General features: G+C 36.0%; 5 protein-coding genes and 2 long non-coding RNA genes across 7 annotated transcripts; 4 read left to right on the top strand and 3 right to left on the bottom strand.

The window, feature by feature from the left end:
- Nucleotides 1-16,594: 16,594 nt before the first annotated feature.
- LOC121726998 lies at nt 16,595-26,026 on the top strand. The gene is made up of 3 exons (XR_006035607.1): nt 16,595-16,656; nt 20,810-20,812; nt 26,017-26,026. It is a non-coding gene; the product is annotated as an uncharacterized LOC121726998 (long non-coding RNA).
- A 10,548-nt stretch (nt 26,027-36,574) lies between these two features.
- LOC121727420 (putative fatty acyl-CoA reductase CG5065) lies at nt 36,575-77,935 on the top strand. The gene is made up of 13 exons (XM_042115263.1): nt 36,575-36,689; nt 51,013-51,118; nt 54,595-54,711; nt 63,447-63,566; nt 65,537-65,662; nt 66,681-66,826; nt 67,093-67,205; nt 68,237-68,429; nt 74,734-74,880; nt 76,152-76,241; nt 76,474-76,638; nt 76,777-76,875; nt 77,668-77,935. The coding sequence occupies exons 2-13, from the start codon at nt 51,020-51,022 to the stop codon at nt 77,825-77,827; spliced, it is 1,575 nt and encodes a 524-aa protein (XP_041971197.1). The 5' UTR covers nt 36,575-36,689; nt 51,013-51,019; the 3' UTR covers nt 77,828-77,935.
- Nucleotides 77,936-79,420: 1,485 nt separating this feature from the next.
- Nucleotides 79,421-82,282, top strand: LOC121727422 (histidine triad nucleotide-binding protein 1-like). Its single transcript, XM_042115266.1, has 2 exons — nt 79,421-79,888; nt 82,114-82,282. Exons 1-2 carry the CDS (start codon nt 79,562-79,564, stop codon nt 82,273-82,275), a joined length of 489 nt encoding a protein of 162 aa, XP_041971200.1. The 5' UTR covers nt 79,421-79,561; the 3' UTR covers nt 82,276-82,282.
- A 2,492-nt stretch (nt 82,283-84,774) lies between these two features.
- Nucleotides 84,775-86,582, bottom strand: LOC121727423 (cuticle protein 16.5-like). The gene is made up of 2 exons (XM_042115267.1): nt 86,382-86,582; nt 84,775-85,316 (listed from the first exon to the last, which is right to left on the bottom strand). The coding sequence occupies exons 1-2, from the start codon at nt 86,418-86,420 to the stop codon at nt 84,924-84,926; spliced, it is 432 nt and encodes a 143-aa protein (XP_041971201.1). The 5' UTR covers nt 86,421-86,582; the 3' UTR covers nt 84,775-84,923.
- A 311-nt stretch (nt 86,583-86,893) lies between these two features.
- On the bottom strand, nt 86,894-98,254 carry LOC121727419 (cullin-2). The gene is made up of 16 exons (XM_042115262.1): nt 98,124-98,254; nt 97,000-97,081; nt 96,284-96,408; nt 95,946-96,041; nt 95,626-95,719; nt 95,475-95,549; nt 94,225-94,407; nt 93,735-93,882; nt 93,408-93,534; nt 92,842-93,025; nt 92,149-92,256; nt 91,072-91,311; nt 90,450-90,614; nt 89,828-90,290; nt 88,825-88,949; nt 86,894-88,680 (listed from the first exon to the last, which is right to left on the bottom strand). Exons 2-16 carry the CDS (start codon nt 97,060-97,062, stop codon nt 88,519-88,521), a joined length of 2,358 nt encoding a protein of 785 aa, XP_041971196.1. The 5' UTR covers nt 97,063-97,081; nt 98,124-98,254; the 3' UTR covers nt 86,894-88,518.
- On the top strand, nt 89,177-97,211 carry LOC121727424. The gene is made up of 3 exons (XR_006035668.1): nt 89,177-89,186; nt 94,005-94,015; nt 97,117-97,211. It is a non-coding gene; the product is annotated as an uncharacterized LOC121727424 (long non-coding RNA).
- Nucleotides 98,255-110,514: 12,260 nt separating the features above from the next.
- On the bottom strand, nt 110,515-114,264 carry LOC121727421 (zinc finger protein OZF-like). Its single transcript, XM_042115265.1, has 4 exons — nt 113,903-114,264; nt 113,319-113,442; nt 113,019-113,079; nt 110,515-111,638 (listed from the first exon to the last, which is right to left on the bottom strand). The coding sequence occupies exons 1-4, from the start codon at nt 114,064-114,066 to the stop codon at nt 110,635-110,637; spliced, it is 1,353 nt and encodes a 450-aa protein (XP_041971199.1). The 5' UTR covers nt 114,067-114,264; the 3' UTR covers nt 110,515-110,634.
- Nucleotides 114,265-118,269: the final 4,005 nt, after the last annotated feature.

Below are 118,269 nucleotides of genomic sequence, written 5' to 3'. Positions count from 1 at the left end.
TTTATTTTAAATGTAACTTGTATGGTATTTGGCGTTCTTTAAAAAATATAAAGTAAAGTATAATAACTGTTTTCTTTCGTATACATATCCAATGCACAATTTAATAGGCAATAATACGAGTTTCTGATTCGAGGTATATATGTCGCAGGGAAAAGAAAATATCAGGGATATCCCGAAATCCCTAGGGATATCATGAAATCGCGGTAGATACCGAATATTCTTGTTTCTTACATCAACATTACTAAACAAATCTAGTGATGTCATTTCACTAAACTAAATCTAGTGAAATGTCAGAAAAGCGGATACCGCCGAATAAAAATCGAGTTACGCATTTCTCTCGCTCGCTCTAATACCCACACGGGCACTAGTGGGAGTGAAACAATGCGTCGCTCGAGCTGGCGCGGCTCGTTTGATTTTAGTCGTTAAATTATTACGTGTACGTTAAGTTTGAATGCGATTTTCTAAATATCACCTTTTAGTTACGACTCTCGAGTTTCAACATTTTTTAATATTTTCCAGACTTACGCGCATGTTACTTGCATGGTTTGATAGCCTGTTAATTAATGTATATTATGGGGATATTAATAACTCAATACCGATAATAAGATCCCTTCACGCTGATAATGCCCCATTCGCGTTAAGAGGGCGACTAACGCAAAAAATCGTCCTTCTCTCTTCAAACTTACGCCCGTCTTTCATATGCCAGGTGAAAAAGGACGACGCGGATTCATTTAAATAAAAAGAAAATTTTTTTTTCCTAATAACACGATAAATATGTAACATTTAAAAAATCCGCTAGGTCAGTTCCTCAATAATATAATTTTATACAATGTGTTAAAATATTAACTTAGTGTAATGCACGGTTATGCAATATATGAAAAATTCTTGAAAATTAGATGCATCTTTGTGATCGAGAAAATTTTAAGATATCGTGTTTTTGCTAGGTCTGATTCTCGGAAATATAATGTAGTATCTATGTCTACAAAATGAAACAATTCGGGGCTTATTTTCAAGTATAAAAATGAATTATAAAATCGTCAATTTAGGGTTAGTCGCCCCCATAAGATAGTGATAGGGTATTAGAGCGAGCGAGAGAAATGCGTAGCTCGATTTTTATTCGGCGGTATCCGCTTTTCTGACATTTCACTAGATTTAGTTTAGTGAAATGACATATCACTAGATTTGTTTAGTAAGAAGACGTAAGAAACAAGAATATTCGGTATCTACCGCGATTTCGTGATATCCCTAGGGATTTCGGGATATCCCTGATATCTTCTTTTCCCTGCGACATACACAATACTTTTCAAAAGGCATGTATTTAAATCAATATCTGTATGTTCCCTTTTCTCGATCAAAATATTTGAAAGTTTCACCAAAAATACTGACTTGCACATTAATTATGCACCCTAAATAATGCGAATTCAGCATACTATTTAAAGTTATTTGCGAAACTGTTTTACTGAACGAATAACTATTTTTAAAAGGGATATTATTAAATGCACATCAGAAAAATTTTTCAGCACACTACCTTAACTCTGCTATGAATGCATACCAGAAAAACTAATGCTGATCAAAAAAAAACAATTGATTAACTGAACATGTCCTTCAAAAAAAACTTAAACATCATACAAAACGAGACCGAATTCACACCAAAAATATGGTTCATACATCGGATATACTATTCGTAAAACTAAAATTTAAATTGTTTATCAATAAATCAATAATACTAACTTGCACTCTAAATTGGACAATCTTACAACGGAATTTCTAAAAACGATATCGAAAGGTGCACCACAATAAAATCAATTTCTATTATCAAAATAAGTCTACAAATTGACAAATCGTGCAACTAAAATATTTTTAACCTAACTTTATTTTCTTTTTGTTTCTCTGTTTTACTGAAAAACATGTTGGGGCCTCCTCATCTAACGCCGCACTCACTCCTTTGCGCTCGCTCTTTACTCTTTAGCGACAACAGATATATCTTGATCTATTTCTGTGTTAGCGACAAAGATTTTTGGTAAAAATGATGAGATATGGTGAAAGATTTTGTCATTCCAAAACTATATAATTCAAGGTTTCTTGATAAAAATTAAGAAAAATTATCGAAATTCACTACTGTATTGTAATTGTATTATGGATTAATAAATTTATTATGATTCTTAAATAATTAATAGTAATGTTGGCCCAATACGACTTGATTGGGTTAGGTTAGATAGCTAAGCGTAGCGCTATAGCGCAGCGTAGCTCCCGCCTTAACCATCGTGGCTATTTTTTGTGTAGGTACCACCCAGAAGTAGGAGCTCCGCTTTTTTTCTTTAGTAGCTTGTCAACCCCTAGAGTGTAATTCCTAAGCCGGAGGCTTAATTATTTTGCAATATATCGGTAAGGAACCCTTTGTGCGCGAATCCGACTCGCTCTTTGCCGATTGTTTATTATTATTGTTTATAAATTGAGTTACCATTCACTGTGCCCAAGTTTAGTCCATGTTAAGTTAGCACTTGATGATTTTTATGTGTTCTTTATTATATTTATTTTATTTTTATTTTAATAATTTATGTACACAAAAATGTTTACAGTGAAAGTCTTAAAACTAGAAATACATTTCAGTACAAAGGTACTACTTATTCCGATTGGAATCTCTTCCGTAGACCTGTTACAGGAAATTTAGAAAACAGGTAACAAAAATCAGTGCACACAACAATTGAGTCTATATAAAAATAACAATTATTATAAATACCTACGCAAATTAACAGAAAACTATATGATAACAAATTATATAAAAATAAAATATTTTAATATCTAATAGTTATTCGTTCAGTAAAACAGTTTCGCAAATAACTTTAAATAGTATGCTGAATTCGCATTATTTAGGGTTCATAATTTGTGTGCAAGTCAGTATTTTTGGTGAAACTTTCAAATATTATCGAGAAAAGGAAATATACAGATATTGATTTAAATACATGCCTTTTTAAAATAGTATATCTAACAATTCCTTAGTTCAACAAACATACTACAACTTTTTAAAGAAAAACCATCACCTAAATTACTTTTAGGAACATCATTTATTCTAAATAAAACCCAATTTAATCTGTTATGTTCATATAATTAAGAACACATAAAAATCATCAAGTGCTAACTTAACATGGACTAAACTTTGGCACAGTGAATGGTAACTCAGTTTATAAACAATAATAATAAACAATCGTCAAAGGGTTCCTTACCGATATATTGCAAAATAATTAAGCCTCCGGCTTAGGAGTTGCACTCTAGAGGTTGACAAGCTACTAACCTAACCCAATCAAGTCGTATTGGGCCAACATTGCTATTAATTATTTAAGAATCATTAATAAATTTATTAACCCATACAATTACAATACAGTAGTGAATGTTGATAATTTTTCTTAATTTTTATCAAGAAACCTTGAATTATATAGTTTTGGAATGATAAAATCTTTCACCACATCTCATCATAATTACCAAAAATCTTTGTCGCTAACACAGAAATAGATCAAGATATATCTGTGGTCGCTAAAGAGTAAAGAGCGAGCGCAAAGGAGTGAGTGCGGCGTTAGATGAGGAGGCCCCAACAAGTTTTTCAGTAAAACAGAGAAACAAAAAGATAATAAAGTTAGGTTAAAAATATTTTAGTTGCACGATTTGTCAATTTGTAGACTTGTTTTGATAATAGAAATTGATTTTATTGTGGTGCACCTTTCGATATCGTTTTAGAAATTCCGTTGTAAGATTGTCCAATTTAGAGTGCAAGTTAGTATTTTTGATAAACAATTTAAATTTTAGTTTTACAAAATATAATATACGGTATCCGATGTATGAACCATATTTTTGGTGTGAATTCGGTTATAAAGGTCGTCTCGTTTTGTATGATGTTTAAGTTTTTTTTAAGGACATGTTCAGTTAGGGTTGGATGTCTCACATTGAACCAGGCAGCTACATTTAACCACCATTTTATTTCCAAAATGCGACGTTGCCAATTTCTGCAAAAATGGCTGAAAGAGAGGTATTTACTATCTCTGTCTGCCCACTAGTTTGCGTGGCGCCAGCGCGCGAAGAGGTTGTGTGAGGAGCATTTTTACGAAAATGAACTCGAAAAGTAAGTATTTTTTACAAATTTCTTTCTTTTTTCATTTTTTTACAATCAATGATATTGGTCTCTTTATATTAATACTGTATACTGTAGTTATCCAGCTTGAAAATGCACCTTAATTCGTTACTGTGCGAGATTATTTTCTGGCTAAAATTTTGAGATTAGTTGCCAAAATGTGGTCTGTCCCACAATGAGCCACTTGTAGGTGGTACACATTGAACCATGGCTCAATGTGCACCACCCCACAGGTTAAATGTGTACTAATACCATAATTATTTATTTTGTTACAGTATGGCGCGAAATAAGGTGTTAGTAAGAAAAAGAGGTGGACATTCAGCTGCCAATAATTGCATAGATCAGGCGAAAGTATTAGAAAACTTATGACATTGCGTTCCCAACTTTACGACGTTACGTAGAAAAATACTTGCACGTCAACGTAGAGGACCTTGCTAGGAAGAGATTGCTACCGAATTATGACAATCATCTCATTTTTACCAGCGAACAAGAAGATAAACATCTTAGAACTATTAACAAATAAGAACATCTAAACAGTACATTTTAGAATGCACTTTAAAATTTTATGGACTGACCCCAAAAGACTGTCGTAAAGTAGCGTACCAAATTGCGATGGTAAATAACATAACTATCCCTTATAGTTGGCAGCGAGAAAAAATGGTCTAATAATTGAACCAAAGTTTAAGAAAAATGTTTTGTTATGCTTAAAGTAGGTCTAGGTTATAAGATTTAGAGCTTTTATTAATTATTTTGTGATAAAAATCATGTTGCCCAAGTACAAATGAACAGTGACGTTGTAAACTTTAGTTTTATGGTAAAATAATAAATATAATACTGTCGATATTTAGCTTTTTATTACATTACAAAGCAATTTAAATACAAATTAGTCTAAATGTAAATGATTTATAAGGCGGTTCAATGTGGAAAATACCCCGGTTAAATGTGTACCTCCCGAAGGACACATTTAACCAAATCTAATTTTTTATAATTTATTTTTTATTGCTAAAACCAAACAGAATTTTAAATAAAATTGTTGGCCTTATTGAAGTTAAATAAATTTTCAAACTATATTTAAAAAAATTTGGGGAATTGATTTAGAAACAAGCATTCTACGAGACTTTGAAATTTACCCGATTCAATGTGAGACAACCTACCCTAATCAATTATTGTTTTTTTGATCAGCATTAGTTTTTCTGGTATGCATTCAGTTAATTAGCGGAGTTAAGGTAGAGTGCTGAAAAATTATTCTGATGTGCATTTAATAATATCCCTTTTCAAAATACCATTATATTATTAATATGTTTATTTTAACAAATAGCTGCGCTCTCGTGTATCAACTGTCAATATTAAATTCTTCTGTATTCTTCGATGTATAATTTTGTAGAGTAAGTATAAAATTATTTATCGAGTAAGGCTATAGGCTATATATTATCACGCTAAGACTAATACGGCCGAAGAAACTCAGGAAAATGTGGGAAAAACTATAATATTAGAAAGGGTTTATCTCACGAACGGCGAAGTTATGGTTGAACATACAAAAAATAATAATATATAAACAGACGAACATATTATAACCTCCTCCTTTTTGGAAGTCGGTTAAAAAGTAAGATTTTGCACCACAGTATTATATGTTTGACCAACACAATAGGACCGAAGGCTCACTTGGTCCGGTAGAGTTTCTAAAGATTTAGGTAGCACGCTCACTTGAGACACGAGACGAGTCTAGAATGTCGTCGAGACTGAAGACTATAGACTATAGAGTCTAGACTCTATATCAGGGGTTCCCAAACTTATTTTGTTTTCTGCCCACTTTGAGAGCAATTTATGTTTTAGCGCCCCTTTTGTTTCAATTTCAAATGCATCCCGATGAAATACATCGCCCCTAAGCCTCTACACAACACCCCTTCGATCACTATTAGTGATCGAAGCAACACCCCCATTTTTTTCTGGGTCCCACACCGCCCCCCTTTAGACCTTCAGAGCCCACAGGGGGGCGTTATAGCCCACTTTGGGAAAGACTGCTCTATATACTCTATAGCAGCTACCCCCAATCCGCGTGCGGTCCGACTTTATCAGTGGCCCGCGCGATGTTAAATTATTGTTACGTGCTAGGGTTCGAAGGATTTGGAGAGAAAGACCTGTTGACTGTCTTGAAGACTTTATTCACAAACACTAGGTCCAAACACTAAGAACTATCACTGTCCTAGGTCGTAGCCATATGTCAAGGTCTACAGTATTGAAAGCATTGCTAAAGTCCAGTAGAGCTAGCACTGTAAGTTGCTGATTTGACATGGCCAGACGCATATCATCAGAGACCTTAATTAGATCAGTAACCGTAGGTACTGTGCCCGGGTCTAAAACCAGATTGGAGAGGACTGAGGAGAACATAATAATGTTAATAAAGGAGCTTAGTTGTTGATAAACAAGGCGCTCAATGACTTTGGATAGGAAATGAAGGATGGATATAGGCCGGAAGTGAGAAGGAGACGTAGGTGACTGAACTTTTGGTATAGGGATGACTGCAGCTTTGCGCCAACAGTTTAGAAATGTATTAGAACTAAAAGAGAAATTAAAAATGTGACAGGATAGGGAGTGTAATAGGTCTAAGAAATATGTTTTGCTCGAGAAATAAGTCTTATAACTCTACTACTTATAGCAAAGTAGTGTATTTATTCTAGGATACAATTACTTACTAAAAAAAATGTTTTTATCACGATTACCGTTAACTACTCAGAATGTTTTGGTAAAGGAAAATGCATACCTACCTAGTATAATTATTGTAATAATATGTATTTAGTTAAATTGTTACGCATACCTACTTTAGAAGGACAAGGTTGGCCGACGTTGTTTTTAAATTAATATTAGGATACCTTAGATATTTGCTAATTACAGGCGGAAGCAGACTTGACTTATAGAGACTATAGCATGTAAAAATATTTTGCGCTGTGTTCTAGAGCAGTGGTACTCAAACTTTTTTGCTCTTAGCAATTTGGACCACAAACACGTTTTGGTGTTGGTATCGCGGGCCGCAATCAACATTTTTTAGGGTTAAAAAATAACGTTTTTCAGAATCAGTTAAGTATTTAAAAGTGGCCAAATTTTCAAGACTTTCAGGACCACTTAAAACTAGATATTTTTAGAGTGGGCGTGAATTTCAAAATGAATAAAGAAGAATAAAGACCCGGCGGGCCGCAGGTTGAGTAAAGTTGCTCTAGAAGTAGAGCCTAAGCTATTTGGCCGCTGCTGAGTGATAACTGATAAGTGATAACTGGTAGATAACCGATCGTGACCCGTAGAAAATAATACCTCGATACTTCCTTCAAGCTTACTTTACAGCTCGACAAGGCTATAAATGAACGTGGGGAAAAAGGAACTAACGCTGCCATCATACATAAACGTCATTTTTGATAGTTCTACTTTACCAGCAGCGCTCCCGCCCACGTTCATTTTAAGCCTTGTCGCACTTTACATTATTGTCACGTAAACTATCTAGTATCTACAACTCTTAGTGCTGAATACAACGGCAGAGGAATTAAATCGCTTTAGAGCGCTGTTGATTCGAATATAAACACATCAGGTACCACAGAGGTACAGGCTACAGCGGGTGCTTTGTCAACTTTGTCTACTTTACTAATTAGGCGTGTAGGTATAAATATTAGTTTAGCTGTACCTACAGGCTACAAGGTACAATAGAAACAACTATGTAACAATGTTAGATCAGCTAAACCAAATAAAGACAAGTTTGTGTAATTAACATTTAGATAGGTACACCTAACAAAGTAAATTGATCTTGCAAATTAGTAATTACTAATTAGGTACGTGCTGGTAATAGCTTTATTTCACAAAAAATATAAGAATTCCTCTACCTAACTAGACAAATATTATATAGGTAACTATATCTACGTAGGTAGAACTTTTCTAACTTGAAATGACGCGTCCCATCACTCCCACCACTTCACTAGGTGATTTAATTAAATGGGATTTTTAACCGACTTCCAAAAAACGAGGAGGTTTAAATATATTCGGCTGTGGATATTTTTTATTATTTTTTTTATTTTTTTATTTTTGTTTACTGTAATTACATACAAGAAAGGGGGGCATCATTTCAAATTAGACAAGCTCTTAGCTCTTCTACCACCGCAATTTATTATCTGCAAAAAAGTAAAACATACTAGGTACTAAAGATAGACCCATCTAGATCTGTGATTCTTTATTTTCACTCAAATTGTAGGTGCCGTAGTCAGTAGCGGCGATAGTAGATGGCGAATTTATTTTTACAGAAAGCCTTGTAAAGGCGTGCCCAGCATCTGCATTGCCAATAACGAATAGTGCTCTACTGCACAAAATTTGTATGGAAGTAACGTAAGATATTATTACTATTATCATTTTTCAATTTGCTGAAGTTATTGAAAATAAGAAGAATTTAGTAGCAATTACTCCTTAACAATAAGAATGGCCCTAATCTGTAACACCCACTTTATCAAGAAGATTTCTCTATGGCCCAATTTTCAATCGTCATTAAAATAGTAGGATAATATTATTTGGCTTAACGATTTTAAGATTATACTAATAAATAACTCAAATATTTAAAATAAATGTAATTTGAATCTCTTTAGTATAAAATATCGGCACTTTGATTTTTGTCAGCAAAGGCGGCACCGGTTTCGCAAATACCTTTTTTGTATCTTTATAATATTGTTATAAACAAATATATAATAACTTTAAAGCAGCAAGTTTATCCTACTTACTGTTATCATTTTATTCATTTCGAAATTGTAACAATTTTTTTTAAATTTTAAGTGTTTTCTTCACAAATTACCGATTTTTAGCTACTGGGTTACGCTCATTTTTAATGACCTACTTTTGCTATTAAAATCATTTCCACATCTACAAAGATAAACAAGACTTATTTAGGATGACAGATTTCGTGTTAAAATCCAATTTTATATTGATTTCGCCATAACTGCTTGAATACGCGCGCCTTCAGATTTCTTCTGACTTGGCGTAGATGGGTGTTCAAATTTTTTTTCCTAACAAAGCAATCTACAAAAACCGTGGGTTTTAAGATAGTTAGGAATTGTTCCATATGTGGTATAAGTTACACGCTTATAAGTCACGTAGAAGTATGTTAGGGAGAACTTTTCAAACAGCCCTCGTGGAACGTCTACTATATAAGTAGACGTTCCACGTGGCTCCGCCCACGTAAATTAGGAATTAACGGGAATCTTACATTTTCCTGCAAAAAAAAAATTCCTATGTCTCTCATCGTGGTCTACTTTATAGCTGTGCCAAATATCATGAAAAATCATCCAGTAGTTCGTGAGATAAGCACTTTCAAATATTTTTCCCAATTTTTTCCACATTTTCCTCCGATTCCTCGCTCTTAATGGTCACAGCGTGATGTTATATAGCTTCAAGCCTTCCTCAATAAAGAGACTATCCAACGCAGAAATATTTTTTTGATTTTTAGAACAAAAAACATAAACAAATTCTTCTACTTCATAACAAGATGATTTATATGATTTTCCCAAAACTTTAAACCCACTATTTATAATGAAGGGTAAGTCGTATAAATAGAAGTGATATAATTTTTTATAGAGTTTTTAATGATCTACAATCTTGCCGTACATTATTTTTTTATACGATTTACCTTATGAAAAAAACGGAATAATTTTCGTACATTTGACATTAAATATTTTTTTAGATTTTTTAGATCGCCGGGGACTTTTGAGGTTTTATTTATAATGGTATGCTGAACATCACCACAAATTTTCAGATCAATACGAAATATTCCTAGGTCGAAAGTTTGAATTTCCCGTGCTAATAAGTTTACGTAATCGATACTAGAAAGCATGCGTAGGAGTCAAAGTGATGCAGGCGCTCAGCGTAACATGACAGTACGGCGCCGGGATTACAAAAAAAAAATCCGGGAAGAAAGGCGTAATAGCTAGTACGGCGTAATATGTTGTAATACGTTTGTTACCCAAAAACGTGGTTAAATTCAATACTCTTATTCTTTGCTAAGATAAGTAGTGTTAAGATGTTCTCCGGTTTTTTGTGTTATGTTTCATAGAGTAATGTATGAATACATTTTTAATTTTCAGAGAATTTTCCGTTCAATAAAGCTTTCATTGTCATTTATTATAACTAAATATTAATTTAAAAATATGATAAAATTTGGGGTGATAAACCGATACTCAGAGAAGCCAAAAATCGAATAACATTAAAAAGGGCGTAACCGGCGTTTACCACTTTATTGCCCGGGGCCAGCGAATTATTGTGAAAGATGGCTAACTTCAACTCAAGATTGTAGCAAGTATAAGCACCCTAATCGAGATCAAAGATGGCAGCGCGCAGTTTTCCCATTTGCATAGTACTTAAATATATAAGACAACAGTGGAATCGCATGGTGAGAAAATCTGACCGGTCGGCGGTCATAATGTCTCGATAACAAATAAATTAATGGTATTTTAAAGTTATCAAAATACCTACCTACGATAAAATATATATATACCTACTTATTTACATTTTGCAGGTATTATAAAAATGAGTCAACCATTGCTAGTTATTAGATAACGTGGGAGAGCCATGCTTCGGCACGAATGGGCCGACTCGACCGCAGAAATACCACGTTCTCACAGAAAACCGGCGTGAAACAGCGCTTGCGCTGTGTTTCGTCGAGTGAGTGAGTTTACCGGAGGCCCAATCCCCTACCCTATTCCCTTCCCTACCCTCCCCTATTCGCTTCCCTTCCCTACCCTCCCCTATTCGCTTCCCTTCCCATCCCTACCCTCCTCTATTTTATTCCCTCTTAAAAGGCCGGCAACGCACTGCAGCTTTTTGATGCTAAGAGTGTCCATGGGCGACGGAAGTTGCTTTCCATCAGGTGACCCGTTTGCTCGTTTGCCCCCTTATTTAATAAAAAAAAAACTTCCATACAATCTATTTATGAAAGTTACCCATAAAAACCTCTCTTAGCTAGTCCCAGGTAGCACAAAATTGCTGAGTAGCGTCTGTGGGCACGTTTTTTCATCGCCATTTGCTATGAAAAATTGATATATAAGCTTCTACTCAAGCTCTATATGACCAAATTGGGCACACTTTATATAGCAAATTATTACTATATAGTAATAATTTGCTATATAAAGTATAGAAACGATGTAAGTAGCTTTGCTAAGAAGTTTTTGTCATTTAGGTCGCTTTCACGTTACCAAAAAATATAGATAATAAAAATCTGAAATATCACACGACTATAAATATAATATGGCGACTACAGAATTAAATGATTTTTAAAACATTGACGTATTACGGTATTACATATATTTTATGAAAATTGTTACTCGCCATAATATGAGCCTAATTTTATATGCAAATTAAGTTTTACTGTTAATGTATCTATGAATTATAAGTAAATTTTTAATGGGCTTCTAATTTTCGATGGTTTTATAAATTGTATTAATAATTAAAACATATTTTTTAAATATTTAATTTTATATTTGTCACTAAAAGCTGAAATGTTTCCTAAAAGTCTAAATACCTATTCGGTTAACAAAAACCACTGTTAAAAACAACTTATTATTAGGCGTAACCGAAATTAAACGTTAAAATCGATAATTCATAAAATTTGCAAAAATTTTGACAGATTGCACTCCATCAAAACCAATTAAAGGTCTCTACATTAGCATATAATTCACCTTTCATGACTGTTTTTCTTATGAATGCTGAGTAATTTGCTTTGAAGCAAATTACAATAACTACTAGGCTATATTAATAACTTCTAATTTGCGAAAAGCTGTATAGATGGAACTTACTTGGCTAGAAATTACTGTATTGGGAGCTTCCATATGACAGCTGTGTAAAAACGATATAGAGACGTCTACAGCGTAATTTTACACAGCTTTTAATGAAAAAATATAGTTGGCTATGTGTAATATGGCGCTATTTGGCTCTTTCTAATGTAAATCACCGCTAAATCACTGCAATATGACCAAAAACGATATAAGCCAAATCTTACATAGCATTTGTGCTACCTGGGTTAGCTCTATACTTATCAGTATATATACTTATCAATAATATACTCTAAAAATATCTTTTTAGAGCATATTATTTGATCAAATTTTTAGCACTTAGTTACGCACGTTTCAGGCACGATTCATGTGTATATTGTAGTTCCGCTTTGAATTTTGAGTCGTATCTAAGTAAATAAGGAAAAAAATTATGAATTAATCAGGTAGGCCTACAACCAGTGGCGGCTCTAGGTGATGGCGAACAGGGCAATCGCCCGGGGCCTCGCGCTTGTATTTTTTCGTAAGACAAAGGGCCTCGCAAAGACCTGCGCCCAGGGCCTCAGCCTCCGCCTCCGAAACTTGCGAGTTGCAGTTGCTGAAATTGCTTTTTTACTACTATATCATGTACTTTTCGCACCTTACACATTCTAGCGTATTGATCTTTGTTATTACATAATATACAAGGTGTAACAAAAAGGTTTTTTTTTTTTACTTTTGTATGGGGAAACTCATGACGCTCGGGCGCTTGCCCATACAAAAGTGAAAAAAAAAATTGTCTTTCAGCGCTGCTACTTTCACAGTGAACTCTCTATAAGGAACCCTAAAGTATTATCACCTATTTTTGTTACACCCTGTATAACATTGTTTATGGTGGGGCACTCGTCGATGTTTTTGCACCCGCCTCCACATCGACGACACACAGCCGTTTTCCCGAAGCTCCGAGGCGGCACACCGGAGTCTGCATCGCCGACCGCGCCACAGTCCTCCCTCTGTGGCCAGCTCCGCTGTCCGCCGCGGCTCCCTCTGCTTGCACCACCACCAGCGCCACTGCTGCCACCGCTGCTGAAACGCACTACACGTGCATTCACGCCGTCCACACGAGATGGCCCTAGCACACGGTTGCTCTCCTGTGACACTTCTTTGATCTGACAGACCTCGATAGCTTTTGTTTAGCTTTATGTTTAGTTTATATTATAATATTTTAAGTTAAACCTTATTTATATATAATTTTATATTAAAACTCGGTATCAATAAATATTTCGTGATTACAACATGTAAAATGTAATGGCAAATGTTTTGATTTCCGGGAGATTGATTCTAGTGATACAAATAATATATCAGGGTTAACCTATAAACCCGTGTACCACCTAGACCTTTCAGGCTTGCATGACCTTTACTTACTTCCTGGGACCTGCAGCGAGATAATGTTATATTATTATTGTTACTTAGAGTTGCACTTACAACAGCTTTCTATGGCTAAGTACCTACGCGAAGAAAAGTCAAACAAAGGAATAGTCTAGGTATGTTTGAAAACTTTTCACAGCTTGCGCGTATGCTACGTGGCTACGCATGTTTCGGAAACGTGATTCAAATCCTATTTGACACGTGAGGAATTGCGTACATGTCACAAAAACTAATGTACAGTAACAACGAGCGCAAATAGTCCTTGTGAAATAGTAAACAGTCGTAAAGCTGAGCTTGTAGGCAGTGGCGTAGATAGGTAACCGAGGGCCCTAGGGAAATATTATTTTTTAACAAAAAATTTATCCCGACTTCCAAGGTAAAAACCATTTTCTTAAAATGATCTAAAAAGTATGTAATAACTCTCATTCCTCATTAGTGTCTTTTTAAAAATTCGACTAAACCTCAACTTAATCATTGTACCTGAGGTAAAAATTAAGACCACATCATAATATTTAAATTATTTTGTAATGCTAGTGCACATGAGGCCTGATTAAGGGTTAAGAAATAATGTACCGGTTCATGGATTGCTATGCATCTATTTAAAGTTGTTTTCTTTTTGTCGGTTACAAAAAAAATTGCATGTGAGCTGATCTTATCATTCTTTGCTAGTCATATTGAACGTATGTGCAACCTAAAATATGTAAGTAATTCCCTTATCTTTGCTAAACATAAGCATCACAATTGTGCATTTCCTAGACATAAACAACGCAACTGTCACACATGCGTTGGTTATGCTTAGTATTTCATACATCGAAATTCAAAGTAAAACAGTCATAAAAAACGCATGTTTGCTTATGATGTATATTACTAGTAATAAGTTTGGAAAATATCACATACGCTGTTTATGACTAACAATAAAATGAAAACTATAGAAGATATTTAAGAACGAATGATTGATCTTGGTAGATCTTGTTTCAGCGATTCCGAATATACTAATAACTCAATTTCGTAAAAAATGTCGATTGCGTTGTTTATGCTTAGGACGGCAGATCTGTCGAGCGAACGACCACAAGGCCCCACAGAACACCAGGGAGGGATCGCGGCGTAGGTACGATACCGCGATCATCACCTGAGTGGGGTCCTTTTCGGCAGCATTCGCATTACACTACATTGTGTTTTGTACCCAGATAAATATTGAAAATGTGTATTATAATGTCCGTCTGATTGTTTTTTTTCTTTGTTTTTTGTTTTGCTATGTTCTGTTTGATTTCTTATTTCATTTACTTATCTACTTATTTTTTTCCCTTGCGTAATATTTATCGTAATGTGGTGTAATGTATTCACATGTTGAATAAATGTTTATTATTATTATTATTATTATTGTTATTAAAATGTTTTCGGTAGCTTAGCGTGAAAAGGAGCTTAATTTGACATTCGAATTCCTTAGTAACTATGTTGTATCACATAAATCGATTGTAAGGGTTTCGATTAATTAAAAAAAACGATTTTTTTAAAACAACAATCCCCCCAAAAATTTGTTCCCCCCAATTTTCCCCCCATCACCTAAAAAAAACCCCAAATTTGGGGGGATTCCCCCCAATCTGGCATCACTGATTCAATATGACCTTTACACTTTTACAGGCTTAGGACTGTCAAAGTGTAAAGGTCAGGCATATGACCCTAACTTGACTCCATACTTTAACCTAGATCTCAAAATCTGTAAGGCCTAGAAAACTGATTTTTTGACACAAGTAACTTCAGTTCATAAAATGCTCAAGACGAAAACACGATTAAGTACTCAAAAAATGCTCGATAGTTTCTTTTTCACAAAAAACCTTGCTTTAGACACATTTTTGCTTGGATCTTCGAAGTTTGCTGTCTTTTCTTTAATATTTTTTAATATCTAAAAAGGCATTGATAAAACCTAAATTTGCTCAAAACACTGTTTTCATAATCATTATAGTTCGTCTTTTATTCAAGTAAAACTAACTCGGCAATGATTTCGCGCCGTCCTTTTTCACCTGGCATATGAAAGACGGGCGTGAGTGTGAAGAGAGAAGGACGATGTTTGATTTTTAGAGTCAGGAGAGCTCTTAATAGTTTATTAGGTATCTACTAGATAGGTACGGGTCGGGTTTAACTTTTCTCGTTAGATACTGTACGAATAATAAAAACTAAGAAAGAGTAACTGTGTCAAAAATTTGTTCCACGAGCTATCTTGTACCGACTTCAAAATGATGAAGATTGAGAACTGAAATAGATGAGATTTAGCCGAATTCGGAAAAGGCACTTTTAGATAGGAAAGTTTATTTAATACTTTTTAGTTCATATAGGTCCTGATGTTATTATTGTTTTACTTTGGAAGTCGGTTTTAATGTTTTGTTCAAATTAATGATTATTAATAGTTACACATGATGATGATGAATATACCTACTTAATTCATAAGCTTTTAAATAAGTACTTGTAAGGGTCTAACAACAGCTAATTACTTCAATGCGTATTCTATTAGAACAATATACGTTCAACTAATGTTTTGTTTGTTTATCCAACGAAGTGGTAATAGCTGAATTTGTTTTCCTGGTTGAGTAATATTTACTTAGTCCTACGACAGGCAGTTGTGAAAAACGTGACAGAATCGCTATCTACAGCTACGGCCTACGCACAGTGTTTATTGTAGCCTAAAAAACGGACATCGTCTTTTTATTTGTTGATTCGAAAGAGTATGTCTCGCTTTAATAGTTTTTGAATTATCTCGAAAAGAAAATCCCAATCCCGCGTTCATAAAAAAGTGAAAAGTTATTATATTTCAAAATTGGTACAGATTAGAAAAAAACATGTTTTTATTTTTATTTTATTTTATTGATTTTTGGAAAACTTACAGCTAACATACACATAGAATCTAAATATACAATACAAGAAGGCCAATTAAAAGTTTCCACAGATAGAAAAATGCTAATAAAAACAAAGCAGCGATAGACAATGGTCACAATTATTTAGAATTTAACATGTAATATAATACTTGTAGGACATACAAAAAGATACATTATTAACCCTTTTTTAGTCGGCTATCCCTTATGGGGGCCATGAAAACGAAGAAAATCGATTTTTAGTTTTTATTTTTTTCTGACTAAACTAAGTCGATGTCGAAAGCGCATGCTACTTTAAAAGAAAGGTAATCATCACCACTACCAGTAGTAAAAATACAAAATCTCTAACTCGTGGAACTTTTGAGTTCTATGACTTCATAAAATCCGGGATTGGCGGGATTTGTGAACTTTGATTTTTTTATTACACCGTTCGATCGTGTTGCTAACAAGGAACAAATTCTGCGAAGTAACTATAGTTATTAAACTCTAAAAAGTATCAATTTTCTAAAAATATAATTTTTTGACGAAACATCTAAAGAAAATGCGTAATAAGTTAAACATTTGTATAGAATTTGTACTCAGTGCCTTCTTATTTTTATTTCTGAGTATTTAAATACTTTTTTTTCATAATGTTACATGTTGATCTACCACCGGTTCGGGAACTAACCCGTCGAGAAGAATCAGCGTAAGAATCTAGCACGGGGCCACTTTTTAGCCAAAAATTTAAAATTATTCTTTTAAAAATAGGATTTACAACTTAATCTATAAAATGTAAAAAATTAACATATAAGTTAACAATGTAAGCCACAAAATTATGAAAATATTCTTTTAAGGTAGACTTGCTAGCAGCTACCAACTGCCAAGATGTGCCATCGCCCATCGCCTATGAAATCGTTGAATTTATGGTAGGCTTTAGCAAAAATAAAACGTTCTTTTGACTACCTTTTTCAATTTATTAATGGAAACATTTGAAATATTTTTCAAGTTTTATTATAAAAATGCATACATTAACTAGGGAATGTTATTATTCGACAAATTTAATATTCGAATAATTCGAATATTTTACAAAAGTTTTCGAATAATTCGAATATTATTCGAATAATTCAATTTTTTTTTAAATGCTGAAAACTCTGAACAAAAGTAACAAAAAACTTCGTACAACCATGTACTACCTATTTTGTTAGGCATAAAATTAATTGACCACCAGAAATAGTAACATTTCACAGACAAAAATTGTAAACGATCACCAAAATACAGACCACCATTTTAATATAAAATGATAACCAAAGATTTAACATCTCGCTATACTATTTATGTAAAATGACTCCAAATAAATAATTGTAAAACCAAAAATAGTAAATGATCACCAAAATTAGTAAATGATCACCAACATTATACTAGCATTTTAATGTAAAATTATCACCAAAGATTTAACATCTCGCTATCCTATTTATGCAAAATGACTCCAAATAAATCATTGTAAAACCAAAAGTAGTAAACGATCACCAAAATTAGTAAATGATCACCAACATCATACCAGCATTTTAATGTAAAATTATAACCAAATTATTTTAATTTGGTTATAATTTTACTATTAAAGAAAAATGAACCAAAAAAATTATTGCTTACCGGAAAATAATAAATTATAAAAACCAAATTTGAACTACATTTTAATTTTAAAATGAGATACAAAAGAATTACAATATCTCGTTATTTAACTATCGTAAATAAATAATTATAATATAATAATGATAACGAGACTCAGTATAAGTATCTCCGTACCTAATTTTAGCAAAATCGGTTCAGTGGTTTGGGCTTGAAGAGGTTACAGACAGACAGCCAGACAAACTTTCGCATTTATTATTATGTAGTATGTAAAACTCTCATCATCCATGCTAATGTTTTAAATTGGAAAGGGTAGGTGTCCGTCTGTTATCTCTTCAGGTCCAAACTGCTAAATATAACATAATATAATATGGAGTTATTAAACTTTTTTGTTAATATTATGCTTACATTTTTGTCAATCGTAGTGATTTATTTGGACGGAATATAAAGTTAATATACCTATAGGTATATTAACTTTATGGGACAGAAATATCGCAATGATTTGCTCGCTTTGGTGATCATTTACTATATTTGGTGATCATATACTATATTTGGTGATCATTAACTATATTTGGTGATCATTTACTATATTTGGTGATCATTTACTATATTTGGTTATCATATACTATACTTGGTGATCATTTACTATATTTGGTGATCATTTACTATATTTGGCGTTCGATTACAATTTGAAGTGTAGCCGTGACTAAAATAGCTGGTAGTATTGCAATTTTAGACTTTCTTTTTTTGGTGGTAATTATCTTTTTTTGGTAAACAAGTTTAGGGTATCAGAGCATTTTTGGTGGTCAGTATTTTATTTGTTCCCTTTTGTTAATACTACGAATTAAGCAATTCTAATTTTTACTTTTATCAACATAAATCTTTGTAAATGACATAGTTAATTTTTATCGTTAAACACTTTAAATTGTATATTTTAAGGTTACAGCTGGGCAATAAAAGGGCTGTAAAGTGTAAACCGTTTTCGATCGTAGCACCTTTTACTTTTCTCATGTGGTTATGCTTGAAAGAAGTCAATGGATACAGATCGTGAGCGACCATTACTGACGATACTGAAATCTATGACTGAAAGGAGTTTATAATATCTTCATTTTCATGTCTTTAGGCAAAATCGTTATTTTGTCTAAAAACATGCAAATGAATTTATTACACGTTTCTAAATTATGGTCAACGGCGACGATGAATGGTCGTATTCTCATTAGTTAGACTAAAAACAGATTTATATATTATAATATTATCATTAAAGATGTAGAATATTCACAAATAATATTATTTTTCTGAAATAAACTTAATTATGTTCTTATCCTATGTTAATTTTATGTTTGATACCATTTTAAACAAAAATAAAAAATATTCGAATTATTCGAAAAATAATTTGGCGAATATTCGAATAATAAAATCGTCGAATATTCGAATAAAACGAGTATTCGAATATTCGAATAACATACCCTAACATTAACCCATGGAAGAGTTTAAAGGCATAACTTTATTTTTTTCATGCAAATATAATAATATTTTTTGCGACAGTCGAAAGTCGTACAATGTTCGCCAACATTTTGAAAATTGAAGAAAGGCTTGTACATGACTTGAGTACAATTTTACTAACGATTAACAGTGGATTGCCAATAAACACCGAAAATTTAGATTTCTTTTGCAAAACTTTAGCGTACCGATATGTTGCTGAATATGGATGGCATCCCATGACAATTACATTACATGAAATACTAGTCCACGGTTAAAACATAATCAAAGTAGAGCCTTTACCTATAGGATTTCTCTCAGAACAGGCTGGTGAGTCGCGCAACAAATATTGGCGTTATGATCGGGAGCATTACACTCGTAAAAATTCCAGGATAAACATAATGACCGATTTGTTCCATCGAGCGCTAGAGTCATCCGACCCAATAGTTTCCCATTTAAACCTTGACTCCAGACAAAAACGCCAAAAACGAGTACCTTATCCACCTGGAGTAATAAACTTATTAATACCTTTAAACCTGCCCCTACGATAATAATTAATAACAATAGCTCAGTGACGATGGTGAAAGTAATTAATTAATTAACACCGACGCTGACGTCATAACAATTATACTATCATACTTTAAAACGATAAAAAGAAGCTTGATATCTAAGTTTTGTGGCTAATCCCACATTCTTAAAAACATATTTCTTTGGTATTCGAATTTCACCAGTAGTGAATGTTGATGACAATTAATATTATACATGACGGCAACGGTGATGACGTGACACATGCATTGATTATATTGTTTTTACTTTAATAGCACTTACTTATACATTTTCCTAAAGCATTTCGTTGAAATGTATGAAAGAAGTACATTTAAAAATATTTAGTACTTTTTAAGCTTTGACAACTATAGTTACTTCGCAGAATTTGTTCCTTGTTAGCAACACAATCGAATAGTGTAATAAAAAAACAAAGTCCACAAATCCCGCCAATCCCGGATTATTTTAAGTCATAGAACTCAAAAGTTAAACGGGTTAGAGATTTGGTATTTTTACTATTGGTAGTGATGATGATTACCTTTCTTTTAAAGTAGCATGCGCTTTCGACATCGACTTAGTTTAGTCAGAAAAAAATAAAAACTAAAAATCGATTTTCTTCGTTTTCATGGCCCCCCTAAGTGATAGCTGTCTAAAAAAGGGTTCATAATGTAGCTTTTAGTATGTTCTACAAATATTATATCACATGTTTTTTTTCTAATCTGTGCCAATTTTGAAATATAATTACTTTTCACTTTTTTATGAACACGGGATTAGGATTTTCTTTTCGAGATAATTCAAAAACTATTAAAACACCCAGGGTGTTTTAATCGGGGATTTGCAATTAAGTACTCTTTCGAATCAACAAATAAAAAGACGATGTCCGTTTTTTGGGCTACAATAAACACTGTGCTACGGTATGGTGATAACTGATACGTCTAGAATCGATAGAAATGAGCTATTATAACCAGTAGGTCGACTTCAAACAAACTAGCGAATTGAAGTTGGTACCGCTGCGTGCCGCTGCTGTCCGCTGTAAGCATTGAGATATAATATGTACTACGTACTAGAGATGCTATTGCAAACAAAAAACATGTCGCACTTGAGGCATGAGCGGGGAGGGAGGCGGGGCGGTGATTGCTATAGATTAGTACCGCAGAAGTGACACAGTTTTTTGCCTACACTCGAATGAATACAGAATCTATTTGACTAAGTGGATAAAATAAAAATTAATACTATTCAATAAAATTTATAATTAAGTATGGATCCACAGTCCACTATTATAGCCAATGACCTTATTTAAATTACTTAAATATTTTCAAATAAAATAATAAAATTATTATAATGTAGGCATGTATAATGTACGTAATATTTTAAATTTTACCAAAATACAAACTCGTCTACGTGAGTACTTCATTCAATATAGTCGTCTCATCATAGATCTGTATTCTGCCTACATTCCATTCTGAATCTACTACTCTATGACAATGCAAAATGTTGTGCAAAAGTGCGCTGCGGCGCGGACGCCGCAGTTGAATGAGACAGAGCATTGCGTTGCGGTGTCAACTCTAATATAGCTGTAAGCATATTATTTCGAATGGCTATTGGCTAAGCAACGCATTGCCAAGGCGCGCGCTGGCCGATACATTACATAATATACATTAAGAGGATACACCAGGGGCTAGAGAAATGAAAAAAAAGTACGTGTAATGTCTATAGCTGTCTCCCTTACCTCAAGCCTATACCGCAGAACGCGATAGAGACAACTGAGGAAATTCAACGATTCGTTGTCCCCTGATTCCTTCTCCAAAACTTAACCGACGACCGACTAAAGAAAGGCTTGAGCTGTGTTTCTATGTTTTGTAAAATCTAAGCTAAAATGTAAGCTATAGGTATTACACGTACTTTTTTTTCATTTCTCTAGCCCCTGGTGTATCCTCTTAAGTAATAACATGTAATTAACATTTCGAAAAATCTTCTAAAGTCGTCTTACTGGTTCGTTCTATCTATTGTGTATTAACAGTATCAACAAACTAATACAAATGCTGATATTTTGGCCGCTAAACTCCATTCAGTGGTAATTTACCTCTGAAAATGTGGAAAAAACCTTTATGTCAACGCCATAAAGATTATTCTTGATTTTCATAGTTATAACGATATAGTATAAGGCTTATTTAATGTACAGTTCACTGATACCGGATACGAATTACTTACATTATCTTTAGTGTATCAGGTGATAGTCTCAAAAACTAGCGTAGCTCTACTTATACTTATATACTTGTAAACTATAGCATACTTATGAGTATTTTAAAGATTTTTTTTGCCCGATATCAATAATGGTAATAGGTAGGGACTCACAATTTTCACAAAATCCTTAATTATTATTTATGTAATATGTTATACCTAGGCTACAGGCCCATGTCAAAATTAGATGGGTCATAACTCATAATATTATGAACAGCGTTGCCAGTTTTTTTTTGTGCCAAGTCGGGACTTTCGAACTTTGTGAGTGAAAAAGCGGGATTCTTCAGTCAAAAGCGGGACAAAGTAAAAAAAGGTATAAAATCAAAAGTTTTTTGAATTTTTATCTTTTTATTTGCGTTAAAATAACGTTTATGTGACAATAGATAGCTAATTAAAAGTAGCCAAAGAAAATCCACCCCTCTACCTCCCACACTCCTATCTTCATTACGCACCTTTGTTTCTCAGCTCGCTGCACGTACGTTCGGGCTTTCCCCGAAAATCGGGACTTAGCCTGTCCCGCGCGGGACATTTAATTTCGATGAAAAAATCGGGACGTCCCGCCAAAATCGGGACGTCTGGCAACGCTGATTATGAACCACCAGCGGGGCTAAAATGGTCGCTTTGGAGAATCATATAATTAATCTAATATGATTAATTTTTAAACTCCACTTTGCGTGCAATTCATATAGTGATTCACTTAGATTAATGATTGGTCCCGCGAGCGGCGCTCGCGCGTGGAGACCAATCATTAATCGAAGCGAATCACTTTTAAACTCGACTTTGCGTGCAATTCATATAGTGATTCGCTTACATCAATGATTGGTCTCTAGCGCGGCGCTCGCGCGCGGCGACCAATCATTAATCGAAGCGAATCACTATATGAATTGCACGCAAAGTGGAGTTTAAAAATGAATCATATTATGATTCAATATATGATTCTCCAAAGCGACCATTTTAGCCCCGCAGGTAACGTATATAGGACGATATAAGAGCATAAAATAATAAGATATAATCAGCACTATGCCGTCACTTGTAAACTGTCCAACTGAGTGCTGTACCTGACCTGTACATATACAACCTGTAGCATGGCTACTGCAGTAGACTGCGGAAACACGAAAGTATAAATCACCTCCTCCTTTTTGGAAGTCTTTGACCATGATTTAGGTTTCCCTTTATTAATAGAGATGCCCAAGGTATTGCTAATTTGCTCCATTCTCTCAAACAGTTCTTCTTTCATCTCGACTTCATTTGCAGCCAAAAGAGTAGTGTCATCCTGATACATCAATTATAATAGCTATCTACCATATTCTGTTAATACCGAAAACCCTTCGTGCGCGAGTCTTACTCGCACTTGGCCGATTTTTTTACGATTAGCCTAAGCCTTAACTATAATATTATCAGTACTCAATCTTCATACTTTTGGAGTCGGTGCTCGATAAGTACGTAGTACGTACGTACGGTCATAGGAATAATGTTAATATTGTTTTTACCGAGCAACTCGGCTTCAATTATTTGTTTGAAAATAATTTATTTTACGGTTCCCACGCGATAGACAAATTTTGGCGGAACGGAGATGCGAGCGTCATCTAGTATTTATAATTTTAGTATACAGTCATAACACAAGTCATAATAAGTATTTATGGACGATAATATCTATGGATGATTCAGTCCATGTCAGAACCCTCAATAATAATAATTGCGTAATATAAACCTGCTTATTGGGTTTTTGTCGATCAGACACGGGTTTTCAAATATATTCAATTAACTAATTTAGACGACTGTTGACGTGTCTATGTAATTATAGGTTTTTCCTATTTTGGACAATATGTAACTAAATATGAAAGGAGGGGCATTTCGTATCCTCTAATGTAGCACTTTGAGACATAATATATCAAATGAAAGGGCTTGAAAAGTTGAACATTTTATTGTATAACGAAAAATCTCTACACCATGGGAGAAAAAAGTTGAATGTGTGATAGATTGGGTAAGGCTTCCATACAAAAATGTCCCTTGTTCTTTAAATTATAATAATATTTAGTTCCCTTGTAAACATAATTAAATACATAACACTTGGATTCGTCAACATTTTAAACGCAATATAATATAATTTCATTTTCATTACGTTGTAAGTAGCAAAATTATAAATTAAATTGATGCATTTATTACTAAGTTAGCGGTGAGTAAGGTGCTCTTTGTAATGCTAAGTACTCGCATACGGTTTTGCTCGATAGTTTTACTCCGAATCGAAGGAAATGACATATGACATATTGATAAGATTAAAGCAAGAAGTTGAGAGAATGCGGCAGGAATTAATCAACAGAAGGGGTGTGGTTTTTCACCATGATAACGCTAGACCTCACACATCTTTAGCCACTCAGCAAAAATTACGGGAGTTTGGCTGGGAGGTGTTAATATATCCGCCGTATAGTCCTGACCTTGCACCTTCAGATTTCCACCTGTTTCGGTCGCTTTAAAATTCCTTAGGCAGTGTCAGGTTGACATCACAAGAGGACTGCCAAAACCACTTGTCGCAGTTTTTTCATCAGAAGCCCCAAAATTTTTATAGCAATGGGATTCCCATTACGGGATCATGTCCCTACCAACAAGATGACAAAAACCTATATAAGTACTTTAGTCAATTGTTAATAAACTTTATAAAAAAACCTTTTGAATTTTAAATAAAATGCGAAGAAACTTTTTCCCCAACCCAATACAAAATTTTTAGGTACTTATTTGGTGTATTATATGACAAACTTAATTTTCATATTGGCGCATTCAATAATTGTTTGTGTCAAGGAACGCAACGCCAATATTGTCATTTTTGAAGTTGTGTTTTTTGGGGTAATTCATCCAATAGGGAACTTGTTTTTAAGACACAAAAAAGATGTCTTAGAGCGCTTACAGAGTTACAGACGAACGGCACGTGTCGGCGGCACGCGTCGGCGGCAGTCGACGGCAGACGATGGCACGTGTCGGCGGCAGTCGGCGGCACGTGTCGGCGGTAGTCGACGGCAGCCGTCGACAGTTTATCACGCTTGCAGTTGTGACGTAGCGCGTAAAGGTAAGCGTCCATAGGTCGGACGTCTCGCATCAAACAGATATTTTTTTACAGTACGTCCACTGTATCGGCAGCATACGAATTACCGACTAGCCAGTATGTTTATCTTCAAATTAGTCTAAACAAAGTTCCTAAGTCAAAATTTCTGATTTCGACTATTCCATCCACACCCCCCTTTTGAGCATTCAATGCGTACGCTGCCGATACAGCGGAAGTACTGTGAAAAAAATATCCGTTTGATGCGAGACGTCCGTTGCGTATGATACCGACCTGTGGCCGCTTACCTTTAGGCGATATGTCACAATTGGGGGCCTACCACCACCTCTACTAAGCGACATCGTTTGACAGATAGGCAATAATTACTTTAACTTCAAGCTAGCGTTAAAGTAAGCTTCTAGCTAGCTTAAAAAGTTGATATTTCACAGTGGATTTAACAATGTTTTGCATTTTTTACTGTTTTTTAGTAAAATTATATTTAAAAAGTGAGTACGGTATTGTTATTGTAATCTTACAACAAAGTCTTCTGGAAACATGATCGTTCTAGAAAAGGTCGTGGTAGGCCCCTGCAAGCGTCATAAGCTGTCAACGGCACGTATCGGCGGCATGTGTCGGCGGCAGTCGACGGCAGTCGGCGGCACGTGTCCGCGGCAGTCGACGGCAGTTGACGGCAGCCGACGGCAGCCGTTGACAATTTATGACGCTTGCAACCTACCACGACCTTTCCTAAAACGATCATGTTTCCAGAAAGCTACTATTCTGATATGACGTGTGCACTGTGCGACATGTGACATGTCGCGAATTTTGGTCGTATTACATATTTACTGAATGTGGTAGTAGCACCCTCCGGCCTTTGCGTAATATTCCCTAACAATAAATCTTAAAAGTACCTACTGAGTACTGGTACCGTAGGTTATATAACGTTAATTATTAATAATTGCTATTATAATGATGCATGATTACTCCAGCATGTCATAGATCAAACCATAACTATTGTTCTGAAAATATTTATTACCGTACGTCATGTCATCCTAGGTACACCGTACAAGGCTTTTACTTAGTATCTAGTTAGCGCCCAAAAAACACAACTTCAAAAATGACAATAATGGCGTTGCGTTCCTTGACGCAAACCATTATTGAATGCGCCAATATGAAAATTAAGTTTGTCATATAATACACCAAATAAGTACCTAAAAGTTTTGTATTAGGTTGGGGAAAAAGTTTCTTCGCATTTTATATAAAAATTCCAAAGGTTTTTTATAAAGTTTATTAACAATTTACTAAAGTACTTATATAGGTTTTTGTCATGTTGTTGGTCCCATAATGGGAATCCCATTGCTATAAAAATTTTGGGGCTTCTGATGAAAAAACTGTGACAAGTGGTTTTGGCAGTCCTCTTGTGATGTCAACCTGACACTGACTAAGGAATTTTAAAGCGACCGAAACAGGTGGAAATCTGAAGGTGCAAGGTCAGGACTATACGGCGGATATATTAACACCCCCCTGAAAAACCACACCCCTTCTGTTGATTTATTCCGGCCGCATTCTCTCAACTTCTTGCTTTAATGTTATCAGTTGTTCGCAGTATAGTTCAGAATCGATGGTCCTGCCTGGCGGTAACAGCTCATAATGAATAATGCCCTTCCAATCCCTTATCCCACCACACACACAACATCACCTTGTTGCAAGTTAACCCGGGTTTCGCCACAGTCGTACGTGATCCACTTTTCATCACCTGTTATCAGCTTCTTCAAAATTGCTCCAGTAGTTCGTGAGATAAACCCTTTCTAAATTCTAATATCTCCCCCGATTTTCCCACATTTTCCTGAGTTTCTTCGCTCGTATTAGTCTTAGCGTGATGATATATAGCCTATAGTCTTAATCGCCTTAATAAATGAGCTATCTAATACTGAAATAAGTTTTTAAATCGGACCTGTAGTTCCTGAGATTAGCGCTTTCAAGCAAACATACTCTTCAGTCTCCAGGTTTATAATATTAAGTATAGATTTTTTTAATTGTCGCTTGACAAACTCGAGTCTCGATCTAAAGACTATGGAAAGTACCAATAACAGGGTCATGATAGGCTCATAATCATGGGACGATGCATGGTATAATATGGCAGTGATGATGATGATGATGATGATGAATGTAATTTGCATAGTAGCATAATATGCTTTCCGTTCTTAAAACAATGCTGAAACTCCCAAACTTATATTTATAAAGAATCAGGAGTTCTCTCAGCACCTTCCGAACCACGGTATACCAGGTATACCTCGGTGCAAAATCTTACTTGTTGGTAGTATATGCTCAGCATACTACTCACGAAATCGAAGTCACCACATGTTTCCTTATAAATTTTGAGGAGTTCCGTCGATTACTTAAGGATCCTTCATCAGATCAGCACTTTTGTGAATATAATACCAAATTGGGATGATCCTACTAATATTATAAAGGCGAAAGTTTGTTTGGATGTATGGATGTGTGGATGTGTGGATGTATGGATGTTTGTTACTCTTTCACGCAAAAACTAATATAGCTTATACATCAGAATAACACATAGGCTACAATTTTAACCGACTTTCAAAATGGGGGAGGTGTTATATTCGTTTTCTTATATTCAACGATTACTCCGCCGTTTGTTAACCGATTAACAAGATTTTTCTTTTGGTACATAGGGTATCATCCCAATTTGGTATTATATTCACAAAAGTGGTGATCTGATGAAGGATCCATAAGTAATCGAGGGAACTCCTCAAAACTTATAGGGAAACATGCGGTGACTTCGGTTTCGTGAGAAGTATTCTAAGCATATACTACCAACAAGTAAGATTTTGCACCGAGATATACCTGGTATATCGTGGTTCGGAAGGTGCTGAGAGAACTCCTGATTCTTTATAGATACAAGTTTGGGAGTTTCGGCGTTGTTTTAAGAACAGAAATCATATGCTACTATGCAAATTACATTCATCATCATCATCATCACTACCATATTATACCATTTCATAGTCTTTTAAATCGAGGCTCGAGTTTGTCAAGCGATAATTAAAAAAATCTATACCTACCTAATATTATAAATGTATGAAGAGTATGTTTGCTTGAACGCGTCAATCTCAGGAACTACAGGTCCGATTTAAAAACTTATCTCAGTGTTAGATAGATCATTTATCGAGTAAGACTATAGGCTATATTATATTATCACGCTAAGCCTAATACGACCGAAGAATCTCAGGAAAATGTGGGAAAAACGGGGGAAATATTTTTTATGGGAAAATGTACGGTTTCTGTAAAATTCCTAATTTACGCGGGCGAAGCCGCGTAGGACATCTAGTACCCTATATAATATACCAAAAGAAAATTTTTGAAAATCGGTTAACAAACGGCGGAGTAATCGTTGATCATAAAAAAACGAACATAACACCTCCCCCATTTTGAAAGTCGTTTAAAATTGTAGCCTGTGTGTTATTCTGATGTATAAGCTATATTATTGTAAAGTTTCATTTAAATCCGTTCAGTAGTTTTTGCGTGAAAGAGTAACAAACATCCATACATCCAAACAAAGTTTCGCCTTTATAATATTAGTAGGAAGATACTATGTTTTTTTTCAATTCTAGGAAAAATACCTATAGTATCTTTAAAAAATAATGGAGCGGTACAGTACTATGTATTTTTTCTAGAATTGTAAAAAACATATACCATTTATATACCATTTTATTTATAAAATAGGCCGGATAATAGATGATTATCAGCCTAATTACTACCAAAATCTTTGAACAATTGGCTATAATAATTATAGGATGACGTCATATCCTGTGCCAATTTTTACGGGTTTTTTCCTTCTATACATTTATAATAAGAATATTTTATCAAGTGAACTTCTAAAATGTAAGTTAATTATTTAAATTGTAGCCTAATATGAATACAAGGAAACGGAGGATAGATAAATAAATTACTTATTACTTAGTCATGCCAAAAATCCGAACAAGTATGCGAGGTAAGTATGTTAAAAATTAAATTCCATACTAATATTATAAATATGAAAGTCTGTTTGTCCGTCTGCCTATAATACGTGGGAGAGCCATGCTTCGGCACGAATGGACCGGCCTGACCGGAGAAATACCATGTTCTCACAGAAAACCGGCGTGAAACAGCGCTTGCGCTGTGTTTCGCCGAATGAGTGAGTTTACCGGAGGCCCAATCCCCTACCCTATTCCCTTCCATACCCTCCCCTATTCCCTTCCCTTCCCTTCCCTGCCTAAGGGAGCTATTACCCTATTAAAAAGCCGGCAACGCACCTGCAGCTCTTCTGATGCTGCGAGTGTCCATGGGCGACGGAAGTTGCTTTCCATCAGGTGACCCGTTTGCTCGTTTGCCCCCTTATATCATAAAAAAAAATATGTCTCTTTGTTTGTTACTTCTTCACCAAAACCACTGAACAGTTTTTGCTGAAATTTGGTATGGAGATACTTTGAGTTTCGAGAAAGGACATAGAAGGACACTTTTAATCCCGCGTAAAATGTACGGGCGATAAACTTATTCAACGTCAACTCAAAATAATATCTCCATATACCAAGTTTCAGCAATACCGGTTCAGCGGTTTGGGCGTGAAGATGTAACAGACAGACAGACATACACATTTTCGCATTTATATAATATTAGTATGGATAATAATCACAAATAAAATTAGATGCAGGAGTTGTATTTAAAGCACTTGAGAAGCAATAAACATTTAAGAATTCAGTATTCACTATTCATGCCTATTAGCAGTGACGGATTATGACTACTTGATGCCCTAAGCAATCCATGCCTGTGGGCCCCTCTATCCGTATCTCAACTAGAATCGGTCTTTGAACCTTTACTCTTCTGGTGCCCCCTCAGACGTGATGCTCTAGGCAATTACTTAATTTGATTAAGGGCTAATTCGTCACTGCCTTTTAGCACAGAATACATATTAGTCTAACAACTTTTAGTACTCTACTATTAATTGAATCGGTCATTTTAGAATCCTTAGGTCGAGTCACACAAATTAAATTTTTCAGGAATCAATAAAAAATGTTTTATGTTTTATTCAAATCAATGAATTTTAAAGGACTATTTTGTTATGTATGTAGTATCTGGTTATTTACCAATTTAAATAGAGAATATAAACTTCATAGTTTATTAATTATTAATAAAAATAATTTTGAAATCTTGAATAACTGTTTTTGACTTATGTTGTTTTAGCAAGAAATAGGGTGAATAATTAAGCCAAAATAGTCGTAACAAGTAATAATCTATTTTTGCTTATTATCGAAAATAACAATTAAAAATATTATCCTTATAACATGTAAAATGTTAATCATACAAGACGTATTATTTTGTCACCTTTTATGAGCTCACCTGACTCTAAAAATCAAACATCGTCCTTCTCTCTTCACACTCACGCCCGTCTTTCATATGCCAGGTGAAAAAGGACGGCGCGGAATCATCGCCGAGTTAGTTTTACTTGAATAAAAGACGAACTATAATGATTATGAAAAAAGTGTTTTGAGCAAATTTAGGTTTTATCAATACCTTTTTAGATATTAAAAAATATTAAAGAAAAGACAGCAAACTTCGAAGATCCAAGAAAAAATGTGTCTAAAACAAGGTTTTTTGTAAAAAAGAAACTATCGAGTTTTTGAGTAATCGTGTTTTCGTCTTGAGCATTTAATCTTTATGAACTGAAGTTACTTGTGTCAAAAAATCAGTTTTCTAGACCTTACAGATTTTGAGATCTAGGTTAATGTATGTAGTCAAGTTAGAGTCATATGGGCTCTTAATAGCTTTAAGGTAATAAACATAGTACTAGGTAAGGTAATAAACATAGTAGGTATAAGGTAGTAAACAGTAGTAAACATAGTCAAATAATTCCTTATAATTTTAATTTGGGTTATTTTCAACATAATATTTTGTAGTTGGACAGCTAAAATGTTGCTTGTTGGTTGTTATAAAATGGCATTATAATATGCTCTTTGGTTGTTATAAAATGGCATATGCTTTTTGTCAAATGACAGAATAATTATCAAAAACATCAGACTTAAGCTAAAGGACTATGAAAAGTACCAATAATAAGGTCATAATGTGAAGATGCATATTTTAATGGCAGTGATAATGATGATGAATGATGATAATAATTAATGTCATCTGCATAATAGGATATAAGTGCCTTTGCTTCTTTAAACAACGCTAAAACTCTTAAACATGTATAAGGACTCCGAAGTTCCGTTCAGCACCTTCGAACTGTGGTGCAAAACCGTACTTTTTGGTAGCATTTGATTAAAATGCATCACAAAAACTAAACTATCCACAGCCGAACATTCCTTCCACCTTTGGAAGTCGGTTAAAAAGTCGAATATTTGAGATTATGTATATATTTATTTTTAAAATTTGTTTACCGGCACTGGAACCTAGTTCACCGGTTCCCATTTTGAGTGCCGGCGTCGGCAGCCGTCGTTTGAAATCTCGGCTGCCGGCAGTATACTTACCGCCGGTTCCCAATACTGATATTTTTGGTAGCCGGCGCCGGCAGCGGAGGCATATTATTTGAATAGGATGGAAATTGGAATGTATTGATTTGCATGGTTTTTACCGAGAATGTGCAGCTACCTTGATGGAAGCATTTAGAAGTTTTTGAAATAACCGATTCAATTTCCGTTTGCCCCCTTATTTCATTAAAAAAAAAAATTAGGTATTAGTAAAAACTGAAATAGTGTTTTTACAAGAGCAGCGTCTTCGTTGATGTCTAATACTTACGTGACGCAGAAGCCGGACTACCTTAAATCCGGCAAAGAAAAAATTAAGGGTAATGAATTAATGACTAATGACTAATGATACCTATGAATAGAAAAAAAAAGACTTTGTATAATAAGATAAATGTTCAGCCTTACTAATTACAGTAAAAACTAAAAACAGATTTTTCCAAGAGCAGCGGCGTCGTTGATGTCTAATGTGTAATATGTGACGAATCACGCAGAATACTTTATTATATCCGTCGTAGCCAAAATCAAAGAGAATAATATAATCACTATGTTTTAGCCAAAATGAGGAAACTGATTTGGAAGCACACTACAAACTATAATATAGATGATATATTTTTGTGCAAGTAGTTATGTTTCAATGTATCGTCCAAACTTTTAAGAGCTCACCTGACTCTAAAAATCAAACATCGTCCTTCTCTCTTCACACTCACGCCCGTATTTCATATGCCAGGTGAAAAAGGACGGCGCGGAATCATCGCCGAGTTAGTTTTACTTGAATGAAAGACGAACTATAATGATTATGAAAAAAGTGTTTTGAGCAAATTTAGGTTTCATAAATACCTTTTTAGACATTAAAAAATATTAAAGAAAAGACAGCAAACTTCGAAGATCCAAGCAAAAATGTGTCTAAAACAAGGTTTTTTTGTAAAAAAGAAACTATCGAACATTTTTTGAGTAATCGTGTTTTCGTCTTGAGCATTTAATCTTTATGAACTGAAGTTACTTGTGTCAAAAAATCAGTTTTCTAGACCTTACAGATTTTGAGATCTAGGTTAAAGTATGTAGTCAAGTTAGGGTCATATGGGCTCTTAACTAACTAGCTTTTTATACCTGGAAAATTCCTGAGAAGCAAACTTTGAGGCCTTATGTAAGTATCCGGTGAAATTCTGAACATGGTTTATTCAAGATGTTGTTTTTAGGGTTCCGTAGCCAAAGGGTAAAAACGGGACCCTATTACTAAGACTTCGTTGTCTGTCCGTCTATCCGTCTGTCTGTCTGTCTCCAGGCTGTAACTCAAGAACGGTAATAGCTAGAGAGTTGAAATTTTCACAGATTATGTATATCTGTTGCCGCTATAACAACAAATACTAAAAACAAAATAAAATTAATATTTAAGGGGGGCTCCCATACAACAAACGTGTATTTTTTTGGCCTTTTTTGCTCTATATCAATAATGGCAACAGATAGGTACTTGAATTTTTCTCAAAGTCCTTAGTTATAAGTGTACCTACTTTAATATCTAATAATAATATTAAAATAAAATATAAAATTAAGGGGGGCTCCTATACAAAAAACACAATTTTTGACCTAATTTTACTCTATACTGGTACTAGTCGGTGTCTGGTACGAGTCGGTGTCTTGGTCTGGTCGGCCAAGTGCGAGTCGACTCGCATGAAAATTCCGGTTATACTTAGTTTTAATTTTTTTAGATAGAAAAAAATTAAGACTAATTAAGGGCCTGTTTCACTACTTCCTAATAAGTGCCGGATAGGCTATTTACAGCTTATCTGGCAGATAGCTTATGTAGTATCTCTCACATAAGTTATGGATAGCCTATACAGCACTTAACAGGAACCGGTGAAACAGGCCCTTAAACTAAGTAAATAAACCTACTGTCTACTCTTAAGGGGCCGGGTGCCATAGAAATTCTCATACATACGAGAAATCATTTTCTCATACGAAAATATTTAACATGTTTGAGTTATTTTTCAGCTTAAAATCTAGGTTCCTAGTAATTATGTAGGTTCCTGCGCAAACAATTACTACAAAATGTTTAAACACTAAAAAAAAACAAGGCAAAGTAACGCCTGATTCCATTAACTAACTAAAAAAATATGTAAATAAACCTACTGTCTACTCAATAGGAATTAAATATCATGGTTACCTAGTATGAGGTATATATTACTTATTGCATTATAGATTTTTTCTTAAAAAGGAGCAATATGACGACCTCTACAGCTGATGAAATTTCGTAAGAAAAAGTATGAGGGGGAAATCACACCACGCATTTTTCATAGTAATTTCACGTTTTGCAACACTCATGAGTCTTGTTTATTTGGCTCAGAGGTTTGGCCGCGTTCTCGAATGTATTCTTCGACTTTACTTTTTAAACGACTTCCCAAAAAAGATAAGGTTCTAAATCGTATATCTTTAAACGCGCAATTCTTATATATGTGACATATGTATATGTATGTATAATATAATTGGAATCTCGGAATGGGCTCCAACGATATTCATGAAATTTAGTATATAGGGGGTTTCGAGGGCGATAAATCGATCTAGCTAGGAATCATTTTTAGAAAATGTCATTTTATTCGTGTTTCATCGAATACCGAGCAAAGCTCGGTCAAATAGCTAGTAAAAATAATTAGAGCTTCCTCCTTTCAGAGTTCAGGCCCCAAATCCTTGGTTTTACTGTTCAATAAATTCCAATCTGCGTGAACGAGGGAAATTGTAAAATATTACTTTTTTTTTCTAATATCCTAAAGGGTCTTGGCAGAGTTCATAAAACAAAATACCTCAATTTTTCTTCCGCCGTCTAAGGTTGCAAATTATGTCCAAAAGGTAGCAAATTAGCAATCGTATTTTAAGAAATCTTTCAATCTGTACCTGTTTTCTGTACCTGTTTTCAGTTCCTTGGGCTGTAGTGTAACGAAATCTTTGAGCACGAATTTTACTGTAGTCTAATAATAATTACTACTTAATTCGAAACTTCGCATACGTATAATATTAGGAGTCAATAACAATGCAATAATTTGTTCAAATAAAATTATAAACAAAAAACTTTTTGAAAAAAAGCTTTTATTTAAATAGTCTAAAAAGAAGAAAATAAACTCCTTAAAAATTTTAACTATTAAGTTATAAACCTCAATATAATATACAATTTGCATAATAATAAGAGCTTGTCGCGCGATTTGTAAATAAACTAGTACCAATTTTTATATTTAACTATATAACTGAGTTAATTAATATTATATTTTTATTTTAATAAATTTATCAAGTACTAATTTAGATTGTTAAGTCTCGCGACAAGCTTTTATTCTCATGCAAATTGTATAATATATTGAGGATTATAACTTAATAGTTAAAATTTTTAAGGAGTTTATTTTCTTCTTTTTAGACTATTTAAATAAAAGCATTTTTTTAAGTTTATTGTTTATAATTTATTTTTTAGCTATCTCTGGCTAGATTTCTACGTGACTAAAAAGTTCAATTTCATTTAACAAAAGTGACCGGATTCAACCGGGCATTTTATGAAACCCGGCAGTTACGTCATTTCACGCGACGTCACGTTCACTTCACGTCACGTGACGTCACGTAAAGTCACGACACGTAACGTCACGTCACGTCTCTACGGCTCTAGATGTATACTATACGGCTTTTTTAGCTAACTAAAAACGATAGGTAATTGCAAAAAAATAAGAACGAATTTCTTATTTTTTGCAAATACCTATCGATGTTGGTTGCAGATTCTTGAGGCCTGTAATCCTGTAGATAGGAGATGATTTTTTTTAAATTTAAAATAAAGGCCTTTATCGTAAAACGATAATGCCATCCATGTAGATATATAAATGATTTATAAATTAAATATCAACAATTTAATCAACCTCATTAGAAATTTAGAATTTAGAAACGAAAAGGTTTACCAAGAGTTCCCAACGTCCTCTATTCAAATAACAACATAATGTTCGAACTTTAAGTACTATTGATAATTCGAAATGTACATATTAATTTTATTACCTTTTAACTGTGTTAGAGTGTAAAAAGGTAGTAAAATTACAAGTTGTTTACATAGCATTATTTTTATCAGATAGGCCACACATTTGAGGTAACACAGATCCGATGCAATTTTCTACAACACAATTTCTTAAGCAATTTGGAACTAGTGTTCCGGACAAAAAAAGGTGCTTAATACAGGGTGTAACAAAAATAAGTGATAATACTTCAGGTTGTGTACGTGTTCACTGTGAAAGTAGCAGCGCTGAAAGACCAAATTTTTTTTTTCACTTTTGTATGGGGAAACTCGTGCCGCTCGGGCCCTTGCCTATACAAAAGTGAAAAAAAAATCGTCTTTTAGAGCTGCTACTTTCACAGTGAACTCTCTACAGGGAACACATACACACCCTAAAGTATTATCACTTATTTTTGTTACACACTGTATATTGAGAATTGAGATATAAACCAACGTAAGTAAAATTATAATTCACCTAATATTTATTAAAAACAAGTATAATTAGACTACCTCCTCCTGTTTGGAAGTCTGTGTAAAAGATGAGAAATGATGAAGAAGAGAATGATTTTTAAAATTTTACTAAAATTGCGTTGACGCAACGCGGACGTTGGGCCCGTACCACGAGACGGTTTTGAGACTCAAATAATCGTACGAGAATGTTGCGTCCTACTCTAACAAACGTGAAATAACGTTGTTAGAGCAGGACGCGGCATTCTCTTCCGATTGTTTGAGTCTCAAAACCGTTTCGTAGTAGGCCTACTGATCCTGTCTCCGTGATGGAAATCCCGCATCTCTTCCCTTCTCTCTGCCTCCCTAGTCCCTGACATATTTTTGACGGTTCGTTATAATTTTTTTCGGATACGGAACTCCAAAACACCTAATAAAGTGCTATCCGGTTGTACGTCTTATATTGCTCACGTGCGGGCAGTCGCCAGTCGGTACTGCTGTCTTGTTGCTGTCGACTCTCGTCAGTCTGTAGTCTACTTTCGCGCGCCTCTGAAGCGTTACGCTCAAATAATCACAAACGTAAACAAATAGTTTAATTACGTGCCAGTTACAGTGGATTAAGTATTACCGTGAGTATGCATGTAAATTGTTTAATTATTTTATGCGAATTGTAGAGACGATTTAAATAATATGCAATAAAAATAAATTATTATACACTTAATATGCTGTAAAATAGATAAATATTTTAGTTGCAATCTTTAAGTAGCTTTACAGACTACACCTAAATTGACAATCAAAATTATTCTAATTCTGCGAGTGTTAATTTTTTTTAATTGTAGAGCGATAATTTGAGAAATAATATTTTTTGATACTTCATTGTCCTTAAACTACTTTAATTAATGTATTAAAATCAGAACAATATACAGATAGACCTTTAGTGGCAAAATGATTATTTTATGGCAAAATGGCAAAAGAAGAACAATAATTTAAGAATATTAATCAAATTTTTTGTTTTAATGTCATATTTTTTTGTAGAACAATGATTTGAGAACTATTATTAATATTAGACAATGCGTTCATTAAATATTATGATTAAAGTGCTTATATTAAGTATATAATATCAACAATATACCTGTTCGGTGAATTAAATCGAGTTAATCTTTGCACAATTTACCCTGTAAAAAGAAACTCGGTTCACAAACGGCGGAGTAATCGTTGAACATACAAAAAAAAATATCCACAGCCGAACCTCCTCGTTTTTTGGAAGTCGGTTAAAAAATATAATCATATTTTGTATATGGCGGGTAGGAATTCTTATGAACAGCAGCAAAAAAGACTTAAGGACTTATTTGTTGCGGCTTCGTCTCCCGGATCAAGCGAAAACCCTTTTGCTGACAATAGCTGATTGACGGATAACGCCTAAGGACGCCTAACTTTCGTGCTACATATATATATTTTCTACGTGTTCTGACACTACGTCTATAGGCAATGTATGAAAAAAGTACTAGCAAACTAGGAGTAACAGTACAAAAGTATTGTCCGTCAACGTGTTAACGAAAGCTTATGTCAATTCCATACATTTTGTATGGCGATTCACAGAGAAAAATGAAGGGCCGGGATTTACAGTCATTAAGATGCAAATTAATTAAATTATTGAATTAACAGGGATTTTATTTGAAAAAAGATTAATGAGGTTATTAATTTTGCTACATTGCTACATTTTTTTAATGAAATAAGGGGGCAAACGAGCAAACGGGTCATCTGATGGAAAGCAACTTCCGTCGCCCATGGACACTCGCAGCATCAGAAGAGCTGCAGGTGCGTTGCCGGCCTTTTAAGAGGGAATAGGGGAGGATAGGGATGGGAAGGGAAGGGAATAGGGAAGGGTAGGGATGGGAATAGGGTAGGGGATTGGGCCTCCAGTAAACTCACTCACTCGGCGAAACACAACGCAAGCGCTGTTTCACGCCGGTTTTCTGTGAGCCCGTGGTATTTCTCCGGTCGAGCTGGCCCATTCGTGCTGAAGGATGGCTCTCCCACATCTAAAATACATATTACATCATTTTACACAGTACACCACTAGTTACAAATTATTATTATATATATTTTCTATTATTATATATATTTTCTATATATATATTTTCCATTTTTTTTAGTAAAAGATGGCCCTGTGCGAGTTTCTTACGCCGGTTCTTCTCGGCGGGGTAGTTCCCGAACCGGTGGTAGGCAACGTAGTTTCTTCGTTCGACTTTCAAAAAGTGTATCATGATACCCATTTTGAAGAAAAAGATATTTTATTTATTTATTCAAAATGTAGGTTTAAACTTTAAATAATTATTCGGGGCGATTATTCCGTTTTGAGACTTTAGTACTAGGGGCGAAGTCAGAAAATGGACTGTGAATGAAATCTAACTTACAGGTAAAACTAATGTTTTCCTGTGTTCTTAGATACATATTTAACTATAAGTATGTATTTTGTTGCCAACAATATTTTTTTAAAGAGTTTGTTCAATTCATAACTATAATGAATGCAGATTTAGTTTCTTTTTAGGGTTCCGTACAAAATGGGTAAAAACGGGACCCTATTACTAAGACTTCGATGTCTGTCTGTCTCCAGGCTGTATCTCAAGAACCGCTATAGCTAGACTTCTAAAATTTTCACAGAATGTGTGTATCTGTTGCCGCTATAACAACAAATACTAAAAACAAATTAAATATTTAAGGAACAAACGTTTTTATGCAATTTTTTGCTCGATATCAACAATGGCAATAGGTAGGCACTTGAAATGTTCACAAAATACTCAGTGGTATTTATACTTTAATAATTAATAATATTATTTAAATAAAATAAATAATTAAGGGGGCTCCCATACAAAAACACATTTTTTAATTATTTTTGCTCTATAATGGTATGGAACCCTTCGTGCGCGAGTCCAACTCGCACTTGGCTGATTTTTAAAATTGGGATTGCGATTCCTTCCATTTTTCGCTATTGCAATTTGCATGTAGTTTTGGTTTTCGTTTGCCATGTGATTTAAAAAAAAATACCTGTATAGGGTAAAGTCGTAGCCTGCTACGGGCTAATAATAAAACTATTATATCCATCCATCCTTATTTATTACGAGCTTTTGCCTGCGGCTTCGCTCGCGTTAAGAAGTATTATTATATACAAACTTTCCTCCTGTATTTTAACCCTTTGGAGGTGGAATTGATCAAAATCCTTTCTTAGCGGATGCCTACGTCATAATATCTACCTGCATGCCAAATTTCAGCCCGATCGGTCCAGTGGTTTGGGCTGTGCGTTGATAGATCACCATGTCAGTCAGTCACCTTTGAGCTTTATATATATAGATTATGATATAGGAACTTAGTAATTACCGCCACCAAAAAGTTTAAGTACCGCTGATCTAGTGCAATAGAATATGACTGTGACCTTCGCGATGTAGCTCTATTATAAACGAAGTTGCTTGGTCTTCCGCAAAGGTACAAATCATTGACTATAATAATTATTACTTTAATTTTTTTTTAATGAAATAAGGGGGCAAACGAGCAAACGGGTCACTTGATGGAAAGCAACTTCCGTCGCCCATGGACACTCGCAGCATCAGAAGAGCATCATCTGCAAGTGCGTTGCCGGCCTTTTAAGAGGGAATAGGGTAATACGGGAGGGTAGGGAAGGGAATAGGGTAGGGGTTAGGGGATTGGGCCTCCGGTAAACTCACTCACTGTTTCACGCCGGTCTTCTGTGAGAACGTGGTATTTATCCGGTTGAGCCGGCCCATTCATGCCGAAGCATGGCTCTCCCACGTCTAACAATTAATTAATATTATAAGTGCAACATGATTATTCGCCTTATTTCAATATGCACATTTCTAATATTAATAAATTCTATATTAAACTAGCGGTTGCCCGCGACTTCGTCCACGTGGACTTTAGTTTATAATTGTTCCCGTACATCGATGGAATGTTTTACGCGCAAATCGAACCGTACATTTTTCCGGGACAAATAATATCCTATGTTCTTTCCCGGGACAAAATGTATCCTATGTCCTTTTCCGGGACGATAATCAAGCGATTACAATCTCTAAATTAGTTATATTCACGTGAAAAATCCTCTTTAAATAAATCATCGAGCTATACAGGATGTAATAAAACTAAATGATAATTCTTAAGGGTGTGCATAAGTCCCATGTATAGAGTTCCCCGTAAAAGTAGCAGCGCCGAAAGAGCAATTTTTTTCACTTTTGTATGGGAAAACTCGTGACGCTGGAGCGCTTGAACATACAATTCACAAAAAAATGGTCTTACAGCGCTGCTACTTTTGCAGTGAACTCTACAAGGAACACAACTACTTACCCTAAACTCTAAAGTATTATTACTTATCGTATCCCAAAAAAAAAAAGCCAGACAAAAATATCTTATACAATGTGTGTATATTCTCGTGTAGGTGTAGGTATACTTAGAAAATCATCGCATCGTCGCGTCACATTCCAATGTGTAGTAAGTAGTAACACTTACTGTCAAAGAAAGATACATACAGCCGAACGTATTACCTCCTCCTTTTTGGAAGTCAGTCAAATAGTACAGCCAATATTTTGGCGAACCGTGCTTCGAGTCAGTGCCGTAAATAGGGCGGTGCCACCGGTGCCCAGGCACAGGGCGTAGACTCTGGGGAGGCGCAAAAATGGCCAAATCAGGCAGGAGTATTATTTTTTCAGTTTGCTCCCGATAAAAGTTCCCGCTGCGCCCCTAGAGCACGATTCCAACAGTAAAATAGACCTATACATTGCTTTGGGTAATATAATATCTAAAAAAGCAAGGGCGCAGTTGTAGAAGCTCGCACAGGGCGCAAAAAAGACTGTTTACGGCACTGCTTCGAGTGAACAATGGTGGGATAGTCCCTGCCATCAAAGTTATATCATTTTTCATGAACTCTGATGTAACTTTGCATGGTGACCTTGTGCATGGTGCCCTTTCCTGCCTGTGCCTCAAACTTGAGCAGTTAAGTTTAATTCGGGTCGGGTTAAGTCGGGTCGTCTCATTAAAGTTAACCTTTTCTTAAAGGTTAGAAATGAAAACGACCTACTTTTAGGGCGCGATCAGACGTGCGCGTGTTCTGCGCGGGTTGTACTATAGCGTATGGGAAAACGCGCGCGGGCTCTGCGCGGGTTCAGCGCGTGCTGCGCGCGTGTTTTCCCATACGCTATAGTAGAACACGCGCAGAACACGCGCACGTCTGATAGCGCCCTTACTGAGAAAATGATGTAGTTTGTTTTTTTTTTTTAATTAGGGATTAAACTTCAATCATTGAAGCTTGCGTCCAAAGAGATGGTGAATAAGGCAGCTTCTTAAGTGTACCCCCTAATAATTTTACAGTTCTTCGTCATCACTACCATTGACGGATTTATTTTCTTCGTCATTACTGTATTTTGAGACTTTACAATATAAAATAATTTAAATTTTGGAATAATCAATCAAGTTTGTTAACACTGCCAAATTATAATTTAGTTACAGATGAATATTTTAAAAATTGACCCCGAAAAGAAAAATGACTAAATAACAATGTCCTAAAATTATATTTTATTAATATTCATGAATACGACCAGGAAAAGTAAAGGTCGGTTCAATGGCCGCTCACGTGTCCTCATGAGACCCTTTAAAAGTTATTAAAACCAGTTCTAAAGTACCAAATATTTATATTACAAGCAATATTTAATAATGCCATTACCGTCGATGCAATATGAATTAATGAAGTCACTTCCCAGTAAACAATTTGCATGTACAATATTGAAAATAAATACCCAATCCAATTTTACACAAATGGCGCTTAACTCTGCGATAATTAAAATAATTAAACACCTACCTATATGAATCCTTAATAATTTTTAACCAAACATTTTAATTTATAAATACTATATTATGTATAATGTATGTTTGTGTTCGCATATCTCTGGATCATACAATACCATTCCGATTACAGTAAGTAATTCTTTTTTGTTGTAGGTACTAGGTATTGTTCAACTCAGGTAAAAGTGCGAGTTTCATCAAAATTGGTTCAATCGTTTTGGAGATAGATTTTTAATTTTCAATTATACAGGGTGTAACAAAAACAAGTGATAATACTTTAGGGTGTGAACGTGTTCCCTGTAGAGATTTTACTGTGACAGTAGCAGCGCTGAAAGACCAAAATTTTTTTTCACTTTTGTATGGGCAAGGGCCCGAGCGTCACGAGTTTCCCCATACAAAAGTGAAAAAAATTTTTGGTCTTTCAGCGCTGCTACTTTCACGGTGAACTCTCTACAGGGAACACGTACACACCCTAAATTATTATCACTTGTTTTTGTTACACCCTGTATACGTACAATTTTGAAGTCGGTTTTATCTTTTTTCAAATACAGATATTGATGCTCATAAATAGTAATTTGTGAACATCGAAATACTAATATCAGTGTGATTTATATATGTAGCCTTATAGTGACTAAACGAATTATTCCAGTTGAGATAGAGACTAGAAGATAGAGGACGCGACGCTATCACTCTGCATTCCTAGTGTCATGAATGTGTATTGTGTAGTTGTAGACAGACGTCAGACAGTGCACGGTGCAGTATGTGCGACGTCACGGAATTCCACGGCACCTCGCCAGGAGATCACGAATCCGGAAGAGGTGGATGACCTAAATATTGTTATAATAATGGTCGTGCTATCTCTCACTTTCAATGCGAAGAACCAGAAAGGTACCACGATAAAGGAACATCGATCGAACCCTTCTTTTTTTAACATGGGGAAATGCTTTACGCATCCCCGGCAAATTGGGGATTTCGGCCGGGGTATGTGGGACTCCTGTAGTCTGCCCACTAAAACCCTATGGTGCTCCACGCCTCGCTTAAGGCTGAGTTACGGGTACAATAGAACCAACCGCAACTCTACCAGACATATCGATCGAACCCAGCGTAAGGTACAACCCATGGCGTCCATTATGGACTTTTACTATATAGGGATTTGATACTTCATTTGACATTTTGTTATCGTTAAAGTTATAGTTAAAGTAAGTTGGTGCACCCCACCCTAAATTGAATAAAACTCCACGCGAAGTTAAATTCAAGCTTTCAAAAAACCAGCGTGAAATAACAAAATACTTGGTGTCCATGGGATAGTCGCTGCTCGCTATGACCATCAGACGAGTCGCTTTCTTGTCTGCGGGAAAACTCAGTGTTTAAAAGTGAAATCAAGTCTTTAGTGGAAAATAATAGTATTTTAAAAAGATAAAACTGACTTCAAAATCGTACGTACTTATTTAAGAATTGAAATTCCCTATCTCAAAAAGACTGAAATGATTTTGATGAAACTTGCAGTACTTACTTCAACTGTGGAACAAAAAGTCCAACAATAAAATCACTAGTATCGGACTTGTAGTTTCGGAGATAATATGCGAACCCAATCTTAAAAACATATACACATACATTAGGAATTAGGAACTTGTCGACGGGGAAACGGACGAGGACTTAACACGACCCGAACGACAAACAGACAGACCGACCGAAATCCGGTGCCGAGCTCGATCCCGGGTTCGAGTTCGCATGCGGATAGCATAGGAACACACCTAAATCATGACCGCGACCGCGACATTGTCGTAGAGAGCTCTACCAATTACTTTGACATTAGAACATACACGCGTATGTCACCCCAACCGGACTCGGAAGGGGAGAGGGACGGCCCTCTTTTAAGCAATAAAATTAATAACTTGAGCTCATCTACCGCGATAACTCGTACGCAGCTAGTTTGTGCTACCGCGCGCGAGCAGCCTCACTCGTCTGAGAGTGAGTCTTAACCAGACCAGTAGCTTAGACCCTTTCGAAAAAAAAAAAAAAAACTTGTCGACGGGGAAACGGTTATGTCAGGGGTCCCCAATCTTTTTCAGCTTACGGCGCACTTACAAGTCAATATTTTGTGACGCGCGGCGCCTTACTCTACCTAGCTATTACAAAAAAATACCTACATATTATATAAATCCATATTTTAATGATTATAGTTAGGTTAAGCAAGTAAATAATAAGAAACAAATATTTAATCATCTGCCTTCTTTGTATTAAAAGTAATTCATAATATAATTTTATTTTATAAAATCTGTGGTTATGGATAATAATGACGGAGGATCGACTCACGGCGGCGCGGCGCCCCTCTTGCATTTCCACGGCGCACCAGGGCACCGCGGCGCACAGTTTGGGAACCCCTGCCGGGTTATGTAATTCTTTTAATTCCGTCATTGCTTCGCGTTAGATAGAGCAACAATAAACAAACAAATTAGCATCAATTACCACATTCCCTTCAATGAAGACGTAACATAAATAAACAGAGCCCTACCTTTGTACATAAGTTATATTAAATGACATCACGTTCATAATATTAGGTCCTTACTTAATTATGAAATTGGCGTTTTGTATGGGAGGAATATAAAGTCGACTTTTTTGAATTAATATTTAATTAATCAAAGTATGTACCACTGGTATCGATGCATTGGGTAGTTTGTTGATCCCTTTACTAAAAAAAATCGGCCAAGTGCGAGTCGGACCCACGCACGAAGGGTTCCGTACCGGTATAGAGCGAAAGTAGGCAAAAATTATGTTTCTTCATTTCTTGTATGGGAGCCACCCTTAAATATTTACCTCATTAAAATTTTATTATTAATTATTAAAGTACAATTATAACTGAGGATTTTGTGAAAATTTTAAGTACTATATTAGCTGTTACCATTATTGATTACGAGCAAAAAAAACCCTAAAAAATCACGTTTGTTTTATGGGAGCCCCCCTTAAACATTAATTTTATTGAGTTTTTAGTATTTGCTGTTATAGCGGCAACAGAAATACACAATCTGTGAAAATTTCAGAAGTCTAGCTATAGCGGTTCTTGAGTTACAGCCTGGCGACAGACAGACAGACAGACAGACGGACAGACGGACAGACAGCGAATCCTCAGTAATAGGGTCCCGTTCTTACCCTTTGGGTACGGAACCCTAAAAATGATAAGTAATTACTAATTATATACATATAATAATGAAGAATGTTACCTAATTTTGTTTATTAGCAGTCCATATTCTCTGTCAAAAATAAAAAATACTAGTGAAAGAATTTCGTCTTGGATACGTTAATTAGTTTCCGATTTATAAGCAAAACAAGTTGTAACTACGACGCAGGCGCCTGGTAACGGCGTGACATCATATAAATATCACATTTTCGTCGCGCGGGCCCCATAGAGGAGATTTTACGTGGGAGAGCCATGCTTTGGAATGGGCCGGCTCGACCGGAGAAATACCACGTTCTCACAGAAAACCGGCGTGAAACAGCGCTTGCGCTGTGTTTCGCCGAGTGAGTGAGTTTGCCGGAGGCCCAATCCCCTACCTTATTCCCTTCCCTACCCTCCCCTATTCCCTTCCCTACCCTCCCCTATTACCCTATTCCCTCTTAAAAGGCCAGCAACGCACCTGCAGCTCTTCTGATGCTGCGAGTGTCCATGGGCGACGGAAGTTGCTTTCCATCAGGTGACCCGTTTACTCGTTTGCCCCCTTATTTCATAAAAAAATTGATTTTTTGGCTTTTTTGTTCTTTATCAATAACGGCAACAGGTAGGCACTTGGAATTTTCAACAAGGCCTTAATGATATGTGTACTTTAATAATTAATAATAATATTAAAATAAAATAAGGGGGGCTCCCATACAAAAATCACAATTTTTGTCCTATTTTGCCCTATAACGGTACGGAACCCTTCATGAGCGAGTCCGACTCGCATTTGGCCGTTTATTTTACTTGAACATAATCAATAACATCATCTACCTGTCGCTTGTCGATATGAAAAGAGTTACAAATATTATTTTTTAACAAAAAATTAAAACCGACTTCCAAGGTTAAAACAAAAGTAATATTCTTAAAAATAATCTAAAAAGAATCAAATAATTCTTATTCCTTATTATAGTGCCGTCTTCAGACTTCGCCTAAGCCTCAACTTTTTTTAGTTACCTATGAGACCACAAGGCTATATTATTATAGCTTGCTGTCTTTGTACATATTACTACTAGCGGTCGCCCGCGGCTCTATATATAATAGTGCACACTGCACAGATTGTCTTCCTCCCGCCCGCTTGGTGACGCCCACTATCGTTATATTTTAATTTCAATATAATTTCAAAACTAAACGTCCAATTTTAATCATTCAAACACCAAATGTTATCTACATAAACTGTACTTAGTGATGAAATAATTTATTTTCATAAGGATTAATAGCATAAGTGAAATAAACGCGTTTAAATGTAGTCCCAAAAAAATCTAGATTTTTGATTCATAGTGATAGGTAGATGGCGATCAGTCGCGTTATGTCAAACCCAGCCTACAGATCAAAACTAAGTAGGTCGGTCAACTGCTTATAAATCAATTTCTTATATAGTACCTGATAAATATGAGGATATTTATATGTACTATCAGAGAAGTTGATTCCTATGCAAATCGGGGACTTAAGTAGTTTGGTTGCGTTACGTCAAACCCAGCGGACAGATCACAATTAACATTGAATTGACATATTCGACCAAATAACGTTGGTCTATCAATTGCATAGGAATCAACTTCCTCGATGGTACATAATAATAAGTATGCATTTTGGTATATTAGTGATCGAAGATTTTGGGACCTTCTGGTTAAGAACTATCTATACTAATCTATACTATAATTAATATTATAAAGCGGCAGAGTTTGAACGCACTAATCTCAGGAACTACTGGTCCGATTCGAAAAATTGTTTCAGTGTTAGATAGCCCATTTATCGAGGAAGGCTATATTTTGTTAGTCTTAGCGCGATAAAATATAGCCTACAGCCTTTCTCGATAAATAGGATATTTGACACTGAAAGATTTTTTCAAATCGGATTAGTTGCTCCTGAGATTAGCGCGTTCAAATAAGCCCTTTCAAATAATTTCCCCCGTTTTTTTCCACACTTTCCTCTATTTCTTCGCTCCTATTAGTATTAGCGTGATAAAATATAGCCTATAGCCTTCCTCGATAAATGGGCTATCTAACACTGAAAGAATTTTTCAAATCGGGCTAGTACTTCCTGAGATTAGCGCGTTCAAACAAACAAACAAACTCTTCTCAATTATAATATATAAGTATAGATTAACCTACCAATATACAAAAAATCAGCAGGTTAGGGTTCCGTTTTAGGATTCATGTAGTCAACCAAGTTTTGTTGACACACACACACGCACAGTGTATATTACAAATAGACTAAGTATTTGTAATTATATTCTACTAGACGTTCCGCGCGGCCTCGCATGCGTAAATTAGATATTTCACAGACAAATTTGTCCACAAAATATAGCCTATGATCCATCACGTGGTCTACTTCTTATCTGTGCCAAATAACGAAAAAAATGCTTCATTAGTTCTCGAGATAAGCCCTTTCAAATAATTTTCCCCGTTTTTTCCACATTTTCCTTCGCTCCTATTAGTCTTAGCGTGATAAAATATAGCCTATAACCTTCTTCGATAAATGGGCTATCTAAAACTTCAGTGTTAGATAGCCCATTTATCGAAGAAGGTTATAGGCTTATTTCTTATTTCAATAATCATCAAAATCCGTTGCGTAGTTATAAAGATTAAAGGGAACAAAGGGACATGAGGGAAAAAAAGCGATTGTTTTATAATATGTATAGAAGAGTAACATTGTCCTACAAAATATATAATCCATATTTTAGACCATCAAATCAAAGTATGAAATCCTTTCTATCTCTGTTAACTACCACTTTCAAGATTTTTCGCAAATAAAAATGTTGTTTGTTGTTTGTCTTATCAAAATAAAGCTACCCAAAAAAAATTTGCTTGATAGTAATCAAAAAAATATTTGTTCTAGGGCTCCCCGACTATACAAGCCTTATATTAAAAATATTGTAACATTAGCAGGTACCTACTTAGAACACGAATAGAAGTGGCCTGTAGCATGACTATAAAATATTGTGAGAGAACTCATTAAGTTTTGGTAGAGTTCAGATGTTCAATACTCTCAAGACCCCGACTGTTTCATAAAGTGGAAAAAAAAAACAAATTGGCAACCGGCATAGAGCGTTATCCTTCTGGAAATTCGGTTAAAAAGTATTAAATTTACGAATAAAGACTAACCAGTCCAGTGTCTGAAGCTTTTCAACAAGAATTTATCCATATCCATAGTATTATAAATGCGAAAGTATATCTGTCTGTCTATCTGTCTGTCTGTTACCTCTTCACGCCCAAACCGCTGAACCGAATTTACTGGGTATGGAGATACTTTGAGTCCAGGGAAAGGACATATGATAGTTTTTATCCCGGAAAAATGTACGGTTCCCACGCGATAAACGAGTTTTGGCGCAACGGAGTTGCGGGCATTATTAGCTAGTATTAGCTAGTAGTACTACTAGTAATAGTAGTAGTAATAGTAATTATTAGCTAGTAGTAGTAGTAGTAATTATTAGCTAGTAGTAGTAGTAGTAGTAATTATTAGCTAGTAGTAGTAGTAGTACTACTTATTAGCTAGTAGTAGTAGTAGTAATTATTAGCTAGTAGTAGTAGTAGTAATTATTAGCTAGTAGTAGTAGTAGTAGTAATTATTAGCTAGTAGTAGTAGTAGTACTTATTAGCTAGTAGTAGTAGTAGTAATTATTAGCTAGTAGTAGTAGTAGTAATTATTAGCTAGTAGTAGTAGTAGTAATTATTAGCTAGTAGTAGTAGTAGTAATTATTAGCTAGTAGTAGTAGTAGTAATTATTAGCTAGTAGTAGTAGTAGTAATTATTAGCTAGTAGTAGTAGTAGTAATTATTAGCTAGTAGTAGTAGTAGTAATTATTAGCTAGTAGTAGTAGTAGTAGTAATTATTAGCTAGTAGTAGTAGTAGTAGTACTTATTAGCTAGTAGTAGTAGTAGTAATTATTAGCTAGTAGTAGTAGTAGTAATTATTAGCTAGTAGTAGTAGTAGTAATTATTAGCTAGTAGTAGTAGTAGTAATTATTAGCTAGTAGTAGTAGTAGTAATTATTAGCTAGTAGTACTTAATTGAATACTTGGGTCAACATGTTCAAAAACCTCATAATCGGGAAATTTATTAATGTGCATCGCCGGTATGTTTCTCCAAAAACGTTCCGTCAATCCAACTTTGTCCGTTTGTATGAAAGGCAGCGAAGTTTTAATGACAAACGAAAGAAGCAAGTGCTACAACATCAGATATTATATAATAAATAATTTCGCACCAATATTTATCGGTCCATTTAAAATGTAACCACGTATGACGTTGCGCCACTACGTGCCGTATGCGCACGGCTTTTCTAAGTCAAGGTCACGAATTCCGATTCACAAGCTGTACATCATTTCAATATAAAATGCATAACGAATAATAATATTTGTGCAGTGTCAGTGCGCCCACGGGCCCCGGCTGCAGGTCCTTGACCTACAGACCGACCTCAAAATTCTCAACAATAACCTTTTTAAGGGATTATGTCAGAGATTCCAAATACTGGTCTCAGGATATGGCAAATATGAAGCAGAAATGCAAACACTAATTGTATCCATTAATTATTATTATTGTTTTATATCAGTGTTTCGTGATATTCTACATTTTAACAATATTGAATCTTGCTAACTTACATAGCTTAAATTTTGAATAAACTGTCCTCGTTCTGATATTTTGGCAGTTAAAATATTATGGCTAACGAATGCCAGAAATATATTACCAAACAATATTACTCACTAAGATATTTATTATACCTACTTAATTAATTCTGAGATAAATGAAAATTTGCTAAAGTGATTTGATTTTAAATTGAAATTATTTTTGAATTGAATTTGTTAACATAAATTAAACCTTCAAGAAAAGAGCGTATACCCTCTTAAAAGGCCGGCAACGCACCTGCAGCTCTTCTGATGTTGCGAGTGTCCATGGGCGACGGTAGTTGCTTACCATCAGGTGACCCGTTTGCTCGTTTGCCCCCTTATTTAATAAAAAAAAAAAAATAATTGTATGTATTATTTTTTACACTCCTACTTTTTTGTACAATTTACGGAAGTCCTAAATATTTGTTTTTCTGTGTGAGGTGTTTTGTTGCAAATGTTCTAATTGTTTCTATAAATACATATTATCTCCACGGACGTAAATTTTTTACGTCCGTGATTATCTCATGGTAATTGGTAATATTGACTATATTACGGACACATTATACTTAACTCATTCACTGCCTTTCCGAAAAGTAACGATGTTCCCAGGTGCCGCCATATCATGCTATGCTATGCAGCGTATAAGATGCATAAATAATGGGTCAAGTTATCAAGTATAACATAAGTCACAGTGTAAACAGTGCACTTGAGATGTGCTAATGTTTATAAAACCCTCATTCCCAAGTTTACTCTGGCGAGTGCAGACCCTGACACTCTTGGCGGTGATCTTTAAGTGTAATGTCAATGTTTATACCATACCATAAGAGGGTGCTCGTAATGTATATTTTCCACAAATTAATTTAATTGACTTTTGTTAAATCCGGATGGTATAGTTCAGTTATATAAACGTACTTTTTATGACCATCGCTTTTAATTTGCAGTTGACAGTTCAATTAAAATTTATCATAATATTATTAAATTATAACAGCAAAATTGGACCGCTATATCTGATACCTCTAATAGTCCTTACTTTTTATAGAGATAAAGGATAATACTCCATGTGGCATCATGTATATTTTAGGTGTCACCTGTTCCAAAAACTTTTAATTTTTGTCTATGATTTAAACATAGATATTAATGTTTTATTTTGAATACGTTTCAAAACTCTTGCATCGACTTTTGAAAAATTTGCCACGTCGACGAGAATAGGATTCTTTAATGCAAGCATAAATTACATTATATTAACTTATGTTCCATTTTCAAATTTTATTTAAATAGCGTTATTGTTTCAGGTTTAAAATGGTCGGTCGACCGAAGTCGCCGTGTGAGGCGCTGATACCGCAGTTTTACGCCGGCCGCTCCGTCTTCATCACCGGAGCCACCGGACTCATGGGAAAGGTAAGATTACGTTCTGTTTCACGCTTTAAGCGGATCGTAAAAAAAACTCTGGATAATCCTTTTAACTTTAAAGGACATCATCTACAGACAGGACAGTCTCTAACTTATTGGAGGCTCTGAGCATGACTTTGGCGGAACGCTATTTGGTTAGATTAAACTTAGATTAAAGTAAGAAAGATAGTAAATAAACTAATCGATTCCGGGACGTGGACACTTGCCCAAAGTGACGACCAAGAAAGAGGGGTCTGACACTAAGGGCCCTTCCACACGACGTTTTTTTTTGCGCTCATTTGTATCGATACAAACAAAAAATAAATTATTGTATTAATAAATTATTAAAAACACTCGTTTTTGGTGACTGATTGCGCTGAAACTATAAGTGATATCGCTTTTGTTTATATGAGAGGCTTGTAGTTTTATCAAGGTTCATTTCGTTTATACATACTTTTTATGTATCGAGTATGGTTTCTTATTTAAGTGGAAAATGCCACGTTTCGGGACATATTCGCGGGCACGTTGGGGTGACGCACACCCCGGAGGGAGGAGGGGGGGGAGAGTAGAAAAAAATTAACATTACTCTATAACCTACATATCCTGATAGATAAAAGTTGTACTTTAATTTTGCGAAATTTTCCATACATTTGAATTTAATTGTCTTGAACTATAGGACGTGCTGTAACTTGTAAGCGCGCGCTTGTATCGCGTTTATATGGCGTTCGTGTCGCGTTAATTATTATCGATCGGCGCCGCTTTTGACCACAGCAAAGCGCGTTTCAATAACGTTCAACTTGCGTCTGTATTGATACAAATGTTGTTACAAACGCGCTTCATTAGCGTTTATCTTGCGTTTGTATCGATACAAACGCGCGTTTCCTTTGCGCGCTATTTTATCTGCCAAAACGCGATGAAAACGCACAGAAGACGAGCGCTGCAGCCTGCATCAGAAACGCGCGTCGACAGCGCGCAGAAAAAACGTCGTGTGGAACTTGGAAGGGCCCTAAAATGTATGAAAGAATTTGCCCAAATAAAACCAAGTACAGTGATGATACATCTGAGTCACAATTAGAAATGATCAAACCAAGATCAAGCGAGAATCACAACCATAATCACTTTTTTCGGCCAACATTTTGGACTAAAATGGATGATGTTCTTTTTAGGGTTCCGTTGTCAACTTGGAACCCTTATAGTTTCGGTCTGTCGGTCCGTCTATCCGTCTGTCTGTCTGTCTGTCCGTGGTTTTGCTCAGAGACAATAGGACCTACAAAGCTGTAATTTGGCATGAATGCACATATTAGTGATGCCGACAAAATGGTACATTAAATCTTAAGAAAAATATTTTTATGGTACCTTCCCAGTTCCCTACACATCAAGCGGGGATGAAATTTTTTTTCGCGTCTACCCCATCTTATAGGGTGTCGTTGGATAGGTTTTTTAAAAATATTATGAGTATTCATAGATCATTTTCCGATTAAGGGATCCATTTGTGAAATATTAAGTTTTAAAGTGGAAAAATCGTTAGAGCACGGTGTATTATTACTAATTTATCCCCCCCTTATACCTAAACGGTTGCTTCTGGAAATGTGAAAAAAATTACGGGAGTAGGAAATATGCTGAATTTAAAAGTAAAACTATCACGGCTAAGAAGACTTTATAAGTTATTGAGTAATAGTCGATCAACTAAAAAATGTATTCGGCGAAGTATAAAGGAATTTTTCGTTTAAATTCCTTTGAAAGTAATTGAGATGATGTTGTTAGTAGTGTAAAACACGTTATAAATGTACCATTGAGGAAATTGATTCCTAGGCAGTTGACAGACCAACGTCATTTGGTCGGATCATGTCAATTCAATGTTAATAATAATAGGCATGATGATTATTTTTTTTTCTTATCGGTAATTGAAGGACACTTAAAAAATAGAAACACCGTTGAAAGAATGACTCCGATAGCTTAAAAATTCACCAAGATATGACAATTCAAATATCTCATAAAAAAGACCTGCCCGAAACGCTCCATACAAAGTGCTACGAAAGACTGACGTCAGTCTTTCGTAGTTTGTACGCATCAGGAGACAACTTTGTTCGACAGGTATATTAAATATTGCTTTTATGAAAGTTGTTTCATAACAAAAGTTGCTTTTAATTGCATAAGTTATCGAATTGTATACAAATATTAAGAAATTTAATAGAAAAAAAATTCGACTTGAATATCCAACTTTAAAGGCGCATAACAAAAAAAATACAAATGCTATCAAGCTGAAATTTTGGGAACACTTACTTTTTTCCCGTGATTTCTTTATTTTATTAACAAAATTCGCTAATCTTTGACCTTGTCATCATCCCTATTGTAATCTGTCGGCTGGGTTTGACGTAATGCGACCAAACTACGTAGATCCCCCATCTGCCTAGGTATCAACTTCACTGATATTACATTCATTGACTATGCAAACATTTTAAAAAACTAGCGTTACTACGGATCCCTATATTGCGCGTGGCCCGACACGCACTTGGCCTGTTTTTTTCTGAAAATGGAATTGCAATTTTATTACAACAATCAATAACCGGATTCATATTTTTTTATTGTGGGATAAATCGATGTAAGAAGATAATCAAAACAATAAATAATGGGGATTGTCCTTTTTTTTTTTTTAATTTTGTTCATTACAAAAACATTTCGAGGAATAAGGTCAGTGATCGTTTTTCTGTATATAAACGAAAAAAAAACCTATTAGTTACTTATATTTTTGAACAAATATGTTTAAGCTTTGTTTGACCTTCAATGGCGTTAAATTAGCAATAAATTCGACCAACATTACGTTTCGAACTTTTGGTAAGCTTCTCGTATCAGGTTTCACATAATGAGAACTTGCATTTGACGAACCAGCCATTATAAATAAGATTGAAAGGAAAAAACATACTGCAGAGGTCAATTATTGGCCGCCGATGATGACGTCAGAGCGAAACTTTAAAAATTTATTGAGAAAAAACTAGCCAATGAACTTCAAAATTATTTAATTTATATTCTTAAAATACCCTATTTTAACGAAAAAAAATATAATAAGTACATGTGATTTTTTTTGGACAATGCCCATTATTAAATCACGAAGCATTTTTTGTAATAAAGCTTTTTGTCTGCTGCATGGAATACGTATTTCATTATTAAAATATGAATGTGTCTTGTTTAAACTTGTATGTGAACGCAACAGGGAGTAATGAAACTAAGTGATAATACTTTAGGGTGTGTAATGTGTATGTGTCCCTTATATAGAGTTTACCTTGAAAGTAGCGACACTGAAAGAGCAATTTTTTTTGAGCAAGCGCCCCCACCTCATGATTTTTTCCATATAAAAGTAAAAAAAAAAGAACTAGGTATTATTATACAGGGAACTTATACATACTCTAAACTCTAAAGTATTATCACTTAGTTTAGTTACAATATATTATATTGTACAAGTTCAATTGACTGAATTAAAAAAACAGGTGCTGATAGAGAGGCTGCTGTCCACATGTCCTGACATCGGCAAGCTCTACCTCCTCGTGCGGCCCAAGAAAGAAGTCCTGCCTGAAAAACGCCTTCAAGGACTCAAAGATTCGATGGTATGTACCTACTATCAGAGTAGTTGATTCATATGCAGATAGCGGACCTACGTAATTTGGTCGCCGAACAAATTAAATCAAATTCAAATCCTTTAGCATACAATAATATACAATAGTATAAAAGCTAGGTAGCGTACATCACTGTACTGTAATGGCAATTAGACAACGGATGCACGCCGAACAATTTTATCCTAATATATATTATTATTTACACATTCACACACACAATCACACTACACTTTATCACGTAAAGTCTCTTTCGGCGACGTGATGCGCGCTTCGTTCGGGAGCCTCCCCCGGAACCTCCGGTAAACTACACCGGCGGGCCAGAACTCCTCCACCTCGAAGATGGATAAAACTTGAGTCGGCACTCTCACCACAAAGGAACTGAAATTCACTTTGTGGCGAGAGTGCAGACGCTCCGCCCTCAAGGTGTAGGTGGTCTTCTCGCGGATGTAGTTTACGACGTCTTCGACCGTCATGGACCAGTGCAGGCGCGATACGTAGAGCGGCGTCGCGGGCACCTCGCTCCGCAGGCGCAGCTCGGGCACATAAGGTGCGGTGCCGCGGTGGTTGCGGACGGTGGGCTTCCTCTTCTTCCTCCTCTCCACCAAATGGTCGCGTTATGTCAATCCCAGCCGTCAGATTATGACTAAAGGTCTATTCAGACCGCAACGCGACGCGTAGATTCTAAAGAACAACCAACCCTATTGGCATACCTGTCGTATTTTGGTGTACACCTATATAACATACGCCAATCGAAAGAGAAGATGTTTACAAACAACAAATACTCTTTGACATGTCGTAAATAATATACTTTCTGAGTTATATTTTCAGTTTGAAAATGTAAAATAAATAACATTTTAGATACATTTAAGATACAACCTGAAATATTTAAAAAAGTATAACATTTACGACATTTTGTCAAAGAGTATTTGTTATTTGTAATTATTTTATCTGTCGATTGGCGTATGTTTCATAGGTGTACACCAAAATACGACATTTAAGTACTTGAAACTTATTAGGTATGCCACGCTCCATACAAAAAGGTTCGAACTCTTTTGTAGTGGATTCACAGATTTCGTGAGCGCGAGACGTCTTGCAAATCTGTCAAATCCATACAAATTTAGAAATGCATAATATTATATTCTATGCGTCGCGTTGCGGTCTGAATTGAACCTAATATTGAATTGAAATAATATTACCGACTAATTGGCGTAGGTCCGTGAACTTCTTATGAATCAATTTCTTCGATGATACCTTAGTATAATATGCATCGACTTACCTTAAGGGTATTCATTTAATTAATGTTAAGTAATCAGACTGCTCTGAGTGAGTCCGTAAAGAGTTTTTAGAAGGTTCATGACTCATGAGTGGTACACTAGATCGGTTTTCGACTTCACCTGCTACTATACTTACCCTTTTAGGTTTCCATAGGAACTACAAGGAGCCCTCATTATTTCACTCTGTCCAAATTGGTAAATCTTGACCAGGTCAGTTGTACTTTGAAAATAGAGAGAGTAGAGTTGTAAATTTATTATTATATTTAACAAAAAATTAAAACCGACTTCCAAGGTAAAAACAATAATAACATCCTTATAATATGAAGTAAAATTTATGTTTCCTATCTAATAGTGCCTTTTTCCGAATTCGGCTAAACCTCAACTATTTTCAATCTTCATCATTTTGAAGTCGTTAGCAGATGAGTCCTGAGTCCTGACATGCTCTCGGTTCAGAGGCCATAGCCAAAGTCTCTTTCGTTAAAATCGATGACGAAATTCGTTATCATAATGTATGGGATTTGACATTAGTCTTCGCAAGAGAAATGTCATTTAGCGATGACTATGTCAAAACTCAAACCGCATACATTTTGATAACGAATTTCGTCATCTTTTTTAACAAAATTTGAATAATTTTAGAATAGAATAGAATGATTTATTGCAAGATTTTACCACAGAATAGATAATAGTTGATTTTACGAGAGTTCGTAGCACCAACCGCCCTTAAGGTCATCCCCTGAGCAAACGACCTTGACCATACACTTGCCGCGTTGTCGAGATCGCACCAAAATAGTATTTTTTTTTCTTATCTTAGTTTAATTATTGACCTAAAAAAATTCAAACGGCGGATATGTAGTTATATGAAATTGTCGATATATTGGCGTGTGTTTCAAATAAACGTAATTTGTAAATACTAATGAGATACTGAAAGTATGTTTGAATTTAAATAAATTGGAAGCTGATATCATGAGTACCTATAATACAAAAATAGGAAATTAATAACGGAGAAAGGAATGTTCATATGCTGAAGAGTATTGTTGTATTTTAATAGAATTTTGTGGCTTTCAAATTAAGAGTTAACAAAAAAACTAGGCCTTTGCATCCGTTGTGGATGATTTATACAGTATTTTCAGAGCGAAGTAACCACTCCTCAAATACTGTAGTGCCTGGGACAAGATTTTTTAATGTCCGTATGGTTGCCCAAGCACATACGGCATTCTCACAACATAGTTGGCCTAGTCCAGAGGAAAGAACTAGTCAATACGTCTGGGACCAACTATGTGCGGGTTTTACCGTACGAGCGTCCGTATTATGTACTTGAGATCAGAAAATGTCTCATTGGTACACGCCTCCACCCGGGATCGAACCTGCACCCTCTAAGAGTGCGAACCAAAGGTCTACCCATTAGGCCACGGACGCTCTTTTTAGTTAACAAGACTCTTGTCTTGTTAACAAGACAACAAGAAAACCGGCCAAGTGCATGTCAGGCCACGCGCAATATAGGGTTCCGTAGTACACACCGCTAGTTTTTTTTTTAATGGTCAATGAAGGTACATTTAGAACGTGTTTTACACTACTAACAACATACATCATCTCAGTCATGTATGTTGTTGATCAAAGGAATTTGAACGAAAAGTTCCTTTATACTTCGCCGAATACATTTTTTTAGTTGATCGACTTTTACTCAATAAGTTTAGCTGGTAGAAGGGGGGACACTGGACTCTAACAATTTTTTTCACTTTAAAATTTAATATTTCACAAACGGATCCCTAAATCAGAAAATGATCTATGAATACTCATAATAATATATTTAAAAACCTATCCAACGACATCCCATACGATGGGGTGGACGCAAAAAAAAAAATCATCCCCGCTTGATGTGTAGAAGGTACCATAAGTTTTTTTTTGGATTTCATGTACCATTTTGTCGGCATCATTAATATGTGCATTCATGCTAAATTACTTTTTTGTTGGTCCTATAGTCTCTGAGCACAACCACGGACAGACAGACAGACGGACAGAAAGACCGAAACTATAAGGGTTGTTGACTACGGAGCCCTAAAAAACAGTAAATTACGGCATCTCCGTAGGGAGAGCGCCTTAATAAAACACTTAATTTTTTGTCTTAATTTAATAAAAAAGACGATTAATGTTTGCTCATCTATAATTTATACGTACAATTACTGTAATTAACTACGATATCTGTCATTCGGTGTGAGGCTAACTGCAGCGCGAAGGCTAGCAGGAAGCGGCTAATAATATAATGTAGTCGAAGATACTCGCAATTCGGTTGCTGTTATTATGTACAAACTAGATGCCTTAAGTACCCCGCAAACGATTAAATTTGTTTGACAAACATGTTTGATGTAATTTACGTTTTCGTTTTCATCAAACAGCAGCGCAGACGAACAAACGTGCATCAAACAAGTTTGTCAAACAATTAGCTAGAATCGGTTTGAGATCATGAGATCTTGTTTGACAAATACAGCGGAACACGTTCAAACACGTTTGTCAAACGCCCAAAGCCCGCGCCAATGCAAATTTTCTTCAAACAGGTCAAACACGTAGCTTGTTTGACAAACGCTTCAAACAAAGCTGTACTATCAAACTGTTGTCTGTTTGACAAACACGTAAAATTTGAAAGAACAACTTGATCGTTTGCGGGGTACTTTATATATCTCCGTTCAAAAATTGTTTATCGCGCGAGAACCGTACATTTTTCGGGATAAAGTATCCTATGTCCTTTCTCGGGACTCAAAGTGTCTCCATATCGAATTTCAGTAAAATCGGTTCAGCGGCTTGGGCGTGAAGAAAAGACAGACACACTTTTTAGGGTTCCGTAGCCAAATGGCAAAAAACGGAACTCTTATAGATTCGTCATGTCTGTCTGTCTGTCTGTCTGTCCGTCCGTATGTCACAGCCACTTAACTCCGAAACTATAAGAGCTATACTTTTGAAACTTGGTAACTTGTAATCTGTGAACCGCCTTAAGATTTTGATACAAACATGGAAAAATTATAAAAAATTTTAGGGGTCCCCATAGGTACAACTAAAACAAAAAAAAAATTCATCTAACCTATGCGTGTGGGGTATCTATGGATAGGTCTTTAAAAATCATATTAAGGTTTCTAGTATCATTTTTTTCTAACCTGAATAGTTTCAGAGAGAGACTCTTCCAAAGTGGAAAAATTTGTGTCTCCCCCCCCCCCCCTCTAACTTCTAAAGTAGGGGCATGATAAGTCTAAAAATAATATATAATGTACATTACTATTAAAACTACCAACGAAAATTGGTTTGAACTTTGAACGAAATCTAGCAAGTAGTTTTTTATACGTCATAAATGGTTAACCTTAAATTAACTTTCATTAAATCAATTGAAAAATAAATCAAAAACCTTTTAATTTCATAAAAATAAACCTTATTGTTGCTGCGGAACCCTTCATGGGCGAGTCCAACTCGCACTTGGCCGGTTTTTATAATATTAAGGATGTACAGATAATACTATTATCTGGTTGCGTAACATCGTTATTATCTATTATTAAGACTAATTAAGTACCAGTCTTACGTTCTAGACCTTAGTTTTTTATGAGCTTTTTACGTTCCCACATTTTTAATACATGATACTCGTTTTAACCGACTTCCTAAAAGGATGAGGTTATTATAATATGTTCAGCTGTGGATTTTTTTTTAATTTTTTTATTTTTGTATGTTCAACGATTATTCCGCCGTTTGTGAATCGATTATCAAAGTTTTTATTTTGTTAAGTATCCTAAAAAACTTTAAATGGCCCATACATCCTTACATCCATACATTTTTACTATCATGCGCATTTGTAACTTCTTTGTATACTTAACGAAATGCCACTAGATCAACCGATATGACAAAACAATTCACCGATATGGTAAAATTATCAACCGATATGATAAAGCAATCCACCGATGTGACAAAACTGTGCGTTGGTCATGATTCTAAACACCGATATTAGATTTAAGACACCGATTCGTTTTTCTTATAATTTCGGTGTAAATTATCAAATCGGTGGTTAAAATGACCACCGAATACACCGATATGAGAGCAGCGACGTGAGAAAAAACACACTTTTTAGGAAATTATAAGAAATGCATTATATCTAGGATAAATTTGGTTACAGATAATGAAGCTTAATCACTTAATACATTCATTATAACCAAACAACAATTTTAAAACTATTAATTACATTAAAAAATTCAATCACCGATATTATAAAATAATTGCCCGAGAACATTTTAATGGCATACTTATATTGTTGGCACGAATATGCAGCGGTTTGACTGCTTGCTTCTGTCTTGACTGCGTGGAAACACACAAAAAGGAGTAAATTAAAATTGGGGTGGGGAGACTGTCCGACTCGTCGATGAAAAGTAATGCTCAAATTTCTTTTATCCAGCGATATGAGGAAAATTCTCAGGACAAGTACATTTGTGCCTCTAAGTAACTATAATCGTTAATTATGTAATAAAATATGGTATATAATAATAGATTAACTAATATTCTACGAAATAATATAAGTTATACCCTTAAATTATTCATATTTTCTAGTATGTAAGCGTTTTTGTTTGTAAAAAAGTAGAGGGACAGCACCGATTTGATAAAAATAGATCTTCAAGTTATTTATTTCTACCTTTGTAATAGTCATAGGCATATTATATTTTTGCCACAATCCTATAGCTACCCATTGAATAGTAAAACAAATAATTTACAACAATATTCCCTTTTTTTAATAGTAATTTCAACGAAGACAAAAAAAAGTCAACAAAGAAATATAACTAGTAATTAAATAAATGTTGGTATCGTTTTAAAGGTAGTACAATAAGGATTTAATTATTGTTATAGTTATCGTAACTGTAAATTGTTCTATAGCCTTAAAAGAAAAACCGGTCAGTTTGGCATAACATTTCAGTAGGCGATTAATGACATCTTTTTTGTAAAAAACACTAACAAATTGATTTCAATTGCTCGTAGCGCCACCCATTACCCTAATTGAGGTTTCCATCCGGTTTTTCCTTGAACTTATCAAAGTTATGATGAACTCCTGAGCAATACCATTCCCATCTTCTTGTACAGCCACCCGGAGGTCCTGAAGGGTATCTATGGCAAGAGTCCGGGGCCCCGACCCTCCTTTTGAGTTCTCCTCATGAGTGCTCAATAGGATTAGGGTTAGAGCTCCTTCTTGGTCAGTCCAAACCCGAAATTTCGACGTCGGAGAGATATTGACGAACTATCGCAGCAACGTGCGGTCGAGCATTTATCTGCATCAATATGAAACCTTCACCAACAAAACCAGCGCATGTTGTCCCAGCACGCCCTGAATGTAGCGATGGGTACTCAAAGTGCCAAGGCGCGGCCCGGTTACGAACTCAAGATTGGTTTTTGCATCAAAAGAAATCTCGCCCTATACAGTCCAAGAACTCCTACCAAAAGGAAACCCTTTCGTCAATCCACGCCGGCGCAAATCATTCTCCTTGTCTACGGTATGCTTGATACGACCATCGTTACCATAAAGACTGATTTAGCTTTCATTGCTCCAATGGAAAATCAACATGAGAACGTGCGAAACTAAGCTGCGCTTGACGGTGTGCTGGGGCCAATTTTGGTCCATTAGCGAGTTTTTATGAAGTTAAACAGCTGCCTGCAAGTCTTCGTCGTACGGTTTACTCAATTACTGTAACTCACCAGACTTCTCTTGCTCGTCTTTGGACTTGAACTGCAATGAGATGTCGATTCCGCAAGGACGTTGACACCTTAAAACAGTCATCACGTTCAAATTTAGCCAATGTCTTCCTGAAAATGTTCGCATGGTAAAGTGTAGAGTCTCTAGAAAATTTCGGTATGCTCTTGTAACCGAAGTTCGACATAAATTAAGACTTCTAGCCTCAACTCGTTGGCTAAATTCAGCTCTTAGCAAAGCCCCTACTTGAGAGGTTTTATTCGGAGTATTATCCATTTTGCCACAAAGAAATTACATTAAAAATGAAGATAAATGAATAATAAATCAATAAAAATCAAGACAAAATAGAAACAATAAGATTTGACCGATTTTTCCTACAGAACAAAACCGTTCAAAAAACTGAGTTATGAGGGTGTTTGGTGATTTGTGTCGTTTGTAGTCATGCATATTGGTTTTAGAAACTTTAGAGTTAACAAAAATAAATAATAAATAACTATATTTTTTTAAGATATAGCGACTTGAACAGAAATGCGCGGGGTGGGTCGATTTTTTTGCACGCAAGTGTATGTTGTATAATACTTTTAGTTCATAATAATATAAGGATGTTAAATTTGCATATTGTTTTTACCTTGGAAGTCGGGTTCAATTTTTTGTTATTGTTAGAGCTGACGGATTTAGTTTTTATGCAACTGATTAAGTGCTTGTCTAGACTAACTAGATTTTAAACTATAGAGTCATGATCAACATAATATTATTGTAGGTATAATTTAACGCGATTAAATTGTCATTTATAGTTGTAAGATTGGTATCTTTAAATCACAATTTAAAAATTATAATTAAAAATGTATCTGTTCGCAGTTCGATAGGTATTTATCGAGTATTATACTTTTTAGCCATACGTTTTGCCGCAATATTTTCTTTGTAAGAGCAGCGAAATCGTTGATGTCTAATGTATGACTCGGGAATCGGACATCTTTTTATCCAATTTCGGCAAAATTAAAGAAGCCACAGGATAGATTATGATTTCGACAGCCTAGAAATCAACTACGTTTTTTTACCTTGGCCCCTGCGTATGTAAGAGTCTTTCGAACCGAGCAATACTACCTTTGTGTACAGTTGTAATGAAAAAATTACCTACAGGGTACAGGCATATTAAATTATAGTGAATCGTATACCTTCTGAATGTAAGCATGCTAATCAAATTGCTGGTTTATTACATTTAAAGCTTGTATTACTTGGCGCTAGACGATAAAATATTAAAATAGGTAAATGATGAAAAATGTCTCGTTAAATATTTACCTACTTGAGTTATCTATACCTACATTGAAACGTTTTTACATTTAAACTTCTCATCGGCTTCGAATCTGCTTCATTTACTATAACTTAATATTTTTATGAAGCTTTATCTTGAAACAAAATTGAAATCTTATCTTGAAATTAAATTAAGCGTCACGTTTAAAATTATTAATTGTAATCTCACTGTTTTATATTCTAAAGATTGTTGTTTTATACAGGACTTTATATTTTAAAAACAGAGGTGAACATAACACTTATAAGGTTACAGATTTTTTTTTGTTTAAAGGACTATCAGATAATCTGATTAATTGTTTAAATTATGGCAGATTTTGGTGGACCTACGCAATTTATTCGGGTTATGTCAAGCCTAGCCGACAGACCACGACTATCATTGACAACCCGACCAACTGTCGTTGACTATCAACTTATTTGATAGAATATTATGTTTCCAGGCGTTCGCGAACCTCCGTCAGCAGCGGCCAGCTCAGCTGGAGAAGCTGTGCATCATCCCTGGAGACGTCAGCCTGCCCGGCTACGGCCTGTCTCCGGAGTCACTGCAGCAGCTTAAAGAAGTATGTTGAATGTTGAAGAAGAACATATTAAATCTAGTATTTAGTGTCTTCTTTATTCTAGTGTCCCGGTGAACTTCGTGTCACTTTAAAACCTTCCCTGGACTTCTACGCATATTTTAAGACTAAAATCAGCCGTTCAGCAGACGGATTAGCGTTCAGCCGTTTTCGAGTTTTAGGCCCGTATAAATAGTCAGTACTCAAGATACATCTCGGTCTCAAGACACGGTTCAGGCTCTGTGATTGGTTGGCTGTCAAAATTTGGACCAATCACAGAGCCGAACCGCGTCTTGAGACCGGGTCGCATCTTAAGTACTGACTATTTATACGGGCCTTAGAGCGACTAACACATTTAAAAATCCATTTTTATATACATACTAGCTGTCCCGGTGAACTTTGTGTCACTTTAAAACCTTCCCTGGACTTCTACGAATATTTTAAGACTAAAATTAGCCCAATCCGTTCAGCCGTTTTCGAGTTTTAGCGTTACTAACACAATCGAAAATCCATTTATATATATATAAATGAGATACTTAAGATTAATTATCAGACATCAGATAATACTTAGGGCGGGTTGCACCAGAGGCGTGGTTAAAGTTAAAGTTATGGTGAAAGTTATGGTTATAGTTAAAGCTAACTTTAACCTTAACTTTGACAGATTTCTGCTGGTCCGACAAGGCTATAAATGAACGTGGGCGGGGGCGCTGCTGGTAAAAACAGAACTGTCAAAAATAGCGTTTTTGTATGATGACAGCTTTACTGATGAGGCTGAGTTTGACATACGTATGCTCCGCTAGGTGGACCTACCCAGCGGAGCATACGTATGTCAAACCCAGCCGATAGAGTATAGACCACGACGAATGACGTAGGTTCGCCATCTGCCAATGAATAAATTTCTTCAATTGGTACAAACTACATATACAAAGAAGTCGAGTATACCTATATATTGCGAGATAAGGACTCAGATTTCAGAATGGAGTTAAGTGGACCAAGGAAGTTGAAAGAAGTCGTTGACTGTTATATTTTTCTTGAAGCGGAAGACGGAATCTGCCAAAAACAATTATTAACTCGATGATGCCTTAAATTAAACATGAACAATTTAAAGCCAATGACCTATGATTAATATGCCCAATTTTGAAATCAAACACCAATCGTTTCTTACCTAAGATGATCCCTTAATATGCATTTAATGAGGCAAAAATTGGGTTACATGCGTCCTCATCAAACACGGCGCGGCGTCCTCAGTCGTCACCGTGCCACGACACGACGCTGGGCGCCGCCACCATCGCAAGCGGTGCACCGCGCGCCCCTATTCAGGGTGAAACTTCCATACAAAAATTGCGTTCCAAACTTAAACGAGGCATATAAAAAATACCTATCAACTCGTAATGAAAATATTTTCAAATTTCTACCAAACTGAAAAGTACGAGGCGGCGCACCGTGATGCGGTGGCGCGTAAGCGGCGTCGTGTCGTGGCACGGTAACGCGCCGTGTTTGATGGGGACACGGCCTCATCCAATCAATTCAGTTGGGATGTTAGACACGGCGGCGGACGAAATGGAAAGCGTTGCGTGCGCTCCGCTACGTGACCAAACATTCTTTCGAAGGCGATATTTAATGTCTTTGACATCATTTGCACACTAATTAGCAAACATTATATGCAAAGATACATGTGCAATACACACGAGTTATGGCCTATGGGATAGGGACCAGCCGACAACAAAGTAATAAGTATACGTCGGTACAGAGTACTACAGAGTGAGTCTAAATACGCACACGTACATAAATTACTAAAATGCCACACCATAGCCATGTTTTTTTTTATTCTTTTTCTATTCTATTTCTATTTTTTTTATTAGTTGGATTTAAAGACGCATGCTCCGATACAAGTATTAACTTAATTCAAGGATCACAATATACACCACGAAACATCTTTAGCCGACAGGCGGCACTAAATTTTCTGTTATTTTCAGGTGTCCATTATTTTCCACTCGGCGGCAACGGTGAAGTTCGACGAACCTCTACCAGCTGCCGTCGAGATGAACATCAAATCCGTCATCAGGCTGATGGACATCTGCGATACACTACCTAAACTGGAGGTGAGGCGATATAAAATCTTTACATGACAGATGTTAAGCCAAATTAATAATAAAGCTAAGGCCTTTACCCCGTTTCACCCGTTTCACCAACGTCTTATTAAGATAACATTTTAAACTTTCGCGTTGCATTATAATTAAACTTTTTAATCGGGACTTAACGCGACTTATTTAAGTTTATTTAAGGAGTCCCCTCGTGACCACGGCCGTTGCAACACGGCCGAAACGTCGAGAAAAAGTATGTACTCGTAGTAGCATTACTACTTAAATAAGTCGCGTTAAGTCCCGATTAAAAAGTTTAACGTCTTATTAAGCTTGTTTAAATGTCATGTCTTACTTTCGTTTATATGAAAATAAGAAAGAGATAACGCGATACTAATTCGAACATTAACTTTAACATTCGTTGGTGAAATTGGGCCTAAGAAGTATAAGAACCATTGTTTTCGTGTAATAAAAAAAATCGCATCAAATGCGGTATGTGCTAGCAGTTACTCTCTTAACAGTCACTGCTCTATTTTACGATTAGGTTATAAGAATTGGTTACACGATCGATGTGGAAAATATTTAATGCAGGAGTTCCATGCTGTTGTTCCTTAATTTACGTGGAAGTCCATTATGAGGTAGAGCGGCCGGTCTACCTTGTAAGGGACGGTCTATCTATGTCAGACAGATCTGGGACTCTCAGATTATATTATAAGGGCGCATGACAATCCCCAGAATTAATAAGTGAAACACAGTGTTGCGAGTTATAATTCATACTAATATTATAAATGCGAAAGTGTGTCTGTCTGTCAACTTTTCACGCTCAAACCGCTGAGCCGATACTGAATTTTGGCATGGAGATACTTTGAGTCTCGGAAAAGGGCAAAGGATACTTTTCATCCCGAAAAAATGTACGGTTTCCGTTCGATAAATGATTTTTTGAGCGATCAAGTTGTGGGTATCATCTAGTATGCCCATATACTAACTTCTTGTTTTATAGCGGTGGCAATTGCTGACCATTATCACAATGTTCCGACAGACGCTAGTGCACGTGTCGACGGCGTACAGCAACCCGGAGCGCTATGTGGTGGAGGAGCGCGTGTACGAGCCGCCCACATCAGTCGACAAGCTGCTCAGCGTCGTCGAGTGTTTGCCGCAACACATACTTGACACCGTCACCTCCAAGTGAGTCTTAAAAAAATCGCTTATTGGTGATTGCGTAAAAAAAGCTTGTCAATCATCTGTTCATCAGAATTGTTGTTAAAGTGGGTTAAAAATAAAACCCAACATGAGGGTTTGTACTTTTGTAGCTAAAAACCTAAACGTGTCTCTCTTACAAGTTACGTTTGAGTGAAAACACTTTAGATTCTAACCACACTCTGAAAGTAAAACAAAAAACTCTAGAACGGCACAGAACCAGAAATTAATCTAGATGCTTCGATCAATTGCAGATTTATCAGCCCCAAGCCCAACACATACACGTACACGAAGGCGATGGCGGAGGTGGTCGTCAACACGCGACCAAAAAGGCACTACTCCGTTGCCATATTCAGACCTACTATTGGTAAGTATGTGAATTTGTTGTTAGATGTTCTATATTGACTAGATTTTTCCCGCAACATCGTCTCGTCTAAATTAATTTATCAAACGAGAACATTACATTTTGTCGGCATTGGCATCTGGATTTGACATTAGTCTTCGCAAGCGCGAAATGTCATTTAGCGATGACTTATGTCAACCGCATACATTTCTATAACGAATTGCATTATCATTGTTAACGAAAGATACTTTGTCTAGGGCCTCTGATAGAACCACAAAGATACACGTATATACATAGTTACATATACATAGTTCGTATTCATAACATGAGTTGGCTGTAGAGTTAACACGAAAGGTCCGATGCTTGCTAAATTAGAACGAAAAGAAATGTTTGCTGAGCAGTCATTACCTAAATTACATTATGTAACCGCAACTTATTTCTAACGCTGCCGCTTCTAAAATGGTCTAATTCCTAAACCATGAAAAAACATGACACAGAGTGATTATGTTTTTAGATGTAATAGCGAGCCCAATTTATCATATTATGTAATCGTTCAATTAGTCCAAGCCATGAAACTTGACACGGAAATTCAGAAGTATAAACTTACTGCCGTACTTATACAGAGACATTTAACTATGATTAACCTTCAATTTAATGAAGAGTTTGACAGATAATGTATGAGGCTTATGACAAAATTATAAATTACATTTTAAGTTAATAATGTTCCACTCTGAGTGCGGCAGTTATACATATAAAAAGGTTTCGCCTCTCCTCTCACTGTAGAAAACATATTTTTTAACCTCCAATTCAAAGAAAACAAAGACGACTGTTCATGGCATCGTACCATTGAAGTTTTTTTATTTGAAAGGTGACACGATCGAAGTATATTTTTAAAAATCGTTCATTATCATCAGCTCGCTCACTACTGTAAGCAGTAAGATTGAAAGGCTATATTATATAGAAGCTACTTCGAGTATAGAATACACCTTATTAGTAATTTTATGAATTTTTATATTTTTGTACGTTTTATTTTTATTGTATGATTAATTTTACAGTGATAAGCGCGAAGCAGCATCCGTTCCCAGGCTGGATAGACAACCTGAACGGTCCCAGCGGGGTCATCGTGGCGTCAGGCAAGGGTCTCCTGCACGTGTTCCTCCGCTCCCCTGATGTTGTCGCTGATCTCCTGCCTGTCGACATCGCCATTGACACAATGATCGCGGTCGCCTGGGAGACTACAGTTGACAAGTAAACTTATCTGTAGCCTGTAATTAAACCATACTTTTCAGGGCAGTTTCGGAAGGCGACGAAACTTGACTTACCGCCGTACTCAGAGACGATTTTGATTTGACGAGATTAATTATTAGGGTTACAGATTACGTGAGTAAAGTTGGGTGTAATAGGGACTTCTATTGACTTCTAGCTCTGGATTAGCCTTACATTTAGGAAAAAACTTAACTACCAGTCTAAATCTATGAACTCAGATAACAGTCTATCATCTCTTAACACATCCGAGGATGAAATGCATGTGAAAAGCCTTGATCTCTCAACCGGACTATACAATGGATTAATAGATGAACTAAAAAGTGAAATAAGTGATTTAAAAATCCAATTAGAAAGTACACGAGCTGAATTAGAAAATATTATATTAGAGAAAAACGACCTTAATCGCATAATAGCACGGCAAAATCAACAAATTAGCGCTTTAAAAGAATTATGCTCCAGTCCACGTACCACACAGAAAAATAAAATTCTCTCAACTCGGAAAAAAAGTAGAAGATCCATACAAGATAACCATAGGAATATAACCGCTGACACAGAAAGCTCATTCTTCCAAAACACGGAAAATGCGTTCGACCCCTCCATTCATAAGCAGCATGGAATCGCTCAAGACTCCACTGTTTCTAAACCCGAGAAGATTATTAGCTCATCGCAGATTATGCAGAATAGCAGCTCTATTTTAAAAAATGACGCTGATTCTATAAATTCTAGTAACCAACACATCACGAGACTAAGCTCTACAGAACAAGATATTCGGTCGGAAAATACGTCCGAAAATGGATTTTGCAATTTTAATGAACAGACTATTAAACATATTTACATCATTGGAGGCGAACAATGCAAAAACCTAGCACTTAACTTAATAAAATCAAGGATAAGCAGCAAATGCCAAAAATATAAAATAATTTCGTTTATCAAGCCTGGAGCTACATCACAAGAAATTTTAAATACAATCGCACAGTTTACTCTCACGGAAGAGGATAGAGTCATACTATCGATTGGTGAACACGACAGGAATCCACTGGAAGTCATGATAGAGCTTGGCTCAGCTCTTAAAGGTCTAATTTGTCCCTCATTTATTCTAAGTATTATAGACAATAAACAACTAAATGTAGTAAAGCTAAACAACATGATAAAAAACGTTTGTAACCACTTCCCTAAGAGTAAATTTCTTGATATTTATAAGAAAATGTTAGAAGGGAATTCGAATTATAATTTTTTTATTAAATATTGTTGCCAAGGTATTAATTTTGCAATAGACCAATTAGATTATAACTTAAAATATGTAAAAATATGTAAACATCAAAAATACAAGAATGTAAACATTTATGATTGGAAAAAATATTCATTATATAAAAATACACTAAATAGGCAAAATAAAAGGGACACATTGATTACTATACCAAATAAGCTAATTAAAGGAACTATCCCATATTATTTTCCCGTTATTAATAAAGTGGAAAAGTTTTTTCAGCCCTACTGATATGCCAGTAAACCTATTAAATATTGGCGATCAAAACAATACCTCGTCTTGTGATCTCGTAAATAGTAGTAACCTAAATAAAGCACATTCATCCATTAAAGTTTTACACCAAAATATTTCTGGGCTTCTCTCAAAATTAGACCTAATAGATGTTACGTTTTCCGAACTATCAACCCAACCAGATGTACTCTGCTTCACAGAGACGTTTTTAAACTATACAAGCATACAAAATGTTAAACTAGCAGGCTATCGCGTAGTTTCTAGCTTCTGCAGAAGTAACAATAAGAATAGAGGTGGAGTCTGTCTGATTTTAAAAAACGGTATGTGCTACAGGGACCTGCCTTCCATAAGAAATAATTATGCGGAAGATAGAGTTTTTGAATGTTGCGGGATAGAAATTCCAACGTGCAATACTATTATAATAGGCCTTTACAGAACCCCTGGTTCCGACGTTATTATTTTTCTGCATAAATTGGACGTCATGCTTTTTAACCTCACAAAAAATAATAAAAAGAAATTAATTATTGCAGGCGATCTAAATATTAATATATTAAAAGTTTCTAATGCAACGAATAACCTTAAATCCTTAATAGAAAACTACAACCTTATTTTTCATATTACAGAACCGACCAGACAGCAATCATGTATCGACCATATTATTAGCAACATAAAAAATGCTTCAGGCTCCTTGTCTGAACTTCATCTTTCTGACCATAACATGGCTCAAATATTAGATATACCAGTTATGCGTAAAAATACTCTACCTTCGACTTACTTTATTTATACAAAAGACTACTGTAAAGAAAACATGGAAAAGTTTCGACGCTACCTAAGCTGTCTGTCTTTCCGTTGTGTACTTGAGACGAAAGATATAAATAAAGCGTTGGACTCTTTTTATGACGACTTTACTCTACTATATAATTTGTGTTTTCCCCAAAAAATAATAAAAAAATCGATTGAATACAAAACACCTGTCTGGATAACAAAAGGTATAAAAGTAAGTTGTAAAACTAAAAGAAAGCTCCGCTTCGCATATTACAGAAACAAAAACAATGTGACTAAACTTAGATACCAGACATACTCTAAATTGTTACGTAAAAGTATGTTACAGTCACAAAGAATTTCTAATGACAACTTTTTAACAACATCTAAAAACAAGTGTAGAGCGTCATGGAATATTATTAATAGACAAACTACTGACAAATGTAATATTGACCTGATAAATAGAATAAAAAATAAAAATAATGACATAATAACTAGCCCCTTTGACATAGCTAACGAATTCAATGATTATTTTATAAATCTAACTAATAATAAAAAAGAAATTGACAATTTACCCAATACTAATACTACGTTTATTCCAAATTCTATTTTTCTGACTCCTTGCAGCGATAAAGAAATTTATGACGCCATTAATAGCCTAAAAAATACAAAATCCGAAGGATACGACGGACTGTCTACAAAGGTAATAAAGTATTGCAAACGTGAAATTACGCCCATAATAACCTACTTGGTGAATCTTTCATTTGAAACAGGAAGATTCCCAGATCGATTTAAGACTTCGATAATAAAACCTTTATTTAAGAAAGGCGATAAATGTAAATTAGAAAACTATAGACCAATAACACTTATACCTATACTGTCAAAAATTTTTGAAAAGTTAATGCACAAGCGGCTTACATCCTTTTTAAATAAACATAAAATCATAAAAGAAGAACAGTTTGGCTTTCAAAAAAATAAAAGTACTGTCTCAGCAGCATCCACATTGATACGCAATATACTTATTAATATTAATAACAATAAATCAGCTATCTGCATCTTCTTTGACATGTCTAGGGCTTTTGACTTCGTGTCACATACGTTGTTAATAAGGAAATTGAATAATTTAGGCATCAGAGGTCCTGCCTTGAGTTGGCTTGAGTCGTACTTATCTGACCGAAAACAATACACAGAAATTAAGTACATTCGTGACAAAAAGTTTTTAACGTCCAAAAAATCAAAACTTAAAATTAATAGAGTAGGTGTTCCTCAGGGAAGCGTCCTAGGACCACTTTTATTTCTACTCTATATAAATGATTTTCCAGAAATAACGAAATTTATATGTACACTTTTTGCGGATGACATATCTATTCTCATGAACAATTGTAGAGATATTAAAACTGAAATAAATAAATTAATCAAAAAGGTAATTGATTGGATGAATAATAATAATTTAAATCTTAATTTGACAAAAACCAACTATATTGAATTTAAAAGTGGCAGAACCAAGTCAGTTAGCTCCTCACTATTCGATAATGAAAATATCAAAAGAACAACACAAACCAAATTTCTCGGTTTACATATTGATGAAAATTTGACTTGGAAGGCTCATATCGAATATGTATGTGCCAGATTAAATAGGTTCGTTTTCGTTCTAAATAGGCTCAGACAAGTAGCGACTCTACAAACGGTCCTGGCGGCCTATCACGGCTATGTCGCTTCAGTTTTGCGGTACGGCTTATCGCTTTGGGGTAATTCTACGGACATAGACAAAGCCTTCATCGCTCAAAAAAAATGTATTAGAGCTATATGTGGTAAGCCACCGTATGATTCGTGTAAACCGCTATTTAAAAAATTAAAACTGTTAACTTTACCGAGTTTGTACATCTATGAATTAGTAAATTATACTAAGTTAAACTATCATAGTTTTAAAGAAGCTCGTGACATTTATCCCCGCAATACAAGAAATCCCGACCGACTAGTGTTAGATGTGGTTCCCAAAACAACCTTATACCAAAAACAATTTTATGCCATGTGCATAAAAACATACAATGCGATCCCATCGACCCTTAAATGTTTGCCATACAACAAATTTAAAAGGGAAATCATAAAATGGTTGTTAAGTAAAAACTTCTACTCAGTCAAAGAGTTATTTAATAGTAAGGCTGAATGAATCTTAAAATCATTTTGACATAATTTTATAATATTAAACTTTTAACTAATTATATTATCTTTTTTTTTTTAAATTATATTATTGTATTTTAATGATTGACATTGACATATTAATCTTGTAACTTAAACTAAATTTATTATTCTTGACATTGCTGTATTTATTGTACCGTAATTTGGGGTGAATAGATAGGTCTTCGAACTTTGGTAATTATTTTCGTAAGGTTGCAGAACGGATACCCACTTTTTTAGTCGTGTATATATTGAGTCTTAGGCCAAACTATTGATATAAATTTGTTTCTCTTCGGATATGTTTGTAGTTATTAAAAAAAGACACGAAATATACGTAATTTCTAATTACTACTTATCAGGGGACAATAGACACACCTGAGGGGTGATTGGAAAATTTTCGTAGGGCTGCCTCGTTACAGTTTCACTATATATTCTTTATTGGATAAAGGCAAGCAAACTTGGGAAGGTTCCTTTAATTATTTATTAGTAAAAATTAAAATTATATTTATAATTTCGAGGTAATTGTATCTGAGAAATAAAATAATGTAAATATTTACAAAAATAAATGTAATACCTTACTAATTTATATTATTTTGTTAAGAATGAATAAAATTAAATAATATTGAATGGATTAAAAAATAATCAAGAAAATTAAAAACGCTTTTAGTAACTAAAAGATAAATTTAAACTGTAGATAACCACAACAAACTTTGTGGCAGCCCTGACATAATCATGGCTAATCACCCCTCTTTCGTAACTAATCACCCCTTGGCCGTGTCTAATAACCATATTTGCGTGCTTATTAACCTCTCAGGCGTGTTTATTCACCCCTTTCATGTATCTAATCACCCCAAAAATTTTAAGAAAATAAGGCTTACGGAATAAGAACAATTTTGTATACTTACTGCATATTTTTACCTTAATAACTATATCAAAATATATTATAACAGCACTGACCGCAATTTGAAGAAAACTATAAACTATTATGACCAAAATTCACCGAAATACGGAGGTTCAAACTCGCTCGTCTAAAACGACTTGTTTTGTGGTCAACTTTGAAATTAAATTTTGGCAGTTTTAGCGATGTAGCCACACATAAAAATTTGCCAGACTAAGGAGAATGATATCAACAAATGTATAAAGTTGCGGGTTTTTTACTGGGGATACCGAGTTTGCCATAAGAAACATTGAAACTTATCCTAAGTTTTTTTCCTATTGCCCCCTTCAATTCTATTCACCCCGGTTTACGGTAATTGTATAATTGTAACTGTCCTATTGTATTCTAAAAATGTTATGCAGTTATTACTAACTGTTATTTTAATAATTTTATGGAATGATGTGACATTTTTATTGTTTTTTCTGAATATTTTCACACAGACTGCCTTGTATTATTAGTTAAATGTTGTTAGACTTTTAAAATATTTGCATGCTATCTTCATAGTTAAAAGTGTAAGACCTGACCAATGAACTTATGTGAACATCTAATGTACCACTTTTAATGCAAATAAATGATTGATTGATTGATTGATTGATTGATTGATTGATTAGGACAAGATCGTTATAATCGTTATAGTCGTGGCATGTAGGTACTGTCTGCTGCATCACATGCGGACGTCTGATAACTGATAAGTGATACCTAACTCAGCTTTGTAAACTATCACTAATGTGACCAATATCCCACGTATATTTCAACCACTAACGTACTATCTCATTCATAGAATATATATAATTATAACTTGATAACTTGTGGTCTTACTTTAAATACCTATATTATGCTATAGCTGCCAAAGAGTTTGTAATCTTCCAAAGTCACGGCAAATCTCTAATAAGGTTATGATTATATTACAGATTGCCGGAAGCTCGAGTGTACAACTGCAGCACATACGAGAACCCCACTTGCTGGGACCAAATGGAACGAAATTTACGCAGGAATTTCCCCATCACACCCTTGGATGATGCGCTTTGGTATCCCAGTGCTTTCTGTGTGTCTAACACGTAAGTATTATAATTGTATTGGATCCGACCGTAAAATTCTGCAGGAATCGTTTTTTTCGATCAAATATATTTTAAAATAATCTTTAGAACGTATAGAATGGATTAATGTTGGATTGCCTTGTCAAAAGTAGCCGCAAGTACCTCTAATTAAGTTAAATGTTCATGAGATAAATGCATAATTTGCATGTATATTTTTTTTCAGTAAATTTTACATAATTTGAAGGAAAATGACGTGAGAAAATAAGGTATAAATGGTTGCCAGCTCTAAGTCGGCCCCAACCTAGGGTTGCCAGCCCGTAAACAGTTAATAATAACATAGTTCTTCATCAAAATTGAAGCATCGATTTTTTTTTATAAGTTTGATACCAAATTAAAGTTTTATGCATCTTACATGTACATGAATAGCCATGGTTGCCAGTTGCACGATAGCCGCAAACTGGGGTTGCCATCACTTTTGTATATCACAAATGTTCAAGCCTACAATTATTATGCCTGGCATTATTTGAGGACTTCGAGAACTCGCAAGATTGCTATTTTTATTTAACAGGCGTTTTTATTTTTATGTGTATTGTCCTTCTTAGTTCTTAATTCTCTTACTTTTCTATTGAATACACGCAATTTTGTATTACGGGCTTTAATTTTGCTCAATTAGAGGTACTTGCGGCTACTTATAACAAGGCAACCCAACATTAATCCATTCTATACGTTGTAAAGATTATTTTAAAATATATTTGATCGAAAAAAGCGATTCATACAGAATTTCACGGTCGGATCTTAGGATATAAGATCACCTATTTTTAGGGTTCTGTACCCAAAGGGTATAAACGGGACCCTATATTACTAAGACTTCGTTGTCTTGTCTGTCCGTCTGTCTGTCTCCAAACTGTATCTCAAAAACCAGTATAGCTAGAGCCTAGATTTTTGCACAGATTGTGTATTTCTGTTGCCGCTATAACAACAAATACTTAACAAAATAAAATTAATAATTGCGGGGGCTCCCATACAAAAAACACATATTTGGCCTATTTTTGCTCTATAATGGTACGGAACGCTTCGTGCGCGAGTCCGACTAGCTCTTGGCCGATTTTTTAAAATGGATTTTGCTATTTCATGGATCAAAAATGGAATAGTATCTATTCCATTTTTGATCCATGACATAGCAAAATCCATGACCGACCTGAATCTATGACCGTTTCACCTAAAACGAAGAGCTTAAGTCTAAATTAGGTTACAAATACATACCTACAATGATTTTTATAATGTATTTTCAGGTATTCATACATGTTGCTAGTGTTTCTACTGCAAACGTTACCACTGACTCTTGCGGAGTACGTAACACGTATATTCGGCATGAAGATGAAGTAAGTTTTTTTAAAGTACGGTAACTAATTCAGAAAAGTTGACACATTGGCAGGTAGTGGACCCACGTAACTTTGTCAGCTTATGTCAATCCCACACGACAGATCACGACTTTAAATTGAAATAAGTAGACTAAATAAATTAGGTTCTTTATCTGCCTTATTTAAAACTTATCTTATAGTACCTTAAAAGTATTTTTCTACTTTGAGTATACAATAATTAACTCTGTTCCAGATTTAACTTGGTAATGGTCGAGCAGAAGATTCGGAATATGACAGAAGTTCTATCATTCTTCTCCATGAGAGAATGGCAGTTTAGAACTGACAACGTGTGCAAGCTCAGGGATCGACTTACGCTGAGCGATAAGGCAATATACAATTTGGATCCGAAGAGCATAAAGTGAGTTCTGAATCAATTGTTTTTTATTTCTTGTTCAAATGGAACTACTTAGGTATGTATCTAGTGTACTTACTATGACAAACCTGATTTGCAAATGTTTATCTTATTTCTTTAGTTACTACTTTTACTTTATTACAGCTGGGATGAGCAATATGCTTCTTTTGTGCTTGGAGTAAGGAAGTACATACTCAAAGAAAAGGACGAAAAGCTACCAGAAAGCAGACGACATCTTAACAGGTAAATATCTGAACTTTAATTTACAGTTCCTATTAAACTACCGGCGGTTTGTCGCCATGCTGTGTTCGTGGCTACTGGCTACACGAGATTATCCAAGTTCTTAACGAATTTATAAATATATTTGCTGTTAATTTATATCTAAATGCAAAAAGGGGCCTATTTTTATACCCCTTTATAAAAATAGGCCCCATTTTATTGCAGTTTTGTAATCAGTTTATGGTGACAAACCTACCATAACCTGATGTTCCGTGTTCGTGATAAGACAAACATGTTTTTTAACCCCTACGAAAACAAAGTGACGTTAGGCATCCATTACACGATCATACAAGCAACAGTCAATTCCATCAATCATGAATTATGTTTGACTGATGGTGACTGATGGACTGACGAATGGTCTTAGACGGTCACTCAATTCTCTTCAGTTTTATGTCAGTCAAAGCCAAAATTTTCAAAGGTATACGTGAAAATTTTTTTCTTACGATGTGACAACACTCACTCAAAACTCATGATTGATGGTTGCATGGAGCAATTAAAATCAAGTTATCCAGATTTTCGTCAATCAACTTCATGCAACCGTCTGTCACGCTCATACACGGTAGGTTATCCATCAGTTACAACTTACAGCCATGACTGTGGTAAAACTGACAGCAAAACCTACCGTGTAATGGATGCCTTAGAAGTATCTGTCTGTCATTCTGTCTGTCTGCATTTTTTATACTTATTCAAAAATATGTCAATTTTACCAGAAATTGTTTGTGAAATGTTAATTGAAATAATTTTCTATATTTTCAGACTATACTACCTACACAAGTGCGTGACAGTTTTCTTCATAGCGGTGGCGGTGCGGCTGATCATGCAAAATCACTGGATCAGGACGATAGCGAGCGACGTAGCCAGAGTCACCTTCTTCGTGATATTCAGTTTTATATCACAGTTTGTGGAGCTATCATGAGGATTGTGAACTTGTTTTGTGTGTTAAGAGACATTGTAAAAAGTATTGTAAGAGAAAGACTATTGAATGTTTAGCATGGAAAGTGAAAATTGTCTAAGGAAACATACTCATACTTTTTTATGTCCGTGACTCATACTACATGACCTGCGGGGCTAAAATGGTCACATGTAGCAAGTCCTCTCAATCAATTCAGAAAATGAATTGTCAAAACTGTCAAACGACAAATGTCAAATCAGTACAAAAATACAGAAATGAATTGCAAGCAGAGTTGCATTTTGCGATTTTAGAAAAATGATTCATATCATGATTCTTCAAAGCGCTGTTCAGAAAGGAGAGAGGCATAATTACGCATCTAAGTATTAAACTTGATCACGTAGTTTGGGTATGTTGAATGTTCACTATTATTTATCTCTATACTTTAACATTCAGATAATGTGTAAAATTATAATATTTATTGTACGTAGAAATATGTAGTAGAGATTCAAACGATCACAAGTGATAAACTTATTTTTAGATTAAGGGGTGACTACTATAATATTATTATGTAAGTAAGATAAGTTTTTAATTATAATAATTAATTTAAGAATTTTATATTCAGTTTGCAAGTTTAAAATATTATTATGTTATCAGGTACCTACTTATAGGTACACTTATACCATAATATCTTATAATATGAAACTTAGACATACCAAGAAAAATTCGGCTAAATATGTATTTTGTAGACATTTGTGGACCGAACAAGTTTTATCGGCAGCTGTAAAATATAATAAATAACAATTATTACTATGAATATTATTAATCAATATTATTATTTTGTACTTAAAATTTTTTGAAATAAACGAAAAGGTACATGTTACCTTTTATGAAATAAACTGAAACTATGGTTATTTTTTCTTTATTTTATTTCTCTGCAAACCAATTTATAGACATAGTAAAAGGAGGGGAAGTATCAAGTAAGTTATCTTCATACAAAGGCACCACGCGCGGCGTGTATGTGTGCGCCATAGTATCAATGCGTCGCCACGTACGGCACATAACAAAATCGGCGGTACCAGACTAGTAAAACCGGCCGAGATTTTGTTGTGTGCCGTACGTGGCGACGCATTGATACTATGGCGCACACATACAAGCCGCGCGCGGTGCCTTTGTATTAAGATAACTTACTTCCCCTCTTTTTACTATGTTATAGACGTATCTCGTGGTCAGTGATAGAAACCTGGGCAAAACCTAGAAAAAATTGCTCATTGCACACTGCTCCGGTGACCGGTGCGTTCAGAATTCAGATGCGTCGCGACGTTGCGTCGTTTTGAAACGGTAGAATGCATTTTGCTGTGCAAATTTTGCAGCATCAAAGATTTAACAATTAGACTATTTTTGTAATAATTACAAAAATATGTACAAGAGAATATTTTATTAATCTCTTGTAGAATAATTATTATTCTCTAATCTCTTGTACATTTCTCGGTGTTATACATTTTAGTTCTGTGCCCAGTAAATAAAAAAATCTATGTCAAATGTGTCAGTGCAGTGGTCTGTCATTTGCATTTGTCATTTGTCAAAAAACTTGTTAGTTGTCATTGTCAATGGCTTTCTGTGTACAATTTTTCTTTCTTCACTTTGTTTCTTCAAACTTCCAAGTAAATGTAAGAATAATATTGCAATAATTTTATAGGCGTAGAAATCCTAAAATTGTTATTACAACATTTCCATGTTATGTAACGAATAATATCGAAAATGTTTAACAAAGTTTTCCAACGTGCCCTAAAGTTTAGATTACGAAAGAGTTATCCGACGAATATTTACGATTTATCAAAGGGTGCAACTATAGCTGTGAGGAGACCTTACAGCGATGAAGTCAAACGGGCCCAGACAGCTAAGGCCAACTCTGGAGCGACGATATTTGATAAAATAATATCGAAAGAAATAAAGGCCGACATTATCTACGAAGACGAATTGTGTATAGCTTTCAACGATATTTCACCGCAAGCACCGGTTCATTTCCTCGTAATACCAAAACGGCGAATCCCTCGTCTACAGGATTGCGAAACAGGCGACAAAGAAGTAAGTCATGTCACAAAGTATTTTCTGATAGTAGTGATAACAAACTCAACCCTTTTTTTTTCTCAATATTGGAGTCGTATGCTGTAACACTGTTTAAAATGATATTCACCACTTGTTCTGGAACTACCCTGACAAGAAGAATGGATGGCAAAAACAACATGTGTACAGAAAAGCATGCAGTAAGTCAGAATACGAGCATAATATTATTTTGTCAAGTATTTCATAATACTACAACTTAAAATTTTTTCATTGTCTATTCAATAATATATAACAATCAGCAGTTAGTTACGGCCGCAGCCATAAGAAAAAATTATATTAATGGTTTTTATATGGAGCATACATATAAATATCATTGAGTTTAAACAATATAACTACACTACACCTACAACTATGTATGTGAAATGTTGCAGATTCATTTTGATTGAAAGTAATCAATCAGTAAATCAGCAAGATCATAGTAGACCATCATATTTGATTGAACTCAATATATTTTTCAAATTTGTAATGACATCATGACTTTATTTAAAAAATGTAACACTGTTTAAAATTACTAAATATTACTGAGTAATTTAAACTTCCTTTAAATATAAAAATCATTACTCATCTTTACTTAAATTACAATTATTATGCTGACATTATTCCTAAAAATAAGTTACGTGTAGTATCATCACATGTTATGTCATTTTAATTTCTTTGATATTAATTAAAAATAAACTTTTATGGTCTGATTATTCATGTCAACAATTAAAATGATACTTGAGAGTGTTAAATTAATCCCTCAATCGTGGAAAAACCAGACACAATAGCGTTTATCATAATTATCACGGCTACATGTGGTCTTGGTGGCTTGGGAGTTGAAGCATTAATACCATACATGATAATATACAAAAATTATTCTTAGCATGCAATATGGGAATTCTGTATCTATTTTCTTGTAACAACTTTGGGATTTTCTTTCTTCATGACATGCTTTTCAAACAACTGATGCCAGCACAACTAACAGTTTGAAAAGCCCTGCTTTACAAATTAACACTCAGCGTCACACTTTCATGCCTTATAGCAGGGGTTCCCAAACTGTGCGCCGCGGCGCCCTGGTGCACTGTGGAAAGGTAAGAGGGGCGCCGTGAATCGATCCTCCATCATTATCAGAAACCACAAATATTATTAAATAATATTATTATGAGTTATGGAAAGCAGGCAGATGAGTAAATATTTGTTTATTATTATTTACCTGCTTAACCTAACTATAATAATCATTAAAAGGTGTTTATTTATGATAGTTATTATATTTTTTTATAATAGTTAGGTAAAGAATAGCACTGTGACAAAATATTGAACCTGTAACTGCGCCGCAGGCTGAAAAAGATTGGGAACCTTAGCATTCAAGTAGGCTGTAAAACCTGCTATATAAACTGGGCTGTGGAATGTAATGTTATTTACATCTTAGTTGTGCAAGATTCTTTTTTTTTATAACGATACACTTATTTTCCCATTATCGCGCTTGGTAAAGTCGCGCGACATCAAGAATGTCTAATAAAATGATAATTATCGTACAACTAACAGATAAAAATGTTTATTTTGCTGACGCGATATCTTGGAATGTGCTGATAATGAGTAAATGATATTTACAGATTCGAGTGTTCTAAGCCGCTTTCTTTCCTTTTTAAATAATATGTATTAGGTAGATGATGGCCGCAAATATTATGTTGCGCTAAAATTCGTTTTTCACATGGGAACCGTCATTTTTTCGGGATGATAAGTATCTTACGCCCTTTCCCGTAACTTATAGTATTTCACTAACAAATTTCAGCAAATTCAGTTCAGCAGTTTCGGCGTGAAGAGACAACTGACAAACACACACACTTTTGCATTTATGGCATATTAGTATGGATTGCATACAATAACGAGCTGGTCAAATTGTTCTCATTCATTATATCATCATTATATTTTAACGGGGTTGTATTATGTTTATATACGACCATTGATATCCTGACACCATCTGCAATGGTTTGGGCCTTGCACTAGCAGAGCTAAGGCCGGAAATACGTACTGATAAGGCCAATTCGCAATGTGAGGTCTCGCAATAAATTAACACTGTTACATCAGAATTATCGCAGCCCACATTTAATATATATAATAAAATTGTTAATAGTAATTAAACATTTACGATTTTCTATGGTTCTGGGCAATCTTCCTCTCAGTACCTAAAATATTTTGTCTTTCAGTTGCTGGGTCATCTGATGCTGGTGGCGCGGTCTCTGGGCACTGCTCGAGCACCGGATGGTTGGAGGCTGGTGGTGAATAACGGCGTCCACGGCGCACAGAGCGTCTACCACATCCATCTCCATGTTATGGGCGGTAGACAGATGAAGTGGCCCCCGGGCTAAGTCAAAAGACAAAGTCTAACATCCTTATATCCCTAGTATTTTCTCATTGGTGACGGTCACAGTAGCGTTAAGGATAACATGATATTCACTTTTAATCCATATTTCCAGACTAACATTATAAATGCGAAATTGCTAAACCTATTTTGATGAAAAAAGAAAAAAATAGTATTTTTTTCTTTTTAGAACCGGGAAAGGCCATCTTGTCTTGGGATATAGACAAAGTTTTAGCCCTTGTATATAAACTTTAAACCTTATTAGTTATTGTAAATGTGCTAAAGTCCAAAAGTAATACAATACATCTGTTGGCGATGATACATAAATTTTGATTATAAAACAACAAAACTAATCAATATTTGCGGAAAACATACCGTCGTTTATTAGGAAACTCGGCAATGATAAACATTTCGATAAAATATAAATCATTTACTGCTGATATTTCAAATGCACACACTACATTTTCAATAATGTAGACGTATCGTTGCGTTTTCAGCGAATTCTTGTAGCACAATAACCTCTATCTTAATTTACTATTGACAATAGCATCTATAAGAAAATATTATTTTTAACCGACTTTAAAAAAGTACGAGGTTTCTTAATTCGACCGCATATAAGTTTTTTTATATTTGCGCACATTGCTTTTTTTGTTACAAAGAGAACATGTGCAGGTCCCATGATAGGGAAATACAGTTTAGGGTGAGGCCAAACCAGGGCTGTAGCTAGAGTCAGATTTGAGGTAGGGCAGCATTGGTTAGAGGTAGGGCGGAAGTAAAAAAAATCATAATTGATTGATTTTCTTAGGTTTTGGCATTTTTAAGATAGGGCATTATGATTTTAAGGTAGGGCATTGCCCCACAATGCCCCCACCTAGCTACGGCCGTGGGCCAAACGAGCGTAATTTGTGAGTTGTGAGTCGCAGAATTTCGGCTGGCAGAAATTCTGCTCCATTTTCATACAAAAGTCCTGTTTGATTCACACGAGCGTAATTTTGTGTGTCATGATTTGTATGAAAAGATATTTACGCGACCGAAATTCTGCAACACACAACTCACAAATTACGCTGGTTTGGCTTCACCCTTAAAGTCGGTTTTTCCTTCGTTAAAATTTTGTGTAAATTGTAAAATTATAACATGACTTATTATGAATTATTAACATATTAGTTATGTAACATACCTACCTAAGGTTTTATAAAACATTGTGTCATAAATTAGCCATTCTTAATAATAATAATAAAATTGCCATAGTATTATTATAAAAAGTTAATAAGCTTTAGTTGCATATTAAAACTTTGCTTCTAAGAACTTTTTGAGTACACATCTTTGATACAAGTTCAAATTCTGCAGTTTGAATAATAATTATAAAAGCTCTTGATTATTCAAGAGCTCTACATAATATATTTTCATACTTAGATTAAGGATAATGTTTAGTTAAGTGAATATCTTAAAAATGATGTGCCTAAAATAAAAAATGAAATTGTGCAATATTTTGGCCAAAATTGTAAATGAGTTAGTTTTAAATGTTAACTACTTATAATTACTGTATACTTTATTATAATTTTCAGTAATCAGTAAGTTTCTAAAATCTTAAAGCATTTACTTAAATGGAGTTAAAAGTTTTTATTAAACAAGCTCATGTTGAGTTTTACAATATAAAAGATTTTTTGTTTAAACGAATAATAATTTGTATTATTCGTTTAAACAAAAAATCTTTTAAATTGTAAAATTTTAAAGAAACTCCGCGTTATAAATTAGCAAAATACTTACATTTTTGATATGTACCTATATCAATTGAAACATTTGAAACCAAAGATTTTCATACGGCCATTCCCAAAATTTGATCTATCTCTGGTTTTGCCCTACTAGAGATAGGAATAGCTCACAATTGACATAAAATATATGTCTCTAATGTCTAATGTGAGCTATTCCTATCTCTAGTAGGGCAACACCAGAGATAGATCAAATATTGGGAACGGCCGACAATGACACAAAATGACTGCATTTAGTACTTATATAATATTTAATATAATATGTAGTCATTTTATCCACCTATCGATATTTTCCGTAATCAGAATCTCAATTGGCCCAAATAATCTGAAATCAGTCTAGTCAGTTTTAGTTTTTTAGATTTCAATGTGAGTTTTGTTTAATATAGCTGTTATCTCCCATTTGAGTACTTATTCAAAAAAAAATTGTTTGAAACATTGATAATTGTATTATATTTTTGTTACAGTTGTATCTATAAAGTTATCATCATTATTTTGATATTGGGAGATGATAGATCTTTTCACTGTTTTCTACGGAAAGCATCCGAAATGTTCTATGATGTCGTAGTAAAGTTTAGAATTTAATTTTGTATTAAATTCTGTAACCAAAGTTTTGAATAAATTCTCGTTATTGGATGACGTGTATATTATTTTATGCTACATTTAAAGATTAAAGATACGTATGTTATAGAATAAAAATAGTTTACCGATAATATGATTACTGATTTGAACCATTTAAGTAATGTATTACGAAAATTTTATTCACCAAACAATACATAACTCGTAAACAGCTAAAACAAATGAAACATCACAAATAGTTTTGCGTTTACCTATGTATTACAAGATTAATAATAATATGTAATTACGGGGGTTCGTATAAAGTTATACATTATAGGAACAGGACGGAGGGGGCTCCATACGCACACGGGGGCGCCGGGGCCGCATACGCGCAGGTGCAGGGCGCGGGAGCCGCATACGTGCACGTAGGTGCGGGCAAAGCTGGCGGTAACGCCCCCAACAATGGAGCAGCTGCCGCCAGTGCCGACGTGAGTACCGTGGGTAACGCCGCCTCCAGCAGCGGGGGGAGGGACGCGGCGAGCGACGACGATATAGTCGACGCCAGGAACGGAGTCAGCGCTGCCAGCTCGGCCGGCAGGGGCGAGGCGCAGGCGGGGTACGCCAGCGGGGCGGGGGCCAGGGGAGGCAGCAGGTAGTCCACGGTCGGCAGCGGCGGCGGAGTGAGGCACAACGATGCTGCTGGCAGGCATTGGGAGAATGCTTGCTGAAAGACAAATTAAACCTTTATTGTCACTAGTTACACTGAATAGAGGTACCTCTATAGCCGCTACCATATGTGCAATGTGTGCAATGCACACGGGCGCTACCCTTTAGGGGCGCCAAATCACCGTCCATTAGGGGCGCCAAAACCAATGGCACAAAAAAATTTAGATAAAAGTTTCAAGTATGATACAATATACCTACTTTATTTTTGTTAAACATATTTTATGTTTCTCTTTTAAAAACTTATTAAGGATAGGTTTCCTAAGATTCAAAATGCCTATTGCCTTATGGGGCGCCAAAATCCTTTTTTGCACACAGGCGCCATTAGCCCTTACGGGGGCCCTGTCTATAGCAGCCTTTCCAAAGTGGGCGATAACGCCCCCTTGTGGGCGCTGCAGGTCTAAAGGGCGGCGTGGGACCCAGAAAAAGTGGGGGCGTTGTGTAGACTGTAGAGGCTTGGAGGGTGATAATTTTATTTCCTCTGGATGCATTTTAAATTGAAGCAATGGGGGCGCTAGTAAAACATAATTTGCTCTCAAAGTGGGCAGTGGACGAAATAAGTTTGGGAACCCCTGCTCTATAGTATTCAGAGGGGTATCCCTAGACCGGGGGCCACCAAATGGCGGACCTCGGTCCGCATCCGGACCGCCAACCCATTGTGTGCTGACCAAGCATGTTCGAAGATGAACTTCGTTAAAAATTAATTTCAATCTCGACATACTGATGAACATGTAGCAACAAACATTGTCACTTTTCTCATTGATACAAATAAATACTTTTGTAATTTCCGTAATTAAGTACATTTGTTAAAAAAAAATTTTAATGTGTGGACCGCGAAGGTAATTTGATTTCTTAAAACGGACCCCGAGCGAAAGTAATTGGTGACCCCTGCCCTATAGAGTTATATCCAAGTTTAAGTTACGAAAACTTCTAATAAGATACAGCTGGAGCTGCGTAGACTTTCGAAAACTGCATTTGCAGGGTAAACTTTAAATAATAAAAAAACTTAGGAGGCCCGAGGCCTTACTAAAGGGTAGTTTTATTAAAATAGTGCTAATTTGCTTACCTGGAGCAATGCAAAGATCACAACTACGATGGTCTTCATGGTTGTAGTGGCGAGTTCAGTTGGCCGTGAACTATTTATTGTACCCGTTATCGCCGTAACGTAACAATATCGAAATAAAATCGCAACCAACACATATTACGTGAGTTTCGACGAATATTCCATATTTCGAACGAGTACGTGATAATTGTTGCCTAAAATATTTCACTAGTGTTCTACTTTCTAGAAATTTGCTTCGACCATATAAAACTAGCTATTGGCAATAATAATTCTTTTTAATTGATTACAGTCGCCAGGAAACATTGCATTTGGTTTTCATAGTCAAATTAATTTTAATAAATTGCTACCGGAGTTTGCTTTACTATAAGGACTTTACTTTTTTCTTATATATATATCTAGCTAGCTAGCTAGGAATCATTTTTAGAAAATGTCATTTTATTCGTGTTATATCGAATACCGAGCGAAGCTCGGTCAAATAACTAGTTATTAATTTAAGTGTAAATAAAACAACAATATTTAATATAAAATCTTTATTAATATTGCTACTATAATTACCTTTATTGAGTTATAAATATACAACAAAACGTTTGTCCGATACATCTGTCCTCGCCCGCGGTCCGACACGACACATTTCATCCAATATTTTAGTTAAACTCAAATCATAACACCATCACTAGTGGACTTTCATAATCCAATTGGCAAAAAAGCGTTTTTAACAGGACCGGAACAAGCATTTGGATCACCTGATTCCTGATGCTATGCAACTGGCATTTTATCACCCTGCTAAAAGCCACGAGTGGACTCGAAACTGCATATTGACACGGTTCGAATTTACTTGACGTGGCTTTTACTTTAGCAAGTATAATTTACAATTTTAGAAATTGTCTATAAGCTTTTCTACTTTGCGGGTCTAAGTTACTAGTCCGTCGATCGAATCATAATCCAGTTACTGGAATGAAAACAAACACGCTATAATGAAATTCCTATCCGCCAATATCTACAAGCATATTACTTTTTATCAGCTTATAAATGTCCACTAGAATACAGTATTTCGAAAAAGTCAAATAATTGTAATAAGGACAGTTTAAATAAAGAAAAAAATTTATGAAAAGTCACTGAGTACTCCTTATGTGACGTATAAAGTATATTCAGGGGTTGATTAAAAATTCTTACAAAATATATTTAATTGGTGTTTAAAACATTCATATGTTTGTTAACAAGTTTTCCTATCGCGAGAGTCTAATGCTCTGGTATTGACCAATTAAAGCATATCTTCTGAACGAAGTAGCCTCAATTTGAACAAGCAAAACACTATTTTTTCCTCTCTAAAGCTAATATGAAATAGCCCCTACGCTTTTGGAGCTAAGGTGAAACATTTCAAAAACAAACACGCAAATTAACCAGATAGGAGGCAAAAGTTGCCTCTCAAGCGTCTTCCATAGAATTCGAATTTTGTCATCCATCTCAAGTTCATGGAGATTGTATGAAAGTCGCGGTGACATTTGTCACCGTGACTTTCTCTCATTCAAAAATTCACCAAGCACACATTCATTTTGTAGCGCTTTTCTAGAGTTGTGATTAAAAAAAAAACACTTTTTTTCAATATGGTGTAAATAGGCACTTAAACAAAAAAAACAGGGTCATACGTCGGTAAGTCAATAGTCGTCAGTTATAAAGTTCACCAACAGTTAACCTAATCTTTGTAACAATTCTTTAACATGATAAGCATTTGATTATCCCAATCCACTTGTCTATGTTCAAAGTGGATCTCACCATTCCATAGAGAATAGAATCTTAAATGTTTTGTTGTTATTTAATTTTGTAGCAAACTTTTAAAATATTTCATTTGACGTCCGTTTTAAACATTTTGTTTTTCAACCGTAAATACGTCATTAAAATTATCAGTAGCATTAAAAATATCCAAAATGTCCTTTCGAGATTCTGGTGTTTCGGTTGAACTCAAATATTTGAGCAGCGGTTAAAATTTTAATAACGTTTAATATTCCGCTAAAAACGAGGCGCCTTAGTTTTTGCATTTTTGGGCAAAAAAAAAACAACACGCCTCTATTCTCTATGGTCGTGAATGTCAGTGTCAGTTGCGAATGTCTTTCGAATTTCGAACGTGTCGTATTGCGAACGTTTACGCGAGGTAGGAGTAGGTGTCGAGGGCACCGGGCGACCGCTCCAAGTATTGTTTGTCTATGAGCGCCTCGATACACTTCTTGATCATGGGCACCGAGGGGGCGAACGAACCTCTCGCCTGCGATACAACCTCCTGAATGAGTTCCGTGTGACGTAGTACCTGGTGAGAAAAAGTTGGAATGTGTTAAATAAGTAGATTTTACCCGCATAACAAACGCTACACATTTACATAATAAACTAAAAGTTTCGTCATAGATTCATATCGTCATAGTTTCGTCAAATATTTTTCCTCGTTGGTATTTACCTTCCTCTGCTTCATAATGCGCACGAGCGCGGCCTGCAGGTACATCTTGCGGTCGTCGTCGCACGGCGCCTCGCCCGCGCCGCCCGCCGCCGCACCGCTCCCTCCGCCGTTTGAGCTGCCGCCAGCTGAGATGTGATGGCATAAATTAGTATTATTAGCAATAAAAATTGTTTTCGCACCGATAGGTGGTATTATTAAATTCTGCGTTTTAAGGACATAATAATGTTACGGTACATGGTATACGGACACGTAGTGCCATCTAGCGATAGACCAGCAAAACTTACCGAGGGAACACAGGCAACATAAATGCCCTACTCAATACTAGATGGCGTTAGGTGCGCTAGTACATACTCCAATAGACTGTGCTCGAACTTTCTAGAAGTGTCTTGTTTACGTATTTACCGGTTTATTTTGTTTACGTGTTTAGTTGTTTATGTTTATTGTAGTACATGCTCGAGCCTCCTAGAAAGTTCCGACACTTGTTTACTTGTTTACGTGTATCGGGAACTTTCTGGAATTCGTCTCGCCATATAAAAAGCCGCAGGTAGACGGCGCGGCAATTCAGTTCGTTTCGAGCTATCATCAAGGCGATTTCGGAGTGACAACAGTGAAACCTGCGACTTGGCTACGACCTAGGACAGTGATAGTGCTTAGTGATTGGACCTAGTGATTAGTGTTTGGACTTAGTGCTAAGTGTTGTGACCTAGTGTGTGCTTGTGTGACCTGGACTTAGTGAATAAAGTCTTCAAGAGAGTCAGCAGGTCTTTCTCTCCAATTCCTTCGAACCCTAGCACGTAACAATATAATGATAAATGATGCCGTTTTTTAAACATAATATACAATATGTATTCCGTGCAATTCGGATGGCCCAATCAAAGGTATTAGTTAACCACAACGAATTATTTGCGCTTAAAAACATATAAAACCTTTATTGATGTTACTGACAAACAATGATAAAAATATCTAATGCGAGAAAATACTACATAATATTATGGCAACGTACCGGGTGTAGGCGCGGGCGCACACGTGAGCCGCAGCCGCGTGCGCTTGCAGGAGAAGGCGAGGTTGAGGTGGAGCTCGGCGCCGGGGGCGGGGCCCGACTCGTCCAGCCCCAGGTCGCCCTGCGCCTTCAGCAGCCCCGCGTCGATCAGCGGCCTCACGTGACGGGCCCACGCGTCCGCCGGCAACTGCAGCGCTGCCAGCGCTTCTCTTGCATCTAGTACGTCCGCTTTCTCGAACTGCAGGAGCAGAGCGCACTGCGGCGTTGTAGCGCTGAGGTGGTATAAGCGGGGGGTGTAGCGAGTGCGGAGCTCCCCTGTACATAGATGGTGCAGCCAGGCGAGCCGGCGGCCGGAGAAGGCGCCGCGGTAGAAGGCCTCGAATAAGCGCGCGGGCCGCTCCAGCTGCGCGGGCGGGGCCAGCGGTGCCATCGCCCCGCCCAGCGGCCACGCCCCCGCCTGCAGCACCTGCGACAAGCAGTAGTAAAATAAGTAATAAATCAGTGATTGAGGCCACTACAAAATAGTTCTCGAATGATAATGACGATAGAAGTGCGTGAACGTGGAATAGCTGTCTAGCAAGTGACTTTTTGAATTGCAGAGTTCTATACAAGATTAGTAGTTTACCTGTATGAAGAAGCCGGTGTTTGTTTGTAGGTCGTTGTCGCGCAGGTGCTGCTGAAACTTGGCGTTGAGGTCGGCGGACACCGCGACGTCGGTGAACATGCGGTGCAGCTTGTTCGTGAACTCGTAGCCGCACACCGCGCGCAGACGGTTTATCATCGCCTCTTCCTGTTGAACATGGTTAAAGACGGTAGGAAAATATTTTGAAGAATGAAGAGAGAAATATTTACAAAAGAACAAAAAAATTTGACGCAAAAAAAGTCAGCTGCACCTCTCTGCTTGCATTTTTTTCTACCCTCTCATTTGCACATCAGTAAAACCTTCACAATATTTTGTAACATTACTAATAATAATATAGGTACATTTTTTTTAATATAACATCATTTTAGTATAACATCTTACACATATAATGTTTATATTTGTTTCACATAATGTTGACGTGCGCGTTTTCTGCGCGTACGTGGGCAATGGAAATGTAAAAAACTAATTAATAATATTTATGTAATTTAGCATATAGAACCTCAAATTCCTATTGCGTTTGGGCAAACACGCGACGCGCCCCGAATCTATCCGCGCAGAAAACGCGTATGTCTGAACACGCCCTTATATAAAATAAGCGTCAAACCTGCTCCATAGACGCTGACAACTGATGTATGAGCCTCCTGGCCAGCGCTCGAGCGTAATGCTTCTGGAAGACGTCCTTGTCGTCGACGTATTTGAATACGACGATGGCGGCGGCGAGTCGGTCGTCGGCGTCGTCGGCCGCGCGTCGCCGGAGCAGCGCGTCGCAGTACCGGGCGACGAGCTCCGGCGCCCGGGCGACCGCTTCGCCACCGTGACGACGGTTCACTACTGTGCTGCACGCCTGTGTGAATAAAATTGTTAGGGCCAACTCACACGTACCGCAGTCCGCAACCACACCACAACCACACCACGTGGTCGGGAATATTTCGTATTGTAAATGAATAAGTCTGTTCACACGTACCACATTTTGCAGTCATTGTCGACCGCGTGTGTGATACCGACCACAATGCAACCACAAGCGAACTATAGGCCGACCGCATCGCTAACACAACGTTACATCGATGCAACGACAGTGCGCGCACACCGCCCGCGCTCTTGCAAGGATAGAATAATAAACTTTCATCTTCGAATTTTATACACACGTGTTTTCGCTATACAAGCCGGAGTCGAACTATTGTTACGTAGTTTATATCCTCTATGGAACTATGTCTGCACACGACGTTACCACATCGCAACTACTGGCGACAACGCAACCACGTCGACATTTTGTAGGTACCACAACGCAACTACAAAAAGCTGCAGCGACACCATTCACACGTAACCACTGCTAACGACATTTTGTCGTTGCGACGTGGTGTGGTGTGTACGTGTGGGTTGGCCTTTATAGTTTATAGTTTACCAGTCAGATTTTACCGCTCTATTGTAGCAGAAATACATAATAAAAGGGTTAACTTTTCCAAAAAACCGAAAGCGTAAACATTATATATATCAATATAAAAAATGTATGAAAACAAAGCCACTCAATGGGTTCTAACTCCTAAACGAAAGGCCGATTTTTACGCGGCATTTCATTTTCGAAAAGTGATGAGATAATAATTAGCTATATTCACAGCTTTTCGATGAGTTTACACATTGAAAAGTTGTAGATAAAATCTCGTAAATTTTGTTTATGTCATACCTTATCAAGAGCGCCAACAAACGCTTGGGCGCCGCCAAAGACTTCGTTGAACAGTTTGCTGTACTTGCTGTGCAGTGACAGCATCGCGTGGACGAAATGTGTATGCGCCTGAAAGATTAATTGATAAAATAAATCGTCCGCTGTTTTATATTTTGAAGAGTTAAAATCAGTGGAAAGATTATATTTTAATATCTTCAATCTTTTTCTTTAACTCGGTAAAGACTATCGTTTGTTTAAACCGATTTAAAAGTCTTTAAAGATCCTAACGCAAGATCCATTCCTAATTTTATTACATCATAAAAAATCACAACCGGATATAGAAGTGACGTGGGAGAGCCATGCTTCGGCACGAATGGGCCAGCTCGACCGGAGAAATACCACGGGCCCACAGAAAACCGGCGTGAAACAGCGCTTGCGCTGTGTTTCGCCGAGTGAGTGAGTTTACCGGAGGTCCAATCCCCTACCCTTTTCCCTTCCCTACCCTCACTTATTTCCTTCCCTACCCTTCCCTACCCTCCCCTATTACCCTATTCCCTCTTAAAAGGCCGGCAACGCACCTGCAGCTCTTCGGATGCTACGAGTGTCAACGAAGTTGCTTTCCATCAGGTGACCCGTTTGCTCGTTTGCCCCCTTATTTCATAAAAAAAAAGAAGTTTCTCCTTTTTCGAAAGGTAATATTACTTTTAATCTTACCTCATCTCTAGGATGTTCGGCGTCCAGCAGCGCCGTGCCCGCCCTAACGACTTGCGCGTCAGCCGCGTCTACCAAAGGTCTTAGGGCCGCCGCGCCCAAGGGCCTTAGAAGGGCGTACAGACGGCGTAGATCAGCCCTACGTAGGGCAGCTCTGCTGTCGTCCTCAGCCGCCTCCCGCAGTAACCTGTATGTGTATTGTTATTTAGTTATCTGCATGGTGTAAAAAACCAAAGTTATAAAGCTTTAGGTTTTCTATGTGTTCCTCAAATAGAGTTCACTGTCAAAATAGCAGGGCTAAAAGAGCATTTTTTGTGATTTGTATGGGTAAGCGCCTCAGCTTCATGAGTTTGCCCATACAACAGTAAATAAAAGTCACTCTTTCAGCGCTCCTACTTTCACAGTAAACTCTATATTATAAATGACACCTACACACCGTATTATCACTGTGTTTTGCTACACCCTGTATACAGGGAACATTACACACCCTAAAGTATTCTCACTTTGTTTTGTTACACTCTGTATTTTCATGTAAATAATTTGTGTGCAACAAATAAAAAATAATAAACCTGTCAACTTCAGCGTGCAGAGCAGGCAGGTGCGCCGCGACGCACGCACGCTCGTAGCACGCACGCACCGACTCCGTGGACGATGCGTGCAAGAAACGCTGAGCCAACGCCACCTCGCGCTCCAACCCTGAAACATTTCATATTTGTTGAGACGTTGAGATAATATTATTACTTTCTCTTCATAAAAAGAGTTTTACACGCCTTAAGCTTTACGTTACGGTCGAACATTAACAACACAAGACAGTAAAACTTGAATGCTCCCCTGAACTAGTAACCAGTTTAGGGGAGCATTTACGTGTAACTGCAGTATAATATTTTGTTACAAACCTTCAAGCACATGCTTCATGAAGTGCGACACGTCACCGTCCTGCAGCAGGCGCGCGGCGCGGCGCTCGTGGCAGGCGGCGGCGGCGCTCAGGAAGGGCTCCAGCACCAACTCGTGGTATAGCGCCAGCGGGGCGCGGACGCGGAACGACTGGACATAAAGTATTCTTTAAAAATCCTCGCAACATGATAGTTTCTCTAAGACAGATCAGTGCGATATGACAAATCAGTATTATTTAATGTTGTTTTTTTATTGTTTTTGTGTCAAAGGAGTACTCGTGCAAGTGACTCGTCAAGTGCGTAATTGCTAGAAATCTTCTGCCGTCACGGGAGATATTGTCTGATTTACCGTGCCTACTTCGAAACAAAAAAATAATTTAAGACCTCTTTCTTCATCAAGTTCACCAGCCGCGCCGACAGCGCGCCGGACACCGCCCGCACCAGCACGCGCTCCCAGATCACCGGGCCCAGCTCGCCCATCTATAACACACACCTGGACCTCCACAGTGCTGAGCGCGGCCGCCCGCAGCACGTCGGCGGCGGCGGGCTCGAGCGCCGTGCCCGCAGCGAGCGCGTCGCGTGCCGCCCCCAGCGCGCTCACCAGCCGCGCCGACAGCGCACCGGACAGCGCCCGCACCAGCACGCGCTCCCAGATCACCAGGCCCAGCTCACCCATCTATAACATAATATATTTCGCTAAGTCTTGTTACTTTTTTCTTCGCTAATCTCGTAACATTATCCATACTAATATTTTAAATGCGAAAGTGTGTTAGTCTGGAAACTTATTTAAGTTTTTTTTTAAGAGAATTTGTTTGAGTACAAAACGTTCGAGTCTGATGTGTCAAAGAAAAATAAAAATGAAATGGGAAATGAGCTTAGATAAATCGACAAAAAATATTATAATTAGCTTCGCCTTTTTTGGCATTATCTTATTTTTGTTTTCAATAAGAAAGTTTTAATGAATAGTGTAAATTATTTTTTTGTGGCTGAATACACTCGAACCTCAGTCCACCAGCAGACAGCGCGTTACATAAAACTATGAGTTTGCTTTTGAGGTAATTATTATGACGTCATGATGACGTCAAATCATAATCGGAAGTACCGTAAAAGCGTTTTTGTGAGTACATACAAATAATTAAAAAGTATAAAATCATATTTTCTTTTTTCATATTTAAGCTTTCATTTTATGAGAAGTGTAAAATATACGATTTCCTATGACGAACTTGGTTTTAGTAGAAATACGCATTTGTTCAATAAAATTCAATATGAGTCAAGTAGCCTATTGATAATTGTAAATAGTTGATAAGGACTGCAGTAAGATAGCAAAATTGAATGAATCCAGTGTATCGCAATTTTCGCAAGGAATTTATTTTATTGTTCAACTAGCTGTCCCGGCAAACATTGTTTTGCCATAAAACGATTTTCCCTGATTTCTTGCTTTTCTCTTGAAGTTTTTACTGAATTTTTATTTCTATAGACCTCACGGAGCCCGAGACCTTTCTAACGAATGCGCAAAACCGTGGAAATTGGTTTGTGCGTTCTGGAGTTATAGAGTTAGGAATGAAAACCCGACTTACTTTTATATTATATTAGACTAGTAGTTCCTGAGATTAGCGCGTTCAAACAAACAAACAGACTCTTCCTAATTATAATATTAGTATAGATAATTATTAGAAAATACAAGAGTTGTATCATGAATATCCTTATTTTTAATGCAGGACATATATAAATTTAGGACAATACCTCTAGTTGTCTAGAATCGTGTTCGGGACAGCTAACAGTCGCCGCTGATCCATACATAATCTCAGCATCAGAAACCTAAAAAATAGATCAGAGTTAATATTTTATTCTACTGCCTATAATCTACATCACACAAATACAATTTTTTGTATACCTTTTGTCTTTTCACATGCTGTAAGTTGAGATATGAATACAGACTATTCAAGTAGGCAACACCCTGGCTGTACTCTTGCCATGCCGTAACATATCTGAAACATTATTATAATAACTTAATAAATAGTTCACTTATGTTATCAAGCATTATTATTATTCATTAACATTATTTATTTAACTTTTCAGTGAGTCATTAGTGTCAAAATGGGTCACACCAAGTTGATTAATGATAAAAAAGTTTAAACACAACTCAATTAGACTGTTATAACACACACAATTATTGTTAGAAGATTTACAATTTCTTGTTATTAATAACTTTACCTTGCAAGTAGACCATCGTTATAATCGCTACTATCCAAGTCAGCTGAACCTTTGACACGTTGCAGAAGATTACCCACATGCTCCTCTAAGAAGTTTCTGTAAATAACAAAATGTCACAAATAAATAATAAACAATGATATCCGAGCATTAACAACAAAATGGATGTTGATATTAAAAAAGCATTACATGTTTGTGTTTGTTTCCTCTGTGCCAATTTTGTCATTTTTTTGGTATATATAAGCTTCAAGACAAGATATATTTTTTAATTATATTAAAACGAAAAGTATAACCTGCAAAGAGGATGGTAAAAATATCTTGGTTCTAAACATAATAATTACCTAGTCTCATCATATAGACGATCAGCAAGTGGTTCAGGATGTGCTACACATAGTGCGTAGACGTCAGAAAATCGCGTGTTCCATACCGCCCGCTCGACCGCACGTAGCGCCACCACTCCTGCTACCTGTCATATATAAAAATAAAGTTAATTACTTTAAAAATTATTAAATACATTATTGAGTTAAATTCATGTTTCATGCATATATAAGTCCACTTAAATATTTATTTAATCAGGTTCTTATTGTTGAATATAGCCTGGTTAGTGGTCACAGACAGATAAGAAGCCAGACAGTAGTAATAGAATATACAGTAGACCCATGTTAATCCAACAAATGTTTTGCACGGCCGTGTGGGATTAGCGGATTTGTCGGTTCTAGTTCTCCATAATATATTTTAACATATTACAATACCTTAAAATCATAATGTTAAAGTTTTATCTGAACTACAAATCATTTTCCTAAGGCTATGTACTTATCAGCAAGCTGTAAACGTAAACATTGCATGCATTATAACAAAAAAAAAAAAGACTGGGCAAAATAATGTTTAAATACCTAAATTTGCCACTAATAAGGATGTCGGATTACAAGGGGCGCCGGATTAGTGGGGGTCTACTATAGGTATTTTTAATTTTTTACTTTCTGTGTTCAGAACCCAAAAGTAATTTACTCCTTAAGCAATATCTTACAAAAGCTTAATAATGCTATAGAATGCTTACAGTTTCTTTGAGGTTGGCCCATGTTTCCTGAAAGTCCACATTTCTTGGCTTCAGTGACATCATTGTATGTCACTTCATGTACCTATAAAAATTAAAATAATTCATGCTTAGCAACAGGGCCGGATCTACCATATAGCTATTTGGGCTTAAGCCCAGGGCCCCATGAGTTCAAGGGCCCCCAGTTATGTCAAGTCAAAGTCAAAAATAAACAATAATGCCAAAGAATTCCTATATTTATCTGAAATTTTAAAATTAAACAAATTGTGTGGTTTGTACTTTGTATCCCTGCAAATCCTACGATCAAGGTTTATTATGCAATTTAGACCATGTTGGTAAGTACGAACTGACAGTTAAAATGTTGTAGCACTAAGTAGTTTCAGCCCAGGGCCCTCTAAGCTCACGGTCCGGCCCTGCTTAGAAATTCACTTTTTATTTTATAAATAAACTTTACAGAATTCTAATATAGACATTAGACAGCTTGGTAAAAGTGATAAAAATGTTAATAAAGTTGTCCGAATATACCTAGATTAAGTTTTCTAGACATAGTAAAATTTTTCATATTGGCATTGTCATTGAAATATCCAGGAAAAACCTAGGCAGCATAATTTTAACATTACATTAACATAGGATACTATAAATTTTGTCATGCAGCATGTTTACTCCATAACAACCTTCACCATAACTTAGTAACTTTTCAAAGTCTTGTTCAGACTGTAAACTTCAAAGGAGTCAAGAGAGGAGACTAGTATAAGTAAGTAGAGAAGGAGGGACTAGTATAAGTACAAGGAAAAATGTTTAGTAGATTTGTAAAGTAACAAAATTCATTGATATGATGATAGTTTGATAAGAGCTGTAGTAGGTTTCAATAGATCACTTGAATTTTTCAATCACATTGGGGAATAAGTAATAACCAATGTCCGATTATTATTTTATTATTTGCATTTAGGGAATTAAGGTAATTAAACGTTAAAAAATACAGTATATTTCGCAGAAACTTGGCATCGTGTCAACAACGACAAAGCCAATAACATTCAATCTGCTGTACCAAAATTACTCAGCAAATCCAATAAAGAAATGAACTTTCACACTGTTCTTGAGGTAATGATTTAGGGTGGATAACTTACTCCAAATAATGGATATTCCTTTTAACTTAGTATTAATCTGAATAATTGTTTTTAAAACGTTACACAATAAATATTAATAAAATATTTTCGTAACCGAGAAATGCAATTTTATTTTGCCTTTTGACAGCTCACAGAAATATAATTGACATTTGACAGTCGAATGTCGATTGACAAATGCCCCTTTTTTTCTTATTATGGCACTTCGCCTATATAAACATGGCCAGTGTCGAGTAAATATTATTATTTTATTTACGTTTCGGTTCCGCTTAAAGGCCGTATACACGATCGTTTCCAACCACCAACAGAGGTCACCTTGGTAGGGTTGGAACAAAAATCAACCGTGTTGCTTGTTTTTGGTTGACCAACCAAATAACCTTCAATAACCTTGGTAGTGAGCGCATCCCTCACGACCAATGTCAAATAGAGAACATTGAGTTGAAACGCAACCGTGTAGATGCTTGTTGGCGCTCAGTCGCATCTTCGGATGCGTTGCATGTGGTGTGTAGCGCCAGTAGCCAAAAATCTTAACGTTGCTATTAAATGTTCTTCTACAGACACAGCTTTTCGCATCAACAGTGATTAATGAACCCTTAATTACAAAACAAGACACAGGTCTTGTTTCGTAATTAACGAGTTGATCGTGTAGATAGAGATTCAACTTTGTTGACCCAACCAAGGTGACCTCTCTTGGTGGTTGGCACCGTTCGTGTATACGGCCTTTAAGTGTGCGTTGCAGGTTGCAGACAGTGTAGTAGGGAGTTTCATACAAACAATATTTAACAGCTCGAGGCGACACGGTGCCGATCCCTTTCCGAATTGATATGTGTGCTGTGACCTTTATCAGTACGACCTTCTTGTGAGTATATAGTATTCGTTGAGTACGATGTTTTTTCACGCGAACGAAAAACTTTGTAACCCTTTTTACGAAAAATGGGGAAACGTAGGAGCATGAAATTTTGCACAGTTATAGTTTATATGGTGAAGGAGTGCATCGAACTAATATTTTTTGAAATTATGCTTTTATCATACATTTTTTTAACAAATAAAACATTACACACACTACAACACACACACATGAGAAATGACAGATTTTTGAGTGACAAGCCTATACATACGAATTATACTCTTTTATTTATGGTTGAAGTCTGTTGATAACAAGTTGACAAATTGAAAATGGATTATAGTTTTTTTTATTGAATCTTAGGCCCCATCCCCACTCGCCGCCGCCGCCGCGGAATTTCCGCGAAACGTGAGTGTGGATCCGGTTCGCATATTTTTCGCACTTCGCGGCTGGTTCCCCGACCGCAATTCCACTCGCGCGCGAACCGTGCGCGACGCCGCGGCGCCGCGAAATTCCTGCGAAGCATGAGTGGGAGATCCGATTTCGCATACGTCTATGTTTCGCACTTCGCGGCCCGTTCCCCGATTGTTGTCGCTTTTCTGTCCCGCGACAAAGAGATTTTTTTTAATCTTTATTTTAATAAGGGCTTTTGCCATACAAGACATGCCAGCATTGTTTAGTGAACAGAATATAATTAATCCTACTTTATACCTACTTTATTACTTTATATACTTTATTACTTTATTACTTTATTTACTTTACTAGCTTTTGCCCGCGGCTTCGCTCGCGTGGAATTCGAAAATCGTGTACAATACGAATATTCTTGCAAATCTCCTTTAGAAACATGATGTTCTTCCAAGACCAAAAGTAGTATATGTATCCTTTCAACTCTATCCTTTCAACTTAGTCGATGCCAAAAATCAAGTCAATTGGTTGCTTCGTTAGGCTGCGAAGAAAGGACAAACAAACAAATACACTTTCGCATTTATAATATTAGTATGGATAGCTGTTTCCCGCGACTTCGTAGGCGTTAGCATAGTATAATAACGGAAATGGATAATTCTCTCCTTTTTATAGTCCCTTACTCAAATGGTAAAAAACGGAACCCGATTACAAAGATATAATATGAGCCTGTCCGTCTGTCCATATCCAGGCAAAGCCTCCCTCATATTAATCAAATGACACTCGAAATCTGTATGTTTCACTATTAATTAATAACTTAGTTTGTTCCTAAGGAATAAAAATTAAAACTCAACACTAACGACGCAACATGTTTTTGCTTGGCAACATTACCAGGACGGGGGGGGGTTTGGGGGGGCGCAGCCCCCCCAAGTAATGGCAGGGGCAAAGCTAAAAAATATATTTGTCTTCTCCCAACTTAACATCTGGTGTACAAAAATTTTTCCCCCCGACCTCTCCAAGGGGTCAAAAGAGGGGGTAAGATTTTGTACCAAACTTTTTTCTTTAACACGAAAACTACTGATCCGATTTGAATACGGTTTTCGCAGATATATTTATCTTCTTCCAACTTAACATTTGGTTTATAAATTTTTCCCCCCTCACCCCTCTAAGGGGACCAAAGAGGGGGTCAAATTTTGTATCAAACTTTTTTCTTCAATGGACTAACTTCATATTATTAACTTTATTTTCCAATTTAACATCTGGTGTATATAAAATTTTTCCCTCACCCCTTTAAGGGGGCCGAAGAGGGGGTCAGATATTGTATCAAACTTTTTTTTTAACATGAAAACTACTGATCCGATTTGAATATGGTTTTCGCAGATATATTTGTCTTTTTCCAACTTTATATCTGGTGTATAAAATTTTTCCCCCTCACCCCTCTAAGGGGATAATAATAATAATAATAATCTTTATTTGAAAAAATATGGTCATGGGACAAAAGAGGGGGCAAGATTTTGTATAAAACTTTTTTCTTTAACACGAAAACTACTGATCCGATTTCAATACGGTTCTTGCAGATATATAATATGCCTTATTCAAACTTAGCATCTGCGCCGCCCCAATCCCCCCCCCCCCCCCCACCTGGTAATGTTGCCAAGCAAAAACATGTTGCTTCGTTAGTGTTGAGTTTTAATTCTCCTTTAGGATCAAACAGTTATTTATTAAAAGTGAAATTAATCTAACCAAAACTAAACATACAGACGCAAAATCAGCCCCCCCAAAATGGTGTTGAGCGTTAGTGTTAAGATTTACTCCTTCTTTAGAATCAAAGTAAGTTATTTATTAAAAGTGGAATTAATCTAACCAAAACTAAACATGCAGATTTTTCGTGTCGTTTGATTAATATGTGGGAGGCTTTGCCCCTGCCCCTACCCTCCCCCCCCCACCTGGTAATGTTGCCAAGCAAAAACGTGTTCCGCCGTTAGTGTTGAGTTTTAATTCTCCTTTAGGATCAAACAAAGTTATTTATTAAAAGTGAAATTAATTTAACCAAAACTAAACATACAGACGCAAAATCAGCCCCCCCAAGTACCGGCCGGGGGCAAAGCCATGTTAATCAAACGACACTCAAAATCTGTATGTTTAGTTTTGGTTAGATTCATTTCACTTTTAATAAATAACTTACTTTGATTCTAAAGAAGGAGTAAAACTCAACACTAACGACGCAACACCATTTTGCTTAGCAACATTACCAGGAGGGGGGGGGGGGGGGGTTTGGAGGGGCGCAGCCCCCCCAAGTACCGGCCGGGGGCAAAGCCTCCCGCATGTTAATCAAACGACACTCAAAATCTGTATGTTTAGTTTTGGTTACATTAATTTCACTTTTAATAAATAACTTACTTTGATTCTAAAGAAGGAGTAAAACTCAACACTAACGACGCAACACCATTTTGCTTAGCAACATTACCAGGAGGGTGGGGGGGGGGGTTTGGGGGGGGGGGGCGCAGCCCTCCCAAGTATCGGCCGGGGGCAAAGCCTCCCGCATGTTAATCGAACGACACTCAAAATCTGTATGTTTAGTTTTGGTTAGATTAATTTCACTTTTAATAAATAATAATAATAATAAAACTCTTTATTGCACACCAAAATACATACACAATATGAATTATAAATTAATAAATATTACTTATTGATGTACAAAAGGCGAACTTATCGCTACTAAGCAATCTCTATCAGTCAACCTTTTGTAGACAAGATTTAAAATAAAGATAAAAGAAAATAGTGTAGGTGCACAAACTAAACCAATCTTAATATTTACACTATAACTAGACTTAACTATAACTAGAGCTAGGACAATATATATAGTATTAATAATAATCGGCAATTAACTATGTTGATGGTCACAAAGCAATAGGGTTGCTGAGGATTCCTCTTCCGCTTCCTCATAATGAGGAAGTTCCGCAATATTTTGGGTTCCCCAACCGTTACCGCATCCTCATAAATAAAAATAAAAAAATCCTCTTCCGCTATCGCTTCCTCAAAATTTAAGAGGAATTTCACTGCGCATGCGCCTCGCGTATCCATCTTTTTTGTGTGCGTGTGTTGTGTATGTTACTGAACACCTCCTTAATTGCTGGACCGATTTTGATGATTCTTTATTGTGTGTGTTTTGAGAATGGTTTAGATTCATAGTTTGGTCCACTGGAAAATGCCCTTCTAATTACTTTTTGTGTAATGTATGTACCTAGTTATGGATAGACAGGACAAAGACTTGGGTTGGGTCCGCTAGTATTTATAATTTCCTATCATCCTTTTCCTCATCCGCTTCCTCATGCGCATCCTCTTCCTCAAAAAATATCCTCTTCCTCATCCGCATCCTCTTTGACGCGTGAAAATTCCTCTTCCTCCTCTCCTCATAATTACTTCCTCAACAACCCTATTAGTGTGCATATAATATTTCAATTTTTTAAATTAATCTTTATATTTTATGCCAAATTTTTAAGCTTATTTAGCCCCCCAATTACACAACTTTACCCATAAACTATTTATCATTGATAGGTTTAAGGTTACGTCACTGCATAGATAAAGTACTGATTTAGTAAGTAACGTATAAAAAAGAAATAACAATCGAAAAAAATTGGCTATAAGATAATACCACCTCTTATAGAACCACTTCTGGGCAAGCGTTAGCGCGATGTAGTCTCATCATCTATTTTAGGGTTGCTGAGGATTCCTCTTCCGCTTCCTCATAATGAGGAAGTTCCGCAATATTTTGGGTTCCTCAACCGTTACCGCATCCTCATAAATAAAAATTAAAAAATCCTCTTTCGCTATCGCTTCCTCAAAATTTAAGAGGAATTTATGAGGAATTTCATTGCGCATGCGCGTCGCGTACCTATCTTTTTAGGGTTCCGTATCCAAAGGGTAAAAACGGGCCCCTATTACTGAGACTTCAATGTCTGTCCGTCTGTCTGTCTGTCTCCAGGCTGTATCTCAAGAGTGGCTATAGCTAGCCTTCTGAAATTTTCACAGATTGTGAATTTTTGTTGCCGCTATAACAATTTATACTAAAAACAAAATTAAATTAATACTTAAGGGGGGCTCCCATACAACAAACTTGATTTTTTTGGTCTTTTTTGCTCGTAATCAATAATGGCAATAGGTACGCACTTGAAATTTTCACAAAGTCCTTAATTGTATGTGTACTTTTATGATTTATAATAATATTAAAATAAAATAAAAAATTAAGGGGGCTCCCATACAAAAAACACAATTTTTGGCCTATTTTTTCTCTATAACGGTACGGAACCCATCGAGCGCGAGTCCGACTCGCACTTGGCCGATTATTTTTGTGTGCATGTGTTGTGTATGTTACTGAGCTCCTCCTTAACTGTTGGACCGATTTTGATGATTCTTTATTCTGTGTGTTTTGAGAATGGTTTAGAATTTAGATTCATAGTTTGGTCCTCTGGAAAATGCCCTTTTAATTATTTTTTTGTGTAATGTATGTACCTAGCTATGTACAGACTGCACAAAGGCTTTTGGTTTGAGTCCGCTAGTATTTATAATTTCCTATCATCCCATTCCTCATCCGCTTCCTCATCCGCATCCTCTTCCTCAAAAAATATCCTCTTCCTCATCCGCATCCTGTAAATTTGCGCGTGACAATTCCTCTTCCTCCTCCTCTTCCTCATAATCACTTCCTCAACAACCCTAATCTATTTTGAATTTTTGGAACTAACTTAATTTGAACAAATTTACGCATTTTCACCCCCTTACAACGCTTTTTTCCAGTAAAAAAGTAGCTTATGTCCTTTCTCAGGCTTTAGACTATCTGTATACAAAATTTAATTACAATCGGTTCGGTAGTTTTGGCGTGAAAGCGAGACAGACAGACAGATATACTTTCGCATTTATAATATTAGTATAGATTTTCTGGTATCACGTATGCGGTATGTGTCGTGCACCAAATCTTACTCGCAGCCCATCTTCCGACTTCCGAGTTCCGAGCACCAGTTTTTACATACGTGGGAAAGCCATGCTTCGGCACGAAGCATGGCTTTCCCCCGGAGGCCCAATCCCTCCCCTATTCCCTTCCCTTCTCTTCCCTACCCTCCCCTATTACCGTATTCCCTCTTAAAAGGCCGGCAACGCACCTGCAGCTCTTCATGTTGCGAGTGTCCATGGGCGACGGAAGTTTCTGTCCATCAGGTGACCCGTTTGCTCGTTCGCCCCCTTATTTTCATAAAAAAAAACTTTGACTTAACCAGTCAAGATGGTGCTGCAATTTGTTTAGTGAATGAATGCTTTCTGCATTATGCAAGGTACATATGTCCGTATTTATTTACTTGTTTTAATTGTGGCGAATGCGGGGGATTGGCAAAATATGGATAGTTATTTATATGTCTCAGTATTTATTACTAGAATTCTAAGTTTTATACATATATATTTTGTAGACTGTAGTTAAAAATATCAACACATTTAAAAAAGGAAGCACAAAATTATATGATAGCATTTACAAAATACGTAGGTATTATAACACGGAGAATATTTTAAGGAGCGTAGCCCGTCGGATCAGAGGCGCTTTGCACATGACGGGGCTGGGCGGACCGGTCAATTTCGCCGCGAACGATAGCACAAAGGGAATCCTACAATATGTATTACCAACGCACACCAAGGGCAAAAAGACCGCTCCGTAGGTCCCCGGCGGGCTCTGGCGGCGCGGCATGTCCGCGGCTGCCCGCCGTGGATCACACAAACCTGTTTACATGCAGTAACGCAGACGGAGCGGCGGCGCGAGGCGGCTGCTAGCTCTATTCTCTCTATCTCCACTAGAACGAACGTCCTGAACTGACTGCCACCACTCGTCGTGTGCTTTGTGTACCTACGCAGCGAGGGCAGCTGCAGACATCGACGGGCAGACGCGGTCTTTTTTCCTTCGTGGACAAAAAGCCCGCCTCGCCCCGTCGTCTGCAAAACAAGAGTCCGCCCGGCAGCCAGCGCACGGCGCACGTGCTGACAATACAATAATTTACTATACAAACCATAAATTAGTATATTTGAACTAAGATACTAAGCCCTGAACTACTGAGTACTGACCATGTCATTCTAATTTGACGTCATTTTTCCTATAATATTATATACCTACGAGGGCTGCTATTTATGTATCCGGAATTAAAAAAAGAGACAAACATATATCATTTAATATGGTTTTACTGCTTTTCAAAATATTCGCCGCGATGATCGACACACTTTTGCATACGCTGGAACCAATTTTCATAGCACTTTTTCCATTCTGATTGAGGTATCTCCAAAACGTGCATTTTGAACGCATCAACAGCCTCTTCGCGGCTCGAAAAACGTTGACCACGTAATTTGTTCTTCGCGTATGGAAATAAAAAGAAATCGTTAGGTGCCAAATCAGGGCTGTACGGCGGATGACCAGTCAATTCGATCTTTTGACCCTCCAAAAACTGAGTTGTTTCAGCTGAGGTGTGACAGCTAGCATTGTCGTGATGTAATATGATTCTGCGTTGTCGGTTGTCCTTTCTTATTTCTTCAAAGACTTCTGGTAAACAAATGGTCGTATACCATTCAGAATTAACCGTTTTACGATTCTCTAATGGCACTGTAGCCACATGTCCATTAATTCCAAAAAAACAGGCGACCATTTGCTTCAAAGTACTTTTTGCACGAGTAACTTTTGTTGGTTTCGGCTCATCTTGGAACACCCACACCGTTGACTGTTGTTTAGTTTCGGGGTCATATGCATAGATCCAAGATTCATCACCTGTCGACACGAGCCCGTTTTTGATCGATTGTCAAGTTGTGCGGAATCCAACGCGAACATATTTTTTTTACAGCCAAATGTTCGTGTAATATCTTATGTATGCTCGTCATACTTATGCCTAAGGACGCCTCTATCTCGCGATATGTAACATGACGATCACGCATTATTAGTTCCCGCACAGCATCTATATTTTGTGGGACAACAGCTGTTTTTGGGCGACCTTCTTTATTTTCATCCGTGAGCATAGACCGCCCACGATTAAACTCACTGTACCAGTGATAAACAGTGGTTTTTGATGGTGCTTCATCTCCAAAAGTTGCGGTGAGTTGAATAAAGCACTGTTGTTGATTTAGCCCACGCCGAAAATCGTAGTAAATCATTGCACGAAAATGTTCACGCGTTAAATCCATGGCAAATGAAGACACGCAATTTTCAAAATGACGCCACAATGGAAAAATAATTGACAGTCACATGAAACAAAATGTATTCTTCAACCAAAGAGTTCTATTTTCAAATGTTGTAATTACTTTTTAAATATTGTTCTTGTAAGTGGCCAGTTCCGGATACATAAATAGCAGCCCTCGTACTGGTCACCAGACACATCTAGTTTAATTTTGTGCATACTGCATACTGAATTGACTGATTAAATTAAGTACTTATTTTACAAAAGGTAACGTTATCAAAGAACATATATTTACGGTTATAAATCCTATTTACCGGTTTAACATTAAGGTACCGGTATTAATTCCAATTTTTACCGTTATTTCTAGTATCGTAGGGTAAATTTTCATACCGTTATCTATGCCCTTGAAGCAATAACGTTATGAAAAAATACCGGTATTTGAAGCCCTGACTATTAGACAATGCTTACACGGCCAGTCTGAGATCAGCTAAGTCCCAGAGACAAAAGTTGAAAAAATAATAAAGTCAATATTTTTTACAAAATATAGGTAGTCGTTATGTCGTTAAAACTAAGGTCGAATTTCGACCATTGGGCGATCTCTAGTTATGATAAATATTTGAAGTGAGGGGGTTGATAAGTGATTTTAGTTGTGTACTATGTAGCTCATCTTTAATAATATTTATTTGTATTAAGTATAGAAAATAAATATAGAAAAATTTTAAAGAACTTTATTTACAAATAACTACTTCAGCGTATATTTCTAAAATATGTTTGAATTTTTGTAATTTGAATCACTATTTTAATTTTTGAGAGAGGCACACAAACCAAAAATTACAAACAATATTCTCAATAAAATACAGGGTGCAATTAAATCTTCCTGCCAAATTTTTTCAAGGGCTTAGGTATCATTAGGAGGGTCCATTTGACCACAAAAATTGGGTGTTATTTTTTTATTACATATTTTATTCCATTTAAAATCGTTGCAGAACGGTCACTCGCGGCGCGGGGGAATGAGCGGGGATGACGCGGGGGGAGGCGCGCGCGCGTGGGCACGTCACGCGCGGGCGCGCGTCGTGTCCATTAATTGTAGTGTTTTTATGATAACTTTCGGAAGCCATTTCTCAATATTTTAGTACTGAGTGACTAGAAAAGAAAAAATATGTGTATTTTTATTTTTAACAAGGATCAATATATCAAAATTTGGCAGGAAGGTTTAATTGCACACTGTATGTTCAGTTAGCACCAGCTTATTGACATAATAATATTATGAAATTAAAAACAATAAATTACCTGTTGTCTTTTGTCAATCAACACTGTGAATACAGAAAGTGACTTTATGCAATTGTATGTTTTGCCCTTGATGCTTAAGCTTAAGAAAAACACAATAAAAAGCCCCTGCAGGCTTTTTAAGTGGCCCGCGTAAAGTTAAACCATTTTGAATTTCACGCCTGCAGTCTAGTCGTCGTAAAAGTCGTGAAAAATTTTACACATTTAAATAGCTAATTTTGAAGAACGTTTTTTTTAGCCCTGTGTTTGTGGCCTGCATAAAAAAAAGATTGAGTACCACTGGTTTAAGCAATGCAGAGTACATTTTTAAAAGTGTTGAAAAAAAAATACTGAGATAATATAAGAGCGTTCGCTGCGTTAAGCGTGCGCCCGGCGCGGCCACCCGCGAGGCGTGCTTGTTTCATGTCATAGAGCAGCGCGGCGCTACGTTGAGGCGGGTCAGCCGTCGCACGACGACTGGCGAGCGCACGGCGCGCGGCGCGGCTGCCCGCGCTGGGCTGCGGGCAGCCGCGCCACCGGGCACACGCTCAACGCAGCGAACGCCCTTATTGGAATACTCTATAGCAGTGTTTTTCAAACTGTGGGTCGCGACCCCCTGGGGGGTCGCAAAGCTTCTGTAGGGGGGTCGCCAAAGGTTAAAAGGACTATTCTAGTATGAAAACAATAAAGATTGAGAATGCCATTTAACAGAAGGAAATCTTCAAAAATAAACACATGATACATAAATGATAAAAGAGCCAATGGGGGGTCGTGAAATATTTTGTCATGTCAGGGGGGGTCGCGTCATACATAAGTTTGAAAAACACTGCTCTATAGAGAAAAATAAACATACATGGAACACTCAAAACAAAAATAGTTATAATGACTAATAAAAAACATAAAAATCATGTTGTTATTTGTGAAAAATATTATTTTATAATAGTGCCAATCTCACCAAAGCCTTGTTAGCTTATTGTTGATCAAAATATCATGGGCTTTTTATATTAAGTATAATATTAGTTCGTACATAATTCTATGTATTATTAAATTATAATTTATGTAAAAACAAGTTTAACAGACTTTGAAGAAACTTGCACATATCAACAGTTTAAATTATAATATAATATATTAATGTTAAATGACTAGTTATTTTTCATATCACTTGCAATGTATGGTCTGTCTCGTACAATGACCTCCATTAGACAAGTACGCTGGACATATGATACCCACCAGAATAAGCGCCCCCAATGCGGGGGAAGAGAACTAAATCTGACTTATAAATTATATTATTAATCGCTATTCCTTGTAGAAACTAGTATTAGTTCCAAGTATTCTCACTACTGCTATCAGCGCCAATATGGCGACTTTCAAACGTCATTTTTTACGTCAGATTTAGTTCTCTTCCCCCGCATTGGGGGTGCTGATTCCGCTTCAAATAGGCACAAAAAATTGCTGTCATTTCAAAGGGTATCATAAGTCCAGCGTACTTTTATAATGGAGGTCGGTGATCTCGTACTATAACAAAACATGACATTAATTTTTATCCAAGAGTTTTGTCTCTGTCACGTATAAAAAAGCAGCGACAAAGCTTCCAGATAAGCTATACGACACTTATTAGGATTGTAAAGGAGGTCCTCAAAGAATTATTATTTTATCTATAATAATTTCTGCTCCAGAATGGCTAACTGCACTTTACGCCAAGTCAAACTAAGGCCGACCAATCAGCGCAGCATATACCACCAAGGCAAGTATCTCATGCTTTCTAATTTATATATCAATACTTAAGTGTCTATAATTAGGTTCTAAAATACATACTATAGATAGAATATAATGAATAATTCCATCATACATGTTATGAACAGAATTTTATAAAATTAAAGAACATAGTACGGAATAACATTTTAAACTTTCGCGTTGCATTATAATTAAACTTTTTAATCGGGACTTAACGCGACTTATTTAAGTAGTAATGCTACTACGAGTAAGTAAAAGTATGTACTCGTAGTAGCATTACTACTTAATTAAGTCGTGTTAAGTCCCGATTAAAAAGTTTAATCATAATACGGAATTCCTACATAAATGTCGTAAAGTAGTCCAGCATTTTTAAAGACTCAAATTTGATTACAAAAACGGCATTTGCTCACTTAAGCCCATTTATAGCGTGCAGCTCAAAATTGAAAAGGATATTGACATATTTTGTGTATTAAACCACTATCGCCACCCGCACCGAGCGCCGCGTTTCGGTTTGAAAAATTGACCCTTTACCTACGAATAATAAAAACTAAGGAAAAGTAACTCCGTCAAAAAACATGCTCCACAATACTTGTCAAAAAAGTGTACCTTAGGTACACATTTCAATACATTTGCAATATTTAGGTGACCCTGAGCGGTACTAGGCTGACGTTACATGACAGATCAAAAGGAACCAAATTTAAAACGGTAATAGTATGGGAGTTACGATTCTTTAGTTTTTATTATTCGTAGCCCTTTACTAACAAAAATATACAGCGTATAAATAGTCTGCTGTCTTTGTGTGTCGTGTAACGTTTCTAATATGCCAAAGACAAGTAGACCTCGTATCAAAAATGTATAATTATTTGCTGTGTAAATATTTTTATTAGTAAGGTGGTGTGAATAAAGCTTTTTAAAATATATAACTGATAACAAGTGTCACTAAAAATAATAAATTATTACGAAATAACATGTACTTATACTATTTTAACTTTACATAATATTATATCTATAGGCTAGAAGCATGACTACTTTCTTCTATTCTTATACTACTAGCTAAAGTATTGTAACCATTATTTTAACATCCATCTATTAAATCCTCTTTAGCCTTGTCGTTTAGCATTTTTTGTTTAAACACATTATCCCAGCACTCCCTAGCTACACTCGCATCGGTGAAGGTACACTCATACTTCTCGTTGGGATGTTTCCGGCTGTAGTGCCTCACGATATTTTGCTTGTGTGAGAACGTCTTCGGGCACACGTAGCACGCGAACGGTTTCTCCTTAGTGTGCGTGCGCATGTGGTACTTCAAGCGACTCTCCTTCGGGAATACTTTGCTACAGATGTCACAAACTACGTGCTTGATCTTCATGTGTCTCGGCATGTGTCGCTGCAAGTTGTGCTTGTGTGAAAACCATTTTAGACACAGATCGCATTGGTACGGTTTTTCGCCTGTGTGTTTTCGCATGTGCGGCTTGATCAAGCCCGGGTGGGTAAAGGTTTTGCGACAGATCTTGCAGGAGTAAGGTTTTATGCCTTTGTGCAGTTGCTCGTGTCGGAGAACGGTGGACTTGTATTTGTAATTTGAGTGACAGATGCTGCATTTGAACGGTCTCTCGGTGGAATGTCGCTTCAAATGACTCTGAAGTAGAAATTTCTTTAAAAACATTTTGTTACAGACGTGGCACTGTAGTTCACCTTCCGGCTCCTTCTTCTTACACTCTGGCCCACTTAGGTGCTTGATGAGATTGGTCTTTACGGTGTACTGCCGATCACACTTGTCGCACTGAAATGGTTTAATTCCTAAATGTGTGCGCTTGTGCTGTTCCAAGCTAGATAAAGAACGAAACTCTTTTCCGCATGTTTCGCAGGCGTGTTTTATGTTCAAGTGTTTTATCATATGTTTTTCCAAATGTTCTTTCTTATAGAACGGTCGAAAACACACGTTGCATTCGAACTTCTCTCGTTTGTGATTAGTGAGATGCCGTTGTAAGTTACCCTTAAGTGTAAAAGTTTTTTGGCAAATTGGACATACAAATTTTCCATCTATTTTAGAGTTGAGATTCAGGATTTCATTGGACACTGAAAAAACATATTAAATATTATTTTTATATTATTTTATACGTGGGAGAACCATGCTTCGGCACGAATGGGCCGGCTCGACCGGAGAAATACCACGTTCTCACAGAAAACCGGCGTGAAACAGCGCTTGCGCTGTGTTTCGCCGAGTGAGTGAGTTTACCGGAGGCCCAATCCCCTACCCTATTCCCTTCCCTACCCTCCCCTATTCCCTTCCCTTCCCATCCCATCCCTACCCTCCCCTATTACCCTATCCCCTCCTAAAAGGCCGACAACGCACCTGCAGCTCTTCTGATGCTGCGAGTATCCATGGGCGACGGAAATTGCTTTCCATCAGGTGACCCGTTTGCTCGTTTGCCCTCTTATTTCATAAAAATAATAATAATAATAATGTGTTTGTTGGTCTGTACCCAGGTACGATTTGTCGCCTTATTAATAAACTAGATGACGTTTACGGAGCGAGTGAGCGACACGACACACGATACAGCACGGAGAAATATTGTACGTGTAAAATAGTATGAGATATACTGCACTATGCAGCAGTGAAAATATTCGACACAGTCATGGCAAGCGCGCCAGCCGCCAACCAGCACACCCACATAACACATTGATGCAATCGCGACGCAATTTTTTAAATAAAATATCGTAACACTATTGCTTGTGATCTCGCGGTGTGGCGGCCAATACGCGTGTTCGCGCTAAACCCAGCCTAAAACTAAGCGGCGCAACGCAAATATTCCGCAACTACACATAGAAATAGGAACATTCAATTATTTACGTCTAGTAGTTTGAAATAATGACAGTATCAGTAATAATTAGTTATATTGATTTGGCTTTTGGGTAGAGGTCAATATTTTCAAGCTAATAAATATTTTAACGTCGAAATATTATAACGTCATTAGAACTAGCTAAATGTTATGTTAATTAGAGATTGCCAAAAGGAAAAGCAAATTTTACTGTGCAGTCTAAGTCTTGCTGAGGCTCTATTGTGGTATACCTAGAAGTGCAGTGCAGTGTCGCGTCGCTCCATCGCAGTGTAGTTCCGCTTACAGCAGACCGCAACTTTAGACGGGACGAGAACTTACTCTTATCTATGTAGCTGTCAGTGTCTCCCAAATAACTTTTCTAATGTCGGCACTACATAAAGGCGAACGCGTTGGCCGGCGCGCCGGCCTAATGTATAGAACGAGCGTTCGCGCGTTGGTGGTAGGTATTTCGCCCGTTCTACACATTGGGCCGACAACGCATTCGCCTATATGTAGTGCCGACATAAGCCAAATACCATAAAATATGTGGTCACACAGTTACATGTAATCTTGGTTTATCAATATGCGGAGTAACTTCAGGATTCTATTAATTACAAATAAAATAAATAATATTTACCATCACTTATGAAGAGCCCTGGATTTGTTGGAAAAAGTCCAGATGCAGTAAGTTGGCCATTCTGCAATGTAACAAAGAAGTTTAAAACATGCCTAGTTGTAAAAAGTTTACTAGTGTTTCCCAAACACTGCTATTGCAGGTAATTTAAAATACCTATAACAAATTTTATAGAAACATTTTTATGTTTTCATATTCAACATACTTTCATAACTTACTTTAAAATTTATTGTTAATTATATCCCGTGTGATTATAACTCCTTAAGAATATAACTTAAAACAAAATTGACATAATAAACTCACTCCACCCTCCCTCCCTTGTTCCTCCTGTTTAATAGTAATCTCAATGTTTACACTGGCGCTCTCAGGTTTTGGACAGAAGTCTTCACTATCTGCACCATAAAAATCTGATGGTTCAGCTTTTATCCTATAAATTAACAAACAATTTAAAATACAATAATTATTATCAATGATTATGAGTTATGACCATACTTAAAAACTTATTTTTATAATATTACTTAAAGTTGGCTTCAACAAAGAGTCCTTTTTGTTAAATAACAACTTATGTATATGTATTTTATTTTAAAAAGTAATAAAATAAATAAAATACCTGACTTGGTTGACTTGAGCTACTGACTGAAAGTTGGTAGAATACAAGTGTTTAGGAGTAAAGACTATCATTTCAAGTCATCATGTCAGGATTTTCTTTGGTTTCCTATTTTATTACATTTAAAAATTTAACACTACACATTACCAATTTCTATAAAATGTGTAGAAGATATTTCGAACCATAGTGACACAGGCACTCAATATTTAGCAAAAGATGAATTTAAGCGAGTAAAGATAATGAGGAACTAGAAATTAGCAGAAATTATTGTAAAACTTACGTGATGAATTCCACATTCTGCTCATTTTTAATACGTGGAACTTTTAGGTCTTGATCAGATTCCGAAGTACCTTGTCCATTTATATCACAATATTCGCTTTTATTCAGTTCTATTTCAACATAGTTTTCGGGTTCTGTTTTTATAAAAACTGTATTTGAAGACATTTTTGTTTTGCATCAATGTTATCTTTTATAATTTAGTCCAAACTTCTGTATTGGCATATTTTGGAGGATGATAATATTAAAGTTATAAATTTTATTTAACCTTTATTTCTAGTCCTCTTTTCGTTAGATTATTTCATTTTCGATCGAAATATTTCACCGAGAAAAGATGAACACAAATCACTCAACAGTGTTGCAGAAATGACATTTATGAAATCGGTGTTGCTACCAACTAAAAATCGTGAGAAATAGGGAGATTGCTACTAACTAAAAATCGGGAGAAATAGGGAGATTGCTGCCTAAATAAAACAAATTAAAACACGTGTTAAAGATATTAATCATTTTTATTTAGTTCATACCAACGCCTATTTCCCATACGAAATGAAATTTCCATACAAAAAGAGCAGAGCCTACAACCTAGATTTATAACGTGCATGAATTTGATTTGTAGAAAGCCTATACAAAATACGAAAAAACTTACCTTCTCTAACTTGAATATTGAAAAGTAAGAATTTCCTTATTTACAAAACCAGTCATCTTAGGTTGGGATGCCAAGTTTTTTAACGCTTTTTTGGTGGATTGATACGAAGCGTGTTGTTTCAAAGCGTCGATCCCGGATGAAATGTTTATCTCCTTCTTGCAGCTTAGACAGTAGGCGTAGTTTGCATCTTTATTACTGCTTGCCTGTAACCACCCAGCATACTCCGGGCGTATTTCCCACTCTTTTTTATATTTTTGTACATAGCTTTTTCTTTTTGTTCGAACGTACCACTACTAGTGGTTGGAAAATCAAAATGAGTATAAATTAAGTTTAATGTTCTAAAATTTAGTAAATCGGGAGATTATACCCTAAAATCGTTTTATCGGTATTTGTTTGCCAAAATCGGGAGATCTACCGATAAATCGGTAACTTTTACAACACTGTCACTCAACTCTAAATGACAATTGACATTTAACAAATGACAACTGCCCTCTGACATTGACATTATTGTCAAAATGTCAAATTTTGACAGTTTTGGTACTTTTTTTGGCGAAACAGCAATACCTGTAATAGGCATGTATTAAGTTCTAAATTAAGTAGGAAAAAAAAACAAAATTATAGTTGTAAACTCAGAACAGGTTGTAAATTACAACTATAATTTTATAACAACTTGTAATAAGATTAGGTTACGTTAGCCAAAACGCTAACTAGAATAGCTTACGGTAAATGGGGTAATGTACATTTTTAATTTTCTGTCTTTCTTTATTTTCATTAACATACAACTTATTTGACTGATTATAAAAAAAATATATATTTGATGATACCAAAGTATTTTTCAGTTTTGACAGAAAGTGCGGAAATCATATAGGAAAGCAGAAAAAAAATAAAGTCTAAATATTTAAAAACATTAAAATCTCAGGAACTACTTGAATTGTAGGAATGAAATAAAGTACAAAATTTGTATCTCTTAATGATCAATCTAATCAACTGGGTAGTAAGTTTACAAACCCTCGTAATTAATTTAAATAAAATAATTTCGTTTTCAGGGAGTCAAATAATGACTAATTTAAAAATTGATTTTCTCAAAAACTAAGTAAAATGCGCACACGGGAGTTCTACTCTTGCATTTGAAATATAAGACTCCATCGAGCTATTGCATTAACTTAGTCATGTCCGATTTTGGGGATTTCTAAAACACTGTGTATTGGCAAAATAGGAATCCCTTTTTTTACAGAGGTCTTTTTGATTGATTATTGTGTTATAAAAGTTGACCAATCGTGTTATGCTATGGGTAATTCAAAGACGAAGACATGATGAAAACCGACAATGAACTTTAATTTCTTAGCTTTGGTCATTACTCATTACTGAGAAAAATCGATATCACTACAGCCAAATTATCAAGGCGTCACCTTAATTAATTCAATAGTTTGTAATCTAAAAGTTACAACCGCTTATACTCGTACGACGTACCTACTTATGCTATTACCTGTACGATATTGTTTGTATAATATTTAAACTTAATATGTACTATATTATATTTTTGTAAGTCGTAAATTTTTATAACACAGGTACGCTATATTATATTTTATCATGAAAACATTAAACATTGTAAGTTGTTTTCGCGATATACGTACTTACATTATTCTTGATATTTTGAAGAGCTGTGTTATTGGTATGTGTTGTCACCAGTTTGTTTTATGTTAATTACAAGAGTAATAATGTCACAGAACAATAAAAACTGTTTGTTCTGTGAATAATGTGCATGTTGTCACCTATTTGTTTTGAAAGGTAAAAGTAGTACAAGAAATATTTTTTTAATTCCCATTACAATGAAAAAAAATATATACGTACGCTATTCACATTTTTCTCAATTCCACAAATGTGAACTCCTGGCCAAACACCAAAAACGCACTTTGTAAAATCTCACATCTCCTGCAGTATTGCGCATCTTTGACAAATTGAAAGGCTTTTAAAAGGACGCTATCACATTTTTTCTCAAAAATCAGCGATTTTCAGATACCATTTTAAAAGAATTAGGAGTCACACTGCGAGGATATTTTGGTTTCAAATGAAGGATAATATATTAATCTCCACGTCCACACCATAAATTTTTTATAGCCGCATACAAAATTTTCACATAAACATGTTTAAACCATAAAGTTAATAAGTATTACCTATCGGGATGGTTTAAACTCTATGGTTAAAACCATCACAATAATCGCAAGATTTAAGAAAATGGTGTTTGATTAGGTACCATTATAATTTATAGATAAATACACAGAACTAAGTGTTGTGTAGTTAAAATAGCATTTTTTACAAAATGCTATTTTAACTACACAAATATACAAAAAAAATTGTTGCTTATTTAGTCCCCTGTACGAATAGCTAAATATTTTGTATAAAAATAAATAACATTTCCATTTATAAGAAAAATAAGAAACGCTCTCAAAATATTTCTTCATACATTTTTTCCCTATCAAGAACGCGGCGAGTGTCGTAACTCGTAACGTAACCGCCGTCCGCCACTGTACAAGGCGCGCTGATATTGAATGTTATGTCCTTAACGTCGATATTCGTACAGACCTGCTAATTTTTGTGAAAGCGTCCTTAATGAGAGAATTTGATGGCTAGATATTTTCTTTAGTAAATAATACAATCTTTACAGTATTTTGCAACGAGACCTACGTTCCACTACCTACCACTTCTATGAAACAAAACAATAGTGTCGAGAAGGTAGACACTTCTACAAAATATGTAGACGCACGTCAAGTTAATGCAAATAGCTTTCGGCGTCAAGGCCATGGGAATGAAAGACCACGAGGGTAAAGTAATCTGTAATGAGGACCCACTGTCATCTTCCCTACTCGTAACTGGTAGTAGTAATAATATCTATGGACGCTTCACACCACGTCAGTCTGGTCCCGTGCTAAGTTCTTGAAGGACTTGTGTTACGGGTACCAGACAACGGAAATATATTTAATACTTTTTTACTATACATTTATTTAAGATTTTTATTATACGATACACATATTTAATACACAGCCATGACCCAGGAACTTTGAAAACTTTCTGTGCCGTCGACGGGATTCGATCCCGCGGCCCCCGGCTTGAGCTACCAACAGGCCACCAACCGAGCCACAGAGGTCGTCGAGTAGGTACCTGAGTGAGTCCTGAGAGACGGAATTTTGCTCGCAGTTACCATATACTTAAGTAATAATAATTATAAAGCTAGATCGTATTTTCTCCGTTAAAATAGAATAGGTACTATCAGAGAAGTTGATTCCTAGGCAGATGGGAGACCTACGTAGTTTGGTCGCGTTACGTCAAACCCAGCCGACAGCAGGCCTGTCTCACTCGCGCCTTTAGGTATCGAACTATAAGTACCCACAGGCAGATCACAAGGGACTCACAAGCGAGCGCGCGCGCAAGATTTTTTCGTAGCATATATCTACGTACTGATTTAACCGCTGTGACAGAATCATTATTAATCTGATAAATATGAACAATTGAAAAAAGTCAAAGAAATATTTCAATAAAGTAATTTAAGACTTAAAAATACAAAAAAAGATAAAAAAAATACACAAATATAGCAAATAAACCAATTTGTTACAAACAAACCGCATACTACACATAAATAAACACAAGTTACTATGTTTAAGTTGTAAAAAAATCCTGACCAGCTCCTACACTATAATCGAATATAAAACTATTATAAAATATACGTT

Source organism: Aricia agestis, chromosome 5 (assembly GCF_905147365.1).
Source record: "Aricia agestis chromosome 5, ilAriAges1.1, whole genome shotgun sequence".
Lineage (NCBI taxonomy): Eukaryota > Metazoa > Arthropoda > Insecta > Lepidoptera > Lycaenidae > Aricia > Aricia agestis.
Note: the sequence above shows the minus strand (reverse complement) of the source record. Positions and strands in the feature narration are given on the sequence as shown.

Bases quoted from the DNA above. Each gene is read 5' to 3' on its own strand.
- LOC121727420 (XM_042115263.1), top strand. From the start codon at position 51,020: ATGGTCGGTCGACCGAAGTCGCCGTGTGAGGCGCTGATACCGCAGTTT. The intron at 63,567-65,536 runs GTATGTTGAATG...TGTTATTTTCAG, and splicing joins CACTGCAGCAGCTTAAAGAA to GTGTCCATTATTTTCCACTC. The intron at 68,430-74,733 runs GTAAACTTATCT...ATTATATTACAG, and splicing joins TGGGAGACTACAGTTGACAA to ATTGCCGGAAGCTCGAGTGT.
- LOC121727419 (XM_042115262.1), bottom strand. From the start codon at position 97,062: ATGATGTCACTGAAGCCAAGAAATGTGGACTTTCAGGAAACATGGGCC. The intron at 96,409-96,999 runs GTAAGCATTCTA...TATATATGACAG, and splicing joins GGGCCAACCTCAAAGAAACT to GTAGCAGGAGTGGTGGCGCT. The intron at 90,615-91,071 runs GTTTGACGCTTA...CATGTTCAACAG, and splicing joins TGTCAGCGTCTATGGAGCAG to GAAGAGGCGATGATAAACCG.
- LOC121727421 (XM_042115265.1), bottom strand. From the start codon at position 114,066: ATGTCTTCAAATACAGTTTTTATAAAAACAGAACCCGAAAACTATGTT. The intron at 113,443-113,902 runs GTAAGTTTTACA...GTTAATTTATAG, and splicing joins CAGAATGTGGAATTCATCAC to GATAAAAGCTGAACCATCAG. The intron at 111,639-113,018 runs GTAAATATTATT...ATGTTTTTTCAG, and splicing joins AGGGCTCTTCATAAGTGATG to TGTCCAATGAAATCCTGAAT.
- LOC121727423 (XM_042115267.1), bottom strand. From the start codon at position 86,420: ATGAAGACCATCGTAGTTGTGATCTTTGCATTGCTCCAG. The intron at 85,317-86,381 runs GTAAGCAAATTA...TTTGTCTTTCAG, and splicing joins TGATCTTTGCATTGCTCCAG to CAAGCATTCTCCCAATGCCT.
- LOC121727422 (XM_042115266.1), top strand. From the start codon at position 79,562: ATGTTTAACAAAGTTTTCCAACGTGCCCTAAAGTTTAGATTACGAAAG. The intron at 79,889-82,113 runs GTAAGTCATGTC...TTTGTCTTTCAG, and splicing joins GCGAAACAGGCGACAAAGAA to TTGCTGGGTCATCTGATGCT.